The sequence below is a fragment of the Pelodiscus sinensis genome, chromosome 3 (genome assembly GCF_052426305.1).
Source record: "Pelodiscus sinensis isolate ZL-2025 chromosome 3, ASM5242630v1, whole genome shotgun sequence".
In the NCBI taxonomy this organism is placed as follows: Eukaryota; Metazoa; Chordata; order Testudines; family Trionychidae; genus Pelodiscus; species Pelodiscus sinensis.
In genome coordinates, this window is record NC_143054.1 from 2,424,549 (window position 1) to 2,557,364 (window position 132,816).

The following is a 132,816-nucleotide window of genomic DNA, read 5'->3' on the forward strand; positions in this document are numbered from 1 at the left end:
GTTGGGGGCGTAGCAGGGGGCCTGGGGGCACCGGGCAGGGCTGGGGGCGCCGGGCGGGGCTGGGGGGCTCCGTGGCAGGGCTGGGGGTGCCGGGCGGGGCTGGGGGGCTCCGTGGCAGGGCTGGGGGCGCCGGGCGGGGCTGGGGGGCTCCGTGGCAGGGCTGGGGGGCCGGGCAGGGCTGGGGGGCTCCGTGGCAGGGCTGGGGGGCCGGGCAGGGCTGGGGGGCTCCGTGGCAGGGCTGGGGGCGCCGGGCGGGGCTGGGGGGCTCCGTGGCAGGGCTGGGGGGCGCCGGGCGGGGCTGGGGGGCTCCGTGGCAGGGCTGGGGGGCGCCGGGCGGGGCTGGGGGGCTCTGTGGCAGGGCTGGGGGGCCGGGCAGGGCTGGGGGGCTCCGTGGCAGGGCTGGGGGCGCCAGGCGGGGCTCAGCAGGGACCCCGCTCAGTAGCTCTTGCATCCCGGCTGCCGTGCAGCCCCTGGCCCCCTGCCCGGCCTCTCTGGCGTTTCCCGTTTTCTGTGGTTTCTCCCCCCGTCCGAGCGCCGCGGCCTAACGAGAAGCAGATGTGGCGGTGGGTCCGGGCGGGGGAGGGGGCGAGGGGGAGCAGGACCGGGCGCTCCAGAGAAGCCCCTGGCAGGAGCCGGGGGGCGAGGGTGGCCCCGGGTGGGGGCGCGGGGCCGGGGCAGGAAGTGGGGGGCGGGCCGGGCCGGCCCCGGCGCGGGAGGGGGCGGGGGAGGCCCAGGCTGAGCGAGGGGGACGTGTGGACGGCGCTGGAGCCGAGCTGAGGCATGAGCGGCTGAGCGGGACGGCCCGACGCCTTCGCGCCCAGCATGGCCGTGGCGCGGCTCTGGGGCAGCCTCTGCTGCCTGCTGGCCGGGGCGGCCTGGGCCGCCAACTACCCGCCCCGCTACAGCCTCTACACGGGGGCCGGGGCGGCGCTGAGCCAGGGCCCCGCGCAGGCACAGCCGGGCGCCCGGGCCGCCAGCCGGCACAGGTAAGGGCGGGGCGCCGGGAGGGCTGGGACGTGGGGCCCTGGGGGCGCTCCCTGGGGAGCCCCCCCCACCCCACGGAGACCCGGCGAGTCCCCTGCCCGGGCTGGAGGGGGCACAAATGGCTCATTTGCATGGGGTTCGGTCCAGCTGCCGCGGGGGGGGGGGGGGGGTCTGTCTGGCAGCCCCGGCACAGCTCCGCCTCGCGGGGGGGTCTCGGGGGGTCACGGCCCTGCTCGGTGCCTCTGACCCGGCTCCGACTCCTGGGCGTGGGGCCCGTGGGGCGCCTCAGGCCGGGGTGGGGAGGAGTGGAGGGGCGGGGGCAGATGACAGGGAGGTGGGGGGGTTGGGGCTCCGGTGCTGGGGGGGGTCGGGGTCAGGAAGAAGCTCTGGGGGCATCCTGTGCATGCAGGGAGCAGGTGCCCAGGGGAGGTGGCACCCGGCCCAGGGCTCCCAGGGCTGCAGTGGGTCGGGGGGGGCTGTGGGTGCCCGGAGCAGACCCACCAGCCCTACCCCACAGGCCAGGCCCCCGTCGCCCCCTCGCCTGCTGCTGGGGGCGCTGCCCACAGGCGGCCTGGGCTGGCACCGCGCCAGGCAGAAGCTAGAGGGGCCCAGGGAGCCGCAGATGGAGGGTGGGAACGGGGGCTGTGCCGAGGGGAGAGGGGGCACTGGGGGGGGGCAAACTGGGTACAGGGGAGTGCCGGTGGGAGCCCTGTTGGGAGCAGGGGGTGCAGGTAGGGGTGCGGGTTCTGTTGGGGGTCCTGCTGGGGGCAGGGGGTGCCGGTAGGGGTGGGGGCTCTGTTGGGGGTCCTGCTGGGGGCAGGAGGTGCCGATAGGGGTGGGGGCTCTGTTGGGGGGTCCTGCTGGGGGCAGGGGGTGCCATTAGGGGTGGGGGTTATGTTGGGGGTCCTGCTGGGGGCAGGGGGTGCCGGTAAGGATGCGGGTTCTGTTGGGGGTCCTGCTGGAGGCAGGGGGTGCCGATAGGGGTGGGGGCTCTGTTGGGGGTCCTGCTGGGGGCAGGAGGTGCCGATAGGGGTGGGGGCTCTGTTGGGGGGCCCTGCTGAGGGTCAGGGGTGCCGATAGGGGTGGGGGGCTCTGTGGATGGCCCTGCTGGGGGCAGGGGGCACCGGTAGGGTGGGGGCTCTGTTGGGGGCCCTGCTGGGAGACAGGGGGCACTGGTAGGGGTGGGGGCTCTGTTGGGGGCCCTGCTGGGGGCAGGGGGCACCGGTAGGGGTGGGGGCTCTGTTGGGGGCCCTGCTGGGAGACAGGGGGCACCGGTAGGGGTGGGGGCTCTGTTGGGGGCCCTGCTGGGAGACAGGGGGCACCGGTAGGGTGGGGGCTCTGTTGGGGGCCCTGCTGGGAGACAGGGGGCACCGGTAGGGTGGGGGCTCTGTGGAAGGCCCTGCTGGGAGACAGGGGGCACCAGTAGGGTGGGGGCTCTGTGGAAGGCCCTGCTGGGAGACAGGGGGCACCGGTAGGGTGGGGGCTCTGTTGGGGGCCCTGCTGGGGGCAGGGGGCACCGGTAGGGGTGGGGGCTCTGTTGGGGGCCCTGCTGGGGGCAGGGGGCACCGGTAGGGGTGGGGGCTCTGTTGGGGGCCCTGCTGGGGGCAGGGGGTGCCGATAGGGTGGGGGCTCTGTTGGGGGCCCTGCTGGGGGCAGGGGGTGCCGATAGGGGTGGGGGCTCTGTTGGGGGTCCTGCTGGGGGCAGGGGGCACCGGTAGGGGTGGGGGCTCTGTTGGGGGCCCTGCTGGGAGACAGGGGGACCGGTAGGGGTGGGGGCTCTGTTGGGGGCCCTGCTGGGGGCAGGGGGTGCCGATAGGGGTGGGGGCTCTGTTGGGGGTCCTGCTGGGAGACAGGGGGACCGGTAGGGGTGGGGGCTCTGTTGGGGGCCCTGCTGGGAGACAGGGGGACCGGTAGGGGTGGGGGCTCTGTTGGGGGCCCTGCTGGGGGCAGGGGGTGCCGATAGGGGTGGGGGCTCTGTTGGGGGCCCTGCTGGGAGACAGGGGGACCGGTAGGGGTGGGGGCTCTGTTGGGGGCCCTGCTGGGGGCAGGGGGTGCCGATAGGGGTGGGGGCTCTGTTGGGGGTCCTGCTGGGGGCAGGGGGCACAGGGGGGGGCGCCGGTAGGGGTGGGGGCTCTGTGGAAGGCCCTGCTGGGAGACAGGGGGCGCCGATAGGGGTGGGGGCTCTGTTGGGGGCCGTGCTGGGAGACAGGGGGCACCGGTAGGGGTGGGGGCTCTGTGGAAGGTCCTGCTGGGGGCAGGGGGCACCGGTAGGGGTGGGGGCTCTGTTGGGGGCCCTGCTGGGGGCAGGGGGCACCGGTAGGGTGGGGGCTCTGTGGAAGGTCCTGCTGGGGGCAGGGGGCGCCGGTAGGGGTGGGGGCTCTGTGGAAGGCCCTGCTGGGGGCAGGGGGCGCCGGTAGGGTGGGGGCTCTGTGGAAGGCCCTGCTGGGGGCAGGGGGCGCCGGTAGGGGTGGGGGCTCTGTGGAAGGCCCTGCTGGGGGCAGGGGGCGCCGGTAGGGGTGGGGGCTCTGTGGAAGGCCCTGCTGGGGGCAGGGGGCACTGGTAGGGGTGGGGGCTCTGTGGAAGGCCCTGCTGGGAGACAGGGGGCACCGATAGGGGTGGGGGCTCTGTTGGGGGCCCTGCTGGGGGCAGGGGGCACCGGTAGGGGTGGGGGCTCTGTGGAAGGCCCTGCTGGGAGACAGGGGGCACCGGTAGGGGTGGGGGCTCTGTGGAAGGCCCTGCTGGGGGCAGGGGGCGCCGGTAGGGGTGGGGGCTCTGTGGAAGGCCCTGCTGGGGGCAGGGGGCGCCGGTAGGGGTGGGGGCTCTGTTGGGGGTCCTGCTGGGGGCAGGGGGCACCGGTAGGGTGGGGGCTCTGTGGAAGGCCCTGCTGGGGGCAGGGGGCGCCGGTAGGGGTGGGGGCTCTGTGGAAGGCCCTGCTGGGGGCAGGGGGCACCAGTAGGGTGGGGGCTCTGTGGAAGGCCCTGCTGGGGGCAGGGGGCGCCGGTAGGGTGGGGGCTCTGTGGAAGGCCCTGCTGGGGGCAGGGGGCACCAGTAGGGTGGGGGCTCTGTGGAAGGCCCTGCTGGGGGCAGGGGGCGCCGGTAGGGTGGGGGCTCTGTTGGGGGCCCTGCTGGGGGCAGGGGGCGCCGGTAGGGGTGGGGGCTCTGTGGAAGGCCCTGCTGGGGGCAGGGGGCGCCGGTAGGGTGGGGGCTCTGTTGGGGGCCCTGCTGGGGGCAGGGGGCGCCGATAGGGGTGGGGGCTCTGTTGGGGGCCCTGCTGGGGGCAGGGGGCGCCGGTAGGGTGGGGGCTCTGTGGAAGGCCCTGCTGGGGGCAGGGGGCGCCGGGGGCTGTGTCGGGCGCCAGGGGGATGGGCACTCCCAGGCAGAGGGGCGCCCAGGCTCAGCCGCACCACATCCGAGTGGCTGGGCTGGCTCCGGGCTGGGCTCCGTGTGCCGGGCAGGAGGGATGTGCCGGCCGCAGCCTCAGGCGGGCCCAGAGCGGGACCCGGCCCCAGGGGCTGGGGGGGGCGCGGTGCCCAGTCTCCCTTGGTCGCCCGGGGCAGGGCCCAGCCGGCTGTGACTGAGGGGCTGGGGCCTGGGCCCCACGGCCGCTCTCTGGGCTGGGCCCTGCCCCGCGCTGGGACAGGAAGGGACCGGCGGGTCCGCGAGCAGGAATTTGGGAGGGAGGCTGGGATCTGGCCAGGAGGCCTGGGGCCCGGAGCGACAGGAAACAGCCTGGGAGCAGCACTGCCCGGGGGTCGGGAACCCTGCACTGGGGCGGGCCCGGGAGGCAGAGCACCCCCTGTGGCCCCCCCGGCCCCGCCCCCACTGGGAGGCAGAGCACCCCCTGTGGCCCCCCCGGCCCTCCGGCCCCACTGGGAGGCAGAGCACCCCCTGTGGCCCCCCCGGCCCCGCCCCCACTGGGAGGCAGAGCACCCCCTGTGGCCCCCCCGGCCCCGCCCCCACTGGGAGGCAGAGCATCCCCTGTGGCCCCCCCCGGCCCCTCGGCCCTGCTCCCACTGGGAGGCAGAGCACCCCCTGTGGCCCCCCCGGCCCCCCGGCCCTGCTCCCACTGGGAGGCAGAGCACCCCCTGTGGCCCCCCCACGGCCCCGCCCCCACTGGGAGGCAGAGCACCCCCTGTGGCCCCCCCACGGCCCCGCCCCCACTGGGAGGCAGAGCATCCCCTGTGGCCCCCCCGGCCCCGCCCCCACTGGGAGGCAGAGCATCCCCTGTGGCCCCCCCTGGCCCCCCGGCCCCCGGCCCCGCCCCCACTGGGAGGCAGAGCACCCCCTGTGGCCCCCCCGGCCCCAGGCCCAGCCCCCACTGGGAGGCAGAGCACCCCCTGTGGCCCCCCCACGGCCCCGCCCCCACTGGGAGGCAGAGCATCCCCTGTGGCCCCCCCGGCCCCGCCCCCACTGGGAGGCAGAGCATCCCCTGTGGCCCCCCCCGGCCCCCGGCCCCCCGGCCCCGCCCCCACTGGGAGGCAGAGCACCCCCTGTGGCCCCCCCCGGCCCCAGGGCCCAGCCCCCACTGGGAGGCAGAGCACCCCCTGTGGCCCCCCCCCGGCCCCCCGGCCCCGCCCCCACTGGGAGGCAGAGCACCCCCTGTGGCCCCCCCGGCCCCGCCCCCACTGGGAGGCAGGGCACCCCCTGTGGCCCCCCCACAGACCCCCACGGCCCCGCCCCCACTGGGAGGAAGAGCACCCCCTGCTGGACTCCTGTCTCCCCCCCCGCCCTGCCCCCAGCCTGGATCTGTGTGTGCTTAGCAGAAAGCCCCCCCCCCCCCCACGGAACTGCCAGGGCGGGTGGGGGGGGCACAGCCATGGTTGCACATCCAAGAGCTACGTGGGGGATGGGCAGGGGCCCAGCCTCCCTCCCCTGCTTCCATGGCAGGCAGGGCCCACCCTCTGTGCCCCCCTGCCCCTATCCCCCCCCCCCCCCCCCGCCCAGCCCCTCAGCCCGGCAAACATTAACCAGTCCCGGAGCCGGCCGGGCTGGGAGCAGGCAGAGCTGGGGGCCTGGCGCCAGCCCCTGAGCAGGGCTGGGGGAGGCCTCAGCGGCCCTGGGGGGGGCGCGTGGGTCCCTGCGGCCCCCCCTTGTGCCAGGGCTAGAGCTGCCGCCCCCAGGATTGGGGCCTGTGGGGCTGAACGGGCCTTTGCCCCAGGTTCCTGGGGGTTGGGGGGAGGCACCTCCCATAGCCTGGCCGGTTCCCCTTCCCTGATCACAGGGCCGCTCGCGGGGGGAGGCGCGGGGGGGGGGGCCTGTAACAGGCCCTTGTCCACTGGCAGGGAGCCGCGACCGGCTGCCCCGGGCCACAGGGCACGTGGGAGGCAGGGGGGCGAGCTACATGGGGCTCAGTGCACATAGTGGGGTGGGGCTAGGTAGCGTGGAGCAGCAGGGCGTCGGTGTGTGGGGGTGGGGGGCTAGGTAGCGTGGGGCGGGGCGAGCCGCGGGAGGGGGTGGGGTGCTAGGCGGTGTGGGGCGGGGCGAGCCGCGGGAGGGGGTGGGGTGCTAGGCGGTGTGGGGCGGGGCGAGCCACGGGAGGGGGTGGGGGGCTCGGCGGCATGGGGGGAGCTGCGGGAGGGGGTGGGGGGGCTCGGCGGCGTGGGGGGGGCGAGCCGCGGGAGGGGGTGGGGGGCTCGGCGGCGTGGGGCAGGGCGAGCCGCGGGAGGGGGTGGGGGGCTTGGCGGCGTGGGGGGGGCGAGCCGCGGGAGGGGGTGGGGGGCTCGGCGGTGTGGGGGGGGCGAGCCGCGGGAGGAGGTGGGGGGCTCGGCGGCGTGGGGGGGGGCGAGCCGCGGGAGGGGGTGGGGTGCTAGGCGGTGTGGGGCGGGACGAGCCGCGGGAGAGGGTGGGGGACTCGGCGGCATGGGGGGGAGCTGCGGGAGGGGGTGGGGGGCTCGGTGGCGTGGGGCAGGGCAAGCCGCGGGAGGGGGTGGGGGGCTCGGCGGCGTGGGAGGGGGTGGGGTGCTAGGCGGTGTGGGGCGGGGCGAGCCACGGGAGGGGGTGGGGGGCTCGGCGGCATGGGGGAGCTGCGGGAGGGGGTGGGGGGCTCGGCGGCGTGGGGGGGGCGAGCCGCGGGAGGGGGTGGGGTGCTAGGCGGTGTGGGGCGGGACGAGCCGCCGGAGGGCGGGGGGGGGGCGAGCCACGGGAGGGGGGGGCTCGGCGGCATGGGGGGGCGAGCTGCGGGAGGGGGGGCTTGGCGGCGTGGGGGGGGCGAGCCGCGGGAGGGGGTGGGGGGCTCGGCGGCGTGGGGGGGGGGCGAGCCGCGGGAGGGGGTGGGGGGCTCGGCGGCGTGGGGGGGGCGAGCCGCGGGAGGGGTCGCGCCTGGCCCCCATGTGGCTCGCCGCTCTCCCCGGCAGGAACTGGTGCGCCTACGTGGTGACGCGCGCGGTGAGCTGCGTGGTGGAGGACGGCGTCGACGCCTTCGTCAAACCCGACTACCAGCCCTGCGGGTGGGGGCAGCTCCAGTGCGCGCGCATCCTGACGTGAGTGGGGGGGGCAGGGGGCTGGGGGCAGGGCTGGGGGCAGGGAACGGGCCAGGTGCCCGCGTTCGGGGCCGGGCGGGAGGGGGCAGGTACCGGGGGGGGGAGCAGCTGGCAGGAAGCCCAGTGGCCTCTGCGTGAAGTGGGGGGGCGACGGCCAGTCGGGTCCCCCCGTCCTGCGCCCCGGAGCAGCCAGAACAGGCTCCGCCGGCCGGTAGAACGGGGGTCAGTGCCCCCCAGGACAGCCCAGCACAGACGGGCCGTGGCTGCAGGAGTCAGGCCAGGGTGCCCCAGACCCCTTGGGGGGGGGGGGTCCATCGCCCCCAGACCCTCCGCCTAGGCTGTTCCCTTCCTGGTTCCCAGCCAGCAGCTGCCCCGCTCCCGGCCCTGCCCCAGCCAGGTGCCCCCCTGGGAAGAGTTTTGCTAACTGCCCAGGCTGGGCCGGGTGTCTGGGCCAATCCACACGCGGGGGAGTCCGGGGGATCCCCCAGCCCAGCGCAGGGGCCCGGGTCACAGAGCAGCCCCCCCACTAGGCCACAGGCGCATCGGGGAGCCCCCGGCCCTGCCCCCACCCAGAGGGGACTCTCAGGCGGCAGGTAGAACGGAAGGTTCCTTCCTTGAGGGGGACACGGGCCCAGGCCCATTCAGCTCGGAGGGGGGGGGGGCCAGAGCCAGCGCCCTGGGCCCCTCCACCAGCCGAGAGTCACCCCCCCCGCAACTGGCCCCAGCCCGGCCGGCAGCCCCCCCCCCGCAACTGGCCCCAGCCCGGCCGGCAGCCCCCCCCCCGCAACTGGCCCCAGCCCGGCCGGCAGCCCCCCCCCCGCAACTGGCCCCAGTCCGGCCGGCAGCCCCCCCCGCAACTGGCCCCAGTCCGGCCGGCAGCCCCCCCCCGCAACTGGCCCCAGCCCGGCCGGCAGCCCCTCCCCCGCAACTGGCCCCAGCCCGGCCGGCAGCCCCCCCCCCCGCAACTGGCCCCAGTCCGGCCGGCAGCCCCCCCCCGCAACTGGCCCCAGCCCGGCCGGCAGCCCCTCCCCCGCAACTGGCCCCAGCCCGGCCGGCAGCCCCTCCCCCGCAACTGGCCCCAGCCCGGCCGGCAGCCCCCCCCCCCGCAACTGGCCCCAACCCGGCCGGCAGCCCCCCCCCCCACAACTGGCCCCAGTCCGGCCGGCAGCCCCCCGCTCTGCCCGGCTGCTGGGGCTGGCGTCACCTGGTTGCTCCCCCACCCAGACTCAGGTCACAGGGCAGCCTGAGCTATTGCTGGTACGAGCCACCATGGGGCATCCTCCCTCAGCGAGAGCCACCCCGCCATCCCCTCCCCCGCTGGTACGGCGCCCAGGGAAACCGAGGCAGCACACGGGGTTACTGCGGAGCAGCACAGGCCAGTAGAACGCACACCCGGCATAAAGCGCCCAGAGCGAACACGCCCCCCCCCCCCCCCCGCCCCTGGGGCGCCCTCCGGCCGGGCACTGTCCCTGGGCTCAGCTTCCAGCAGCCGGGGCCCCGTTCCCCTCCCCCCCTTCCCACTGACTCTCCCAGTTCCCCTCCCCCTCCCACTGACTCTCCCAGTTCCCCTCCCCCCATTCCCCTAGTTCCCACCCCCCCTTCCCACTGACTCCCCTAGTTCCCCTCCCCCCCTTCCCACTGACTCCCCCAGTTCCCCTCCCCCCATTCCCCTAGTTCCCACCCCCCCATTCCCACTGACCCCTCCCAGTTCCCCTTGACTCCCCCAGTTCCCCGCCCCCCGTTCCCACTGACTCCCCCTTGCCCCACGGCGGCACTCTGCGGCGTGGCTCAGGCTCCGCGCGGCGGCCCAGGAGGCCGGGGCTGGGGCACCTCGGCGCCAGACCAAAGGGTGTGGCTGGGGCTGGGCTGTGGGGGGAGGGGCAGGGCCCAGGCGGTAGGATCCCACGCGGGGAACAGACCCCCCCGGGGAGCGGCCGGCCGGCGCGGCACAAGTTGCCAGGGCCAGAAGGGCTCCGCTGGGAACCCGGAGAGGCATCGTCCCGGGGACGGTTCACCCGCCCGGGCTGGGGTCTCCATCAATCCCACCTGCGCTTTTTCCGCCGGCCATGCCGGGCCGGTGTGTGGGGGGGGGTCAGCCCCCGGGCCTGGGGACCCAAGTACCAATGAGCCCAGGGCAGCGCCGGCGCCACACCCGCAATGAGCCCAGGGCAGGGCAGCGCCCCCCAGTGGCAGCGCCGGCGCCTGAGCCCAGGGCAGGGCAGCGCCCCCCAGTGGCAGCGCCGGCGCCTGAGCCATGGGCAGGGCAGCGCCCCCAGTGGCAGCGCCGGCGCCTGAGCCATGGGCAGGGCAGCGCCCCCCAGTGGTAGCGCCGGCGCCTGAGCCATGGGCAGGGCAGCGCCCCCCAGTGGCAGCGCCGGCGCCTGAGCCCAGGGCAGGGCAGCGCCCCCCAGTGGTAGCGCCGGCGCCTGAGCCCAGGGCAGGGCAGCGCCCCCAGTGGCAGCGCCGGCGCCTGAGCCATGGGCAGGGCAGCGCCCCCCAGTGGCAGCGCCGGCGCCTGAGCCATGGGCAGGGCAGCGCCCCCCAGTGGCAGCGCCGGCGCCTGAGCCCAGGGCAGGGCAGCACCCCCCAGTGGCAGCGCCGGCGCCTGAGCCATGGGCAGGGCAGCGCCCCCAGTGGCAGCGCCGGCGCCTGAGCCGTCCCCCTTCTCCTGGCAGGTATCGCAGCTTTGTCAGGCCGCGCTACAAGGTGGCCTACAAGACGGTGTCGGACATGGAGTGGAAATGCTGCCACGGCTACTCGGGTGACGACTGCCTGGAGGGGCCGGCCCAGGGCCCCCCCCTCACCACCAGCCGCCCGCGCCCCCGGCCGGGCCGCCCCACGCTCTCCGGCTTCGGGAACCCCCTGAGCGGCCTGGGCGGAGAAGGTACCAGGGGCCCAGGGCTGGGCGGGGAGGGGAGGGGGCTGGCTGGTGACAGGGCTCTGGAGTCTCTCGGCTGCCCCGTGTCCCCCACACCCCTCAGGGTGCCCACCTCACCTCCTGCTCCCAGCCTGCCCTGCACCCCTGCCCTGGCGCCAGGCCCCCCTCTCCATGGGACACAGCAGGGAGCAGGTGTGGCCACCGGGGCCACTGTGCCCCGAAAGGAAAGGCCTCGGCTGGGCGGCTTGTGGGGCGGTGCCTGGCAGGGTAGTCTGGGTCAGCGCGCTCTCTCCACAGGCTGGGGAGGGCAGATGGAGGAGCCGGGGGGGCCTGGCTGGGGGGGCCTCGGTGGGGGAACTGGGGGGGCCTGGCCGGGGGAACCTGGGGGACCTGGCCGGGGGAGCTGGGGGGGCCTGGTCGGAGGGGCCGGGGGGACCTGGCTGGAGGAACCGGGGGGACCTGGCTGGAGGGGGCTGGGGGGCCTGGCTGGGAGAGCTAGGGGGACCTGGCTGGGGGGGGCCGGGGGGCCTGGCTGGGGGAACCGGGGGGACCTGGCCGGGGGAGCCGGGAGAGCCGGGGGGGCCTGGCCGGGGGAGCCGGGGGGGCCTGGCCGGGGGAGCCTGGCCGGGGGGGCCTGGCCGGGGGAGCTGGGGGGGGCCTGGCCGGGGGGGCCGGGGGAGCCGGGGGTTGGCTTGGCCGGGGGGGCCTGGCCGGGGGAGCCCTGGCTGGGGGAGCCGGGGTTGGCCTGGCCGGGGGGGGCCTGGCTGGGGGAGCCGGGGTTGGCCTGGCCGGGGGGGGCCTGGCCGGGGGAGCCGGGGGGGCCTGGCCGGGGGAGCCCTGGCCGGGGGGGCCGGGGCCCGGCTCAGCGCGCTCTCTCGGCAGGCCGGGGAGACGCGGAGAAGGTGAGGCAGCTGGAGCAGAAGGTGCAGGCCTTGAGCCAGCAGCTGCAGGCGATGCAGGCCAGCACGGAGAAGCTGCTGCAGGAGGGGCGCCGGGCGGCCGAGCTGCCGCTCAACGGGAAGCAGCCGGCGGACGCGGCCCAGCCCGAGGTGAAGGAGACGCTCAACGAGATCCAGCGGCACCTGCAGCACCTGGACAACCGGGTCTCCAGCCACGAGGCCGAGCTGACCAACCTCAGCAACGGGCCGGGGCCGGGGCCGGGCGCCCCCGCCGGAGGGGCCCTCCTGCAGGAGGTGGAGCGGCGGCTGCAGGAGTCCTGCGCCGCCTGCCTGGCGGGCACCGAGGGGCTGCGGCGGCAGCAGGCCGAGGACCGCGAGCGCATGCGGGGCCTGGAGAAGCTGGTCGGCTCGGTGGACCAGCGCAACCGGGAGGCGGTGGAGAACATCCAGCGGCACCTGAGCCGCCTGGCCGGGCACCTGCCCAAGGACTGCTGCTCCCCGCTGGACGCCCGGGTGGGCGACCTGGAGCGGGGCCTGGAGCGCGTCTCCAGCTCCTTCGCCAGCCTGAGCGGGCGGCTGGAGCCAGCGGGGGCGGGCGGGCAGGCGCCGGAGGGCCGGCTGGTGGAGATGGAGGAGCGCCTGAACGCCACGCAGCGCCGCCTGGAGGAGCGCCACGCCCGGCAGCAGCACCTGGCGGGGGAGCTGGGCTCGCGGCTCCACGGGGCCGAGGGCCAGCTCGCCAACGTGGCTGGGCAGCTCAGCGGCTTCCAGGAGCACGTGCAGCGGGCCCTGGCCAACCTGAGCGGCGCGGTGGAGGCGCTGCGGGACGGCGCGGCTCAGGGCGCGGGATGCAGCCAGCCCTGCCCCACGCCCCCTGACCCCTTCCTGGGCAGCCAGGACTTGCAGCTCAGCGGCCTCCTCCAGGACCTGGACCGGCGGGTGCTGGAGAACCAGGAGCAGCTCCGCATCCTGGGCTCCGGCCTGGACCAGCTCCGGAGCTCCGGGGAGGGGCTGGCCGGCTCCGTGCAGGACCTGCAGGCCGAGGGGAAGAAGCTGTGGGAGCTGGCGGAGGCCAACCGGGAGTCGCTGAGGCGGCTGGCGGGCGAGCTCGGCAGGCTGGAGGGGCGGCTGGCGGGCGCGGGGGGCAGCGCCCCCACCCCCAAGGACCTGGCGCTCTCCCTCAACCGCACGGGGGCGCGGCTGGGCCAGCTGGAGGCGGCGCTGCGGGGGCTGCAGGAGGAGGTGGGCCGGCTGCGCGGGGAGGTGGTGGCCTGCGCCGGCGCCTGCCCGCTGCTGCCCAGGAAGCCGGAGCCGGGCCGGGAGCCCGCCGAGGCCCCCAAGCCCCTGGACGGCTTCAGCGTCTTCGGGGGCACGTCGGGCGTGGACCTGAAGTCGCTGCAGGGCGAGCTCTCCGAGGTGATCCTCAGCTTCAGCTCGCTCAACGACTCGGTGCGGGGGCTGCAGCGCACGGTGGACCGGCACCAGACCGACATCCGCCAGCTGGACGCCACCAAGGACCTCGTCATCGCCGAGATCAACAAGGTGCAGGCCGAGGCCACGGAGCGGGCGGCCGAGAGCGAGGAGCGGCTGGACGGGGTGGCGCGCCAGCTGCAGCAGCTGGGCGGGGCGCTGCGGGGCGAGGCGGGCGAGTGCCGGCGGGTCGCTGCCGGCCTGGAGCCCCGGCTGGCCGCGCTGGAGGGCGTGTGCCAGCGGCTGGACGGCGTGGCGGGCGGCCTGCGCCACGTCAAGGAGGGGCTGAGCAAGCACGTGGCGGGGCTGTGGGGCTGCCTGCAGGAGGTGAACGGGACCCTGCGCGCCCACGGCGCCCAGCTCGCCACCCTGCGGGACACCCACCTGGGCGCCCTCAACGCCTCCCTGCGGCGCCTCTGGGGGCAGCTGCACGACCTCACGCAGCAGGACCTGACAGGTACGGCCCCGGCTCGCTGGGCATGGGGGCAGGGCCAGGGGGGCAGGGCATTGAGGGGAAGGGCACTTGGGAGGCAGGACCGGGGGGGCAGGGCATTGGGGGGGCAGGGCACTTGGGGGCAGCACCGGGGGGCAGGGCATTTGGGGGGCAGAGCATTGGGGGGGAAGGGCACTTGGGGGGCAGACACCAGTGGGGCAGGCACCGGGGGGGGGCAGGGCACTTGGGGGTGAGCCCAGGGCTCACACTGCTGGGGGGCAGCTCTGACTCTCTGCTCTGTTGCAGGACCCCCAGGCCCACCTGGCCCCGAAGGCCCCCTGGGAAGACAGGGCCCCCTGGGGCCAGCAGGGCCCCCAGGCCAGGAAGGAAAGCAGGGGCCCGTGGGACCCCCAGGTGAGGAGCAGCCCAGCCCCACGGGGTGGGGGGGAGTGCCTGGGTCCATCCGTCCCGGCTGACTCTCTCTCCGGGCACAGCACCTCCCCCCCGGCATGGGGCCCTGCTGGGACTCTAGGGGCCCCATCATGAGCCCTCAGGAGCCCCCACATCACACTGGCCCCTGCCCAAGCCTGCCCTGCCCCCAGGCCCAGCCGGCCCCTCTTCCCACCCCCCAGCCTCGGCCAGGCCCCGCCCCCCTTCTCCCCCAGGCTGGCCCCTCTTCCCACCCCCCCCAGCCCAGCTCCCCACTTGCCCGCCCCTCCGTACTCACTCTCGTCTCCTCTCTTGCAGGGCTCCCTGGCGAGCAAGGTGAGACTGGCGGGGGGCAGGGGGCGGGGGCAGGGGGTGGGGGGCAGCGCCTGTTCTGCACCCCCAGGAGCTGGCCCCGGCCTGCCAGGGGGGCTGGGCCTCTTGGGGCTCAGACGGAGGGTGGGCCTGGCGGGGGGAGGGAGGGGTTCCAGGGCCCGGGGGGCCGCGGGCTGGGGTGGGCCCCAGGGGCTAGCTGGGTGGGGCAGGCGCTGGGCTGGGGGGCCCAGGGGCTAGCTGGGCGGGGCAGGCGCTGGGCTGGGGGGGCCCAGGGGCTAGCTGGGCGGGGCAGGCGCTGGGCTGGGGGGCCCAGGGGCTAGCTGGGCGGGGCAGGCGCTGGGCTGGGGGGACCCAGGGGCTAGCTGGGCGGGGCAGGCGCTGGGCTGGGGGGCCCCAGGGGCTAGCTGGGCTGGGGGGCCCCAGGGGCTAGCTGGGCGGGGCAGGCGCTGGGCTGGGGGGCCCCAGGGGCTAGCTGGGCGGGGCAGGCGCTGGGCTGGGGGGGCCCAGGGGCTAGCTGGGCGGGGCAGGCGCTGGGCTGGGGGGGCCCCAGGGGCTAGCTGGGCTGGGGGGCCCCAGGGGCTAGCTGGGCGGGGCAGGCGCTGGGCTGGGGGGGCCCCAGGGGCTAGCTGGGCGGGGCAGGCGCTGGGCTGGGGGGGCCCCAGGGGCTAGCTGGGCGGGGCAGGCGCTGGGCTGGGGGGGCCCCAGGGGCTAGCTGGGCGGGGCAGGCGCTGGGCTGGGGGGCCCCAGGGGCTAGCTGGGCGGGGCAGGCGCTGGGCTGGGGGGGCCCCAGGGGCTAGCTGGGCGGGGCAGGCGCTGGGCTGGGGGGCCCCAGGGGCTAGCTGGGCGGGGCAGGCGCTGGGCTGGGGGGGCCCCAGGGGCTAGCTGGGCTGGGGGGGGCCCCAGGGGTTAGCTGGGCGGGGCAGGCGCTGGGCTGGGGGGCCCAGGGGCTAGCTGGGCGGGGCAGGCGCTGGGCTGGGGGGACCCAGGGGCTAGCTGGGCGGGGCAGGCGCTGGGCTGGGGGGGCCCCAGGGGCTAGCTGGGCGGGGCAGGCGCTGGGCTGGGGGGCCCCAGGGGCTAGCTGGGCGGGGCAGGCGCTGGGCTGGGGGGCCCCAGGGGCTAGCTGGGCGGGGCAGGCGCTGGGCTGGGGGGACCCAGGGGCTAGCTGGGCGGGGCAGGCGCTGGGCTGGGGGGGCCCCAGGGGCTAGCTGGGCGGGGCAGGCGCTGGGCTGGGGGGGCCCCAGGGGCTAGCTGGGCTGGGGGGGGCCCCAGGGGTTAGCTGGGCGGGGCAGGCGCTGGGCTGGGGGGGACCCAGGGGCTAGCTGGGCTGGGGGGGGCCCCAGGGGTTAGCTGGGCGGGGCAGGCGCTGGGCTGGGGGGACCCAGGGGCTAGCTGGGCGGGGCAGGCGCTGGGCTGGGGGGCACAGGGCTGCTGGGGGCGAACGGGGGCGTCCCGGGGTCCTGCTCACCCCGTCTCTCTGCCAGGCCCCATGGGCGAGGCGGCCACGGTGCCCAGAGTCGCCTTCTCGGCCGCGCTGGCAGCCCGGCACGGCGAGCCCGGGACCGTCCCCTTCGACCTGGTGCTGCTGAACGACGGGGACGCCTACGACCCCTACTCCGGTGAGCCCCATAGCCAGCCCCCACAGCACCCCATAGCCAGCCCCCCAACAATGCCCCCTGCTGGGAATGCCCCATAGCCAGCCCCCCACAGCGCCCCCTGCTGGCAGCGCCCCATAGCCAGCCCCCCACAGCGCCCCCTGCTGGCAGCGCCCCATAGCCAGCCCCCCACAGCGCCCCCTGCTGGCAGCACCCAATAGCCAGCCCCTCCCACAGCGCCCCCTCCTGGGAGCGCCCCATAGCCAGCCCCTCCCACAGCGCCCCCTGCTGGGAGCGCCCGATAGCCAGCCCCCGCAGCACCCCCTGCTGGCAGCGCCCCATAGCCAGCCCCCCACAGCGCCCCATAGCCAGCCCCCACAGCACCCCCTGCTGGCAGTGCCCCATAGCCAGCCCCCCACAGCGCCCCCTGCTGGGAGCGCCCCATAGCCAGCCCCCCACAGCGCCCCATAGCCAGCCCCCCACAGCGCCCCCTGCTGGCAGCACCCAATAGCCAGCCCCTCCCACAGCGCCCCCTGCTGGCAGTGCCCCATAGCCAGCCCCCCACAGCGCCCCATAGCCAGCCCCCCACAGCGCCCCCTGCTGGCAGCGCCCCATAGCCAGCCCCCCACAGCGCCCCATAGCCAGCCCCCCACAGCGCCCCCTGCTGGGAGCGCCCAATAGCCAGCCCCTCCCACAGCGCCCCCTGCTGGGAGCACCCCATAGCCAGCCCCTCCCACAGCGCCCCCTGCTGGGAGCGCCCCATAGCCAGCCCCTTCCACAGCGCCCCCTGCTGGGAGCGCCCCATAGCCAGCCCCCCACAGCGCCCTCTGCTGGCAGCGCCCCATAACCAGCCCCCCACAGCGCCCCCTGCTGGGAGCGCCCCATAGCCAGCCCCCCACAGCGCCCCCTGCTGGCAGCACCCAATAGCCAGCCCCTCCCACAGCGCCCCCTCCTGGGAGCGCCCCATAGCCAGCCCCTCCCACAGCGCCCCCTGCTGGGAGCGCCCGATAGCCAGCCCCCCGCAGCACCCCCTGCTGGCAGCGCCCCATAGCCAGCCCCCCACAGCGCCCCATAGCCAGCCCCCCACAGCACCCCCTGCTGGCAGCGCCCCATAGCCAGCCCCCCACAGCGCCCCATAGCCAGCCCCCACAGCACCCCCTGCTGGCAGCGCCCCATAGCCAGCCCCCCACAGCGCCCCCTGCTGGGAGCGCCCCATAGCCAGCCCCCCATAGCGCCCCCTGCTGGCAGCACCCAATAGCCAGCCCCTCCCACAGCGCCCCCTGCTGGCAGTGCCCCATAGCCAGCCCCCCACAGCGCCCCCTGCTGGCAGCGCCCCATAGCCAGCCCCCCACAGCGCCCCCTGCTGGCAGCGCCCCATAGCCAGCCCCCACAGCGCCCCATAGCCAGCCCCCCACAGCGCCCCCTGCTGGGAGCGCCCGATAGCCAGCCCCTCCCACAGCGCCCCCTGCTGGGAGCGCCCCATAGCCAGCCCCTCCCACAGCGCCCCCTGCTGGGAGCGCCCCATAGCCAGCCCCTCCCACAGCGCCCCCTGCTGGGAGCGCCCCATAGCCAGCCCCTCCCACAGCGCCCCCTGCTGGGAGCGCCCCATAGCCAGCCCCTTCCACAGCGCCCCCTGCTGGGAGCACCCCATAGCCAGCCCCCCACAGTGCCCCCTGCTGGGAGCGCCCCATAGCCAGCCCCCCACAGCACCCTCTGCTGGCAGCGCCCCATAACCAGCCCCCCACAGCGCCCCCTGCTGGGAGCGCCCCATAACCAGCCCCCCACAGCGCCCCCTGCTGGGAGCGCCCCATAGCCAGCTGGCAGTCGGGAGTGAGGGCCATGGGCGGGGCTGGGGAGGGACCGTGGGGCTGAACTACACGGGCCCTGGGGGCCCCGCTGATCGCTGGCCTCTCTCCCAGGCATCTTCACGGTGCCCGTGAGCGGTCGCTACTTCGTGAGCGCGGTGCTGACGGGACACCGGCACGAGAAGATCGAGGCCGTGCTGTCGCGCTCCAACCAGGCCATCGCCCGCAGCGACTCGGGGGGCTACCAGCCCGAGGGGCTGGAGAACAAGCCCGTGGCCGAGAGCCAGCCCAGCAGCGGCTCCCTGGGCGTCTTCAACCTGCTGCTGCCGCTGGCGGCCGGCGAGACGCTCTGCGTGGACCTGGTGACGGGGCAGCTGGCCCACTCTGCCGACGAGCCGCTCACCGTCTTCAGCGCCGTGCTGCTGTACCCGGGCGAGGGGCACGAGGCCGCCTAGTCCCCGGCCCCGCGGGAGGCCCGGCTGGGCTCCGGCCAGGCCTCCCCAGCCGGCTCCTGGGGCACGAGGCCGTCTAGGCCTGGCCCGGTGTGAAACCGCCAACCCCCCGGCCCGGCCCAAAACCGCCAACCCCCGGCCCGGCCCGAAACCGCCAACCCCCGGCCCGGCCGAAACCGCCAACCCCCGGCCCGGCCCGAAACCGCCAACCCCCGGCCCGGCCCGAAACCGCCAACCCCCGGCCCGGCCCGAAACCGCCAACCCCCGGCCCGGCCCGAAACCGCCAACCCCCGGCCCGGCGCGAAACCGCCAACCCCCGGCCCGGCGTGAAACCGCCAACCCCCCGGCCCGGCCCGAAACCGCCAACCCCCGGCCCGGCGCGAAACCGCCAACCCCCGGCCCGGCCCGAAACCGCCAACCCCCGGCCCGGCCCGAAACCGCCAACCCCCGGCCCGGCGCGAAACCGCCAACCCCCGGCCCGGCGTGAAACCGCCAACCCCCGGCCCGGCCCGAAACCGCCAACCCCCGGCCCGGCGCGAAACCGCCAACCCCCCGGCCCGGCGTGAAACCGCCAACCCCCCGGCCCGGCGTGAAACCGCCAACCCCCCGGCCCGGCGCGAAACCGCCAACCCCCGGCCCGGCCCGAAACCGCCAACCCCCGGCCCGGCGGGAGCCCAAGCCAGAGCCCTGCCCCAGGAGCTTGGGTTCTGCCCCCATGCCTGGAGCAGCCTGCTCAGGAGGCAGCCAGTGCCCCAGGGACCCCCCCCGCCGGGTCAGAGCCGCCCCGAGCAGGGCAGGCCTGGCTGGGCCCGGCGCGACAAGGCCCTGCCTGGGAGGGGTCGCTGGGGGACCCAAGGGGTCTCTTCCAGCCCCAGTCTGTGATTCCAGGGGCTCTCCCCCCCCCCGAGTCCCTCACTGCTCCCGGCAGCCCCCCGGAGGCCAACACTCCCCAGAGGCCAGCTGCTGCGGGGGAGGGGGGGCCTCCAGGCCAGGAAACCTGCAGGGCTGCCTCAGGCCCAGGATCCCCCCCCAAAGCCAGCCCCTCCCCCACCCCAGCGACCAGGCACCTCCTCGTTATTTATCATCCTGCCACGCCCGTTCCTGCCCTGCCTGTGCCCACCGCGCCCCCTCTGCACAGCCCGGCCCCCCCTCGGCCCCTCGCCGCCCCGGCAGGGACCCTGCGGAGCCTGGGCCGGCGGGCGCCGGGGGTGGCTCTGCAGGCTGGGGCCCTGCCCTGGCCCGGGGCCAGCTCTGCCCAGGCACCTATTGCAGGTATCAATAAAGAAACGTCTGTTTTGTACCCTGGGGCCTGTCTCGTTCCTCAGCCCGGCTCCCCCGGCACGCCCACAGCTCGCATGCCCCGGGCCGAGCCGGCCAGCCCCTCCCAGGACCCGCTGGTGGCCTTGGAAAGGTACATAATGCCGAGGGGTAAGGAACAGCCGCCACAGGGGAGATGAACAAGACGGGGCCTTTTCCGCTTGGAATGGCCTGGGAACCAGAGGAAGGAAATGCCATTTACGCCGTCACTAACGTAACCACGATGCTCACACAATCACCTTTATAGAGGGCAGGTTTCAACCAAACCAGAGAGATTATTTCTTCACAGCCAACCTGTGGAACTCCCTGCCAGGGGATGGTGGACAGGCCCAAACTGGAATAGGGTTGCAATAAGACGGCAATCTGTTCACAGAGGACAAGTCCATCAATGCTACAAGCCGGGCTGGGGTCCCTGGCCCCTCCCTCGCTGCTCAGCCGCCCTTCTTCCTGGAACAGCATCCCGAGGTGGAGGAAGCCGAATCCCTCCTGGCGACACCATCTTGGCAGCCAGGAATTCCCCTCCAGGATGCGCCCGTGTCTGCCTGGCCCGACCTTTGGCAGGAAGGACCAAGACCCCCACCCAGATGCCCTCGCCCGCGGGAAGGGGAGAGCCCACGTGGAGGAGTAGCTGGGGCAGCAGTCAGAGAATCCCAGGCCCCTAGAACCGGAAGGACCCTCGAGAGGCATCGAGTCCAGTCCCCTGCCCTCCTGGCAGGGCCCAGCGCCGCCAGCCCCTCCCTGGCAGGTGTCTGGCCACCCTGGTCTGAGCAGGCCGGCTGACCCCCGCCAATCCCTCCGCAGCGCCCCGGACACGGGCCCCTGGCAGGCAGCACCTCCCGGGATGTGGTGTCAGGGCGCCAGACGCGGTCCCTGTCCCCCTCAGAAGAGAGTCTCCGGCCCCCGCTGCCCTGCGCGTCCTCCCTGCCATGTGGCTGCAGGCCTGTGGCTTGGGGGGTCCGTGGCTGCAGGCCTGTGGCTTGGGGGGTCCGTGGCTTGGGGAGTCCATGGCTTTGGGGGTCCGTGGCTGCAGGCCTGTGGCTTGGGGGGTCCGTGGCTGCAGGCCTGTGGCTTGGGGGGTCCGTGGCTTGGGGAATCCGTGGCTTGGGGGGGGTCCATGGCTTCTCCTCCCCCCCTCAGGGTAATTCCTCGGCTCCTGTTCCCAGGGCAGCAGAACGGTTCCCCAGCACCGTGTGGGGAGGGGGGGGCCCTGCCTACAGCCAGTGTCCCCCGGGACAGAGCCAGCTCCCCCACCCCGCGGGGTGCCAGCCGCCCTCCGGAGCCGCCTCAGGCCCAGCCGTGTGCCCAGGAACGCTCGGGAGGCGCTCGGTTCCCTGTGGGCACGGGGCCAGGCTGGCGAGGGGCGCGGGCAGGGCAGATGTCGCTCTTCCTAGCCAGCCGGTGGCCAGGCACCGGGCTGCCCTGCCACACGCCCTGGGGGCTGCTGTCCTGCCAGTGCAGCGCTCAGGTACCAGCTGGGAGCGGGACAGAGCCAGCAGGGAGATGGCACCTTGGCGGGAGCAGGGAGCCTCAGAGCCGCCCGCTGGCCCTGCCCAGAGCCCTGGGCCCCGCCCGCAGCTGGTGCCTGAATTCCTGTTCCAGCCTCGTTCCCCTGCCCGGCACCACCGGCTCCCTGCCTGCCCGTGGCCAGCGCTGCGGAGACCGGACCAGGCTGCCTGGAGTCACACAGCCCGGCCGGGCCAGGCCCCGGAGCCTCCCACGGCCCCCCACGCTCCACGCCCCGTGGGGTCTGCCAGGCTGGGCCCATGGCCACGAGGGGCCAGCCAGGGCCAGACAGCCAAGCAGGTCTCCTGGAGGGCTCCACCCGAGCAGGGGGCCCCATGGCGCTCAGAGCGCCCGTCCCGGCCCCACGGCTCCTCTCCGGCCGGCAGCCCCACGGCGCTCAGAGCCCCCGTCCCGGCCCCACGGCTCCTCTCCGGCCGGCAGCCCCACGGCGCTCAGAGCCCCCATCCCGGCCCCACGGCTCCTCTCCGGCCGGCAGCCCCACGGCGCTCAGAGCCCCCGTCCCGGCCCCACGGCTCCTCTCCGGCCGGCAGCCCCACGGCGCTCAGAGCCCCCGTCCCGGCCCCACGGCTCCTCTCCGGCCGGCAGCCCCACGGCGCTCAGAACCCTTCGTCCCAGCCCGACAGCTCCTCCTCAGCCGGCAGCCAGTCCTCCGAGAGCCGCTCGAAGTTGGCGTAGGGCGGGCCCTGCAGAGGGAGGGAAGGGCTTGGTCTGCGGCTCTGGGGCAAGGCTGCGGCTCCCGCCTGGGTCCTCCCTCCTGCCTCGCCACCAGCCCCGTGGGGCCCGCACAGCCATGGGCTGCCCCGGGAGGGGGACGGTGCCCCCGGGAGGGCGGCCTTGGCACAGGCAGGGGCAAGGGGGCAGGGTGACAGCTCACGGCGGGGGGACAGCGTGCAGCAGGGCATGCTGGGAAATGCAACGCCCCATAGGGCAGCTCATGGCAGCCCCCCTCCCAGCCTGCTCCAAGGACTCAGCGGGTCCCCCCCCCACAGACCTGCCCCTCCCCCCACACCCCTCACCTGCTTCACCAGCGCCAGCGTGGGGGCCTGGATCTGCCGCAGGGCCAGCCGCTTCCACTGCACCGAGCCAAACCACCTGGAACCAAGCGCAGTGGCAGTGGGGCTGCAGGGCTGAGGCCCGGGCCTGGCACACTTCTCCCAGCAGGGCAGGGGGGGCAGAGCCAGCAGGGGGCGCTGGGGAGCAGGGGGGGGGGCAGAGCCTGGCGAACAGGTGATTGCTAACAGGGAGTTTTGAGAGGGAGTTCTCCAGGTGAAGGAGAAGCAGATACAGGACTCTTGAGGGAAGTGTGTTTTGTTATTGGGGCTTTCTCAGTGTGTGCAGAGCTTGTGTTTGGTGTGTGGTGGTTTGTGGGTTTTTTTTTTTTTTTCCCTTTCCTCCCTCCCCCCCTGTTTGAGTGAGGCTTTAGAGGGGGAGTTCTCCAGGTAGAGGACAAGTAGATACAGGAGTTTGGGAGAAGTGGGTGTTGTGCTTGGGGCTTCTTGCTGTATGCTGAGCTTGTGTTGTGAGTGAGGGTTGTGTGTGTTCTTGTTTGTTTGTTTATTTATTTATTTATTTTCCCCTGTGTTTGAGAGTGAGGTTTTTTTTTTTTTTTTTTTTTTTTTTTTTCCCTTTTCCCCCCTCCCCTTGATAGAGTTTGTGCTGTGATTGGTAGGGGCTGTGATTGGCAGGTGGAAACTGTTGGCTTCTAATTAAAGTTTGAATTGTAGAAGCCTCTGCTGATTGGCTGAGCCTTGGTAGGGGGAGGGGCTTTATAAGGCAGTGGGCAAGCGACCAAGGAGCTTGCGAACAGGTGATTGCTAACAGGGAGTTTTGAGAGGGAGTTGGGAAGGGCGGGAGGTTCTCTTGCCTTTCTTTTTAAATCCCTTCTCCAGGACAGCAGCGATGGTTGATGAAGCGTCTGCTGCTGTTGTTACCTGCACGGCGTGTGCCATGTTTGTCTTCCTCCCGGAAGAAAGAACGGATTTCATCTGCACCAAGTGCAAGCTGGTCGAGATTTTGGAAGAAAAAATTAGAGGACTGGAGGCCCAAGTGTCGACCTTACGCTTGATCAGAGAGGATGAAGACTTCCTCGATAGAAGGCAGCAATTGATCCTTCAAGCACAGCAGGCAGAGGAGCCAGTGAGGGCAGTACGCGACCAAGAGGAGAACTGGCAGCATGTAACTTCTAGAAGGGGAAACAGGCCAGCACGGGAATCCCCCGATGCTATAGAGGTAAGCAATCGCTTTCAAGCTCTCTCCACAGGCTCTGCAGTGCTGAATGCTCTGGAAGGGACCTCACAAGGTAGAAACCAGAAGGGAGCACCATCTACTGAAAGGCATGGGATGCGTAGTCCTAGGGATGGGGGTTCCACGGCCACCACCCCCAAAAGGAAACGACGGGTGGTGGTGGTCGGGGACTCCCTCCTAAGAGGGACTGAGCCATCCCTCTGCCGTCCGGACCTGGAATCTCGAGAGGTGTGCTGCTTACCGGGAGCTCGCATTCGGGATGTCACTGAGAGGCTTAGCAAGCTGATCAAACCTTCAGATCGCTACCCCTTCCTGCTTCTCCATGTAGGAACGAATGATACGGCCAAGAATGACCTTGAGCGGGTTGCTGCGGATTATGTAGCACTGGGAAGAAGGATCCAAGACTTTGGAGCGCAAGTGGTGTTCTCGTCCATCCTCCCTGTTGAAGGGAAAGGACTGGGCAGGGATCGTCGAATTGAGGACGTAAATGCGTGGTTGCGCAGGTGGTGTCGCAGAGAGGGCTTTGGTTTCTTCGACCATGGGACTCTGTTCCGGGCGGAAGGATTGTTAGGAAGAGATGGGATCCACCTAACGAAGAGAGGAAGGAGCATCTTCGCGGGCAGGCTTGCGAACCTAGTGAGGAGGGCTTTAAACTAGGTTCGTCGGGGGACGGTGACCAAAACCCTGAGGGGAGTGGGAAAGTCAGATACCGGGAAGAAATGCATAGAGCAAGGAGCGAGAAAGGAGGACCCCAGTTTCGAATGGAGAAGATAGTGCAATCAACTGGTTACCTGAAGTGTTTGTACACTAATGCGAGAAGCCTGGGCAACAAGCAGGAAGAACTGGAGGCCCTGGCCCAGGCCAAGAAATATGATTTAATTGGGATAACAGAGACTTGGTGGGATGACTCGCATGACTGGAGCGCTGTCATGGAAGGGTATAGATTGTTCAGGAAGAATAGGCAGGGGAGAAAAGGAGGAGGAGTTGCACTATATGTAAGAGAGCACTATGATTGCTCTGAACTCCAGTATAAAGAGGGAGAAAAACTTGTTGAAAGTCTATGGGTCAGGTTTAAAGGAGCAAACAGCAGTGATGTTGTGGTTGGTGTCTGCTACAGGCCACCGAACCAGGTGGATGAGGTAGATGAGGCTTTCTTCGAACAACTGAGCGAAGCTTCCAGATCGCAGGCCCTGGTTCTCATGGGGGACTTTAATCACCCTGACATCTGTTGGGAAACCAATACGGCAGTACACAGGCAATCCAGGAAGTTTTTGGAGAATGTTGGGGATAACTTCTTGGTACAAGTGCTGAAGGATCCGACCAGGGGCCGTGCACAGCTTGATCTTCTCCTCACAAACAGGGAGGAACTAATAGGGGACGTAGAGGTGGGTGACAACCTGGGAAGCAGTGATCATGAGATGGTAGATTTCAGGATCCTGACCAAAGGAAGGAAAGAGAGTAGTAAAATACACACCCTGGACTTCAAAAAAGCAGATTTTGACTCCCTCAGAGATCTGATGGAAAGAATCCCCTGGGATGTTAACATGAAGGGGAAAGGAGTCCAGGACAGCTGGCAGTATTTTAAAGAAGCCTTATTGAAGGCACAGAAAGAAACCATCCCGACGCGTAGCAAGAGAGGCAAACCTGGTAGGAGACCGGATTGGCTTACAGGGGAAATCCTTGGTGTACTTAAGCACAAAAAGGAAGCTTACAGAAAGTGGAAACTTGGACAAATGACTAGGGAGGAGCTTAAATGTATAGTTCGAGAATGCCGGGGGGTTATCAGGAAGGCAAAAGCGCAAATGGAGTTGCGACTGGCTAAGGATGTGAAGGATAACAAGAAAGGTTTCTACAGGCATGTCAACAAGAAGAAGGTGATCAGAGAGGGTGTGCAGTCCCTAATGGATGAAGGAGGTAACCTAGTGACAGAGGATGTGGGGAAAGCTGAAGTACTCAATGCTTTCTTTGCCTCTGTATTCACGGACAAGGTCGGCTCCTGGACTTCTGTGCTAAGCGACGCAAGATGGGAAGAAGATGGACAGCCCTTGGTGGGTAAAGAACAGGTTAGGAACTATTTAGAAAAACTAAACGTACACAAATCCATGGGTCCAGACTTAATGCACCCAAGGGTACTGAAGGAGTTGGCAAATGTCATTGAGGAGCCTTTGGCCATTATCTTTGAAAAGTCGTGGAGATCGGGCGAAATCCCGGATGATTGGAAAAAGGCAAATGTAGTGCCCATCTTCAAAAAAGGGAAGAAGGACGATCCAGGGAACTATAGGCCGGTCAGTCTTACCTCGGTTCCTGGAAAAATCATGGAAGGGATCATAAAGGAATCCATTTTGAGACACTTGAATGAGAGGAAAGTGATCAGGAATAGTCAGCATGGATTCACAAAGGGCAAGTTGTGCTTGACCAATCTGATTAGCTTCTATGATGAGGTAACTGGCTCAGTGGACATGGGAAAGTCAGTGGATGTTATATACCTTGACTTTAGCAAGGCTTTTGATACGGTCTCCCACAATATTCTTGCCAGCAAGTTAAGGGAATGCGGATTGGATAAATGGACGGTAAGATGGATAGAAAGATGGCTAGAAGGCCGGGCCCAGCGGGTAGTGATCAACGGTTCAATGTCAGGATGGAGGTCGGTTTCTAGTGGAGTGCCCCAAGGTTCGGTTCTAGGACCGGTTTTGTTCAATATCTTTATTAATGACCTGGATGAGGGGATAGATTGCACCCTCAGCAAGTTTGCAGATGACACTAAGCTAGGGGGAGAGGTAGATACGCTTAAGGGCAGAGATAGGGTCCAGAGTGACTTGGACAAATTGGAGGATTGGGCCACTAGAAATCTCATGAGATTCAACAAAGACAAGTGTAGAGTCCTGCACTTGGGACGGAAGAATCCCAAGCATAGTTACAGGCTGGGGACCAACCAGTTAAGTAGTAGTTCTGCAGAAAAGGACCTGGGGGTTACAGTGGATGAGAAGCTAGATATGAGTCAACAGTGTGCCCTTGTAGCCAAGAAGGCTAATGGCATATTAGGATGCATTAAGAGGAGCATTGCCAGCAGATCCAGAGATGTCATTATTCCCCTTTATTCGGCTTTGGTGAGGCCACATCTGGAGTACTGTGTCCAGTTCTGGGCCCCCCACTACAAAAAGGATGCGGACGCATTGGAGAGGGTCCAGCGGAGGGCAACCAAAATGATTAGGGGGCTGGAGCATATGACCTATGAGGAGAGGCTGAGGGACTTGGGTCTGTTTAGTCTGCAGAAGCGAAGAGTGAGGGGGGACTTGATAGCAGCCTTCAACTTCCTGAAGGGAGGTTCCAAAGAGGATGGAGAGAGGCTGTTCTCAGTAGTGACAGATGGCAGAACAAGGAGCAATGGTCTCAAGTTGTGGTGGGAGAGGTCCAGATTGGATATTAGGAAAAACTATTTTACTAGGAGGGTAGTGAAGCATTGGAATGGGTTACCTAGGGAAGTAGTGGAGTCTCCATCCCTAGCGGTGTTTAAGTCTCGGCTTGACAAAGCCCTGGCCGGGTTGATTTAGATGGGATTGGTCCTGCCTAGAGCGGAGGGCTGGACTTGACGACCTTCTGAGGTCTCTTCCAGTTCTGATTCTATGATAAGGGGATGGTTGGATGAAATAACATGATCTTGGTAACTAATTGACCATTCATTTCCAGTTGGAAATAGGTCAATGGAGGGATGATAGGAGTTGCTATAGGGAACTTTCTGGGTGTCTGGCTGGTGAGTCTTGCCCACATGCTCAGGGTTTAGCTGATCGCCATATTTGGGGTCAGGAAGGAATTTTCCTCCAGGGTAGATTGGCAGAGGCCCTGGAGGTTTTTCGCCTTCCTCTGTAGCATTGGGCACAGATCACAGCTGGAGGATTCTCTGCATGTTGGGGCCTTCAAAGTATTGGAAGGCTTCAATATCTGAGACATAGGTGAGAGGATTATTCTAAGAGGGGTGGGCGAGATTCTGTGGCCTGCACGGTGCAGGGGGTCAGACTAGATGATCATAATGGTCCCTTCTGACCTTAAAGTCTATGAGTCTATGAGTCTATGAGAGCCAGCAGGGGGCGCTGGGGAGCAGGGCGGGGGGGGGCAGAGCCAGCAGGGGGCACCGGGAGAGCAGGGCGGGGGGGCTAGCAGGGGGCGCCGGGGGAGCAGGGTGAGGGCCCAGCAGGAGGTTCTGGGGGAGCAGAGCAGGGGGGCAGCAGGGGGTACCGGGGGAGCAGAGTGGGGGCCCAGCAGTGAGTGCAGGGGGAGCAGGGGGGGGCCAGCAGGGGGCAGCGGGGGAACAGGGCGGGGGGGCAGCAAGGGGCGCTGGGGGAGCAGAGTGGGGGCCCAGCAGTGAGTGCAGGGGGAGCAGGGGGGGGCCAGCAGGGGGCAGCGGGGGAACAGGGCGGGGGGGCAGCAGGGGAGCAGGACGGGGGGCAGCAGGGGGCGCTGGGGGAGCAGAGTGGGGGCCCAGCAGTGAGTGCAGGGAGAGCAGGGGGGGGCCAGCAGGGGGCAGCGGGGGAGCAGGACGGGGAGGCAGCAGGGGACAGCGGGGGAGCAGGACGGGGGGCAGCAGGGGGCGCCGGGGGAGCAGCAGGGGGCGCTGGGGGAGCAGCGGGGGGGCAGCAGGGGGCGCTGGGGGACAGCGGGGGGGCAGCAGGGGGCGCTGGGGAGTAGCGGGGGGGCGCCGGCGGGGAGGGGTCCCCGGCTCCCCTACCGGTGCTTTCTGATGCCGCGGATCCCGCTGCTGGTGTTCCCCAGGCGCTGCCCCGGCCGGCGCCTGCAGGGGCAGAAAGCGGGGTCAGTGCCCCCCCGGCAGGGTGGGGTGGCAGCGCCCACGGCGCTAGCGGGGCCGGGGGGGGGGGTCTCCTCCTCCCTCGGGAGCTGGCCGGGGCCCCTCCGCCCGGCCCACCCACCTGCACAGCTTGGAGACCAGGGCGCAGGCGGCCTCGCTCAGGGGGGCGGGGAAGCAGAGCGCCCCCCCCAGGATCTTGCTGTAGATCAGCTGGGGCTCCGCGCCGTGGAACGGGGGCCTGGCGAGACGGAAGAGAGTCCACTACTGCACCCCCCACGGCCCCTCCGGGAACCCCCCTCTGCCCCCCACCGCCCCTCCGGGAACCCCCCTCTGCCCCCCCACGGCCCCTCCGGGAACCCCCCTCTGCCCCCCCACCGCCCCTCCGGGAACCCCCCACTTCCCCCACGGCCCCTCCGGGAACCCCCCTCTGCCCCCCCACCGCCCCTCCGGGAACCCCCCCACGGTCCCCCCCCACGGCCCCTCCGGGAACCCCCCTCTGCCCCCCCACCGCCCCTCCGGGAACCCCCCTCTGCCCCCCCACCGCCCCTCCGGGAACCCCCCCACGGTCCCCCCCCACGGCCCCTCCGGGAACCCCCCACCGCCCCCCTGGGAACCCCCCCACGACCCTCCCCACGGCCCCTCCGGGAACCCCCCTCTGCCCCCCTGGGAACCCCCCCCACGGCCCCTCCGGGAGCCCCTACTTCCCCCCCACGGCTCCTCCGGGAACCCCCCTCTGCCCCCCCACGGCCCCTCCGGGAACCCCCCACCGCCCCCCTGGGAACCCCCCCCACGGCCCCTCCCCCACGGCCCCTCCGGGAGCCCCCACTTCCCCCCCACGACCCCCACCCCACGGCCCCTCCGGGAGCCCCCTGTGCTGCAGTGTCAGTACCCTGCTGGTCGCTGGGCTTGGGCCATGGGTGACCCCTACTGGCCTGTGTCTGTCAACACAGCCCGGCGGGAGGGGGGGGCGCCTTGAGGGCCCCAGGACAGCGACCGAACCGGTCCGACCGGTTAAGGGAAGGGAGGGTTGGGGGAGGGGCAGTCTGGGGCTGGATTCATGCAGGGACCAGCCTAGGGAGGGGGCTGGGATCTAGGGGCCCAGGGACCCACCCCAAGGGGTCCTGGCCTGACTCCTGCAGCCCCGTCCCGTCTGTGCTGGGCTGTCCCGGAGGGGCAAGAACCCCCCTGTTCTACTGGCCGGCGGAGCCTGTTCTGGCTGCTCCGGGGGTGCAGGATCGGGGGGGGGACCCCGAGTTCCTGGCACACACCCCATACTACCCCTCCCCATGGCCCCTCTGGGAGCCCCACCTACTGCCCCTCCCCACGGGCCTCTCTGGGAGTCCCCCTCTTCTCCCAACCCCACATTGGCCACTGCTGGAGAACTGACCCCCCCAAAACTCAGGTGGGCACAGATGGGTGAACCCCTGTGGGGCATCCAAAACTTGTTGGGCAGCGGGTGACATGGGGGGCACGGCGGGCCCCACAGAGACGGGGCCACTCCTGTGGGGCGCAGACACAGAGGGGGGCTGACCTGGAGGGGCACAGACCTGGGGGGAACAACCCGGGGGGGCACACACAGAGGGGAGCCGAGCCGGGGGGCGCAGATACAGAGGGGGGGCCGACCTGGGGGGGGGTGCAGACAAAGATGGGGGCCAAACCGCGGGGCCACAGACACAGATGGGGGCCAACCGGGGGGGCACACAGAGAGGGGATGACCCGGGGGGGCGCACAGAGAGGGGGTGGCCTGGGGGGCGCACAGAGAGGGGGATGACCCGGGGGGGCGCACAGAGGGGGGTGGCCTGGGGGGGCGCACAGAGAGGGGGTGACCGGGGGGGCGCACAGAGGGGGGTGGCCTGGGGGGGCGCACAGAGAGGGGGTGACCCGGGGGGCGCACAGAGGGGGTGACCCGGGGGGCGCACAGAGAGGGGGTGACCCGGGGGGACGCACAGAGAGGGGGTGGCCTGGGGGGCGCACAGAGAGGGGGTGACCCGGGGGCGCACAGAGGGGGGTGGCCTGGGGGGGCGCACAGAGAGGGGGTGACCCGGGGGGCGCACAGAGGGGGTGACCCGGGGGGCGCACAGAGAGGGGGTGACCCGGGGGGACGCACAGAGAGGGGGTGGCCTGGGGGGCGCACAGAGAGGGGGTGACCCGGGGGCGCACAGAGGGGGGTGACCCGGGGGCGCACAGAGGGGGGTGGCCCGGGGGCGCACAGAGAGGGGGTGACCCGGGGGGGTGCACAGAGAGGGGGTGACCCGGGGGCGCACAGAGGGGGGTGGCCCGGGGGGGCGCACAGAGGGGTTTGACCGGGGGGGCCGCGGGCGTCCCAGGCTGGCATACGCCAGCGCGCAGGCCCCTCACCGTCCCGCCAGCATCTCGAAGACGAGGACGCCCAGCATCCAGAAGTCGACAGCGAAGTCGTGGCCCTCGTGACGCAGGATCTCGGGCGCCAGGTACTCGGGGGTGCCGCAGAACGAGTAGGTCTTCTCCCCCCGCGCCAGCTCCTTGGCAAAGCCGAAATCCACCTGCAGGGGGCAGCCGTGAGCCCACCGAGACCCCCTCCCCCCTGCCGGCCCCCATGGGGCCCACCGAGACCCCCTCCTCCCTACCGGGCCCCGTGGGGCCCACCGACACCCCTCCCCTCTGCCGGGCCCCGTGGGGCCCACCGACACCCCCTCCTCCCTACCGGGCCCTGTGGGGCCCACCAAGACCCCCTCCGCCTTGCTTGGTCCCGTGGGGCCCACCGAGACCCCCTCCGCCCTGCCTGGCCCCGTGGGGCCCACCGAGACCCCCTCCGCCCTGCCTGGCCCCGTGGGGCCCACCGAGACCCCCTCCGCCCTGCCTGGCCCCGTGGGGCCCACCAAGACCCCCTCCGCCCTGCCTGGCCCCGTGGGGCCCACCGACACCCCCTCCCCTCTGCCTGGCCCTGTGGGGCCCACCGAGACCCCCTCCCTTCTGCCGGGCCCTGTGGGGCCCACCGAGACCCCCTCCCTTCTGCCGGGCCCCGTGGGGCCCACCAAGGCCCCTGGCAGCCAGGGCAAGTCCCAGGCCCAGCGCCAGTTTGCAAGCACCTGGCATGTGCCCCCACCATGCTGCCGCCCCTCAGCCAGGCGCTCCCTGTGCCCACTGGAGCCAGCCCCGACGGACGCTCACTTGGAGCCCAGGCCTAGACACCAGGGGGTCCCTGCCCTGGCTGGGGGGCCCGGGGCCCTACGGGGCTGGGGGAACGGAGCCAGCTCAGAGGGGCAGAGTCGGGCTCGGAGCTGCCAGCGCCCCGGCTGCGCGAGGCCCGGCCCGGCCCCGGTACCAGCTTGACGTAGCCCTGCGTGTCCAGCATCAGGTTCTCGGGCTTCAGGTCCCGGTAGACGACCCCGTTGCCGTGCAGGTAGTCGAGAGCCTCCACCACGCAGGCCGCGCAGAACACGGCCACGGCCTCCTCGAAGCAGCGCCTGGGGGGCACCACGGCTTAGCGCCCGCCTCCCGCACGGTGCCTGGCCTACGGTCCTCCCACAGCCCTGCAAGCGCCCCCCTGTGGTCCCGCCCACACCGACGGCCAGCCCGCCACACGGCAACCCCGCCCACCCCTAGCACCCACACCATAGCCCCTCCCACACCCCCCAGCCAGCCCGCCACACAGCAACCCCGCCCACCCCTAGCACCCACACCATAGCCCCTCCCACACCCCCCAGCCAGCCCGCCACACAGCAACCCCGCCCACCCCTAGCACCCACACCATAGCCTCTCCCACACCCCCCAGCCAGCCCGCCACACGGCAACCCCGCCCACCCCTAGCACCCACACCATAGCCCCTCCCACACCCCCCAGCCAGCCCGCCACACGGCAACCCCGCCCAACCCTAGCACCCACACCATAGCCCCTCCCACACCATCGAGCCAGCCCACCACACGGCAACCCCGCCCCTCCCAGCACCCACACCATAGCCCCTCCCACACCCCCCAGCCAGCCCGCCACACGGCAACCCCGCCCACCCCTAGCACCCACACCATAGCCCCTCCCACACCATCGAGCCAGCCCGCCACACGGCAACCCCGCCAACCCAGCACCCACACCATAGCCCCACCCATACCCCCCAGCCAGCCCGCCACATGGCAACCCCGCCCACCCAGCACCCACACCATAGTCCCTCCCACACCCCCCAGCCAGCCCGCCACACGGCAACCCCGCCCACCCAGCACCCACACCATAGCCCCGCCCACACCCCCCAGTCAGCCCGCCACACGGCAACCCCGCCCACCCCTAGCACCCACACCATAGCCCCTCCCACATCCCCCAGCCAGCCCGCCACACGGCAACCCCGCCCACCCAGCACCCACACCATAGCCCCTCCCACACCCCCCAGCCAGCCCGCCACACGGCAACCCCGCCCACCCTAGCACCCACACCATAGCCCCTCCCACACCCCCCAGCCAGCCTGCCACACGGCAACCCCGCCCCCCCAGCATCCACACCATAGCCCCTCCCACACCAGCCAGCCAGCCCACCACATGGCAACCCCGCCCACCCCTAGCACCCACACCATAGCCCCTCCCACACCCTCCAGCCAGCCCGCCCCCCCTAGCACCCACACCATAGCCCCTCCCACACCCCCCAGCCAGCCCACCACACGGCAACCCCGCCCACCCCTAGCACCCACACCATAGCCCCTCCCACACCCCCCAGCCAGCCCGCCACACAGCAACCCCGCCCACCCCTAGCACCCACACCATAGCCTCTCCCACACCCCCCAGCCAGCCCGCCACACGGCAACCCCGCCCACCCCTAGCACCCACACCATAGCCCCTCCCACACCCCCCAGCCAGCCCGCCACACGGCAACCCCGCCCAACCCTAGCACCCACACCATAGCCCCTCCCACACCATCGAGCCAGCCCACCACACGGCAACCCCGCCCCTCCCAGCACCCACACCATAGCCCCTCCCACACCCCCCAGCCAGCCCGCCACACGGCAACCCCGCCCACCCCTAGCACCCACACCATAGCCCCTCCCACACCATCGAGCCAGCCCGCCACACGGCAACCCCGCCAACCCAGCACCCACACCATAGCCCCACCCATACCCCCCAGCCAGCCCGCCACATGGCAACCCCGCCCACCCAGCACCCACACCATAGTCCCTCCCACACCCCCCAGCCAGCCCGCCACACGGCAACCCCGCCCACCCAGCACCCACACCATAGCCCCGCCCACACCCCCCAGTCAGCCCGCCACACGGCAACCCCGCCCACCCCTAGCACCCACACCATAGCCCCTCCCACATCCCCCAGCCAGCCCGCCACACGGCAACCCCGCCCACCCAGCACCCACACCATAGCCCCTCCCACACCCCCCAGCCAGCCCGCCACACGGCAACCCCGCCCACCCTAGCACCCACACCATAGCCCCTCCCACACCCCCCAGCCAGCCTGCCACACGGCAACCCCGCCCCCCCAGCATCCACACCATAGCCCCTCCCACACCAGCCAGCCAGCCCACCACATGGCAACCCCGCCCACCCCTAGCACCCACACCATAGCCCCTCCCACACCCTCCAGCCAGCCCGCCCCCCCTAGCACCCACACCATAGCCCCTCCCACACCCCCCAGCCAGCCCACCACACGGCAACCCCGCCCACCCCTAGCACCCACACCATAGCCCCTCCCACACCCTCCAGCCAGCCCGCCACACGGCAACCCCGCCCCCCTAGCACCCACACCATAGCCCCTCCCACGCCCTCCAGCCAGCCCGCCACACGGCAACCCCGCCCACCCCAGCACCCACACCATAGCCCCTCCCACGCCCTCCAGCCAGCCCGCCACACGGCAACCCCGCCCACCCCAGCACCCACACCATAGCCCCTCCCATACCCTCCAGCCAGCCCGCCACACGGCAACCCCGCCCACCCCTAGCACCCACACCATAGCCCCTCCCACACCATCCAGCCAGCCTGCCACACGGCAACCCCGCCCCCCCAGCACCCACACCATAGCCCCTCCCACACCCCCCAGCCAGCCCACCACACGGCAACCCTGCCCACCCCTAGCACCCACACCATAGCCCCTCCCACACCCCCCAGCCAGCCCGCCACACGGCAACCCCGCCCACCCCTAGCACCCACACCATAGCCCCTCCCACACCATCCAGCCAGCCCGCCACATGGTAACCCCGCCCCCCCTAGCACTCACACCATAGCCCCTCCCACACACCCCAGCCAGCCCATCACACGGCAACCCCGCCCACCCCCTAGCACCCACACCATAGCCCCTCCCACACCCCCCAGCCAGCCCGCCACACGGCAACCCCGCCCACCCCTAGCACCCACACCATAGCCCCTCCCACACCCTCCAGCCAGCCCGCCACACGGCAACCCCGCCCACCCCCTAGCACCCACACCATAGCCCCTCCCACACCCCCCAGCCAGCCCGCCACACGGCAACCCCGCCCACCCCCTAGCACCCACACCATAACCCCTCCCACACCACCCAGCCAGCCCGCCACACGGCAACCCCGCCCACCCCCTAGCACCCACACCATAGCCCCTCCCACACCCCCCAGCCAGCCCGCCACACGGCAACCCCGCCCACCCCCTAGCACCCACACCATAGCCCCTCCCACACACCCCAGCCAGCCCGCCACAGCCCGTGGAACGAGGAGTACAGATAGTTCGGAATGGCTACGTAGTTCGAACTATCTAGCCCGTGCCGCGTGTAGCCGCGCGGCACGGGATTCGCACTAGCCGGCTTTTAAAAATGGCGGCGCCGGCTTTATGCTAATGAAGCCCGGGAAATTCAAATCCCGGGCTTCATTAGCAAGTTCGGTATGCATACATTACCCCCCTAGTTCGAACTAGCGGGGTAGTGTAGACATACCCCCAGTGAGTCTGTAACAGGAAAAACTTAGAAAACAACAATTAGTCTAGTTAACATCTCAAAGACTAAATAGATACAAGAGGCGGAGCAGAACCGTTCATCTGCACTAGGAAAGGAAGATGGCCAACACCGGATTCCACACAGACATCAAGAACCATTGGCACCTTCACTGGGGATTCAAACCATTCACATAAGAATTGAACCTGTGACGAAGTGAAGTTCCAACCCTTCTCTGTGCATTTGGCTTGTGGAATTGGTCTGAAACTACACGGAGAACCTCACACCGATCCAGACAGACATCGTCTTCCTTTCCAAGTGCAAACAGATGAACATTGGACCTAAGGGACTGAGGGCGGACACCCGCTGCACCCTACGTATCCCACAGACTGCAGCCAGAGATTATGCCACACTCTGGCAAAGAAACTCAGGGTTGTAGAGAATGCTTATCAGGGCCGTAGGCAACAAACGGAAGAAAAGCAAAGGAGCAGCTCTCAGCATTAGAAACTCTCATAAAACCCAAGGTTCCCGCACACACTTCCCCTTCTCCAGACTTTACTACAATTCCACCAACCACCCACAAGGATCCCTTCAGCTCCCGTCAGAAGAAAGGGGACAGTAAACTATCCACACTCCTACCCGCCTCAGGATCTCTCACTCCGGACACGTTCAACTCTCCCAGCTACATTGTCAACCTGACCGCTGCAGGGAGCCCGGGGTCGGCTGGGGAGTCCACAGCTGATCCTGGATTCCAAGGAAATGCCTCTTTGGAAGGCGCACAGGCGGCCTTTTAAAGGGGCAGCCACCGCACAGCTGATCCGCGGACAGCTGAGCAGCCGCTGTCCCTTTGAAAAGCCTTGGGTAACCTGCTGTGTGGCGCTGCCACTTTGAAGTACCCCTTCCCCTGCACAGGAGACAAAGGGAGGAATAAATGGGAAATGTTCAGATTGGAGAGGGGTAACGAGTGGTGTCCCCCAAGGGTCAGTCCTGGGACCAATCCTCTTCAACTTCTTCATAAATGATCTGGAGAAAGGGGTAAACAGTGAGGTGGTAAAGTTTGCAGACGATACAAAACTGCTCAAGGTAGTTAAGACCAAAGCAGACTGTGAAGAACTTCACAAAGATCTCACCCAACTAAGGGTACGTCTACACTACCCCGCTAGTTCGAACTAGGGTGGTAATGTATGCATACCGCACTTGCTAATGAAGCCCGGGATTTGAATTTCCCGGGCTTCATTAGCATAAAGCCGGCTCCGCCATTTTTAAAAGCCAGCTTGTTCGAACCCCGTGCCACGTGGCTACACGCGGCACGGGCTAGATAGTTCAAACTATGTAGTTATTCCGAACTATCTGTACGCCTCGTGGAACGAGGTGTACAGATAGATCGGAATGGCTACATAGTTCGAACTATCTAGCCTGTGCCGCGTGTAGCTGCGCGGCACGGGGTTCGAACAAGCCGGCTTTTAAAAATGGCGGAGCCGGCTTTATGCTAATGAAGCCCGGGAAATTCAAATCCCGGGCTTCATTAGCAAGTGCGGTATGCATACATTACCCCCCTAGTTCGAACTAGTGGGGTAGTGTAGACGTACCCTAAGTGATTGGGCAACAAAATGGCAAATGAAATTGAATGTGGATAAATTTAAATTAATGCACATTGGAAAAAATACCCCCAACTAGACATACAATATGATAGGGGGTAATTTAGCTACAACTAATCAGGAAAGATCTTGGAGTCACTGTGGGTAGATCTCTGGAGACGTCCATGCAGTGGGCAGCGGCAGTTAGAAAAGCAAACAGGATGTTGGGAATCATTAAAAAGGGATAGAGAATAAGACAGAGAATATTTTATTGCCCTTCTATAAATCCATGGAACGCCCACGTCTGGAATACTGCGTACAGATGTGGTCTCCTCATCTCAAAAAAGATACACTGGCTTTAGAAAAGGTTCAGAGAAGGGCAACTAATATGCTGAGGGGTTTGGAACAGGTCCCATATGAGGAGAGATTAAAGAGACGGGGACTTCTCAGCTTGGAAAAGAGGAGACGGAGGGGGGCTATGCGAGAGGTCTAGAAAATCATGAGTGGGGTGGGGAGGGTGAATACAGAAAAGTTATTTCTTAGTTCCCACGATATAAGAACTAGGGGCCACCAAATGAAACTAATGGGCAGCAGGTTTAAAACAAATCAAAGGAAGTTCTTCAGGCAGCGCACAGCCAGGGGACGTCCACGCTAGCTCGTTAGTTCGAGCTCGGTAGGGTAATGAGGGCAAGCGGAGATGCAAATGAAGCCCGGGATTTAAATATCCTGGGCTTCATTTGCATGTTCCTGGGCGCCTCCATTTTTAAATCCCCCTTAGTCCGAACTCCGTGCCTGCGGCTACACGTGGCCCGGAGCAGGTAGTTTGAATTAAAGATCCTGATTCCAACTACCGTTACTCCTCATTCCACGGGGGGATATTGACCAGACAATTAGTCCTTTACACAGGGGCAGACGACCGTTTTGCGGGGCCCCGGGCAGCATAATTTCGTGGGGCCCCCCTTTGCCACAGCACATGTGCGGGGCTTTTTGAAGCACGAGGCCTGGGGCGGCCGCCCCATTCGCTCTGCCCTATGTCCGCCCCTGCCTTTACATCCTTACTTCAGCCCTGCCCATGCCTTCACCTCCCCCACCTCTCCTGTCCCCGGCAATCCTGCCAGCCTGCACTGCCCCCCACAGCCCTTCCCAAGCCACTTGCCTTCACCACCTGCCTCCATCTGCAAAACCCCACCACTGTCCCGCCCACACCGCTGCCCACACCGCATCCTTCCACTCCCAGGAACCCCACCACTGTCCCGCCCACACCGCCGCCCACACCGCATCCTTCTACTCCCAGGAACCCCACCACTGTCCCGCCCACACCGCTGCCCACACCGCATCCTTCCACTCCCAGGAACACCACCATTGTCCCGCCCACACCGCCGCCCACACCGCATCCTTCCACTCCCAGGAACACCACCATTGTCCCGCCCACACCGCCGCCCACACCGCATCCTTCCACTCCCAGGAACACCACCACTATCCCGCCCACACCACTGCCCACACCACATCCTTCCACTCCCAGGAACACCACCACTGTCCCGCCCACACCGCCGCCCACACCGCATCCTTCCACTCCCAGGAACACCACCACTGTCCCGCCCACACCGCTGCCCACGCCGCATCCTTCCACTCCCAGGAACCCCACCACTATCCCGCCCACACCGCCGCCCACACCGCATCCTTCCACTCCCAGGAACACCACCACTGTCCCACCCACACCGCCGCCCACACCGCATCCTTCCACTCCCAGGAACCCCACCACTGTCCCGCCCACACCGCCGCCCACACCGCATCCTTCCACTCCCAGGAACACCACCATTGTCCCGCCCACACCGCCGCCCACACCGCATCCTTCCACTCCCAGGAACCCCACCACTGTCCCACCCACACCGCCGCCCACACCGCATCCTTCCACTCCCAGGAACCCCACCACTGTCCTACCCACACCGCCGCCCACACCGCATCCTTCCACTCCCAGGAACACCACCACTGTCCCACCCACACCGCCGCCCACACCGCATCCTTCCACTCCCAGGAACCCCACCACTGTCCCGCCCACACCGCTGCCCACACCGCATCCTTCCACTCCCAGGAACACCACCACTGTCCCACCCACACCGCCGCCCACACCGCATCCTTCCACTCCCAGGAACACCACCATTGTCCCACCCACACCGCTGCCCACACCGCATCCTTCCACTCCCAGGAACACCACCACTGTCCCGCCCACACCGCTGCCCACACCGCATCCTTCCACTCCCAGGAACACCACCATTGTCCCGCCCACACCGCCGCCCACACCGCATCCTTCCACTCCCAGGAACACCACCATTGTCCCGCCCACACCGCCGCCCACACCGCATCCTTCCACTCCCAGGAACACCACCACTATCCCGCCCACACCACTGCCCACACCACATCCTTCCACTCCCAGGAACACCACCACTGTCCCGCCCACACCGCCGCCCACGCCGCATCCTTCCACTCCCAGGAACACCACCACTGTCCCGCCCACACCGCCGCCCACACCGCATCCTTCCACTCCCAGGAACCCCACCACTGTCCCGCCCACACCGCCGCCCACACCGCATCCTTCCACTCCCAGGAACACCACCACTGTCCCACCCACACCGCCGCCCACACCGCATCCTTCCACTCCCAGGAACCCCACCACTGTCCCGCCCACACCGCCGCCCACACCGCATCCTTCCACTCCCAGGAACACCACCATTGTCCCGCCCACACCGCCGCCCACACCGCATCCTTCCACTCCCAGGAACCCCACCACTGTCCCACCCACAACGCCGCCCACACCGCATCCTTCCACTCCCAGGAACCCCACCACTGTCCTACCCACACCGCCGCCCACACCGCATCCTTCCACTCCCAGGAACACCACCACTGTCCCACCCACACCGCCGCCCACACCGCATCCTTCCACTCCCAGGAACCCCACCACTGTCCCGCCCACACCGCTGCCCACACCGCATCCTTCCACTCCCAGGAACACCACCACTGTCCCACCCACACCGCCGCCCACACCGCATCCTTCCACTCCCAGGAACACCACCATTGTCCCACCCACACCGCTGCCCACACCGCATCCTTCCACTCCCAGGAACACCACCACTGTCCCGCCCACACCGCTGCCCACACCGCATCCTTCCACTCCCAGGAACACCACCATTGTCCCGCCCACACCGCCGCCCACACCGCATCCTTCCACTCCCAGAAACACCACCACTGTCCCACCCACACCGCCGCCCACGCCGCATCCTTCCACTCCCAGGAACACCACCACTGTCCTACCCACACCGCCGCCCACACCGCATCCTTCCACTTCCAGGAACACCACCACTGTCCCACCCACAAAGCCGCCCACACCACATCCTTCCACTCCCAGGAACACCACCACTGTCCCGCCCACACCACTGCCCACAACACATCCTTCCACTCCCAGGAACACCACCACTGTCCCGCCCACACCACCGCCCACACCGCATCCTTCCACTCCCAGGAACACCACCACTGTCCCACCCACACCGCCGCCCACACCACATCCTTCCACTCCCAGGAACCCCACCACTATCCCGCCCACACCGCCGCCCACACCGCATCCTTCCACTCCCAGGAACACCACCACTGTCCCACCCACACCGCCGCCCACACCGCATCCTTCCACTCCCAGGAACCCCACCACTGTCCCGCCCACACCGCCGCCCACACCGCATCCTTCCACTCCCAGGAACACCACCATTGTCCCGCCCACACCGCCGCCCACACCGCATCCTTCCACTCCCAGGAACCCCACCACTGTCCCACCCACACCGCCGCCCACACCGCATCCTTCCACTCCCAGGAACCCCACCACTGTCCTACCCACACCGCCGCCCACACCGCATCCTTCCACTCCCAGGAACACCACCACTGTCCCACCCACACCGCCGCCCACACCGCATCCTTCCACTCCCAGGAACCCCACCACTGTCCCGCCCACACCGCTGCCCACACCGCATCCTTCCACTCCCAGGAACACCACCACTGTCCCACCCACACCGCCGCCCACACCGCATCCTTCCACTCCCAGGAACACCACCATTGTCCCACCCACACCGCTGCCCACACCGCATCCTTCCACTCCCAGGAACACCACCACTGTCCCGCCCACACCGCTGCCCACACCGCATCCTTCCACTCCCAGGAACACCACCATTGTCCCGCCCACACCGCCGCCCACACCGCATCCTTCCACTCCCAGGAACACCACCATTGTCCCGCCCACACCGCCGCCCACACCGCATCCTTCCACTCCCAGGAACACCACCACTATCCCGCCCACACCACTGCCCACACCACATCCTTCCACTCCCAGGAACACCACCACTGTCCCGCCCACACCGCCGCCCACGCCGCATCCTTCCACTCCCAGGAACACCACCACTGTCCCGCCCACACCGCCGCCCACACCGCATCCTTCCACTCCCAGGAACCCCACCACTGTCCCGCCCACACCGCCGCCCACACCGCATCCTTCCACTCCCAGGAACACCACCACTGTCCCACCCACACCGCCGCCCACACCGCATCCTTCCACTCCCAGGAACCCCACCACTGTCCCGCCCACACCGCCGCCCACACCGCATCCTTCCACTCCCAGGAACACCACCATTGTCCCGCCCACACCGCCGCCCACACCGCATCCTTCCACTCCCAGGAACCCCACCACTGTCCCACCCACACCGCCGCCCACACCGCATCCTTCCACTCCCAGGAACCCCACCACTGTCCTACCCACACCGCCGCCCACACCGCATCCTTCCACTCCCAGGAACACCACCACTGTCCCACCCACACCGCCGCCCACACCGCATCCTTCCACTCCCAGGAACCCCACCACTGTCCCGCCCACACCGCTGCCCACACCGCATCCTTCCACTCCCAGGAACACCACCACTGTCCCACCCACACCGCCGCCCACACCGCATCCTTCCACTCCCAGGAACACCACCATTGTCCCACCCACACCGCTGCCCACACCGCATCCTTCCACTCCCAGGAACACCACCACTGTCCCGCCCACACCGCTGCCCACACCGCATCCTTCCACTCCCAGGAACACCACCACTGTCCTACCCACACCGCAGCCCACGCCGCATCCTTCCACTCCCAGGAACACCACCACTGTCCCGCCCACACCACCACCCACACCGCATCCTTCCACTCCCAGGAACACCACCACTGTTCCGCCCACACCACCACCCACACCGCATCCTTCCACTCCCAGGAACACCACCACTGTCCCACCCACACCACCACCCACACCACATCCTTCCACTCCCAGGAATACCACCACTGTCCCGCCCACACCGCCGCCCACGCCACATCCTTCCACTCCCAGGAACAACACCACTGTCCTACCCACACCGCCGCCCACACCACATCCTTCCACTCCCAGGAACACCACCAATGTCCTGCCCACACCACCGCCCACACCACATCCTTCCACTCCCAGGAAAACCACCACTGTCCCACCCACACCGCCGCCCACGCCGCATCCTTCCACTCCCAGGAACACCACCACTGTCCCGCCCACACCGCCGCCCACACCGCATCCTTCCACTCCCAGGAACACCACCACTGTCCCACCCACACCGCCGCCCACGCCGCATCCTTCCACTCCCAGGAACACCACCACTGTCCTACCCACACCGCCGCCCACGCCGCATCCTTCCACTCGCAGGAACACCACCACTGTCCCGCCCACACCGCCGCCCACACCGCATCCTTCCACTCCCAGGAACACCACCATTGTCCTGCCCACTCTGCTGCCTACACAGCCTGCCTCCATCCCCAGCAACCCCACCACTTCCCCACCCACACAGCTTATCCCTCACCACCTGCCCACACCGCCTCCCCTAGCCCAGCAACTCTGCCCCAGCCTATCCCACACTGCCTACCAACTCGATCCCTTCCCACCCCACCCCGGCACCACCCCATGTCTGCCCCCCAGCCGCCTGCCACACAGCCCCGTACCCGGCTCCTGGCCGCCCCTCCCTGCCCGCGCCCTGGCTCCGTACACCTCACGCAGCTTGGTCCACAGCTCACCCCCCTGGCAGAACTCCAGTAGCATGTAGACGTACTGGTTGTCCCTGTAGGTGCCAAAGAGCCTAGGGCAGAAAGTGCAAAGTGGTTAACCCTGAACCACCCCACAGCCCCACCAGTGCCCCCCTGAACCACCCCACTGACGCTGCCAGTGCCCCCCTGAACCACCCCACAGCTCTGCCAGTGCCCCCCTGAACCACCCCAAAGCCCCGCCAGTGCCCCCTGAACCACCCCACTGCCCCGCCAGTGCCCCCCTGAACCACCCCACAGCCCCCCAGTGCCGCCCTGAACCATCCCACAACCCCGCCAGAGCCCCCCTGAACGACCCCACTGACGCTGCCAGTGCCCCCCTGAACCACCCCACAGCCCCCCAGTGCCGCCCTGAACCACCCCACTGACGCTGCCAGTGCCCCCCTGAACCACCCCACAGCCCCCCAGTGCCCCCCTGAACCACCCCACTGACGCTGCCAGTGCCCCCCTGAACCACCCCACAGCTCTGCCAGTGCCCCCCTGAACCACCCCAAAGCCCCGCCAGTGCCCCCTGAACCACCCCACTGCCCCGCCAGTGCCCCCCTGAACCACCCCACAGCCCCCCAATGCCGCCCTGAACCATCCCACAACCCCGCCAGAGCCCCCCTGAACGACCCCACTGACGCTGCCAGTGCCCCCCTGAACCACCCCACAGCCCCCCAGTGCCGCCCTGAACCATCCCACAACCCCGCCAGAGCCCCCCTGAACGACCCCACTGACGCTGCCAGTGCCCCCCTGAACCACCCCACAGCCCCCCAGTGCCCCCCATAACCACCCTTCAGCTCCGCCAGTGCCCCCCTGAACCACTCTTCAGCCCCACCAGCACCCCCCTGAACCACCCCACCAGCTCCTCCAGTGCCCCCCTGAACCACCCTTCAGCCCCGCCAGTGCCCCCCTGAACCACCCCACAGCCCCACCAGTGCCCCCCTGAATGACACTACCAGCCCTGCCAGCGCCCCCCTGAACCATCCCACAACCCCGCCAGTGCCCCCCTGAACCATCCCACAACCCGCCAGTGCCCCCTGAATGACCCCACTAGCCCCACCAGTGCCCCCCTGAACCACCCCACAGCCCCCCCAGTGCCCCCTGACTGACCCCACCAGCCCCACCAGCGCCCCGCTGAACCACCCCATAGTCCTGCCAGTGCCCCCTGAACCACCCCACAGCCCCGCCAGTGCCCCCCTGAATGACCCCACCAGCCCCGCCAGTGCCCCCTGAACCACCCCACAGCCCCGCCAGTGCCCCCCTGAACCACCCCACAGCCCCCCCAGTGCCCCCTGACTGACCCCACCAGCTCCTCCAGTGCCCCCCTGAACCATCCCACAACCCCACCAGTGCCCCCCGAACCATCCCACAACCCCGCCAGTGCCCCCCTGAATGACCCCACCAGCCCCACCAGTGCCCCCCTGAACCACCCCACAGCCCCCCCAGTGCCCCCTGACTGACCCCACCAGCCCCACCAGCGCCCCCCTGAACCACCCCATAGTCCTGCCAGTGCCCCCTGAACCACCCTAGAGCCCCCCCAGTGCCCCCCTGAATGACCCCACCAGCCCCGCCAGTGCCCCCCTGAACCACCCCACCAGCTCCTCCAGTGCCCCCCGAACCATCCCACAGCCCCGCCAGTGCCCCCCGAACCATCCCACAACCCCGCCAGTGCCCCCCTGAATGACCCCACCAGCCCCACCAGCACCCCCCTGAACCATCCCACAACCCACCAGTGCCCCCCTGAACCATCCCACAACCCCGCCAGTGCCCCCTGAATGACCCCACCAGCCCCACCAGTGCCCCCCTGAACCACCCCACAGCCCCCCAGTGCCCCCTGAATGACTCCACCAGCCCCACCAGCGCCCCGCTGAACCACCCCATAGTCCTGCCAGTGCCCCCTGAACCACCCCACAGCCCCGCCAGTGCCCCCCTGAATGACCCCACCAGCCCCGCCAGTGCCCCCTGAACCATCCCACAACCCCGCCAGTGCCCCCCTGAATGACCCCACCAGCCCCACCAGCACCCCCCTGAACCATCCCACAACCCACCAGTGCCCCCCTGAACCATCCCACAACCCCGCCAGTGCCCCCCTGAATGACCCCACCAGCCCCACCAGTGCCCCCCTGAACCACCCCACAGCCCCCCAGTGCCCCCTGAATGACTCCACCAGCCCCGCCAGTGCCCTCCTGAACCACCCCACAGCCCCCCCAGTACGCCCTGACTGACCCCCCCAGCGCCCCCCTGAACCACCCCACAGCCCCGCCAGTGCCCCCCTCCTAGGGCAGCCACCCAACACCACTCGTGCCCCCCTCACTAACACCCCCACTCCTGTGGGGCAGCCTCCCCAGACAGCCCCTCCAGTGCCCGGGGCGGTGCCTACCGCACGACGAAGGGGCAGCGGCTCCGCTCCAGCACCCGCTTCTCCGTGTGCACGTGCTCCTGCTGCTGCCTCCGCACCACGTGGTCCTTGCGGATCCGCTTGAGGGCGAAGAGCTGGTCCCGGGCACGCACCTGGGGGCAGGCGGGGCGGGCGGGTGGGCGAGGGGCAGGGCACGGCGGGGTCTAGCTTCAAGGCCGGGTGGGGCAGGCAGGGCCTGGGGGCAGGCGGGGCGGGCGGGTGGGCGAGGGGCAGGGCAGGGCGGGGTCTAGCTTCAAGGCCGGGTGGGGCAGGCAGGGCCTGGGGGCAGGCGGGGCGGGCCGGTGGGCGAGGGGCAGGGCAGGGCGGGGTCTAGCTTCAAGGCCGGGTGGGGCAGGCAGGGCCTGGGGGCAGGCGGGGCGGGCGGGTGGGCGAGGGGCAGGGCAGGGCGGGGTCTAGCTTCAAGGCCGGGTGGGGCAGGCAGGGCCTGGGGGCAGGCGGGGCGGGCGGGTGGGTGAGGAGCAGGGCACGGCGGGGTCTAGCTTCAAGGCCGGGTGGGGCAGGCAGGGCCTGGGGGCAGGCGGGGCGGGCGGGTGGGTGAGGAGCAGGGCACGGCGGGGTCTAGCTTCAAGGCCGGGTGGGGCAGGCAGGGCCTGGGGGCAGGCGGGGCGGGCGGGTGGGCGAGGGGCAGGGCACGGCGGGGTCTAGCTTCAAGGCCGGGTGGGGCAGGCAGGACCTGGGGGCAGGCGGGGCGGGCGGGTGGGCGAGGGGCAGGGCACGGCGGGGTCTAGCTTCAAGGCCGGGTGGGGCAGGCAGGGCCTGGGGGCAGGCGGGGCGGGCGGGTGGGTGAGGAGCAGGGCACGGCGGGGTCTAGCTTCAAGGCCGGGTGGGGCAGGCAGGGCCTGGGGGCAGGCGGGGCGGGCGGGTGGGCGAGGGGCAGGGCACGGCGGGGTCTAGCTTCAAGGCCGGGTGGGGCAGGCAGGGCCTGGGGGCAGGCGGGGCGGGCGGGTGGGTGAGAGGCAGGGCACGGCGGGGTCTAGCTTCAAGGCCGGGTGGGGCAGGCAGGGCCTGGGGGCAGGCGGGGCGGGCGGGTGGGTGAGGAGCAGGGCACGGCGGGGTCTAGCTTCAAGGCCGGGTGGGGCAGGCAGGGCCTGGGGGCAGGCGGGGCGGGCGGGTGGGCGAGGGGCAGGGCACGGCGGGGTCTAGCTTCAAGGCCGGGTGGGGCAGGCAGGGCCTGGGGGCAGGCGGGGCGGGCGGGTGGGCGAGGGGCAGGGCACGGCGGGGTCTAGCTTCAAGGCCGGGTGGGGCAGGCAGGGCCTGGGGGCAGGCGGGGCGGGCGGGTGGGCGAGGGGCAGGGCAGGGCGGGGTCTAGCTTCAAGGCCGGGTGGGGCAGGCAGGGCCTGGGGGCAGGCGGGGCGGGCGGGTGGGTGAGGAGCAGGGCACGGCGGGGTCTAGCTTCAAGGCCGGGTGGGGCAGGCAGGGCCTGGGGGCAGGCGGGGCGGGCGGGTGGGTGAGGAGCAGGGCACGGCGGGGTCTAGCTTCAAGGCCGGGTGGGGCAGGCAGGGCCTGGGGGCAGGCGGGGCGGGCGGGTGGGCGAGGGGCAGGGCACGGCGGGGTCTAGCTTCAAGGCCGGGTGGGGCAGGCAGGACCTGGGGGCAGGCGGGGCGGGCGGGTGGGCGAGGGGCAGGGCACGGCGGGGTCTAGCTTCAAGGCCGGGTGGGGCAGGCAGGGCCTGGGGGCAGGCGGGGCGGGCGGGTGGGTGAGGAGCAGGGCACGGCGGGGTCTAGCTTCAAGGCCGGGTGGGGCAGGCAGGGCCTGGGGGCAGGCGGGGCGGGCGGGTGGGCGAGGGGCAGGGCACGGCGGGGTCTAGCTTCAAGGCCGGGTGGGGCAGGCAGGGCCTGGGGGCAGGCGGGGCGGGCGGGTGGGTGAGAGGCAGGGCACGGCGGGGTCTAGCTTCAAGGCCGGGTGGGGCAGGCAGGGCCTGGGGGCAGGCGGGGCGGGCGGGTGGGTGAGGAGCAGGGCACGGCGGGGTCTAGCTTCAAGGCCGGGTGGGGCAGGCAGGGCCTGGGGGCAGGCGGGGCGGGCGGGTGGGCGAGGGGCAGGGCACGGCGGGGTCTAGCTTCAAGGCCGGGTGGGGCAGGCAGGGCCTGGGGGCAGGCGGGGCGGGCGGGTGGGCGAGGGGCAGGGCAGGGCGGGGTCTAGCTTCAAGGCCGGGTGGGGTAGGCAGGGCCTGGGGGCAGGCGGGGCGGGCCGGTGGGTGAGGGGCAGGGCAGGGCGGGGTCTAGCTTCAAGGCCGGGTGGGGCAGGCAGGGCCTGGGGGGCAAAGCAGGGGCTGCGCCCCGGACACGGGGAGGGGGTCTTGCCTCAAGGCTGGGCATGGCAGGCAAAAACCAAACACCTTTGCCCCGCCCCATCTCGCTCCATCCCCCCCCCTTGCTTGTTCCCCCCCGCCTGCCGCTCACTCTCAGCGGGCCGGGGGGCGCAGGGCTCCGTTCCGCCCGCTCTCACAGCTCCCGGGAAGGCAGAAGCAGCCGGCGTGTCTGGCAGGCGCAGGAGCCCGGGACTCTGTGCTGCCCCCAGGCTGGCGCTGCCCCCCAGGCCCTGAGCCGCACAGCTGGTGCTCAGAGCAGGGGCAAGACCCCGGGTCCCCTCGCCCAGTCCTGCTGGCTGCCTCCTGCCTCGGTGGACCAGGCGGGCGGCGGGGGGGAGCCTGCCTGAGCCCCACGGCGCCGCCAGCTGGACTGCCCCCCGCCCAGTCAGCCATGCCACGGAGAGCCACCGGGGCGCAAACGCCAGGCAAGGCCGGGCCCGGGCAGGGGGCAGGACTCAGGCCGGGCAGGGCGGCGGGCGGGGCGAGGGCTCTCCCCGCAAGCCGGGAGCTGTGGGGCACCCCCACTGTGTAGAGCAGGCCCACCCCATGGGGGGACATTCTCCCGCGTTGGAGGGGGAGCTGCACCCGCTGCCGGGCGGTTGCCCCACGTGTTCCACGGTGGCCACGTGAGGCGTCTGTTGCAAGCGGACGCTTCGCTGAGGCAGTTTCTACGCGCCCACGCCCCTGTGATTGGGGGGCTCTGCGCCGGGCCGGGGGCTTCGCTGGGACCCTGCAGCCGGCAGGTGAGCGGGGCCCGGAAGGGCTGACGGCCCGGCCCAGGGCGAGCGCCAGAGACGGGTCCGACAGCAGCTTGTCCACCCCCCACACGCCTGCACCCGGCACCTGGCCGTGGGGGGGGGGTCGCTTGTTCCCTTCACACCCCCCTCCCGGCCTCTTCCTTCTGCACCAGCAACCCCCAGATGGGAGATGCCAAAGGCCGGGCCCAGCGAGCCCTGGGGTGAGACCTGAGGGGTAAATCGCCCTGGGGCTGGGGCTGCTCCTTTGGCACTGGGAGAGCCTGTCCGGAGTCGGGGGGAGGGTTAGAACCTCTCCCCTGTGTGAGGGGGGCTGTGGGGCACAGGGAGCACTGGGGTGTGTGAGGGGAGGTGGGGGATGGGTTAGAACCTCTCCCCTGTGTGGGGGGGGGCTGGGGGGCACAGGGAGCACTGGGGTGTGTGAGGGGAGGTGGGGGATGGGTTAGAACCTCTCCCCTGTGTGAGGGGGGCTGGGGGGCACAGGGAGCACTGGGGTGTCTGAGGGAGGTGGGGGATGGGTTAGAACCTCTCCCCTGTGTGAGGGGGGCTGGGGGGCATAGGGAGCACTGGGGTGTCTGAGGGGAGGTGGGGATGGGTTATAACCTCTCCCCTGTGTAAGGGAGGGCTGGGGGGGCACAGGGAGCACTGGGGTGTGTGAGGGGAGGTGGGGGATGGGTTATAACCTCTCCCCTGTGTGAGGGGGCTGGGGGGCACAGGGAGCACTGGGATGTCTGAGGGGAGGTGGGGGATGGGTTATAACCTCTCCCCTGTGTGAGGGGGCTGGGGGGGCACAGGGAGCACTGGGGTGTGTGAGGGGAGGTGGGGGATGGGTTATCACCTCTCCCCTGTGTGAGGGGGGCTGGGGGGGCACAGGGAGCACTGGGGTGTGTGAGGGGAGGTGGGGGGAGGCGTTAGAACCTCTCCCCTGTGTGAGGGGGGTTGGGGGGGCACAGGGAGCACTGGGGTGTCTGAGGGGCAATGGGGGATGGGTTAGAACCTCTCCCCTGTGTGAGGGGGGCTGGGGGGGCACAGGGAGCACTGGGGTGTGTGAGGGGAGGTGGGGGAGGCGTTAGAACCTCTCCCCTGTGTGAGGGGGGTTGGGGGGGCACAGGGAGCACTGGGGTGTCTGAGGGGAGCTGGGGGATGGGTTAGAACCTCTCCCATGTGTGAGGGGGCTGGGGGGCACAGGGAGCACTGGGGTGTGTGAGGGGAGCTGGGGGATGGGTTAGAACCTCTCCCCTGTGTGACGGGGGCTGGGGGGGCACAGGGAGCACTGGGGTGTGTGAGGGGAGGTGGGGGAGGGGTTAGAACCTCTCCCCTGTGTGGGGGTGCTGGGGGGCACAGGGAGCACTGGGGTGTCTGAGGGGAGGCGGGGGATGGGTTATAACCTCTCCCCTGTGTGAGGGGGGCTGGGGGGCACAGGGAGCACTGGGGTGTGTGAGGGGAGGTGGGGGAGGGGTTAGAACCTCTCCCCTGTGTGGGGGGGGCTGGGGGGCACAGGGAGCACTGGGGTGTCTGAGGGAAGGTGGGGGAGGGGTTAGAACCTCTCCCCTGTGTGGGGGTGCTGGGGGGCACTGGGTGTCTGAGGGGGTTGCTGGTGAATCTCCGCACTGGCCAGCGCAGGGAAGAGCCAGGATTGGTGGGGCTGGTTGGGGCCGTACAGGGAGGGCCCCCGGCCGGGCTGGAAGTCGCCCTGGTTCGGAGCGACCCTTCCCCACGCGCCCCCCAACCTGCCACGCGACAGGCTGCTCGGTCTCACCAGCTCAACGCGGCCGAAGCCGCCGGTGCCCAGGATGACGGGGAGGCCCTGGTGCGGCCCGTCCTCGTAGCACACGGCCGCCAGGTCCTGGAGCCGCGGGGCCGGGGCTGCCTCGGGGCTTGGGGCGCTGCGGGGAGCGACAGCTCGGTGAGAGGCTGCACACGCGGGGGGCACCTGCCCCACCCGGCCGGTGCTGAGCCCTGCACCCAGGGGATGGGCAAATCAGGGCAGGTCCTGCTCACCCCCAGCCCTCCCACAGCCCCTCACCCACTGTGGCCTGCTCACGCCTGGGCCTCCCATGGGGCCGGCCAGGGGCCTTTGCCCGAGGGACGGGGGAGAGACCCAGAACTGCCCCCCAGGGGCTCAGCGCCAGTCCAGCCAGGCCGCCAGCTGCACGGACCAGCGCCTGGGGGGGTGTCTGACAGCTTGAGCTCCCCACCCTGTGGCGGTGACCCCCCCCGCTCCTGCCTCCCGCCAGGCTGTGACCCCCAGCCCATGTCTCCTCCCTCTGGTTGTGGCCCCCTGAGTCCCACCTGCCCCCCAGGCTGTGACCCCCAGCCCATGTCTCCTCCCTCTGGTTGTGGCCCCCTGAGTCCCACCTGCCCCCCAGGCTGTGACCCCCAGCCCATGTCTCCTCCCTATGGCTGTAACCTCCCAGCCTTAGCTCTCCCCAGACTGTGACCCCCTCCCCCCCAGCTCCTGCCTCCCCCACAGGATGTGACCATGAGAACGGCCATACAGGATCAGACCAAGGGTCCCTCCAGCCCAGGGTCCTGTCTGCCCACAGTGGCTAATACCAGGTGCCCCAGAGGGAGGGAAAACAACAGGGAATCCTCATGGGATCCCTCCCCTGTCGCCCATTGCCAGCTTCTGACAAACAGAGGCCAGGGACACCAGCCCTGCCCAGCCTGGCTAAGAGCCACTGATGGACCTAACCTCCAGGAATGGATCTAGCTCTTTTTTGAACCCTGTTCAAGTCCTGGCCTTCACCACGTCCTCTGGCGAGGAGTTCCACAGGTTGACTGTGCGCTGAGTGAAGAAAAACTTCCTTTGGTTTGTTTTAAACCTGCTGCCTGTTCGTTTCATTGGGTGAGCCCTAGTTCTTGTGTTATGGGAACAAGTCGATGACTTTGCCTTATTCACTTTCTCTGCACCAGTCATGATTTCATAGCCCTCTGTCCTATCCCCCCTCAGCCTCCTCTTTTCTAAGCTGAACAGTCCCCGTCTCTTTAATCTCTCCTCGGACAGGACCTGTTTCAAACCCCTCAGCATATTTATTGCCCTTCTCTGACCCTTTTCCAATGCCAAGAGACCTTTTGTGAGGTGAGACGACCACACGTGGACGCAGCATTCCAGGCGTGGGCATCCCGTGGATTTACATCCCCAGCCTCTGATCCCACCCCCAGGGGCTCAGCCCCACAGTCACCCCACTCAACCCAGCTCCGCCAGGCGCCAGCAACCCCCCAGCACTCAGTCCCACAGCCCCAGCACAGCGCAGGCGGCTTCCACGGCCCCGGCCAGCTGCCTCAGCCCCCAGGGCCCGGGGTTTGCAGGAGATGCCGCTGAGCCCCTGATCTTCCCTGAAAACCCCTCCTGGAAGGAGCCGCTCTGCTGGGTGGGGACCCCCGTGTGCCCGACAGCTGCCCGGGCGGCCACTCACCATCCCGGCTCAGCCGGGGCAGGGGCCTCCCGCCCGGCCACCTCCCTGCAGGGGCAGAGAAGGGAACAGTCAGGCAGGGGCTACCCTGCCTCCCGGCCCCCTGCCTCCCACCGCCCCTTCCCCCACCTCCCATCCCCCTGGCAACCATCTCCCCTACAGCACCCCATGGCCTCCCCCACCTCCCATCCCCCTGGCAACCATCTCCCCTACAGCACCCCATGGCCTCCCCCACCTCCCATCCCCCTGGCAACCATCTCCCCTACAGCACCCCATGGCCACCCCCACCTCCCATCCCCCTGGCAACCATCTCCCCTACAGCACCCCATGGCCTCCCCCACCTCCCATCCCCCTGGCAACCATCTCCCCTACAGCGCCCCATGGCCTCCCCCACCTCCCATCCCCCGGGCAACCATCTCCCCTACAGCACCCCATGGCCTCCCCCACCTCCCATCCCCCTGGCAACCATCTCCCCTACAGCACCCCATGGCCTCCCCCACCTCCCATCCCCCTGGCAACCATCTCCCCTACAGCACCCCATGACCTCCCCCACCTCCCATCCCCCGGGCAACCATCTCCCCTACAGCACCCCATGGCCTCCCCCACCTCCCATCCCCCTGGCAACCATCTCCCCTACAGCACCCCATGACCTCCCCCACCTCCCGTCCCCATGGCAACCATCTCCCCTACAGCACCCCATGACCTCCCCCACCTCCCATCCCCCTGGCAACCATCTCCCCTACAGCACCCCATGACCTCCCCCACCTCCCATCCCCCTGGCAACCATCTCCCCTACAGCACCCCATGACCTCCCCCACCTCCCATCCCCCTGGCAACCATCTCCCCTACAGCACCCCATGGCCTCCCCCACCTCCCATCCCCCTGGCAACCATCTCCCCTACAGCACCCCATGGCCTCCCCCACCTCCCATCCCCCGGGCAACCATCTCCCCTACAGCACCCCATGGCCTCCCCCATCTCCCATCCCCCTGGCAACCATCTCCCCTACAGCACCCCATGGCCTCCCCCACCTCCCATCCCCATGGCAACCCCCTCCCCATAGCACCCACCTGCCCATGGCAACCAACCCTATAGCACCCCTGCTCCCACCTTCCCATAGTACCTGCCTCCCATGGTACCTCCTGCCTTCCACTGCCCCATAGCACCCACCTCCCCATGGCCCCCTAGCAATCCCTCCCGTTGGCACCCACCCCCATGCCCCGCACAGGCCTGAGGGATGCCCGGCCCACGGAGGGGCCCCCCCAGACACTCACGGCTCTGCGAGCTCCAGGGGCGTGGGGCAGCAGGGGCCGATCTCCTGGAAGTCTCTGCAGGGAGAAAGGGGGCGGTTGGCAGGACCAGCCGGGGGAGCCCAGCCTCTGTCCATGGGAGTCAAGGCAAGAGCAGCCCCTGACCCACGGGGGAGAGGCAGAGACAAAGGGACTTGGCCAGGCCCACCACTGGGGAGGAAACCCAGGAGTCCTGGCTAAACACAAGACCCCGTCCCCTCCCCCAACCCGGACATCCAACCCGGGCGTCCTGGCGCCCAGCCTCCCTGCGCTAACCACTAGACTTCACTCCCCTCACACAGCCAGGTTACATCCCAGGAGTCCTGGCTCAACCTCCCCGCTCTAACCACTAGACCCCACCCCCCTCCGGAGCTGGGGGAGAGCCCAGGAGTCCGGGCTCCCTACCCCCCCACTCTAACCACTAGACCCCACTCCCCTCCCGGGCTGACTTACTCCTTGGTGAGGGTGATGCAGGTGACCTCGCCGAGCGCCCGGCAGGTGGCTGTCCGGCGGATGTTGCTGCGGAGAGGAGGGAGGCATGAGGGGGGCCGTGCGGGGGGCTTCAGGAGCAGGAGACGTAAGATCACAGGCCTGAAGGAACATGCCCGTGTGGGGGGCCCCGTGGTGTGCGCGTGTGGGGGGGCCCCATGGTGTGCGCGTGTGGGGGGCGTGTGTGGGGGGTGCCTATGGGGGGCTCTGCAGTGTGTGCGTGTGGGGGGGCCCCATGGTGTGCATGTGTGGGGGGCCCCATGGTGTGCGCGTGTGGGGGCCCCGTGGTGTGCGCGTGTGGGGGGCCCTGCGGGGGGCGTGTGTGGGGGGCTCCGCAGTGTGTGCATGGGGGGGGTTCTGTGGGGGGTGTGCGGGGCCAGCCAGGCAGGGCGGAGGGGTTCTGGGCCGGTACCTACCGCAGCAGCGAGAGCTCCCCAAAGTGGTCACCGGCTCGTAGCACCCGGATCGGCTCCTCCTGCCCTTTCACGCTCCGGCTGACCCGAACCTGCAGGGACACGGGCTGCCGCATCGGTCCTGGGGGCTGGGAGGGCAGGGGGCCGTCTGGGGGGCTGAGGTGGGGGGCAGGGCAGGCAGGGGGCCCAGCCTGGGGGGCTAAGGCAAGGGGCAGGGGGCCCAGTCTGGGGGCTGAGGTGGGGGGCAGGGGGCCCAGTCTGGGGGGCTGAGGTGGGGGGCAGGGCGGGCAGGGGGCCCAGTCTGGGGGCTGAGGTGGGGGGCAGGGCGGGCAGGGGGCCCAGTCTGGGGGGCTGAGGTGGGGGGCAGGGCAGGCAGGGGGCCCAGTCTGGGGGCTGAGGTGGGGGGCAGGGCGGGCAGGGGGCCCAGTCTGGGGGCTGAGGTGGGGGGCAGGGCGGGTAGGGGGCCCAGCCTGGGGGGCTGAGGCGGGGGCAGGGCGGGCAGGGGGCCCAGCCTGGGGGGCTGAGGCGAGGGGCAGGGGGCCCAGTCTGGGGGGGCTGAGGCGGGGGCAGGGCGGGCAGGGGGCCCAGTCTGGGGGGCTGAGGTGGGGGGCAGGCAGAGGTCGGGCGCTGTTTAGACCTGGGCTGAGGGGAGCGGGGCCGTGGGGGGCTGCCCCATGGCCTGGCCCAGCGGAAGGCGGGCGCGCGAGGTGCCCGGCTGGACTGAGGGGCTGCTGGGGACAAGGCGACCGGAGGGCCAGGTGGGAGCTGCAGCTCCTGGGCTTCTTCCCAAGTACCCTGGGGCAGGGCAGAGGGGGGCAGGCTGCCCTGCCCCAAGCCCTTGCAGGGCAGGAGAGGTTGCCTCAGAAGAGTGGGGAGGGGAGGGGTAGTTCCCCGGGCAGGCGGGGGAGGGGAGGGGTAGTTCCCCGGGCAGGCGGGGGAGGGGAGGGGTAGTTCCCCGGGCAGGCGGGGGAGGGGAGGGTAGTTCCCTGGGCAGGCGGGGGAGGGGAGGGGTAGTTCCCCGGGCAGGCGGGGGAGGGGAAGGGAGGATAGTTCCCTGGGCAGGCGGGGGAGGGGAAGGGAGGATAGTTCCCTGGGCAGGCGGGGGAGGGGAAGGGAGGATAGTTCCCCGGGCAGGCGGGGGAAGGGAGGGTAGTTCCCCGGGCAGGCGGGGGAGGGAAGGCTAGTTCCCCAGGCAGGGCAGGGGAGGGGAGGGTAGTTCCCCAGGTAGGTGGGAGAGGGGAGGGGAGGGGTAGTTTCCCAGGCAGGGAGGGGAGGGTAGTTCCCCGGGTAGGCGGAGGAGGGAGGTGAGGTTCCCAGGCAGGCGGGGAGGGGAGGGTAGTTCCCTGGGTAGGCGGGGGAGGGGAGGGTAGTTCCACAGGCAGGGCAGGGGAGGGGAGGGTAGTTCCCCGGGCAGGGCAGGGGAGGGTAGGGGTAGTTCCCGGGCAGGGAGGGGGAGGGGAGGGTAGTTCCCCAGGTAGGTGGGGGAGGGGAGGGGTAGTTTCCCAGGCAGGGAGGGGGAGGGGAGGGTAGTTCCCCGGGCAGGCGGGGGAGGGGAGGGTAGTTCCCTGGGCAGGCGGGGGAGGGGAGGGTAGTTCCCCGGGCAGGCGGGGGAGGGGAGGGTAGTTCCTCGGGCAGGCGGGGAAGGGAGGATAGTTCCCTGGGCAGGCGGGGGAGGGGAGGGTAGTTCCCCGGGCAGGCGGGGGAGGGGAGGGTAGGTTCCAGGGCAGGCGGGGAAGGGAGGGTAGTTCCCCGGGCAGGCGGGGGAGGGGAGGGTAGTTCCTCGGGCAGGCGGGGAAGGGAGGGTAGGTTCCAGGGCAGGCGGGGGAGGGGAGGGTAGTTCCCCGGGCAGGCGGGGGAGGGGAGGGTAGTTCCCCGGGCAGGCGGGGGAGGGGAGGGTAGTTCCTCGGGCAGGCGGGGGAGGGGAGGGTAGTTCCCTGGGCAGGCGGGGGAGGGGAGGGTAGTTCCCCGGGCAGGCGGGGGAGGGGAGGGTAGTTCCCCGGGCAGGCGGGGGAGGGGAGGGTAGTCCCCATGCAGGGCGGGGGAGGGGACAGGAGGGGTAGTGCCAGGCCTGGCCGGACCCACCTCTCCTCTCAGGATGATGTAGAAGTTTTTGCCCTCGTCCCCTTCGCGGACGATCGCCTCTCCGGGAGCGAACGTGCACTGCGGACGGACACACGGACGGGCCGCGTCACGGGACAGTCCCACGGACGGACCCCTCTGTGGCCTAGTGGGGGGGCTGCTCTGTGACCCGGGCCCCTGCGCTGGGCTGGGGGATCCCCCGGACTCCCCCACGTGTGGATTGGCCCAGACACCCGGCCCAGCCTGGGCAGTTAGCAAAACTCTTCCCAGGGGGGCACCTGGCTGGGGCAGGGCCGGGAGCGGGGCAGCTGCTGGCTGGGAACCAGGAAGGGAACAGCCTAGGCGGAGGGTCTGGGGGCGATGGACCCCCCCCAAGGGGTCTGGGGCACCCTGGCCTGACTCCTGCAGCCACGGCCCGTCTGTGCTGGGCTGTCCTGGGGGGCACTGACCCCCGTTCTACCGGCCGGCGGAGCCTGTTCTGGCTGCTCTGGGGTGCAGGACGGGGGGACCCCGACGCGCCGTCGCAGCAGCCTTGTGGGGCCAGCCCTGCCACTGCCCCCCCCCACGCCCAGCATGGGACCAGGCAGCCCAGGGGCTCCCCCGGCCGTGCCCACATGTGCCAGGCCGGCGGCTGGCGCCACCTGGGCTCTGCCCCCCGGCGGGGTCCCTCGGGCAGCCCCAGCGCCTACCTCCTCCATGGCGTCCAGCAGCTTGGAGAGCCGGGCGTCCGCCAGGCCCTGCAGCGCCGGCGCCCTGGGGAGGCGGGAGGCCCTGTCAGCACACGGGCACCCCACACCCAGCCAGAGACCTGGCCCTGCCCCCCATGGGTCCCGCTCCTCCCTCCTGCCCCCCATGGGCCCTGCCCCCCATGGGTCCCGCTCCTCCCTTCTGCTCATCATGGGTCCCGCTCCTCCCTCCTGCCCCCCATGGGCCCTGTCCCCCATGGGTCCCGCTCCTCCCTCCTGCCCCCCATGGGCCCTGTCCCCCATGGGTCCCGCTCCTCCCTCCTGCCCCCCATGGGTCCCGCTCCTCCCTCCTGCCCCCCATGGGCCCTGTCCCCCATGGGTCCCGCTCCTCCCTCCTGCCCCCCATGGGTCCCGCTCCTCCCTCCTGCCCCCCATGGGCCCTGTCCCCCATGGGTCCCGCTCCTCCCTTCTGCTCATCATGGGCCCTGCCCCCCATGGGTCCTGCCCCCTCCTGCCCCCCATGGGCGCTCCCCCCTGCTCCCAATGGGCCCTGCCCCCCATGGACCCTACCCCCTTCTGTCCCCCATGGGCGCTCCCCCTGCTCCTGATGGGCCCTGCCCCCCATGGGCCCTGCCCCCTTCTGTCCCCCATGGGCGCTCCCCCTGCTCCTGATGGGCCCTGTCCCCCATGGGTCCTGCCCTCTTCTGCCCCCCATGGGTGCTCCCCCCCTGCTCCCGATGGGCCCTGTCCCCCATGGGCCCTGCCCCTTCCTGCCCCCTATGGACGCTCCGCCCCTGCTCCTGATGGGCCCTGCCCCCCATGAGTGCTCCCACCCACTCCTCATGGGCCCTCCTTTTTCCCCTGTCCCACCTCTATGGACTCTCTCCCTGCTCCCAACAGACCCTGCCCCCATGGGCACCCCCCGACGGGCTGCCCCCCCTCACTCTCTGAGGCTGTCCAGGATCTCTGCCCGCCGGCGCTTGGCCTGGCTGGTGACGATGGCGCGGTAGCTCTGCCGGTCGATGGCCCAGAGCCGGACCTGGGTGAGCGCTGGGGACAAGAGTTAGCTGGGGGCTGCGGGGAGGGTCCCAGCTCTCACAGGACCCGGCTGCGAGGGGGCAGGGCGGGGGGCACCGTGGGGCCGGGGCGGAGCCAGGGCCGCCAGCCCTCACCTGTGACCGTGGCCGTGCGCTTGCAGTCGTACAGGATGGCGAGTTCCCCGAACACGTCCCCCGGGAGCAGCGTGCGGAGGTGGCGGCCGCGCTGGGTCACGCCCAGCTCTCCCTCTGCAGAGGAAAGGCCCCCAAGTGGGACGACATCCCCGCCCCGCCTTGCCTGGGGCAGGACCCGCGAGGAGCCCCGCACTGACTGGGGCACGCGCCTCAGGGGTACCACTGGGGCCACGGCCTCGGCTGGCTGGGCACGGGCTGGGCGGGAGCAGGTGGATCGCGTCAGGGTGGGAGCGGCTCCGCAGCAGCAGGGTGGAGATGTGGCTATCCAGAGCGGGGGGAATGGCCTTTGCACTGCATCACCCCGCTGACACCCGTCTTCAGCACTAAGCTGCTAGCGACTCCAGTTCGGCCTGGACCAGGCTGGCTGCCTTCAAAGCCAGCGCTGAGCGGCCCCGCAGGTCACAGTCTGTCCCCACAGCAGGGGTGGCGAGCCTCAGGCCTGGCAGCTGGATGCGGCCCCGGCCTGCCAGAATCCCACCTCCAAGGCTCAGCCCCCACCAGCACTGGGGAGCCCACGCTGGCGCTCCAGCCCCCCACGGCCTCCCCACAGCACACAGACTCAACTAGGCTGGGCACCCCAGCTCTGGTGTTCGCATCCCCTTCACAGTCGGGGGCCATGGCAGCGAGGGGTTGGGGTGTGGGGTTTTCCTTCTCTCTTGTGTGTGGCCCCCCACCTGATTTTTCTGTGGCTCAGGGGCCCCCGACCCAAAGAAGGTTCCCCTCCCCCTCCCTTCCGGTGTGTGGGTGTTACCTTTCCTGGTGTCTGATTGGCACCCGTTCACCTGCAGCGGGCGCGGAGACTACCCGGTTTGCCAATGTGGCAGAGGGGCGTTGCTGGCACGTGACCCATGGATCACGCAGTGGAGGTGTAGGGGGATGAGCCCCTGATGGTGCATCTGATGTGGCTAGGGGAGGGCTGGATCACACACACAGGGCAGGGCACACACACAGAGAGCAGGGCTGGCACACACACAGGGCAGGTCATGCACACACACAGGATGTGGCTGGCTTACACACACACACAGGGCAGGGCTGGCACACAGAGGGCAGGGCACACACACAGAGGGCGTGGTTGGCACACACACAGAGGGCAGGGCTGGCACACACACAGGGCAGGGCTCACACACACAGGGCAGGGTTGGCACACACACAGGGCAGGGCTCACACACACAGGACAGGGTTGGCACACACACAGGGCAGGGCACACACACACAGGGCAGGGTTGGCACACACAGAGGGCAGGGTTGGCACACACAGAGGGCAGGCCATGCACACACACAGGATGTGGCTGGCACACACACAGAGGGTGTGGTTGGCACACACACAGGGCAGGTCATGCACACACACAGGATGTGGCTGGCACACACACACAGGATGTGGCTGGCACACACACAGAGGGCGTGGTTGGCACACACACAGGGCAGGTCATGCACACACACAGGATGTGGCTGGCTTACACACACACACAGGGCAGGGCTGGCACACACACAGGGCAGGGCTCACACACAGAGGGCGTGGTTGGCACACACACAGGGCAGGTCATGCACACACACAGGATGTGGCTGGCTTACACACACACACAGGGCAGGGTTGGCACACACACAGGGCAGGGCTGGCACACACACAGGGCAGGGCTCACACACAGAGGGCGTGGTTGGCACACACACAGGGCAGGTCATGCACACACACAGGATGTGGCTGGCTTACACACACACACAGGGCAGGGCTGGCACACACACAGGATGTGGCTGGCACACACACACCAGGCAGGGCCAGCTCTCACCAGCGACAATGTACATGGCATCCCCGTGGGTGCCCTCGGCCAGCACCAGGTGCCCAGGGCTGTGCCGGGCCGGCGTGAAGCTCCGTGCCAGGGCGTCCGTCTGGCCCTCGCCCAGCAGCCGCAGGAAGGCGCTGCGCTGCACGGCCCCAGCGATCAGGCTGCAGTCCCTGGGGGGCAGAGATGGGGGCAGGTCCCTTCAGGGGCCCCCACGCGCCCCCAGCAGGCAATGCCCCAGCCCCCACAGCCCAGGGCAGGGACGTGGCTGCCAGAGCGGGGCCGTCCTGGCACCTGCCACGGCCCGGAGCCCACGGGAGCCAGCCGGATGCTGCGTCCTCTCATGGGCAGGCCACAGGCTGTTCCCCTAAGTGGTATAACCCCACTCCTGCTCCACTGCATCCCCCCCCCCCGCCCTGCTGCACCTCTGCTCCACTGCCCTCCCTGCCCCGCTGCACCCCCCTGCCCTCCCTGCCCCGCTGCACCCCACTGCCCTCCCTGCCCCACTGCACCCCACTGCCCTCCCTGCCCCGCTGCACCCCCCTGCCCTCCCTGTCCTGCTGCACCCCACTGCCCTCCCTGCCCCGCTGCACCCCCCTGCCCTCCCCGTCCTGCTGCACCCCACTGCCCTCCCTGCCCCGCTGCACCCCCCTGCCCTCCCCGTCCTGCTGCACCCCACTGCACCCCCTCCCCATCCCACTGCACCCCCTCCCTGCCCCAATGCACCCCCCTGCCCTCCCTGTCCCGCTGCACCCCTCTGCCCTCCCTGCCCCACTGCACCCCCTCCCTGCCCCACTGCACCCCCCTGCCCTCCCCGTCCCGCTGCACCCCCTGCCCTCCCTGCCCCACTGCACCCCCTCCCTGCCCCACTGCACCCTCCTGCCCTCCCTGTCCCACTGTACCCCTCTGCCCTCCCTGCCCCACTGCACCCCCTCCCTGCCCCACTGCACCCCCCTGCCCTCCCCGTCCCGCTGCACCCCCCTGCCCTCCCCGTCCCGCTGCACCCCCTCCCTGCCCCACTGCACCCTCCTGCCCTCCCTGTCCCGCTGTACCCCTCTGCCCTCCCTGCCCCACTGCACCCCCCTGCCCTCCCCGTCCCGCTGCACCCCCTCCCTGCCCCACTGCACCCCCCTGCCCTCCCTGTCCCGCTGCACCCCCCTGCCCTCCCCGTCCCACTGCACCCCCCTGCCCTCCCTGTCCTGCTGCACCCCTGCCCCGTTGGAGACCCTGCTGGGGCTGCCAACTCACTGACTGCTGAAACCAAGCACCCTGCCCTGCCCCCTTGCCCCTTCTCCGAGCACCCACCACTTTGAGGCCCTGCTCCGTTGCCCCTTCCCTGACGCCTCCCTGCTCTGAGGCCCCGCCCCTTCTCTGAGGCCCCGCCCCTACCCCAAGGCCCCACCCCTGCTCATTCCATCCCCCAATCCCTCTCATTTTCACCTGGCTGGGACAGGGGCTGGGGTGATGGGTTGAGTTCGGGGTGCAGGCTCCGGGCAGGGAGCGTGTCCCTCCATCTCTGAGGCTGAGGGGCAGCCAGACGGCTCTGCCCACTGCCCTGCCCGTATGCCCCATCCCGGCAGCTCTCATTGGCCGCTGTTCCTGGCCAATGGGAGCTGCAGAGCTGGCGCTCAGGGAGAGGGACGTGCTGGCCGCTTCCAGGAGCTGGGTAGTAGCAGCCGGGAGCTCCCTTTGCCAGCAGCCTGGCCTGGCAACCTCGCCACGGCCCTGCCGGAGCCTGACCCACGCAGGAGCCGGCTGGCTGGGGTGCCCTGGGGGAGGGGCAGAGCCCCCTGGGCTGTCTGTGCCCTGCTCGAGGGCTTACTTGGCTGACATAGGCACGGGGGGCACCTGCAGGGCCGTGTCACTAGTGAGAGGCTCGGGAACGATGGGATGGGCCCGGCTCTGCCTCCGTCCGCCGTCCGCATCCGCCTGGTCTGTGGCCCCCCTGCTCTCCGGAGCCCCGCTGCTCTCCGGTGTCCCACTGCTCTCCGGGGCCCCGCTGTTCTCCAGTGTCCCGCTGCTCTCCGGAGCCCCGCTGTTCTCCAGCGCCCCCCTGCTCTCTGGAGCCCTGCTGCTCTCCGGCGTCCCACTGCTCTCCGGGGCCCCGCTGTTCTCCAGTGTCCCGCTGCTCTCCGGCGCCCCCCTGCTCTCCGGAGCCCCGCTGTTCTCCAGCGCCCCCCTGCTCTCTGGAGCCCTGCTGCTCTCCGGCGTCCCACTGCTCTCCGGGGCCCCGCTGTTCTCCAGCATCCCGCTGCTCTCCGGCGCCTCGCCTGTGGCTGTGGGGAGAGGAGGATGTGAGGCTCCCGCAGGGCACTACTGGAGTGTCACACGCCCGTAGGGACCCCTGCGGCAGCCCCTCCGCCAACATGTCACGCAGGGAGCCCGTCTCCAGGGCACGGCGCACGCCCTGGTGCACAAGGCAGCGCCTCAGGGACCAGCTGCACCTCACACCCTCGTCTGCACCGGGCTGATTAACATGACCCCCCCGGGAATCTGGCCTGGGGCCATGGCTCACAAGGAGCCCACATGTGCTGGAGCACACAAGGGCGCAATCGCTCAAGATGCGGGGCAGCCGCCAGCGGCGCGGGGAAGAGGCCTCGCTGGCCAGTAGCCGGAGCCAGTGGGGAGCATCAAAAGGGTCTGGGGAGGCTGGACACCGGGCGTGTGGGTGGCTCAGCAGGACGCGCCGTCGCCAGCCCGTGCCTGGGGCAGAGGCACGGGACATGGCGTCAGAAATAAACTCAGGAGGGGGAGGAGCAAAAGGCTGCAGGGTCTGCACCTGCCATTGTTCAGTGCCCACTGAACTCGGCTTTGACAAACCTTGCCAGGGATGGGGGGGGGTGACGGAATTGCTGGCCGGGGAAAGGTTAGGGTGTCGGCTCCATGCTCCCGCAAGGGGCAGGGCCTTGGTGGAAGGGGAGGGACTGGGGGCTAACCTGCCCCACCAGCCCTCCAGCGCTGCCCAAGTGCACCAGTCAGGTGGCAATTTAAGGGGCCTGGCCTCCAACTGCTGCTGCAGTAGCCACGGTGGTGGCAGGGAACCCGGGGTCCTTTTGACCTGCCAGGCCCCAGGGCAGCTCACAGAATCCCAGGGTGGGTAGAGTCCACCCCCTGCCCAAAGCAGGGCCAGCCCCCACTCCATCATCCCAGCCAGGGCTTAGTCCAGCCGGCACTTCAACACCTCTAGGGATGGAGATTCTGTTAGGACTGAAAGTTTTATTCTTTTTGTATTTGTATTTTGTAGGTTTAAGAATGTAGCAATGTACAGGCACGTTAGCATTGTATTCCCTTTCGTTTTAAAGTTAGGTGAGTTTAGTAAGGAAGGAAATAGAGTTTTGGTTCTGTGTCTATGTTAATGAGACTAGAGGGATGTCGAAGGCTGAAGTTTTAATGGTTTGATTTACAATGCCTCTTGCTTTGCCCAATATGAGACACTAACGTCATGCTTCTCTTCGAAAGGCCTTGTAAAAGACTGTTTGTGTGGAAGTGGTATGTGTGTGTCGAGATAAAGGTGCGAAGGTTATTGCTCAGAACTAGATGGCCAAAGAAGGAAAGATGAGCATGGGTGAAAACAGACTGATTGGCGTCAGAAAAACCACCAGTTCCCACCAGTGCGTACCCATGGCCAAGGAGTGACCGGGTTGGCAGATTGACGTCTTTAAAGTGGAGCTGGCACCCCTAAAAGACGATTGATTACAGGATGAGCTCTGGAGATGTTTGGGAATGACTGACATCAACAAGGTAACACGCCGGTCACGGGCTGACACAGCGGAATTCACAGACAGCGACACAGGAAAGGCTGAGAACAGCAGGGTGCCTGGCTATGGAACTTCGGGTTCGTCCTGCCACCAACTCCAGGAGAGCATCGGATCGCGACCGACAAAGGCCCTGCTCCCCCTCCGTGATCGATCTGGGTGGCCACTAGATTGATCTGGCGGGACTGTGTGTGTGTGTGTGTGTGTGTGTGTGTGTGTGTGTGTGTCTGAAAAGCATGTGCAACTGTTGTATTCTCAGTCCATGCGGCGTACTGCCTTTTCCCCTAGAAAAGATCTCGTGTGCTTCGTTTAAGCATAACAATTCCACTCCCTCCCTAGAGAACCCTACTGTGCAGTAACTGCCCCCCGCCCCAGTAGGCCTGCAAAGTACAGACCAGAGGCAGAATGCTGCAAGCTTTTGAATGGCAAACAAACTCCACAAAGCACGTGGAGATGCACAGGTCCCCTCTGGAGCGAATGCTATGGGGCAGCAAGCCAGCCGGGCGTCGCTTCCATCTTTTGGCTTTGCTGAAGACAGGCACACAGCCGGCCATGAAAGCGCTCTGGCTACATGCGGTGCCCATGTGGAGAAACGGGATTTAGGGAGTTTCACCAGAGAACTCACATTGTGCTGCCCAGCCAGTCCCCGCCCAGGCCAGGTCCGTGCATTGGGGTTTCCTCCCGAGGGCGGCACCTGGCGTCCGTGCTGAATTCCACTTCACTGTCTGCAGCCCAGCCACCGAACCTGTCAGGGCCCCACTGAATCTCAGCTCTGTGCCCCCAAGTGTGGGCAATCCGCCCACCCCAGCCTTGTGCCGCCTGCAGAGCTGACCACGATGCTCTCGACTCCTATTCCTTCAGCCCGTTTGCCCAGGACTGAGGTCAGGCGCTCGGGCCAGGGGCACGGCGTGGACGCATTGGAGAGGGTCCAGCAAAGGGCGACCAGACTGATTCGGGGGCTGGAGCACATGGCCTAGGAGGAGAGGCTGAGGGTGTGGCGTAGGGGGGCTGTCTGCTCTGCATCCCGGGATCCCGCTGTGCGGGGAGGTGCGGTTCCCACGGACTCACCCACGAGTGGTGCCGCAGTGTCAGTCCCCGTGCTGGGTGCGGTGCTTGGGCTGTGGGCTGTGACTGACCCCTACTGGCCTCTGCCTGTGAGCACGGCCCAGCGGGGGGCTGCCTAAGCCAGGTAGACAAAGACCCAACCGGTCAGACTAGGGAAGTGAGTGTTGGGGGAGGGGCAGTCTGGGGCTGGATTCATGCAGGGACCAGCCTAGGGAGGGGGCTGGAATCTAGGGGCCCAGGGACCCATCTCAAGGGGTCCTGGCCTGACTCCTGCAGCCCCGTCCCGTCTGTGCTGGGCTGTCCCGGAGGGGCAAGAACCCCCCTGTTCTACCGGCCGGCGGAGCCTGTTCTGGCTGCTCCGGGGGTGCAGGGTCGGGGGGACCTGACTGGCCGTCACAGAGGGATTTGGGTCTGTTCAGTCTGCAGAAGAGCAGAGCGAGGGGGGGTTTGAGAGCAGCCTGCAGCTCCCTGCCGGGGGTCCAGAGGGGCTGGAGAGAGGCTGGGCTCAGTGGGGGCAGAGCGAGGCGCGATGGGCTCACGTTGCAGGGGGGGGTCTAGGTAGGAGATCAGGACAAAGGATTCCCCTAGGCGGGGCGGGGGGGGGGAAGCCCTGGGCTGGGTTCCCTGGGGAGGGGGGAGTCTCCATCCCTAGAGGGGTTTATGTCCCCGCTGGACAAGGGCCTGGCTGGGCGGATTGAGTTGGGTTGGTCCAGCCCCCGGCCCCTCTCCCGGGCTGGAGCACTGGGCACGCTGGCAGGGGTGGGCCACGGCCTGCTGTGCCCCTGCCCTGTGGCCAAGCCCCAGCTGCCCCCTTACCCTGTTCCTGCGAGCCACTGCGCCGCGCCACGCTCTGCAGATACGCCCGCTCCTCCTGCAGCCGCAGCTGGCGCAGCCGGCGGTCCATGTGCCAGCCCAGGGCGCGGGCAGGGGACGCCCAGCCTCCGGTGCCTGCTGGGGACAGAGACATGCCCTAGCTATGTAGAGGCTGTTTCTGCCCTCCCCAGCCTCCTCCCCTCCAGCTTCACATACACCCCCAGGACCCTTGGCCCAGCACCTCTGCCGGGTCCCGCGACAGTCCCAGGCCCCACAGAAACCGCCAGGGAGCAGGAACCCAAACGGAGTCGCCCCGAGACCCCAGCAGGTCCCGCCTCCCATTGCAGAGCTGGGATTCGCACCTCACTCCCAGGGGCTAGTGGGGAAACTGAGTCACACAGCGGGTCAGAAACTCTCCACGTTGTCTTTGCTTCCCCTGCCATAACTTCTTGCCTGTCGTCTCACTGTGGTCTGTTCCTGCCTCACGTGCGCTGGGACGGGCCCTGGGCTCCACACAACCCCAGAGAGCCCTGCTGAGGGGTACTGAAGAAGTGTAGCGACTCAGCCTGTGTCTGATGCCGTATTTACCCCACAGCCACTGCTGGGGTGGGACACAGGAGCTGTGTAACTGCACCAAGCAACACTGCCTGGCACTTTGGGAAGGGACTGGACAGGACCAAGAACGTAGAGCAGCCTCCTGGAGACAGACCAAAGGCCCATCCAGCCCAGGGTCCTGTCTGCCGACAGTGGCCTATGCCAGGTGCCCCAGAGGGAGGGAACAGACCAGAGAACCATCCAGTGATCCCTCCCCTGTCACCCATTCCCGGCCTCTGACAGACAGAGGCCAGGGACACCAGCCCTGCCCATCTTGGCTAACAGCCATCGATGGACCTAGCCTCCATGAATGGATCTGTCTTTCTTTGAATCTTGTTAAAATTCTAGCCTTCCCCACATCCTCTGGCAAGGAGTTCCACAGGTTGACTTTGCTCTGCATGAAGAAAAACTTCCTTTTTCATTGAGTGCCGCCTCGTTCTTGTGTCAAGAGGCGTAAATAACTCCTCCTTAGGAACAACCACACCTGCACACAGTATTCAAGATGTGCACATCCCGTGCATTTATAGAGGCAATACGTTATTTTCTGTCTTGAATGCCCTTTTGGGGAACTACCCACAGTGGCTCCAAGATCTCTCCCTTGAGCGGTGACAGCTAACGTAGACCCCGGCGCCGTGTACATATTGGTGGGGTTGTATTTCCAATGGGCACGCCTTTGCATGTAGCAGTATTGAATTTCCTCCGCCACCATGCTGCCCAGTCGCCCAGTTTGGGGAGATCCTTTTGTAGTTCGTATCATCTACCAGTGTGAGCTCCTGTTGGCCCCTTTCTCCAGCTCATTCAGGACTATGTGGACTGGGACTGGTCCCTGCAGGACCCCGAGGGACCCGCTAGCTACTCTCTCCAGTCTGAAAGTCGGCCGGTTGCCCATTTGAGGCACTTACACGACAACCCATGTTATTGTTGGTACGGCTACACTGGGGGGGTTGTTTCGGGAAAGCGGTGGTATCCCGGAAAAACTCCACCACGCCCAGGGAATGTGTCTGCTCATCCGCTTTTTTTTGCGGAAGAGAAGACACGCTCCATGGGAAGCCCTGTCTTCCTCCTTCCACGAGGAGGAAGGGCTCCTCCAAAAGGGGGATTTTCCGAAATTTGGCCCAGTGTAGATGGGCCAAATTTTGAAAAAGTCTCTAATAAAAATTGGAAAAAGCTGGAGTGACAGTCTGGGCAGCCAGGGGGCAGCCCGGCACCTCTGACTGGCCCCGCCCCTGGGGGAGGAGCAGCCAATCACAGCTGCGGCAAGAGGCGCTCTCCACCCCTCCCCCACACCAGCTGGGCCAGTCTCACAGCAGGAGGGGGCGGAAAAGGGGCCATGCAGCTCAGGGGCCCTGCCCCCGCCCGCTCCCCGAGAAGGGGCGCAGGGTGGTGCCCCTCCCCTGCAGGGGCAGGGCCAGTCTGGGGCACCCCCGTCACACGAGCGGCTGGAGCACGGTGCGGGCAGGGTAATGGGGAGCCCGGTGGCCTCCCGGCCCCCCCCGGCCGAGCGCCAGGACCCCCCAGCCAGCCCCTGCACTGCGCCCTGCGGGGGACCGGGCACCGCGGGGCTCTGCCCCCACCTGCAGCGTGTGCCCCGGGGGCCACAGCCTCAGCGCCTCCGCCCTGGGCAAGGGGCGGGCGGAAAGGACAGGGAGCCCCAGCAGCAGCTGCAGCGTGTGCGGAGCTGCCATGTGGAGCCCGCTGGCACCGGACACACCCCAGGCCTGCGGGCCCCGGTGCCCCCCACTCGCCCTAGGCTGGACCCCACTCCCTAGGGGTGATGTGCAGCTGCCCAGGCCCCCTGCCCTGCCAGACAAGCACCCACTGGTGCGGGGGCCCCCCGAATCTGGCACCCCAGCCGTGCAGCGCCCGGCCCCCTCCCCCACGTCCCTGACTCTGCCCTCTGGCCAGGTGCCGACCTACCTGTGCCCAGCCGCGCGGCTCACTCCATGGCGGGGCTACCTGGCTCCAGCCCCCGGCTACGCCCGGCCTGATGACACATTAACCAGGGGCTGGGCCGCCCCAGCCGAGCCCTCCCTCCGGTGCATCTCCCCAGCCAGGCCTGGCGGCTGCCTGCTCCCTCCCACACGCCGGCAGGGAAGAGCCAGGCGCTGACTCATGTGCACACGGGGGGGAGCTGCTCATCTGCCTTGGCCCAGCACCGCCTGCGCGTGGCGCACAGCCAGCCCAGCCTCACAGCCCCGGGGCAGCACGGGGAAACTGAGGCACTGAATGGTTTGGGGGGCACGTAGTGAGAACACGCCCGGGTCCTCACTCAGGTGCCCCTGCTGCAGCCCCTCACCGCACTGGCTGCACGGCCCAGGGCCGTTGGGACACGGCGGGGCTCTGTGCTGACTGGGGGACAGCCGGCTTTCGGGGACCACTTGGCTTTGCAGAAAGCCTTTGAGCAGGCCCCGCACCAAGGGCTGTGACATCCCTCGGCTGCCGGCTCCTGGCTCCGTAACGAGCAGGTCCCAGGGCTCCCCAGCACAGTCAGGAAGGAGCCAGGAAAGAGGGTGGCTTCCTCCCAGGGCGCTCCCCTGCCGCTCCTGTCACATGCTTATTCCCCCCTTCCTGTAACACAAGATCCAGAGGGCACCCGGTGAAATCAACAGCAAATGGAGGGATTTCTTCCCACAACGCTCAGCCAACCTGTGGAACTCCTTGCCAGGGGATGCTGTAAAAACCAAAGGCAGATGCAGGTTTAACAAAACATGAATCAGTTCCTGGCAGACAGGCCCATCAGTGGCTAGTAGTCAGGCTGGGCAGGGGCGTGCTTAAGCAGTTCACTGTGCCACGCTGTCTCCTGGCCCAAAACGGCCTTCCTGAGCCCAGCAGCTCTGCTCTGGCCTGGAGCATGAGGGACCCCTTAGCCCTTCCTTCCAGCCAGTGTCCCGGCAGGCTCTTGCTCTGGAGGCCCATTCGGAACTGCCCTGGAGGGCTCAGACCATCCTGCTGGCTGGGGAAGACCTGCAGGGCTCCCCCCAGCTCGTGATGGGCCAACGGGCCACGCTGCCTGCCCAGATGGATTCTGTAACCCACAGTTCTGTCCACGAGTCAGCCCCACCCTCTCTCCCCTTCTGAGTCAGTGTGGATGGTAACCCCATGGGGCCCAGCAGGGTGCAACCCCTCCCCCCCATGGACAGTGTGCTGGTCGTTTCAGAAGAGAACATTGTAGGGCCCAGCACTCAGCCTCCGCAGCGGGGCAGCTGGGGGCGGGGATGTCAGAGAACATGAAACGGGCAGTGGGAGCCAGGAGGGTAGACCCCTGTGATCGAGCGCCTGGGACCCCCAGAGCTTTGCAGGCTGCAGGCCATGTACACTTACTCACTTGCCCGAGAAATGCAGCCACCTCTGGGTGAAGGCAGCTGCTGGGTAGCAGCTCCCAGCAACACTGTCCAGGGGCAGGAAGCAAGGGAGAGAAGTGTCAGGTGCAGAAAGGGGGAGGAGAAGAGGGGCTCAAGGGTTAAGGCGAGGGGGCGGGCTGAAGCTGGAGATGCCCGGGCGGGGTGGGGGGACGTTCCGGGGCAGTGGCTCACGCAGGGAGCAGGACGGCAGAGGGCTTGTGTTGCTTTCGCTCCCAGGGTCTCTTGCCAAACGTGCCTGCATGGAGGATGGGCACATGATCCTGGATAAACAAGTCTTATCAGCCGGGACCTTTGTGCCTGCACAGGCAGCTTCCCGCCGGCGCCCTGTGCCCCAGGGAAGGGGACCGGCCTCCCTGCACAGGGTTGGCCAGCGAAGGACAGAGCCCCACGCCGGGCAGGGCCACGCCGGAGCACAGACACATCCACTCGGCAGGGACTCCAGCCTGGAGTTCCACACCGGCCCTGGGGGGTGGGAGGGCAGCTGGAGGGTGCGTGACGGGCAGGTGTGTCCAGGAGCTCCTGACCCGCTGGCGGGGACAAGCACAGCAGCTAGAAACCCCAAGGGCCTGTCAGGCAGCAGGCCAGGACCCAGCCAGGGCATCCAGGCACCAAAGGAAGGGTGGGTCCCCTGGACATTGGGCCTTTCCCCTCTAGCGCCCCAGTCCGGAGGGTGGCTGCAGGGGCTGGTCCCAGGGCAGGCTCAGCGACCCCCGATTCTGAGGCTGGCGGATCACTGCAAAAAAGATATTTTGGCCTTGGAAAAGGTTCAGAAAAGGGCAACTAAAATGATTAGGGGTTTGGAACGGGTCCCATATGAAGAGAGGCTAAAGAGACTGGGACTTCTCAGTTTGGAAAAGAGGAGACTGAGGGGGGATATGATAGAGGTCTATAAAACCATGAGTGGTGTGGAGAGGGCCGATAAAGAAAAGTTATTTATTAGTTCCCTAAACAGAAGAACTAGAGGACACCAAATGAAATTAATGGGTAGCAGCTTTAAAGCTAATAAAAGCAAGTTCTTCTTCATACAGTGTGTTGTCAACCTGTGGAACTCCTTGCCGGAGGAGGCTGTGAAGGCTAGGACTATAATAGAGTTTAAAGAGAAGCTAGATAAATTCATGGAGGTCAGGTCCATAAAAGGCTATTAGCCAGGGGATAAAATGGTGTCCCTGGCCTCTGTTTGTCAGAGGCTGGAGAGGGATGGCAGGAGACAAATCGCTTGATCATTGTCTTCGGTCCACCCTCTCTGGGGCACCTGGTGCTGGCCACTGTCGGCAGACAGGATACTGGGCTGGATGGACCTTGGGTCTGACCCAGCACGGCCGCTCTTATGTGCTTATGTGGGCCCCTGGCGCCAGAGAAGATGCTCCCAGCCCGGCGAGCCGTGAGCGGGGCGGGGGCCTGGAGGGTGCCGGGCTCTGGCGTTCACAGCGGTGCAGGGGAAGCCAGGCTGGGCAGAGTTAAGGTTACCCAGGCAGCCTTCAGCAGCCCGGGCTCCCCGCCAGGGGGCACCACGAGCAGTGGAGGGCCCGGGAACCCCGCCCAGAGCCCACGCGGGCATCGGCCTGGGGCCGCCGCGAGGGAAGGCGCGCGCACGCAGGCCGCGGGGGGGGGGGGGGGCCGCCCCAGTGCCCGCCCCGTCACCTGATCCGGGCCGCTCCTGTCACGTGCGCGGCTGGGCGCGGGGCGGGGCGTCGGGCTGCGGACTGCATAGGCGCGCCGGGGCGGGGCCTGGCTGAAAAGGGGCGGGGCTAAAGCGGGGCCGGGCAGGGGAGAGCAGGAAAGGGGCGGGGCCAGGCAAGAGCTTATCGGCCCCGGGCGATCCTGTCTCAGCTGCTGGGCACCGCGCGCCTCCGTGCCGGGCTGCGGGGGGGCAGGTCCCCGGGGGTAGGTGCCCAAACTGCTGGGGCAGGAAGTAGGACCCCAGGGTGCTGGTGCAGGAGGGGGGGGTAGGTCCCCAGGGTGCTGGTGCAGGAGGGGTAGGTCCCCAGGGCACAGGTGCGAGGGAGGGGCAGGGTCCCCAGGGTGCTGGTGCAGCAGGGGTAGGTCCCCGGGGCACAGGTGCGAGGGAGGGGTAGGTCCCCAGGGCACAGGTGCGAGGGAGGGGTAGGTCCCCAGGGCACAGGTGCGAGGGGGGGTAGGTCCCCAGGGTGCTGGTGCAGCAGGGGTAGGTCCCCAGGGCACAGGTGCGAGGGAGGGGCAGGGTCCCCAGGCTGCTGGTGCAGGAGGGGCAGGGTCCCCAGGGTGCTGGTGCAGGAGGGGTAGGTGCCCAGGGTGTGGGGGAGGGGGAGATCCCCAGGGCGCGGGTGCAGGAGGGGCAGGGGCAGGTGCCTAGGAGCTGGTGCCACAGGAGCAGCCCACCCATGGAGGACAAGCGCATCCTCTGCATCGGCCTGGTTTGCCTGGACATTATCAGCGTGGTGGACGAGTACCCGGCCGAGGACACAGACACCAGGTCCGGGGGCGCGGCTCCGCGGGAGGCTGCATTGCGGGGCACAGAGCTGGGGTCGCCGGGGCTGGGCGGCAGAGAAGGGTCCCTGGCTCCCCAGGCCCTGGGGCTGTGAGGATCCAGCTGGTGCTCAGGTGGCTGGAGCAGGACCAGCAGGCCGGCAGTGGGGCCCTGGCCAACGGGGAGGCGCTTTCTCCAAGTGGCTTTGCCTGCAGCCTGACTTCCTGGGCAGAGTCGTCCAGCCCCCCCTCGTGCCTCCACACAGGCCCAGGCTGTGCCCCCAGGACACTGGGTACGCTGCTGCCCAGGGAGCCCTGGCCTGGCCCGCAGGCAGGGGGTGGCATGGCCTTCTCTGCCCCTCCCTGCGCCCGTCAGCAGGCAGGGCACCTGCTGACTGATCCCTGCAGGGGGTGTGGGGCTGGGGGCTGTGCCCGGCCCGGCCCTGCCATGGCTGTCTGTGTTCCAGGTGCCTGTCTCAGCGCTGGCAGCGCGGCGGCAATGCCTCCAACTCCTGCACCGTGCTGTCCCTGCTGGGCGCGCCCTGCGCCTTCATGGGCTCCCTGGCGCCGGGACACGCGGCAGAGTAAGTGAGAACCGGGTGCGGGGGCGCCTGAGCCAGCCAGTGCCGCCCCGCTGCCGGGTGGGGAGGGAGCCCGCAGGCAGGACGCTCCCTTTCCGGGCTGGGGGACGAGCCCCGGCCGCTGCTAATGGGGGCTGTGGCTCTGCCGGGCGGGCGTGGGGGGGCGGGTCAGACGGGCTTTCCTTTCCCGAGCGAGGCGTGAGCCCGCGTGTCCCTCGGGCCTTTCCCCACGGGCGGGGCCTGTGCTCGGCCTCTGCGGGCGCGGGGGCGGGGGTGGGCTAGCGTGTGCCGGGCGTTCCTAAACCCCACAGCGGCCATTTTGGTGTGACCCACCACAGCCCGGACCAGCTGTGCGCCTGCGGATTGCCATGGAAACAAGCTGAGAGGGTTCCCCTGGTCCCATGCAGCCTGTTCCCCTGGAGCTAGGGGGCGCCCTCCAGGCCTTCAGCCGGGGGGGGGGGCACCTTCCACAGCACCAGCCCCCCAGCCCGTCCCTGGAGCCCCCCCTCCAGACCCACCACCCTGCTGGGCAGTAACTGAGCCCCCAGCCCTTCCTAGGAGACCCCCTGCCAGCCCCTCTCCCTGCCGGGATGGCTCTGCAGAGCCGCCCTTTCCACCCCACCCATAAGAACACAAGAGCGGCTGTGCTGTGCCCGGGTCCCGCCTGCCCACAGTGGCCAGAGCCAGGTGCCCCAGAGGGAGGGAACCGAACCGGGAATCCTCACACGGTCCCTCGCCTGTCACCCCCGTCCAGAGAAACAGAGGCTGGGGACACCAGCCCTGCCCAGCCTGGCTAACAGCCTAACCTCCAGGAATCTCTCTAGCTCGTTTTTGAACCCTGTTCAAGTCCTGGCCTTCACCACATCCTCTGGCGAGGAGTTCCACAGGTTGGCTGTGCGCTGAGTGAAGAAAAACTTCCTTTGGTTTGTTTTAAACTTGTGGGGTCACCCTTGGGCTGCTCTGAGCAGTCGTGGTCTGTGGAGCTCCCTGCATAGAGGGGGCTGGAGCTCTCTGCTGGGGGCCTCCCGGGAACTGATTGAGTGCCCAGCCCCACTGCCCCCCCTCCCCAGCTAACGCTCTCTGCGCCCCTCCCCGGCAGCTTCGTCCTGGCCGACCTGCGGCGCTATGGCGTGGAGCTCACCCACGTCGTCCTGCACCCCGCCAGCTCCTTCCCCACCTCCATTGTCATCAGCAGCGTGAGCAGGGGCACCCGCACCATCCTGCACACGAACAGGTGCGTAGGGGCTGTGCCCGGTGCCCGCCGCGCCCACCAGCAGCTAACCCGTCTCTCCCTCCCCCCGTTCTCTCCCCCCCGCTAAGTTTCATCGTGGCGGACTTCCGGCGCAGGGGTGTGGATGTAGCGCATGTGGCGTGGCAGAGCCGGGGGGACACGCCGTGCGCCTGCTGCCTGGTCAACCGCACCAACGGCTCGCGGACGGTCACGCTGTACGACACGTAAGGCCGGGCCTGTCTGCCGAGCCATCCCGCCAACCCCCCGCAGGCCGACAGCTCCCCATGGGGGCGCCTGTCAGGGGACCCGTCCCGCATGACTGATTGACCGATTGATCCGCTGATTCTGCACCCACATGCCAATCATCCGCAGCAATGCCAATCCTGGCCGGCCAATCAGCACCCGGTAATCCGACCGCCATAATCGGCACATCCCGACGGCCAGGCCTCCGGGGGGAATCTGCATGTGCGACGCTGCTGGGCCCTCGCACCCCGTGTAGGCGCCAGGCATGTGGGGGGCGGGGGGCGTCCCTGTGCCAGGCCTTCCGCTGGCTCCCTCTGCCCATGGGACGGGCTCCCGGGGCAACTCGCCCAGCCCATGCCAGCCCCGGCCTCCATCCCCCCAGGGGGCAGGTTGGTGGGGCGCCCCCTGCTGCCTGCCCAGCGTTCACATCCCTGCGTGGGGAGCCCCATCTTTGGGGGACTCCTCGGTCCCAGCCCAGCGCGTTAGGAAGCCGATGGCCTCTCCCCTGTGCTCTGAGATCCCCCCCCCCCCAACCTGCCCTGTCTCCCGCAGACACTGCCCTGGGACCCCCTGCCCGCGGGAGGGTGGAGCTGGGATCCAGCCGCCTGGGAAGGGCGGGCGTGGGGCTCCCGGAGCCACTGGGCCCTGTTTCCTGCAGCTCTGGCTGCTTCGGCCCTTGGGCGTCCGGGAGCAGCCGCAGCCCTGGGCTTGCTGTGAGCAAAGTCTGGCGCGTGCCCTTTGAGATCAGGCCAGGGTCTCCCTGCCTAGCGGCCCTGGTTAATCATTGAAGCCGGGCCCGCTGCTGCTGGCGCCGATCCCCAGGGCGCCCCATGCTGTCACACCTGTCTGCCTGCCGCCTGGCCTTCGCCCCCCTGCCCCAGCCGCTCCCCCAGCCCCGCGTGCAGAGGGGGCAGGGCCCCACGGGGGGCTCTGTGCACCCGGACAAGGCAGAGGGCCTGCGTGGCGGGACCGTGGGCGCCTGCCTGGATTCCCCGGTGGGTCGAGGGCAGCAGGGGCTGGGCACCGGCTGAAACCCCTTCGGCCCAACCTCTGCTGGGAGAGACCCCATGCGCGCCCGACATCTCTCTCCCCCCTCCCCCCGTTAGAAACCTGCCGGACGTGACCGCCCAGGATTTCGAGCAGGTCGACCTCAGCCGGTACAAGTGGATCCACTGGGAGGTGAGTCCTGACGGGGGGGGGGGGGCTCCCCTGCCCGGCTCCGTGGGGGGAGGAGCAGACAGCCCCTCACTCCTCCGTCCCCTGGGGCTGCCTCTCGCCGTGCCCGCTGCGGCGCCCAGGCCTGCGGGCGCAGGGGGTGGGGGCGACGGCCCGGGCCTGGCCCTGCTGAGCGCTCCCCGGCTCCCAGGGCAGGAACGCGGCGGAGCAAGCCCAGATGCTGCGGCGCGTGGAGGAGCACAACCGGGCCTGCCCAGCCCCGCAGAGAGTCTCCACGTCGGTGGAGGTGGAGAAGGCCCGGGAGGAGCTGTACCAGCTGCTCGGCTACGGAGACGTGGTAGGAACCCGGGGGCATGGGGGGGGGCTGCGGGGGAAGGGGGGTTGCACTGATCTCAGCTGCTTTCAGTGGGCGGAGTCTCACCGAAGCCCCGCCTCTCTGGTGCCTGGCGGCCACCTGATCCTCCCCTGCCTGGGGGTGCTGGGGGAGGGGGCCACAGAGCTTCGCTCTCCCAGCCCCTCTTGCTGGGGGCCATCGGGCCCCTGTAGGGGGAGGGGCCATCAGGAGGTGGGGGGGGCGCTGTGGTAGGCCCCTCCCACACCCAGGTGACAGGCCGTTTCCTCTGGGGGGCGCTCTGTGGAGCTGACCCGCTCTCTATGGTACGTGCGGGGAGGGGGTCTGGGAGGGCACCTGCCTCCAGGTTGGGGTGCCGGTGAGGAGGGCAGCTGATTGGCCGGCTGAGCAGTCCCACTAGCCAATCAGACACTGGCTCCTGCATGGCTCTGGGAGCCCGGGCACATGCTGAGCTCACTGGCCACATGGGCTCAATGCTGCTCGGGGGGCAGTGGGGGAGGGGACGCATTGGCCATGGGTGGGGGCTCCCTGGGCAGCATGCGCTGGAATCAGAGGGGTCCTTACTGCCGGCAGAGGGGCAGCAGGGGTGCGGTGGCATTGGAGCTGGCGGAGGGGCATGGGGGGGTTGTTTGCCCTAGTGGAGGGGCATGGCGGGGCGTGGGGGGGGTTGTTTGCCCTAGTGGAGGGGCATGGCGGGGCGTGGGGGGTTGTTTGCCCTAGTGGAGGGGCATGGCGGGGCGTGGGGGGGGTTGTTTGGCGGAAGGACATGGGGGTACAGGTGGGGGGGCTGTTTGCCCTAGTGGAGGGGCATGGCGGGGCGTGGGGGGGGTTGTTTGCCCTAGTGGAGGGGCATGGCGGGGCGTGGGGGGGGTTGTTTGCCCTAGTGGAGGGGCATGACGGGGCGTGGGGGGGGTTGTTTGCCCTAGTGGAGGGGCATGACGGGGCGTGGGGGGGGTTGTTTGCACTGGCGGAAGGACATGGGGGTGCAGGTAGGGGGGTTGTTTGCCCTAGTGGAGGGGCATGGCGGGGCGTGGGGGGGGTTGTTTGCACTGGCGGAAGGACAAGGGGGTACAGGTGGGGGGGGTTGTTTGCCCTAGTGGAGGGGCATGGCGGGGCGTGGGGGGGCTGTTTGCCCTAGTGGAGGGGCATGGCGGGGCGTGGGGGGGCTGTTTGCCCTAGTGGAGGGGCATGGCGGGGCGTGGGGGGTTGTTTGCCCTAGTGGAGGGGCATGGCGGGGCGTGGGGGGGGTTGTTTGCACTGGCGGAAGGACAAGGGGGTACAGGTAGGGGGGTTGTTTGCCCTAGTGGAGGGGCATGGCGGGGCGTGGGGGGGCTGTTTGCCCTAGTGGAGGGGCATGGCGGGGCGTGGGGGGGGTTGTTTGCACTGGCAGAAGGACGGGGGGGTACAGGTGGGGCCTTGTTCATTGGCGCTGGCTGCCAGGCGCTGCCCCGACGGCCCTTCTCTCCCTGCAGGTGTTTGTCAGCAAGGACGTGGCCAGGGACTTGGGCTTCCAGGCGGCTCCCGAGGCGGTGAAGGGGCTGCGGGCCTGCGTGCGACCGGGGTAGGCCTGGGACAGGTCGGATGGGGAGGATGAACTCGCCCCGGGGGCGGCGGGCAGGGACTGCGCTGTGCCGGGGCTGCCCCAAGAGATGCTGCCTCCAGGCCCTCCCCGCCCCTGTGGCCCATGGGGAGCGGAGCTGGCTCTGGAGGGGTCGTGTGCTCGCTCGCTGCCAGGCTACGGCTGGGTGGCTCAGAGCCGCGGTGCTGGGATCCCGCTGTGGGGCGCCCCCGCTCAGCCCTGCTCTCCCCCAGGGCCACCGTGATCTGCGCCTGGGCCGAGGACGGGGCCGACGCGCTGGGGCCCGACGGGCAGCTCGTCCACTCCGACGCCTTCCCCCCAGAGAGCGTTGTGGACACGCTGGGCGCCGGCGACACCTTCAACGCCGCCGTCATCTTGGCCCTGTCGCGAGGTGAGGGGGGGGCGCCGCGGCCAGCGGGGGGGGCGGGGCTGGGCGTCACTCGGGCTGACGGGCGGTTCGCTCTCCCACGACAGGGCAGAGTCTGCAGGAGGCGCTCACCTTCGGCTGCCAGGTGGCTGGCAGGAAGTGCGGCGTGCACGGCTACGATGGCATCGTGTGAGGGCCGCCTGCCGGGGCAGAGGAGACTCGGCTGGGGCTGACGGGGGCCAGAGGGCTGAGCCGCCACCTGCCCCCTCCCTGGTCCCCCAAGGGTCTGTCCTGGGACCATCCTACGCAACATATTTACCAGTGATCTGCAGAAAGGGGTGAACAGGGAGGTGGCAACATCTGCAGATGACACCAAACTGCTCAAGATCGTTAAGACCAAACCCGACTGTGAAGAGCGTCACAACGATCTCACCCAGCTACGTGATGGGGCAAGAAACTGGCAAATGAAACTGAGCGCTGAGGAGGGTAAAGTAATGCACACGGGGAATCATCCCAGCGAGCCGTACAATCGGATGGGGGCTCATTGGCTGGAGCTACGCGCGAGAGATCTTGGCGTCGCTGTGCCTGGTTCTCTGAACACATCCACCCCCTGCATGTTTGTGCAGCGCCAGTCACAAAATCAGTATTTTAGGACTCATTAAAGGGATGGAGAATAAGACGGAGAATATCTTATTGCCTCCATATAAAACCATGGGGAGACGGCGCGTCGGGGCGCCCCCGCCCTGCACCCCCATCCACGGCCAGTAGAGCAGGTTACCTGGTTCGCAGAGACACGGCCTAGCTTGGGGTCGATGTTAGCGCAGGAGCCAGGGCAGAGCCTTCCTCCTCTCGGGGGAAAGGGGTTCCCGGCCCCTGGATCCTCTGTCCTGGACTTAGTCTGCTCTCCTCATGCTTCCCCTCAGCCCCAGAGTGACTCAGCTCCCAGGCCCTGCCCCCGGCCAGGTGTCGGTCTCCACCTCCCTCCCTTTGTCCGTCCCCAGGAAGAGCCTTGTTACCTGCCCAGGCTGGGACTGGGTGTCTGGGCCCATCCACGTGTGGGTGAGTCCGTGGGGATCTCACAGCCCAGCCCAGGGGGACCCGGGTCACAGAGCAGACCCCCCCCCACTACGTCACACACGGGATGCCCACACCCCCAACATTGCGTGCAGGTGTGATCGCCTCACCTCGCAAAAGGGCTCTTGGCGTTGGAAAAGGGCAACTAAAATGCGGAGGGTTTGGAACGGGCCCTAGGAAGAGATTGAAAAGACGGGGACTTGCCAGCTTAGAAAAGAGGAGGCTGAGGGGGGACAGGCCAGAGGGCGATAAAATGACGGGTGTGGAGAACGTGAATAAGGGAAATTATTGACTTCTTCCCACAAGAACCAGAGGCCACCCAATGAACTGAACAGGGAGCAGGTTTAAAACAAACAAGTTTTTCTTCACTCAGCGCACAGCCAACCTGTGGAACTCCTCGCCAGGGGACGCGGTGAAGGCCAGGACTTGAACAGGGTTCAAAAGAGCTAGAGAGAGTCCTGGAGGTTGGGTCCATCAATGGCTACTACCCAGATGGGTGGGAATGGTGGCCCCAGGCTCTGTTTGTCCGGCGGTGGGTGACAGGGGAGGGATCACGTGAGGATTCCCGGTTCTGTTCCCTCCCTCTGGGGCCCCTGGCACTGGCCCCTGTGGGCAGACAGGCCCCGGGGCTGGATGGACCATTGGTCTGACCCCGTCTGGCTGCTCTTAAGTGTGTTCTCTGCTGGGCAGGGATAGACCCGCCCCCTCCAGCTGTTCTCCCCTCCCTGTGGCCCCAGCCTGGCAGTAGCTGCTGGAGCAGAGCCCTTGGTGGGCTGGATTGGGGGAGGCCGGGGGCTGAGCCGGGGAGCAGTCCTGGGGGAGCCTGGCCTCGGGCAGGGCGGGGGCGCAGCCGCGGAGGGTTACCCCCTTGGAGCTGCAAGGAGCCCCCCCCCAGCTGCCTCCCCCGGCACCGAGCGCGGTTACACGGCTTGACACGTTGCACGGCTCCTCACGCGTGAGTCACACCCTCGTGCCCGTGGCGGGGGCGAGCAGCCACCCTCCCTTCCACACTTGGCTCTGAGCCCCAGGGTGGGGAAAGGGCAGCGCCGGTCGCTGGCCCCGGGCGTTTAACCCTTGCCCACCGGGCGCTGGCGGCGAGCCCCCCGCGGAGTCGGGCAGCGGGTCCCAGGTAAGCAGCGGCCTGCGACCCCCGGGCTCTTAAACACTCACGGCTCCCCGGGCCGGGGCTCACAGCCCCTCCCCCCTGGGTGAGAGCCCTGGGCCCGTGCCAAGCAACCCGGCAGGGCTGGCTGTGCCTGGCTGGTCGGTCACCTGGGCAGGGCCATGTTCTCAGCACACGCCGCCTGGCCGGTGCAGAGAGCTCCTAGGGGCCATGGCGGGCGCGGCGCGAGCCCCGTGTTAGCGCTGCCCCCTGGGCCCACGGGTGGCCCTGTGAGAGCTGTGGGGCCCAAGCCAGGCTGTGGGGGCTGCCGGAGCCGGGCCCGGGGCTCCTGGGACAGCAGCGCTGCCGGCTGGGCTGGCAGCGACTCCCCTCCAGCGAGGAAAGCGGGCGGGGGACCCGGCTAAGAGCTGCCTGCCTGCAGGACTGGCGTGAGCCCCTGGGAAGGGTGAGGGGGTGGGGGCTGCCCTGTGGGCTCCAGGATCCTGCCCAGGGGCCCAGCCCCACCCCCATTCTGATTGTGATGGGGGGTCCAGGTGCAGGCCAAAGTGCTCTGGGGCCTGGCCCCCAGGGGCCATGCCAGTCTGGCCCAGGGGAGCGTGAGGTGCCCACGTGCTGGGCAGGCAGGCCTGGGGCTGTGGGGTGAGGGGAGTGCTGGGTGGAACCCGGCTTGGTGGCTGGAGCTGGTCCCTGCCCGCAGGCCCCCAGGAGGGGCTGGATCCCGGCTGCACTGTCCCCCTCGGGCTGGCGCTGGGGCGGGTTAACCCCCTAGCTCCCCCCCGCAGGAATGGCCAGGAGGGGCCAGGCCTGGAGGGGGTGGGGGAGGGTTAGAGGGGCGGGCACTCTGCCTGGGGGAGACTGCGGCAACCCCCCCCCCCGGAGGGGCAGGCAGGAGGCACCCTCGGCTGGGCAAGCCCCTCCTGCCCCCCCAGCCCATGTCCCACCCCACGGCGCCGGGGGCACGGCCAGCAGCCCTGAGGCACCTTTTGTATTTTCCTCTTTCCAAGTGCAAGTCACATGATCAAGTAACACGGCCCCCCCCTTCCCCAGACGGCTCCTACCCCGCTAGGGGCTGCTACCAGCTTCCATGCTGGGCCTGCAGCACCCGGCTGCCTCCTGTGCCCCCCACCCAGTTAGGGGTCAGGCCCGTCCCAAGGGTCACCCCACTGGCTCGGCCGGGTGGAGGCCAGCTACCAGGCTGAAAGCACGGAGGGGGGTCAGGCCCCCCCGACCATGCCAGGGCCCCAAGGTCTTACACCCCCATCCCTCCTCCCCCCAGCCCCACTCGCAGCCAGATTCGGGGGGGGGGTCCCTGACCCCCACCTCAGCGTCCCCGCGCTGCAGCCCCGCGCCAGTCTGCCCGGCAGCGCCCTGAGCTCCACAGGGTCTTGGGGGGCCTAGATCTCGGAATTGGGGCCCCCTGGAGCTTCCCCGGCAGCATCCTCTGTGGGCTGAGCTGCCTCTGGCCCCGGGGGGCTCTGGGAGGGGCCCGTCGCCACCGGCTGCTCCGATACGGGTTCTACCGCCTCCGGGGGCTCCACGCCAGCAGCTGCTGCTCCCTGGGGGCTGGGCGTCTCGAGGGCGGCGGCTGGGGGCTCCGGCTCCTGGGGTGCCCACTGCACGACCCCGTCTCCGGCGGGCGCCTGGGCTGGCAGCAGCAGCTCCGAGGGGTTCAGCAGCCCGTCCTGGTTCAGGTCCTGAGTCGCCAGGATCCCATCCACCGCCACGATCACCTGCGGGGCCGGAGACACGGCGCTGGCTGGCTGGGGCGGGGGCGGGGCCTGTCCCCTCTGGGGCGCCGGGTCCCACCCGCCCTAGGGCAGGGATTGGGGGGCGGGGCCTGTCCCCTCTGGGGCGCCGGGTCCCACCCGCCCTAGGGCAGGGATTGGGGGGTGGGGCCTGTCCCCTCTGGGGCGCCGGGTCCCACCCGCCCCAGGGCAGAGATTGGGGGGCGGGGTCTGTCCCCTCTGGGGGGCCGGGTCCCACCCGCCCCAGGGCAGAGATTGGGGGGCGGGGCCTGTCCCCTCTGGGGCGCCGGGTCCCACCCGCCCCAGGGCAGAGATTGGGGGCGGGGTCTGTCCCCTCTGGGGCGCCGGGTCCCACCCGCCCTAGGGCAGGGATTGGGGGGTGGGGCCTGTCCCCTCTGGGGTGCCGGGTCCCACCCGCCCTAGGGCAGGGATTGGGGGGGCGGGGCCTGTCCCCTCTGGGGTGCCGGGTCCCACCCGCCCTAGGGCAGGGATTGGGGGGCGGGGCCTGTCCCCTCTGGGGCGCCAGGTCCCACCACCCCAGGGCAGGGCAGAGATTGGGGGCGGGGCCTGTCCCTTCTAGGGGTGCGGGGTCCCACCCGCCCCAGGGCAGGAACCAGGTTTTTCACCCCAGCACGTCCCTGCTGCTGCCCTTGATCTGGGGCAGAGGGAGGCTCCAGAGCCCGGCTGCCCCCTAGCCTGAGCTGGGCAGATCCCACACCTGGCAGCGATGCCCCCCCGCCCAGCTGGCCCGGGGGCCCAGGGGCACTTACGGCGTCGGGAGAGGGCTGCCCCTGAGCCTGCTGGGCGACCAGCCCGGTCAGCAGCTGCATGAACTCCAGCCCGTCCAGCTGGCCGCTGCGGTCGTAGTCGTGCAGGGCGCACAGGTACAGCAGCACTGCGGGGGGCGGGGGGTCAGTGGCAGGCAGAGGGGGTGCAACCTGGGCAGGGGTCTGCAGTGCCCCCCTCCCGGGAGCCTGGCAGCTGCCAAACTCACCCCCGCCTGGGCACACCCTGCAGGAGAGCCAGCAGGCACCTGCCCCCCAGCACGGCCACGCTCCTGAGCCCCCCCAGCCCGCATACCTGGGCACACCCTGCAGGAGAGCCAGCAGGCACCTGCCCCCCAGCACGGCCACGCTCCTGAGCCCCCCCCAGCCCGCCTGGGCGCACCCTGCAGGAGAGCCAGCAGGCACCTGCCCCCCAGCCCGGCCACGCTCCTGAGCCCCCCCAGCCCACATACCTGGGCACACCCTGCAGGAGAGCCAGCGGGCACCTGCCCCCCAGCACGGCCACGCTCCTGAGCCCCCCCAGCCCGCCTGGGCGCACCCTGCAGGAGAGCCAGCGGGCACCTGCCCCCCAGCACGGCCACGCTCCTGAGCCCCCCCAGCCCGCATACCTGGGCACACCCTGCAGGAGAGCCAGCGGGCACCTGCCCCCCAGCACGGCCACGCTCCTGAGCCCCCCCCAGCCCGCCTGGGCACACCCTGCAGGAGAGCCAGCGGGCACCTGCCCCCCAGCACGGCCACGCTCCTGAGCCCCCCCAGCCCGCCTGGGCACACCCTGCAGGAGAGCCAGAGGGCACCTGCCCCCCAGCACGGCCACGCTCCTGAGCCCCCCCCAGCCCGCCTGGGCGCACCCTGCAGGAGAGCCAGCGGGCACCTGCCCCCCAGCACGGCCACGCTCCTGAGCCCCCCCAGCCCGCATATCTGGGCACACCCTGCAGGAGAGCCAGCGGGCACCTGCCCCCCAGCACGGCCACGCTCCTGAGCCCCCCCCAGCCCGCATATCTGGGCACACCCTGCAGGAGAGCCAGCGGGCACCTGCCCCCCAGCACGGCCACGCTCCTGAGCCCCCCCAGCCCGCATATCTGGGCAACCCTGCAGGAGAGCCAGCGGGCACCTGCCCCCCAGCACGGCCACGCTCCTGAGCCCCCCCCAGCCCGCCTGGGCACACCCTGCAGGAGAGCCAGCGGGCACCTGCCCCCCAGCACGGCCACGCTCCTGAGCCCCCCCAGCCCGCCTGGGCACACCCTGCAGGAGAGCCAGCGGGCACCTGCCCCCCAGCACGGCCACGCTCCTGAGCCCCCCCCAGCCCGCCTGGGCACACCCTGCAGGAGAGCCAGCGGGCACCTGCCCCCCAGCACGGCCACGCTCCTGAGCCCCCCCCAGCCCTCCTGGGCACACCCTGCAGGAGAGCCAGCGGGCACCTGCCCCCCAGCACGGCCATGCTCCTGAGCCCCCCCAGCCCGCCTGGGCACACCCTGCAGGAGAGCCTAGCATTGCCATGCTCCCGAGGGGTCCCCCCTCCACGGGCCGGGGGCTGCCGTGGCCTTACCCTGCTCCCTCGTCATGTGGGCGGGGTCCTGGGCCGGCTGCCCCACGCTCCTCAGGTAGCCCTGCAGCAGCCTGCAACGAGCCGGAGTGAGCCGGGAAGGGGCCAGGTGGTAACCATGGCAACGCTTCGCCCGGGGCACGGGGGATGCCCGACGCTGGCGGCTGCAGACCCAGACGGGCAGCACAGCTGGTCAGGCCTAGGGCCCCCACCCCCTCTGCTCCTGCTGCCCCCCAGCCCTGGTCCAGCCCAGCTGTGGATCAGCAGCTGCTTAGAAGGCAGGACACAGAGGGTGGGACTGACTGGTCCCTTCTCCCAGTGCAGAGGGAGCTAGCGGAGCCCCAGGGTCTGTGCTGGGACCATCCTGTGCAACGTACCAGTGACCTGGAGAGAGGGGTGAACAGGGAGGTGGCAAAACTCCCAGATGACCCCAAACTGCTCCAGGGAGCGAAGCCCGAAGCCGCCGGACGAAGTGATGGGGCAGGTGAAACAATGTGAGAAACGTGGAGCAGCGCCCGGGGGACAATCCCGCTGCAGGGATCAGGGACCGGGGCTGCCTGAGCTGCGGGTCGGAGCGGGGATTGTGTGCGCTGGGTGCTTTGTGCTGTGTGAGATTCCTATTGACCTGGGGGGGGGGATCTTGGGGGGGATTCCTGAGGGAAGGCCCGTAGGGAATGGCCCAGGCTGACCTGACCCTAGGGGAAGATGCTGCCCGTGAGAGAGAACACCTGCAGCCCCCGAAGGAGGGGGAGGGGCTGCCTATGGGGCTGGGACCAGTTGCTGGGTGAGCTAGTTTTCGGCTGGCTCAGGGAGAGGGGAGCCCAGCTGGCCTGGGGGGCTGGGCAGGGTCCAGAGCCCTGGCTTTGCCCCCCCCTCCCCAAGATGGATGGTCCTGGCCTGGGGGGCTGGGCAGGGTCCAGAGCCCTGGCTTTGCCCCCCCCCTCCCCAAGATGGATGGTCCTGGCCTGGGGGGCTGGGCAGGGTCCAGAGCCCTGGCTTTGCCCCCCCCCCAAGACGGATGGTCCTGGCCTGGGGGGCTGGGCAGGGTCCAGAGCCCTGGCTTTGCCCCCCCCCCCCCCAAGATGGATGGTCCTGGCCTGGGGGGCTGGGCAGGGTCCAGAGCCATGGCTTTGCCCCCCCCCTCCCCAAGATGGATGGTCCTGGCCTGGGGGGCTGGGCAGGGGTCCAGAGCCCTGGCTTTGCCCCCCCCCCCCCCAAGACGGATGGTCCTGGCTGCTCCTGGTCCCTGTGCCAGTAAGTCTGAGCTACCCTGTGTCCCTGGGAACCAATGAACCTTCTCTTCCACCTGCCGCCTGAGAGTCCCCTCTGGCTGCGGATGGGGGGGCAGGATCGAGGACTCCCCCACACCCTGTGACAAGCTCCAGGGAGAGATCTTGGCCTCACTGTGGGTAGTTCTCTGAAAACAGCCGCTCCCTGTGCAGCAAGCGCCGGAGAAGCCAACAGCATGTTGGGATCCAGCGGGCCGGGCGAGAGAGCGAGCCGATCCCTGGATCTCCACTTGCTAGCCACGGGCCGGCGATGCAGAGGCGCTTGTGTAGCCGTGCAGGGCTCTACAGACCAAAGGGAGATCTCGCCTCTCCGTGACTCTCCGGCACGCCCACATCGTGAGCACTGCGCAGAGGCGCTCACCCCAGCTCAACAAGGCAAAGTGGCTTTGGGAAAATACAGCCATGGGCCACAAAAAGGGTGTGGGGTACGGGACAGAGCCCTTGTGAGGACAGGTGAATAAGGCTGGGCCTTTTGGTGTTGGGAAAGAGACGAGTAAGGGGGAGAGGGCAGGTCTGCAAATTCATGGCTGGTGGGGAAAGAGTAACAAACCGGAAGTGTCATATACTCCGAACACAGGAACTAGGAGTCACCCAGTGAAATCAATAGGGAGCAGATTTAAACCAAACCAAAGGCAGTCTTTCCTCATGCAGCGCAGTGTCAACCTGTGGAACTCCTCGCCAGAGGATGTTGTGAAGACCAGGGCTCAAAAAAGAGCTAGATACATTCATGGAGGATAGGTCCATCAAGGGCTCCTAACCGGGAGGGGCGGGGCGGGGCGGGGCGGGTGTCCTTGACCTCTTTGTCTGGGAATGGGTGACGGGATGGGAGGGATCCCGTGAGGATTCCCGGTTCTGTTCCCTCCCTCTGGGCACCCGGCATTGGCCACCGTGGGAAGTGCCCAGTGCCAGCAGGGCCCAGGCCGGGTACAGCCCGGCTGTGCTTCGTGTTCCCTGAAGCCCAACAGCCCAGTGCCATCCCCCCCAGCTCTCACTGCCCCTCCTGGCACTGGCCCTGCCCCCGCCCCCGGCAGGGCACGCTCCCTGGGTCTCAGCCAGTGCAGGGGGCAGCCAAGGACTGGCGCCAGTCAGTGCCCCCCCATCGAAACCCCCCAGGGCCTCCCCCCAGACCTGCCCCCTCCCCCAGGCTGGGCCCAGCAGCTCCCTGCCGGCTGCCGCCCTCGCTGGGGGGTTGGACTCACCACAGCTCCTCTGGCTTGGGGTGCAGAAGGTTGGGAACCGGCTCCAGCCCAGCAGCAGGGTCCTCAGACCTGGGAGCAACAAAGGGGGGGCCAGGGGTGGGATCGAGCCCCACAGCACAGAGCCCCCAGTGTCGAGAGCTGACAAGGGGACTCCCCACAGCACCCCTCCCGCCACTGGGGTTCAGAGCCACCCCCCCGGCTGGGGCTCCAGTCTGGCACCACCCAGTGCTAAGGCAGCCTCCCCTCCTGCAGCCAGGGCTCCAGTCCAGCTCCACACTGTACCCCCCAGTGCTACAGCAGGGCCCCCTCAGCCCCCCCTCCTGCAGCCAGGGCTCCAGTCCAGCTCCACACTGTACCCCCCAGTGCTACGGCAGGGCCCCCTCAGCCCCCCCTCCTGCAGCCAGGGCTCCAGTCCAGCTCCACACTGTACCCCCCAGTGCTACGGCAGGGCCCCCTCAGCCCCCCCTCCTGCAGCCAGGGCTCCAGTCCAGCTCCACACTGTACCCCCCAGTGCTACGGCAGGGCCCCCTCAGCCCCCCCTCCTGCAGCCAGGGCTCCAGTCCAGCTCCACACTGTACCCCCCAGTGCTACGGCAGGGTCCCCTCAGCCCCCCCTCCTGCAGCCAGGGCTCCAGTCCAGCTCCACACTGTACCCCCCAGTGCTACGGCAGGGCCCCCTCAGCCCCCCCTCCTGCAGCCAGGGCTCCAGTCCAGCTCCACACTGTACCCCCCAGTGCTACGGCAGGGCCCCCTCAGCCCCCCCTCCTGCAGCCAGGGCTCCAGTCCAGCTCCACACTGTACCCCCCAGTGCTACGGCAGGGCCCCCTCAGCCCCCCCTCCTGCAGCCAGGGCTCCAGTCCAGCTCCACACTGTACCCCCCAGTGCTACGGCAGGGCCCCCTCAGCCCCCCTCCTGCAGCCAGGGCTCCAGTCCAGCTCCACACTGTACCCCCCAGTGCTACGGCAGGGCCCCCTCAGCCCCCCCTCCTGCAGCCAGGGCTCCAGTCCAGCTCCACACTGTACCCCCCAGTGCTACGGCAGGGCCCCCTCAGCCCCCCTCCTGCAGCCAGGGCTCCAGTCCAGCTCCACACTGTACCCCCCAGTGCTACGGCAGGGCCCCCTCAGCCCCCCTCCTGCAGCCAGGGCTCCAGTCCAGCTCCACACTGTACCCCCCAGTGCTACGGCAGGGCCCCCTCAGCCCCCCTCCTGCAGCCAGGGCTCCAGTCCAGCTCCACACTGTACCCCCCAGTGCTACGGCAGGGCCCCCTCAGCCCCCCTCCTGCAGCCAGGGCTCCAGTCCAGCTCCACACTGTACCCCCCAGTGCTACGGCAGGGCCCCCTCAGCCCCCCTCCTGCAGCCAGGGCTCCAGTCCAGCTCCACACTGTACCCCCCAGTGCTACGGCAGGGCCCCCTCAGCCCCCCTCCTGCAGCCAGGGCTCCAGTCCAGCTCCACACTGTACCCCCCAGTGCTACAGCAGGGCCCCCTCAGCCCCCCTCCTGCAGCCAGGGCTCCAGTCCAGCTCCACACTGTACCCCCCAGTGCTACGGCAGGGCCCCCCCAGCCCCCCTCCTGCAGCCAGGGCTCCAGTCCAGCTCCACACTGTACCCCCCAGTGCTACGGCAGGGCCCCCTCAGCCCCCCTCCTGCAGCCAGGGCTCCAGTCCAGCTCCACACTGTACCCCCCAGTGCTACGGCAGGGCCCCCTCAGCCCCCCTCCTGCAGCCAGGGCTCCAGTCCAGCTCCACACTGTACCCCCCAGTGCTATGGCAGGGCCCCCTCAGCCCCCCTCCTGCAGCCAGGGCTCCAGTCCAGCTCCACACTGTACCCCCCAGTGCTACGGCAGGGCCCCCTCAGCCCCCCTCCTGCAGCCAGGGCTCCAGTCCAGCTCCACACTGTACCCCCCAGTGCTACGGCAGGGCCCCCTCAGCCCCCCTCCTGCAGCCAGGGCTCCAGTCCAGCTCCACACTGTACCCCCCAGTGCTACGGCAGGGCCCCCCCAGCCCCCCTCCTGCAGCCAGGGCTCCAGTCCAGCTCCACCCAGTACTACGGTAGGGCCCCCCCCCCGTCTCCCCTTCCCCCGCTGCATCCAGGACTCCAGCCCTGCCCCGGCCCAGCCCCCCCACTTGGGCTCCCTTGTCCGTCCCACCCACTGGCAGCCCTGCTGTCCGGTACCTGCTGATACCATCCTTGGGCGCGGCCCTGCCCGGCACGGCCAGCAGCAGAGACAGTAGCACCAAGCTCCTCGTCCAGGGTGCGGCCTGGGGGACACAGCAGCCCTGTCACCCCCTCCAGTGCCGGGAAAGGCCCTTTAGCTCCAGCGGTGGCAGCCTCAGCTGGGGACCCGGCCAGGGAGGGCCTGGAGTCCCGGCATTGCACCGGGCAGGTGCTGTGTGTGCCAAGCTGAGTGGGCCATGCCAGCTCCGGGGCACTGCCAGCTGGCCAAGGCGGCGGGAGGTGGATCTCTGGGGATGCTGCTATGGGGGATCCAGCTCCCTGGGCCCTGATCCGACGCTGGCACCACGTCAGCACCCCCAGGCAAGCGCCCAGGGGCCGAAGCAGCTTAGAGCGGGGTGGACACACAGGGCTGGCCCTCGCCTGTATGGACCCCGGGGCAGGCGTTGGTGGGAGATGGATCCGGGGGAGCGAGAGGCCCAGCCCAGCTGCTGCTGCTGGGGGCCCCCTTGGCTCTCCGGCTGCCCCATTTTGCTTCCTCCCAGCCCCAGCTCCCTGGTTCGACCCTGCATGTCCACCCCGCTCTAAGCCGCCTCGGCCACATCAGTGCCCAGGCAGAGGGGTACTCAGCAGGCCTTGGGGCTGCCCTGCCCCTGGCAGAGACACCTGCCCGCTTGGGGACATGGATTAAATGAAGGCGCGTCTAGCTGGGCCGGGCCGGGCCAGGCCAGTGGGCAGGTGGGGCACCCGCTGCGACCACTAGGCAACACGTGGGCAAAACACTCCCAGGAGCAGAGAAGGCAGCAAGAGCCACTCCCAGCACAGGCTGCCCTGGACTCCTGCCAGACAGCACCCGTCAGGCCCAGCGACGTGGCCGCTGGGACCCACCCACGCCCAGCCCCACAGCCCTGGCCACACGCTAGCAGAGCTGGCACCGCACAAAGACCCCTCCGGCACAGCCGCTCCCTCATCCCCTCCATGCCCTGCGCAGCGATACCGTAGGCACATGCCACGTGCGCCTGTACACGCGGTGTCACGCTAACACACAGCCACACAACTCCCACTGAAACCGGCTCAGGGCTGGGCCCCTGTGTGCACTGCCAGAAACACCCAGGGCACCCACAACCATTACAACCACTGCACCAGGGCACCCATGGCACCTACAATCGTTACACTCACTGCACCCACAACCACTGCATGCACTGCACCCACAACCATTACAACCACTGCACCGGGGCACCCATGGCACCTACAATCGTTACACTCACTGCACTCACAACCACTGCATGCACTGCACCCACAACCATTACAACCACTGCACCGGGGCACCCATTGCACCTACAACCGTTACACTCACTGCACTCACAACCACTGCATGCACTGCACCCACAACCATTACAACCACTGCACCAGGGCACCCATTGCACCTACAACCGTTACACTCACTGCACCCACAACCACTGCATGCACTGCACCCACAACCAGTACAGCCACTGCACCAGGGCACCCATTGCACCTACAATCGTTACACTCACTGCACCCACAACCACTGCATGCACTGCACCCACAACCATTACAACCACTGCACCGGGGCACCCATGGCACCTACAACCGTTACACTCACTGCACTCACAACCACTGCATGCACTGCACCCACAACCATTACAACCACTGCACCGGGGCACCCATGGCACCTACAACCGTTACACTCACTGCACTCACAACCACTGCATGCACTGCACCCACAACCATTACAACCACTGCACCGGGGCACCCATGGCACCTACAACCGTTACACTCACTGCACTCACAACCACTGCATGCACTGCACCCACAACCATTACAACCACTGCACCAGGGCACCCATGGCACCTACAATCGTTACACTCACTGCACCCACAACCACTGCATGCACTGCACCCACAACCATTACAGCCACTGCACCAGGGCACCCGCCGCCCTCCCAACCGCTGCACCCGCATCCAAGGCCCCCCCACGCCGACACTCACCTGCATCTCGCCGGCTCCGCAGCGTCTCTCCGCCCGGCCCGGCCCCGGCGGCTCCGCCCCTACGCGGCGAATCCACGTGGCTGGGACACGTCCCCGCTCCCCGCCGCAGCCGCCCGCTGGGAACCGCGCTGCCGGCCCCGCCCGGTGTCCCCCGCCCCCTCCCGGGGCCGCACGACAGCCTGGTCCCCGCCCCGCCCCCGGCGCTGGCTCTGTGCCGGGCATCCTGAGCGGCGCGGGCCGAGCCCCCCGCCCAGCGCCTCCGAAAAGCGGCCCCGGGGCATCGCCGCTCGGGGGCTGCAGCGCGGGGGCTCCCCGGCTGCCACATGGGGCCGGAGCCGGCGCATGGCCCGCCAGAGAGAGGGGCTCCGCCCCCCCCAGAGCCCGGGCACTGCCGGGGAGGGGAGGGCACCCACGGCTGCCGGCTGGGGAAGGGGCACTGCTCCCCGCTTTCTCCCTGGGGGCAGGTGGTGGGTGGGAGCGGAAGACTGTTACCAAGCAGGCTGCGGAACTCACTGCCGCAGGATGGGGAGGAGACCCAGGGGGCTCAGGGTTCGACGTTCAGCACCAGGGCAGGGATGGGGCGGGAGCGGCTGGTGACTGGCGGGAGGAGCCATGGGCGGGACTTGTGCCATGTCCTGGGGGGCAGAGCCCAAGCGCCGGGGGGGGGCGGATCTGGCCTAGTTGTTCCTCCGTTCGGTGCCCTGCTCGGGCCGCCCCTGCCAGTGCTGAGAGCAGGCGCCTTCTCGCTGCGGCCCGGGCCGGGTACTGCGGGGGGGCGGGGCCCTGCTTGGGGGCGGGGCTTGTCAGTGCCTGGGGGAGGAGCACAATCCCCCCCCTCCAGCGCAGAACCCCCTCGCCCTGCTGCTGCCCGGCACCTACGGGGTTAACCACGGCCGGGCGACTTGCCCCGCACAAAGATGGCTGCCGGTAGGGTGCACGGGAGTTGCCCCGCACAAAGATGGCTGTCGCTGCGTGGGGGCGGGGTTGCCCCGCACAAAGATGGCTGTCGCTGCGTGGGGGGCGGGGTTGCCCCGCACAAAGATGGCTGGCGGGGCGGGGCTGCCCGGGAAGCGGCAAGATGCTCGGGCTCGGGGCGCTGCTGGTGGCCGCCAGCGCCGCCTTCCTGGGCTACTACTGGGCGCGCGTCGCGCAGGTCCGGCCCGGGGGGAGGTTTCAGGGGGGGCCGGCGCGGCCTTGACTCTGCCGGTGTCGCGGCCGGGCCCGTCTCCCTCCCCCCCCGGCTGTGTGCGGGTCCCGGGGGGGGCTCGTGGCGTGTCCCCCCCCCCCGGCTGTGTGCGGGTCCCGGGGGGGGCTCGTGGCGTGTCCCCCCCCCCGGCTGTGTGCGGGTCCCGGGGGGGGCTCGTGGCGTGTCCCCCCCCCGGCTGTGTGCGGTCCCGGGGGGGGCTCGTGGCGTGTCCCCCCCCCAGCTGTGTGCGGTCCCGGGGGGGGCTCGTGGCGTGTCCCCCCCCGGCTGTGTGCGGGTCCCGGGGGGGGCTCGTGGCGTGTCCCCCCCCCGGCTGTGTGCGGGTCTGGGGGGGGCTCTTGGCGTGTCCCCCCCCGGCTGTGTGCGGGTCGGGGGGGGCTCGTGGCGTGTCCCCCCCCCAGCTGTGTGCGGTCCCGGGGGGGGCTCGTGGCGTGTCCCCCCCCCCCGGCTGTGTGCGGGTCCCGGGGGGGCTGTGCCCTGCCCAGGGGCAGCTGGCAGACCTGGGCTGTGCCCTCCCGGCCCCACGGCGCGCACGTGGCCCGTCACCGCCCGTCTGCCGGGGCCCGGGCGCTGCCAGGCTGCACCCCCCCCATGCTCCTGGGGGCCGATTGTGAGCAGGGCCCGGGGGCTGCCGCGCAGAGCCCCTGCCACGTGAGGCCTGGGGGCGAGCTGGGGCCCTGTCCCTGCCCTCGCAGGCCCCTCACTGCGGGAGCGCTGGGGAGCGCCTGCGCCCTGCGGGGGGTCTGAGCAGACGGGACAAACCCGGCTGTGCTGGAGCTGCGGGGGACCCGGCCCATCCACCGCCTTGGGCCGCCCCCCAGCTCCCTCCCCTCTCTCCCCAGAGGCCCCAGCTGGTGGGCGGGCCGCTGTTCTGCACCTTCCTGGAGACCCACTGCCCCAGCGTCAGCGCCACCTTCTGCCCCACTCCCTGGGGCTTCGAAGGCCGGCTCCAGACCCTGCTGCGTTTCTTCCTCCAGTCCCGGCCCCAGGTCTCCTACCGCAGGTGCGTGCTGGGGCCACCCTGGGCCTGCCTCCGGCGGGGGGCTGGGCATGCCCCCGGAGCTGCTGCTGTGAGCCCGGGGGCCCTGCCCACAGCTCACTCCCCTGTGCTCCCTCCCCAGCGAGGTGCTCCGCACGGCCGACGGCGGGCAGCTGCTGCTGGACTGGGCTGACAACGCGGAGAGCCAGCGCTACCCGGAGCCTGGCACGCGCCCCACCGTCCTGCTGCTGCCAGGCCTCACCGGCACCAGCGAGGTCACCTACATCCTGCACATGGTGCAGCAGGCCTCCCGCGCGGGCTACAGGTGAGAGGTGCTTTGGGCGAGGGGCCCTGGCAGCAGTGGGCGCTCTGGGGGTGGGGGAGGGGCCGCCCGTGGGGGAGGAAAGCCTGGATCCTCATCTGTCTCCCCTCTCCGCAGGGCTGTTGTGCTCAATAACCGAGGGTGCAAAGGGCAGGAGCTGCTGGTGAGTGAGCCATCGGGGCTGGGGCCCAGCCCCATGCAGAGATCCTGGCCCAGGGCCCAGCCAGTGGGGGCAGGGCTAGGCTTCTGGATCCAGGCAGGTTGGAGCTGCTGGTGAGTGAGCCATCGGGGCGGGGGCCCAGCCCCATGCAGAGATCCTGGCCCAGGGCCCAGCCAGTGGGGGCAGGGCTAGGCTTCTGGATCCGGGCAGGTTGGAGCTGCTGTCCCGACTGTACAGACAAAACAAAGGGGTCTAAACTAGCTCCCCCCCCCCCTTGAGACACATTTCTGCCTCTCTGGAGAACAGCTCAGCAGGCAGCAGTGCCCAGACCAGCTACCACAATGCGAGCCAGCTGGAGAGGTGCCAGCAATGGGGCAAGAAACACCCCACAACCTCTGTGTAAATCCATGGGCTGCCGACCCCGAACCCCATCTGCAGGAGTGGTCGCTGCAGCTCACAGAACCTTTCCAACTGGCTCAGCTTAGAAAAGAGACTGCACTGCCGGCTTCTTGCACAAGAACTGTTTTGCACAAGAGTTCTTGTGCAAGAAAGCTCTGATGGCCATTTTAGCCATAGGGGTTTCTTGCACAAGAAATCCACGTTACCTGTCCATACTGCCTGCTTGCGCAGGAGCTCTTGTGCAAAAAGGCTTATTCCTCGTGGAGAGCGGAACTCTTCCGCAAGAAGCCCTCTGTGCCGATGCTTTACTGTAAATTTACATGCACAAGAACGTGCGTGCACAAGAACGTGCGTGCACTGTAGACGCTCTGCAGGTTTTTGTGCAAGAAGCCTGCAGTGTAGACGTAGCCCAGGAGTTTAACAGGATTCATAAAAGAACTAGACAGGTCCATGGCGGATCAGTCCATCAATGGCTAGTAGCCAGCATGGGCAGGGCCGGGTGTCCCTAGCCAGGGGTGGGCAATAATTTTTGCTAGGGGCCACTCAGACTTCGGTACGTGGTGGAGGCTCCACACTCTTCTATGGAGACGGTGCAGGATCTGGGATGCAGACTGGGGTGCAGAAGGGAGATTAGAACAGGGGACAGCTGCAGGGGTTTGTCACCTGGGACGGAGGGTTGGGGTGCAGGGTCCGGGAGGGGTTGTGGGTGCCTGGGGGAGGGGTGCAGGGTCCGGGAAGGAGTTAGGGTCTGTGGCAGTGAAGTGCAAAGGGTTTGGGTGGTTCCCTGGGGCAGGAGGGAGTGAGGTGCCAGCTGCAGGCTCTGGCTGGAAGTCGCTTACCCCGGCAGCTCCCAGCCAGCAGCCCAGCGGGTCCCTCAGGCAGGCTCAAAGCAGCTGGCTGCTCCATGAAGCTTGTTGCATTGGGGGGAGGAAGCTTTGTGCGCTCCCCCCCCCCCCCCAGCACAGTCTCACCACTCCCATTGGCCAGTTTCCAGGAAGCAGCTGAGACTGTGTTGTGGGTGGGGGCAGCGCGGGAGCCACGTGGAGCAGCCAGCTGCAGGCCCAATGAAAGGGCTCGGTGGCATCAGGCCATAACTTGCCCAAGCCGGTTGGCCAGACGTTGGGCGTGGGCGACTGAGGGGTCCCTGCCGGACACTCCTGCGGGGGCAGCTGGGCCGGGCAGTTCTGAGCTGCTGGCCCAGCCCCTGGGGTCAGCCCTGCCCAGGCCTCTGAGGGGCTAGGAGCCAGGAGTCGCTTCCACTGTGTGGGGAATGCCCCAAGCCAGCCTCAGCCCTGCCCCCCAGCCCCGCTTGTGCTCTTAGACCCACAGAGCTTTCTGCGCCAGCAACACGGAGGACCTGCAGGCCGTGGTCACGCACATCAAGGCCCAGCTCCCACAGGCGCCTCTCCTGGCTGTGGGCGTCTCGCTAGGCGGGTGAGGAGCAGGGGCATCCGGGGGACGGCAGGGGGAGGCTGGCAGCACCTGGGTGGGTCCTTGACCCAGGCCCGTGTGGGTGCTGTGTCCCCAGGATCCTGGTGCTGACCTACCTGGCACAGCGGGGGTGCCACACGGGGCTGGTGGCTGCCATGACGGTGTCCGTCCCCTGGGACGCCCTGGAGACCAGTCACTCGCTGGAGCAGCCGCTCAACCGCCTGCTCTTCAACCGGCACCTCACGGCCGACCTGCTCCGCATCATCACCAGGTGGGGCTGGGGCCTGGCCCCCCGAGGGGCTGTGGGCTGGGCCCCGGCGCCCGTGGGGTTAGCAGGGCGCGTGGCTGTTTCCCAGCTGACTGTGGGGCATGTTGCAGGCACAGGAAGGTGATGGCAGAGAAGGTAGACGTGGATCACATCCTGAAGGTACACCCCTGCCCGCTCATGCGCCCCCTGCCCCGCTCTGGCCCCAGCCCCTGACCCCGCTCTCTGCCCCAGGCACGCAGCATCCGGGAGTTCGACGCGCGCTACACGGCTGTGGTGTTTGGCTACGGGACGTGCACGGAGTATTACCGCGCCGCCAGCCCCGCGTCCACGGTGCACTCCGTGCGCCTGCCCCTGCTCTGTCTCAACGCCGCGGATGACCCCTTCTCCCCGCTGCACGGTGAGTGCCCAGCCCCGCCGGGCGGCCAGGGGCCTGCTGACCCGGCTGCCTCCTGACTGCCCTCTCTTCCAGCCATCCCGCTGGCCGTGGTGCGGCACCTCCCCAGCGTGGCGCTGCTGGTGACGGCGCACGGCGGGCACATCGGCTTCCTGAAGGGGCTCTTCCCACGCCACGAGACCTACATGGAGCACGTCTTCGCCCAGTTCATCACGGCGGCCTTCGAGCACAGCGAGGAGCTAAGCCGCAGCACAGGGGCGGGCGCCGGCTGCACCCCCCCTGGGCACTGACACTGGGGGGGGCAGCCCACAGGGGCCCTCTGGAGCACTGGGCCAGGGTGCAAGAACTAGCCGGGCCTCCTCCAACCTGCCCGCTGCAGGGCAGCCCCCACTCAACTAGCTGCCTCATTTCCTCCAGGGGCAGAAGGCAGGGAGAAGCAGCCAGCCCCAGGCCAGGTTCCCAGCCAGGCAGCAGATCCCTGGGTCCCCGCAGGGACACAGCCCCCAAGATTCAGGGCTGGGGGCCCAGCTGGGGCCCAGCTTTGGGAGCCCCGGGCCGTGTTCCCCCTACTCTTTATCATGTGCACTTTTTCTATTTGTGCGGAATAAACGTCCTGGGCACTGGCACGTGCACCCCCGCTACATACAGACCGAGCTGGGTGGCGCTGGCATGGCTCCCGCGGGGCCGCACGAGCAGCCAGCTTCCAGGGCCCCTGGTCCCCACCCCCGGCCGCAGGCTGCCTGCGTCCTGTTCACTGCGCGCTGGCCCTGGCACAGACAGGCTGGGGCGGGGCAGGTCCGACTGGTTTTAATGGGGGCAGCGAGTCGCAGTGGGGCCCCACAGAGCCAGCCCCGTGCCCTGGCCCAGCCAGAACGTCTCTACAAAGCCGGTCTGCGGCCCGCCTCCTCGCAGATCCCACCATTGGCTGCGTGGGCAGGGCGGGGCCGGAGCCCCCACACCAGGTCTCTGAGCTGCTTCACATTGTGGGGGGGGCACCCCGTGTGTCCCAGGGCCGGCTGACGAGCGGGGCGCCTCGCGCCTACAGGAAGCCGGGGAAGGCCAGCTGCAGCAGCAGGACCGTGGCCACCACCAGGCCAGCACACAGCAGGAGCAGCAGCCAGACGGGGAAGCTGCCTGTGGGAGGAAAGGGCACAGCTCAGGGGCAGCCGGAGTCAGGGGCTGGCCAGGGCAGGACCCACCCCCGGGCCCGGGGCACGTACGGCGGGGGGGCAGCAGGTGCAGCTTGCAGCGACTGTCCACGGCCACGCTGAGCAGGGCGGCCTCGTTCTTCGCCAGCAGCTCCCGGCCCCGCGGGCTCTCGGGCAGGAAGGCCACGTCCGTCACCACGATGCCATGCGCCTCCCGCACGTAGTACAGCCTCTGCGGGGGGGCGGGTCACGGGCACCGCCTCTGGCAGCCGCCAGGGCCCTGCCCAGCCCAGGGGCGCCCCAGGGATCCACCTGCCCCACACCCCCTCTCTGGGGACCCAGCAAGGGAGCCTGGCACGAAGAACCCCCCCACACCCGACCCAGAGAGCCCCCTCCCACAGCTCCTGCCCTGGGGGCCCAGCCCCGACCAGGGAACCCCCTTCCCCACAGCCCCACATGAAGAGCCCCCTTCTACACCCTCAGCCCTGGGAGCCTGGCCCAGAGAGCCCCCTTCCCTACCCAGCCCCATGGGCCCGGCCCCGCCCCAGGGACCCCCCCCCTTCCCCACCCTGCCCTGGGGACCCCCCTTCCCAGCCCCACCCCAGGGACCCCCCTTTCCGGCCCGCCCTGGGGGCCCAGCCCTGCCCAGGGACCCCCCTTTCCGGCTCCGCCCTGGGGGCCCAGCCCTGCCCAGGGACCCCCCTTTCCGGCCCCGCCCTGGGGGCCCAGCCCTGCCCGGGGACCCCCCTTCCCCACCCTGCCCTGGGGGCCCGGCCTCAGAGCCAGTTACCTGCAGCGAGAAGGCGACGTGGATGGCGACCGAGCCCGTCACTGTGCCCAGCCCCAGAAACGTGCCCGAGTCACTGGTGGGACAGACAGCACCAAGCAGCTGGTCAGACACACGGACAGCACGGCCCCCCCACCCCCTCTCGCCCCCCCGCAGCCTGGGCCCCTCACCTGACGGAGAGGCAGGACACGACCTCGGCCCCGCAGGGCTGGCTGAGCAGCGGCAGGAAGCTCTTGCCGTCCCACTTGGTGAGGTAGCAGGGTGGGGGGCGCCGCCCGCGCTTGTGGGGCACCTGCACCGTGTAGAGCCGCAGCGCCTCCGCCTGGTCCGGCACCGCCCCGAACCTGCACCGGAGCCTGTCAGCCCTGCCCCGGTCCCCCCGCCCCCCCCATCAGCCCAGCCCCAGGGCCGCGCCTGCCCCGGTCCCCCCGCCCTCCCCATCAGCCCAGCCCCGCGCCTGCCCCGTCCCCCCGCCCTCCCCATCAGCCCAGCCCCGCGCCTGCCCCGGTCCCCCCGCCCTCCCCATCAGCCCAGCCCCGCGCCTGCCCCGTCCCCCCTCCCTCCCCATCAGCCCAGCCCCGCGCCTGCCCCGTCCCCCCTCCCTCCCCATCAGCCCAGCCCCGCGCCTGCCCCGTCCCCCCACCCTCCCCATCAGCCCAGCCCCGCGCCTGCCCCGTCCCCTCTCCATCCCCATCAGCCCAGCCCCGCGCCTGCCCCAGTCCCCCCGCCCCCCTCCCTCCCCATCAGCCCAGCCCTGGGCCCACACCTGCCCCAATCCCCCTGCCCCCCTCCCTCCCCATCAGCCCAGCCCCAGGCCCACGCCTGCCCCGCAGTTCCCCCTCCCTCCCCCCATCAGCCTCACGCCCGCCTCAGCCCAGCCCCAGGCCCACCCCGCAGTCCCCCCACCCCCCATCAGCCCAGCCCAAGGCCCCATGCCTGCCCCACCCCCAATTCCCCCCTCAGCCCAGGCCCCACCCCTACGCCAGCCCAGGGCCCATGCCCGCCTCACTCCTAGCCCTCCCCCCAACCAAGCTCCTGGCAGCCACCCTGCAGCCCAGCCCTGCCCCCGGGCCCTACCTGCAGGCCTGGTAGCGGTAGGTCTTGTCGGGGACGCCCGGCACGTTCTCGTCCCAGTGCAGCTGCAGCACCAGCTGGTCCTTCTGCCACACGCAGCACCGGAAATCCCGGCCCGCCGTCACCACCTGCCAGGCGCAGCGTGAGACTCGCCCCGCCCCGGGAGAGCAGGGCCCCGGCCCCCATGAGTGCTAACTTAGCCTCAGTTTCTCCCAGTCTGTCCAAGCTGACTCCCTCCTCTCCTGTCTGAGGCACGGAGCTCCCTGCCCGCCGTGGGACACCTTCCCGGAAAGGGGGCAGGACTGGGGCTGGCTGTGAGCCAATCGTCCCAACCCCCCACCCAAGGCTCCCTCTGGCCTCGGCCCCCACCCCCCGGCGCACGCGGGGGGCCCCCGGCGCTGGCTCAGCTGCTCACCTTGTTGTCCGGGCCCAGCGCAATGTCTTCGATCTCCCCGTCGTGTGCTTTGAATTCCAGCAGCTTCTTCATGCTGGGGAACTGAGAGACCCGGGCTCAGGTGCTAGGCCGGGCCAAACCCCCCACAGCCTCCCCTGCCCTGCCCCTACTAATCCCTAGCACCCCTCATGCACGCGCACCAACCCTGTCCCCGGTCCCTCCCCTCCCCCCTGCTAGGGACGGGCGAGACTGGGACGCACTTAGCCCTGAAATCGCAGCGTTAGTTATTAACCACACCAGGGAGCCTTGTCAGCCCCTGGCCAGTCCTGTTTGAAGCCTCACTGGTTTCCTGAAGCAGTGAGTTCCACAGGCTAACTATCACCAGGCAAAAAGTACTTCCTGCATCAGCTCTGATTTCTAGCCACTTCTAGGCACCATTGGTAGCTGCTGCTTGGTGCTGCCAGTCCTGGAATCCACCTGAGTGGCCCAAGAGACAAATATGGGCCACAAAGAGCAGCTAGCAGGAGACAAGAAGGGGCAGCAGCGTTCCCTAAGGGTGTCAGAAGCAGGCAGCCTGTGACACAGTCGGCGGGGCCACAGGAGGAGCACTCGGGAAGGCCCAGCCGTGGCAGAGGGACTCCCACACCTGAGCCAGCCCTGCCGGGTGACAGTTCTGCAGAGCCGGCCCAGATGGAGGGGTTGGGAACACACAGACACACCCTGCCCCTAAGTCACAGGATGATCCCACGTGCAGCCAAGAGTTCTCAGCCAACTGCACGGAACCGCAAAGCTGCTGGCGCACCTCGGGAAGACGGGACGAGAACTAACGAGACACCGATCCTTACAGAGGGCTCCAGAGTGATCCTGGCAATTCCATCAGTACCAGGCAAACTGGCTGGAACTAGAGTCAAGGACAGAACTGCCGGACACATGGACGAACAGAATTTGTTGGGGAAAAGTCAACGGGGTTTCTGTAAAGGGCAATCCTGCCTCATCGATCTGCTGAAGTTCTTCGAGGGGGTCAGCACACGGGGACAAGGGGGATCCAGTGGTTACAGTGCACTTAGATTTCCAGAAAGCCGTTGACAAGGTCCCTCACCAAAGGCTCTTAAGCAAAGTAAGTTTTCATGGGATCAGAGGGAAGGTGCCCTAGTGGCTTGCTCACTGGTTAGAAGACAGGGAGAGAGGTAACTAGTGGGGTCCCCAGGTGTCCGTACTGGGCCCAAACCAATTCAACACATTCATGAATGACCTGGACGGGTACGCAGCGAGGTGGCAGAAAAGAGCTCACTGCGGCGAAGTGCCAAGCCCAGAGCAGAGAGCTGGAAAAGGGCCTCAGAACCGGGTGACTGGGCAAGGAGAAGGCAGGGAATACTCCACGCCGATGAACGCAGAGTGGCGCGCGCCGGACACATCCCATTTAGACAGAGTGGGGCGTCCCTGGGACCGCTCCCTGAAAACACCCACCACGTGCGCCGCCGCGGCCAAGCAGGGAACAGCCCGGTGAGCATCGTTAGGAAAGGGGGGCGAGCGAGACAGAGAAATCACGCCATGGAACGCCCGCCTGGCCGCCCCATCGCTGGCAGGGCGCGTGGGCACTGGGAGGAGGACAGAGAAGGGCAGCGGAACGGGGTCACGAGGGACGTGCCCGGCGTGGGAAGGGCGCCGACGGGGGACTCGCCGGAGGGCTCTGCGGCCAGGCCGGGGATGGGGAAGGCAGGTGAGGAAGGTGGTGGCTCGTGGCACCACCAGTCAGCAGCAGGAAGCGTCACGCCCTGTCCAAACGCTCACCCAGTGGGGATACGCAGCTACCCAGGGCAGCAGGCTCTGCTCCCGGGGCCCACAGCGCACCCGGGCTGGGCCAGGCCGGCTCCTACCTCCCAGACTCTGAGGAAGCCGTCGGCGCCGCCCGTGGCCAGCAGCGAGTGGTCTGCGCTGACGCACACGGCCTTCTGCAGCGCCTCGGGGCTGAAATCCGTCTGGACGCTGCACAGAGTCTCCACCGCCACCGCGCCCGTCTCGCTCCTCGTGTCGCCCTCGCCCTTCTCAGATGGGCCGGGGCCCTTCCGCTTCCGCAGCCCCTTCTCCGCTTCGCCTGGCACGCACGGAGCAACGTCAGCCCCGCCGCCGGCAGCACCCCACGGGGCCCTATCTGCACCCTGGGGCTGGCATAGCAGGGACCTCCCCCTGCAGCCAACAGCTTCCCCCTCCACAGCACCCTCTGTGGGGGAGGCCAGCACAGAGCAGCTGGGAGCTGCCCCCCAGACAGCACCCCGCTCCTCACAGCGCCCCCTGCTGGGAGAGCCCAGGGCCGCAATCGCCAGGAGCTCCTCTCCACCAGCACCCCGCTTCCCACAGCGCCCCCTGCTGGGAGAGCCCAGGGCTGCAATCGCCAGGAGCTCCTCTCCACCAGCACCCCGCTCCTCACAGCGCCCCCTGCTGGGAGAGCCCAGGGCTGCAATCGCCAGGAGCTCCTCTCCACCAGCACCCCGCTCCTCACAGCGCCCCCTGCTGGGAGAGCCCAGGGCTGCAATCGCCAGGAGCTCCTCTCCACCAGCACCCCGCTTCCCACAGCGCCCCCTGCTGGGAGAGCCCAGGGCTGCAATCGCCAGGAGCTCCTCTCCACCAGCACCCCGCTTCCCACAGCGCCCCCTGCTGGGAGAGCCCAGGGCTGCAATCGCCAGGAGCTCCTCTCCACCAGCACCCCGCTCCTCACAGCGCCCCCTGCTGGGAGAGCCCAGGGCTGCAATCGCCAGGAGCTCCTCTCCACCAGCACCCCGCTTCCCACAGCGCCCCCTGCTGGGAGAGCCCAGGGCTGCAATCGCCAGGAGCTCCTCTCCACCAGCACCCCGCTCCTCACAGCGCCCCCTGCTGGGAGAGCCCAGGGCTGCAATCGCCAGGAGCTCCTCTCCACCAGCACCCCGCCTCCCACAGCGCCCCCTGCTGGGAGAGCCCAGGGCTGCAATGGCCAGGAGCTCCTCTCCACCAGCACCCCGCTTCCCACAGCGCCCCCTGCTGGGAGAGCCCAGGGCTGCAATCGCCAGGAGCTCCTCTCCACCAGCACCCCGCTTCCCACAGCGCCCCCTGCTGGGAGAGCCCAGGGCTGCAATGGCCAGGAGCTCCTCTCCACCAGCACCCCGCTTCCCACAGCGCCCCCTGCTGGGAGAGCCCAGGGCTGCAATCGCCAGGAGCTCCTCTCCACCAGCACCCCGCTCCTCACAGCGCCCCCTGCTGGGAGAGCCCAGGGCTGCAATCGCCAGGAGCTCCTCTCCACCAGCACCCCGCTTCCCACAGCGCCCCCTGCTGGGAGAGCCCAGGGCTGCAATCGCCAGGAGCTCCTCTCCACCAGCACCCTGCTCCTCACAGCGCCCCCTGCTGGGAGAGCCCAGGGCTGCAATCGCCAGGAGCTCCTCTCCACCAGCACCCCGCTTCCCACAGCGCCCCCTGCTGGGAGAGCCCAGGGCTGCAATCGCCAGGAGCTCCTCTCCACCAGCACCCCGCTCCTCACAGCGCCCCCTGCTGGGAGAGCCCAGGGCTGCAATCGCCAGGAGCTCCTCTCCACCAGCACCCCGCTCCTCACAGCGCCCCCTGCTGGGAGAGCCCAGGGCTGCAATCGCCAGGAGCTCCTCTCCACCAGCACCCCGCTCCTCACAGCGCCCCCTGCTGGGAGAGCCCAGGGCTGCAATCGCCAGGAGCTCCTCTCCACCAGCACCCCGCTTCCCACAGCGCCCCCTGCTGGGAGAGCCCAGGGCTGCAATCGCCAGGAGCTCCTCTCCACCAGCACCCCGCTTCCCACAGCGCCCCCTGCTGGGAGAGCCCAGGGCTGCAATCGCCAGGAGCTCCTCTCCACCAGCACCCCGCTCCTCACAGCGCCCCCTGCTGGGAGAGCCCAGGGCTGCAATCGCCAGGAGCTCCTCTCCACCAGCACCCCGCTCCTCACAGCGTCCCCTGCTGGGAGAGCCCAGGGCTGCAATCGCCAGGAGCTCCTCTCCACCAGCACCCCGCTCCTCACAGCGCCCCCTGCTGGGGAGTCCATGACACAGCAACTGGGAGCGCCCCCAGCCAGGGCCCCACCCTTCCTCACGGCACCCGCGGCCTAGGTGCTGCCAACGCCTGCCCCTGGACTCCGATCCTGTGGCTGTGCTGGCGCCGGGGGCTGCGCGTCTCACCGGCTTTGCTGGGGGCGTTGCTGCAGCTTTTCTCCTCAGGGCCCTGCAGGCGGAAGCGGAGAATGTGGCAGCTGGCGTCCTGCCCCGCCGCAATGACGTCGCCAGCCAGTGCCATGCTCATGGTGGCCCGGGTCTCGGTGTCGTGGGAGTGCAGCAGCGAGGCGCTGAGCTGGCCCTCCACCTGCTCCAGCTGGAGGAAATGCTGCAGCGAGAAGAGGGAGACCGGCACAGGGCCATCAGAGACGGGATGGGGCAGAGGAGCCTGGAGACACGTTGGGCTGGGAGCCCCAACGCACAAACCCAAGGGAGGCTCTCCAGAGCCCTGCCAACCTGGAGCCTGCAGCTCGTTTCGCTGCCTATGGAATGCAGATACCAGGATTATACCCGCACAGGCTCTAGCGCCGTCCCCGAGCCCCGGCACGCCAGCAGCACCCGCACCAGCTCTAGCGCCGCCCCCGAGCCCCAGCACGCCAGCAGCACCCGCACCAGCTCTAGCGCCGCCCCCGAGCCCCAGCACGCCAGCAGCACCTGCACAGGCTCTAGCGCCGTCCCCGAGCCCCGGCACGCCAGCAGCACCCGCACAGGCTCTAGCGCCGTCCCCGAGCCCCGGCGCGCCAGCAGCACCCACACAGGCTCTAGCGCCGCCCCCGAGCCCCAGCACGCCAGCAGCACCCGCACCAGCTCTAGCGCCGCCCCCGAGCCCCAGCACGCCAGCAGCACCCGCACCAGCTCTAGCGCCGCCCCCGAGCCCCAGCACGCCAGCAGCACCTGCACAGGCTCTAGCGCCGTCCCCGAGCCCCGGCACGCCAGCAGCACCCGCACAGGCTCTAGCGCCGTCCCCGAGCCCCGGCGCGCCAGCAGCACCCACACAGGCTCTAGCACCGTCCCCGAGTCTCGGCGCGCCAGCAGCACCCGCACAGGCTCTAGCGCTGTCCCCAAGCCCTGGCGCGCCAGCAGCACCCACACAGGCTCTAGCACCGTCCCCGAGCCCCAGCGCGCCAGCAGCACTCGCACAGGCTCTAGCGCCATCCCCGAGCCCCGGCGCGCCAGCAGCACTCGCACAGGCTCTAGCGCCATCCCCGAGCCCCGGCGCGCCAGCAGCACTCGCACAGGCTCTAGCGCCATCCCCGAGCCCCGGCGCGCCAGCAGCACCCACACAGGCTCTAGCACCGTCCCCGAGCCCCAGCGCGCCAGCAGCACTCGCACAGGCTCTAGCGCCATCCCCGAGCCCCGGCGCGCCAGCAGCACTCGCACAGGCTCTAGCGCCGTCCCCGAGCCCCAGCGCGCCAGCAGCACTCGCACAGGCTCTAGCACCGTCCCCGAGCCTCGGCGCGCCAGCAGCACCCGCACAGGCTCGCCGGGGGCCACAACAGCCCAGATTGGGGTGAGACTGCAGGACCCATGGAGCTCAGCTGGTGCCCCTGCCCTGCCCCCCCCTCAAGCCCCGCAGCTGCCCCAGGTTCCGCCAGACCCCTCACTGCCCCGCCCCCCCGCGCACCCCCAGGCCCCTCAGTGCCCCGCCCCCCCGTGCACCCCCAGACCCCTCACTGCCCCGCCCCCCAGCTCCCCCGTGCACCCCAGACCCCTCACTGCCCCGCCCCCCGCGCACCCCCAGACCCCTCACTGCCCCGCCCCCCAGCTCCCCCGTGCACCCCGAGACCCCTCACTGCCCCGCCCCCCCGCGCACCCCCAGACCCCTCAGTGCCCCGCCCCCCCGCGCACCCCCAGGCTCCTCACTGCCCCGCCCCCCCGCGCCTCCCCAGCCCCCCCCCCGCCCCGCCCCCCCGCGCCTCCCCAGCCCCCCCCCCGCCCCGCCCCCCCCGCGCCTCCCCAGCCCCCCCCCGCCCCGCCCCGCCCCCCCCGCGCCTCCCCAGCCCCCGCCCCGCCCCCCCCGCGCCTCCCCAGCCCCCGCCCCGCCCCCCCCGCGCCTCCCCAGCCCCGCACCAGCCCGTTGCGGACTCCGGTCCGAGCCGCGCCGCCGCCGCCCGCCGCCAGGGCCAGCCCGCGCGGGTGCAGCTGCAGCGCGTAGAGCGGGAACGGGGCCCGGTAGAGCTCGAGCGGCCGGCGGGGCCCCATGGCGGCCTGGGGGGGGCTCCCGGACACCCCGACGCCCACTGCGCCTGCGCGGAGCGGCCCGAACACGTCAGCACTGCGGGGCCGGGGTCACGTGATGCCCGGCGCCATCTTTGTGCGGGGCGCCTCGTAGCCTCGGGCCCGGCGGAGCCTTAAAGGGGCCGCGTCCCGCGCGAGACCGACCTGCAGGGCCCCCCCCCCGGGGCCCCTCCCCGCGTCCCTCCCCGCGGGACCCCGCCCCCCCAGGGACCCCTCCCCGCGTCCCTCCCCGTGGGCCCCCGCCCCCCCGTGGCCCCCATTGGTCCTGCTCCCTGTGCCGCACCCCGTGACCCCCAGATCCTCTCCCTGCGCCTCGCCCCTGCCCCAGGGGCTCCCCAGGGCCCCCCCTTTCCCAGAGCCAGCCCCCGCCCCCCACCACACCCGGCAGACTAAGGGCCCATCCAGCCCAGTGTCCCGTGAGCAGTGACCCGGCCCCTGCCGCCCGCAGGCCTGGCCGTCCCCCGGCAGGGAGTTCCGCAGGCTAACAGCCATGACATCGCTCCTCTGGGATGTTTAACGCCTGCTGCCGGCTCCCAGCTCCCCTGGTTCTGGGCTCTGGGAAGGACTTAACACTTTGTTCACCTTCCGCGGCCGCACTAGCCCTGAGTTTCTAGATTCCCATGCACCCGGGGGGGCGCTGGCCTCGGACTGTCGGCAGCTGGTCCTAGCTCCTAGGCCTGCACTGTCCTAACCTGTGGCCAGGCCCGTGGCGGAGGGAGGGGTCCTCTTCTGCTCCGCCTCATGTCTCTGCTTTGTGCTCCTGGCTACGGGGTGTGTGGTGTAGCCGGCCCTGGCAGCCCCTGGCCTCACAGAACAGCCCTTGAGCCCCTCCACCGGCAACCCCCCACCCCCCGCTCTTCATAGAACATCCCCTGATCCTCCCCCCCACTGGCACCTCCACTCGCCAGCCCGGCTCCTCATACATCCCCTAGGCCGCCTGCTGCCCCCCGCCAGTCCCCCTTCACAGAATGCCCCCTAGGGACCCCCCTCCAGAACCCCTGTCACCAGCGGGGGGGGGGGTCTTGGTCCCCAGGGACACGGGGCAGCACAGACTGGTCAGCACAGGGACCAGAGGCAGCCAGGACAGCCCAGCTTGGGGGGAGAGGCCCCGTCCCCTCCTTGCCCCCCAAGCCAGCCCAGACTCACACACCCAGCACCCTGCCCAGCCCCATGGCAGCCCCGCCCCCTCCTCTCTCCAGCTTGCCAGGCAAAAGGGGTCCCCTGGTCACACCCCCGAGGCCAAGGTGACAGCCTGGCCTAGTGTGAACGGGCTGGGCAGCCTGGGGCACCTCCCTCCGTGAAAGTCGCACCCAGAACTCCCATGGCACAGCGCCCAGGGAAACTGAGGCACACACCTGGGGTTACACAACACAACCAGTGAACAGAGTGAACCCAATCCCCACTTCATCACCCCCTCCCGCCAGCACCCCCCCCTCACAGAACAGCCCCTGGGCTCCCCTGCCAGCACCCCCCACACCTGCTCCTCACCAGACTTCTGCAGGGGTCCCTGCCCCCCCAAGGCCTTGGCCCCTCCTGCGGCTGCTCCCTCCCCTGCCCCGGCCAGCGCCCCCCTCCTCCGGCTGCTCCCTCCCCTGCCCTGGCCAGCGCCCCCCTCCTCCGGCTGCTCCCTCCCCTGCCCCGGCCAGCGCCCCCCTCCTCCGGCTGCTCCCTCCCCTGCCCTGGCCAGCGCCCCCCTCCTCCGGCTGCTCCCTCCCCTGCCCTGGCCAGCGCCCCCCTCCTCCGGCTGCCCCCTCCCCTGCCCCGGCCAGCGCCCCCCTCCTCCAGCTGCTCCCTCCCCTGCCCCGGCCAGCGCCCCCCTCCTCCAGCTGCTCCCTCCCCTGCCCCGGCCAGCGCCCCCCTCCTCCAGCTGCTCCCTCCCCTGCCCCGGCCAGCGCCCCCCTCCTCCGGCTGCTCCCTCCCCTGCCCCGGCCAGCGCCCCCCTCCTCCAGCTGCTCCCTCCCCTGCCCCGGCCAGCGCCCCCCTCCTCCGGCTGCTCCCTCCCCTGCCCTGGCCAGCGCCCCCCTCCTCCGGCTGCTCCCTCCCCTGCCCCGGCCAGCGCCCCCCTCCTCCGGCTGCTCCCTCCCCTGCCCCGGCCAGTGCCCCCCTCCTCCGGCTGCTCCCTCCCCTGCCCCGGCCAGCGCCCCCCCTCCTCCGGCTGCTCCCTCCCCTGCCCCGGCCAGCGCCCCCCTCCTCCGGCTGCTCCCTCCCCTGCCCCGGCCAGCGCCCCCCTCCTCCGGCTGCTCCCTCCCCTGCCCCGGCCAGCGCCCCCCTCCTCCGGCTGCTCCCTCCCCTGCCCCGGCCAGCGCCCCCCTCCTCCGGCTGCTCCCTCCCCTGCCCCGGCCAGCGCCCCCCTCCTCCGGCTGCTCCCTCCCCTGCCCCGGCCAGCGCCCCCCTCCTCCGGCTGCTCCCTCCCCTGCCCCGGCCAGCGCCCCCCTCCTCCGGCTGCTCCCTCCCCTGCCCCGGCCAGCGCCCCCCTCCTCCGGCTGCTCCCTCCCCTGCCCCGGCCAGCGCCCCCCTCCTCCGGCTGCTCCCTCCCCTGCCCCGGCCAGCGCCCCCCTCCTCCGGCTGCTCCCTCCCCTGCCCCGGCCAGTGCCCCCCCTCCTCCGGCTGCTCCCTCCCCTGCCCCGGCCAGCGCCCCCCCTCCTCCGGCTGTTTCCTCCCCACCCCTGGCCAGCGCCCCCCTCCTCCGGCTGCTCCCTCCCCTGCCCCGGCCAGCGCCCCCCCTCCTCCGGCTGTTTCCTCCCCACCCCTGGCCAGCGCCCCCCTCCTCCAGCTACTTCTTCCTCCTGCCCCGGACAGCGCCCCCGTTCTCCGGCTGCTCCCTCCCCCCGCCCCAGCCTTCACCCCCCCCTCCTCCAGCTACTCCCTCCCCCACTGGCCAGCGCCCCCCTCCTCCGGCTGCTCCCTCCCTTTCCCTCTGCCACCTCCCCCTTCCTCCAGTTGCTCCCTCCTACTTCTCCTTGACCTCTGGGCTGGCAGCCCTGGGCCCTTGGCTCCATCGTCCACCCTGCTCCCCTTGGCCACCCAGCTCGGCCTCCTCTCAGGCAGCCCCTGCGCCCCTCACCCCCAACGGGCGGCCTGGGGCGGGCTCCAGCCTGTCGTGCTCCCCGGCTGTGTGCGGGGGCAGGGCCTGGGCCCCAGGAGGGGGCTTGGGGCTCCGTGCTGCCCTCCCGGCCCTTTGATCAGTGCCCCGGCGCGGAGCCGAGCCCCCTGCCGGGCACCCAGGGGCTGAGCGGGGCGTGGGATGGGCGGCCTGGGCCCCTCTAGCCCCTGAGCCCAGCCCCCCTGGATCCCCGAGGGGCAGGGACCCGGCGCCAACCTGCCGCTCCCATGCAGCAGGGCTCTGGCCTGGGCTGCCCCGGGGCGCCCTGCCCTGCCCTGCGGAGAGCGAGCTCCCTGGCCCAGCTGCTGGGAGAGCCAGAGGGAGGCTCCGCAGCCGGGGGGTGGGGGCTGGGGAGCGTGGGCTGCTCGCCCAGAGCGGGCTGGGCGCAGGAACGGGCTGCAGCGTCTCCCTCCGCATCCCAGGCGCAGATAAGGCGCGAGCGGCGCCCCCGGGACCGGCAGGACCCCCCCTCGGCCGAGGGAGACGCCTGGGCAGCGCAGCCTCCCCACCCTGCCGCGGGGGATAGCCGGCCCAGCAGCGCCGTGGGCTGGGCATGGCGGAGGGCGCCTTTGCCAGGGGGCGTGGGGAGCCGAGGGCTGGCCGGAGACCGGAGACCGGCATCCCCAGGCCAGCCACTGCTCCGGGCGGCAGGAGCAGCCCACGCACGCCGGAGCTGTCCCGGGGCTGCCAGAGAGCAAGCCGGCGAGAGGCGGGCGGCAGCCAGGGGGCCAGCAGCCCACCCCCCCTGGGCCGCAGCGCGAGGGGCAGCCTCCCAACCCCAGGCAGGGTAAGGGCCGGAGGGGGAGGGGAAGCTGGGACAAGCAGGGAGCGCTGTGTGGGGCAGGGCACTGGCTGTGGAGACCCCCCGTTGCCCCAGCCCCTCCCAGCACAGGGCGTGAGGGCGCAGGGCACGGCCCTGTGGGGGGACCCCCCTGTTACTCCAGCCCCTCCCAGCAGGGGGCTTGAGGGGGCAGGGCACGGCCCTGTGGGGACCCCCCGTTACCCCAGCCCCTCCCAGCAGGGGGCGTAAGGGCCCAGGGCACGGCCCTGTGGGGACCCCCCCGTTACCCCAGTCCCTCCCAGCAGGGGGCGTAAGGGCCCAGGGCACGGCCCTGTGGGGACCCCCCCGTTACCCCAGTCCCTCCCAGCAGGGGGCGTAAGGGCCCAGGGCACGGCCCTGTGGGGACCCCCCGTTACCCCAGCCCCTCCCAGCAGGGGGCGTAGGGCGCAGGGCACTGGCTGTGGGGACCCCCCGTTACCCCAGCCCCTCCCAGCAGGGGGCGTAGGGCGCAGGGCACTGGCTGTGGGGACCCCCGTTACCCCAGCCCCTCCCAGCAGGGGGCGTAGGGCGCAGGGCACTGGCTGTGGGGACCCCGTTACCCCAGCCCCTCCCAGCAGGGGGCGTAGGGCGCAGGGCACTGGCTGTGGGGACCCCGTTACCCCAGCCCCTCCCAGCAGGGGGCGTGAGGGCGCAGGGCACTGGCTGTGGGGACCCCGTTACCCCAGCCCCTCCCAGCAGGGGGCGTAGGGCGCAGGGCACTGGCTGTGGGGACCCCCGTTACCCCAGTCCCTCCCAGCAGGGGGCGTAGGGCGCAGGGCACTGGCTGTGGGGACCCCCGTTACCCCAGTCCCTCCCAGCAGGGGGCGTAGGGCGCAGGGCACTGGCTGTGGGGACCCCCGTTACCCCAGCCCCTCCCAGCAGGGGGCGTAGGGCGCAGGGCACTGGCTGTGGGGACCCCGTTACCCCAGTCCCTCCCAGCAGGGGGCGTAGGGCGCAGGGCACTGGCTGTGGGGACCCCGTTACCCCAGTCCCTCCCAGCAGGGGGCGTAGGGCGCAGGGCACTGGCTGTGGGGACCCCCGTTACCCCAGTCCCTCCCAGCAGGGGGCGTAGGGCGCAGGGCACTGGCTGTGGGGACCCCCGTTACCCCAGTCCCTCCCAGCAGGGGGCGTAGGGCGCAGGGCACTGGCTGTGGGGACCCCCGTTACCCCAGCCCCTCCCAGCAGGGGGCGTAGGGCGCAGGGCACTGGCTGTGGGGACCCCCGTTACCCCAGCCCCTCCCAGCAGGGGGCGTAGGGCGCAGGGCACTGGCTGTGGGGACCCCGTTACCCCAGTCCCTCCCAGCAGGGGGCGTAGGGCGCAGGGCACTGGCTGTGGGGACCCCGTTACCCCAGTCCCTCCCAGCAGGGGGCGTAGGGCGCAGGGCACTGGCTGTGGGGACCCCCGTTACCCCAGTCCCTCCCAGCAGGGGGCGTAGGGCGCAGGGCACTGGCTGTGGGGACCCCCGTTACCCCAGCCCCTCCCAGCAGGGGGCGTAGGGCGCAGGGCACTGGCTGTGGGGACCCCGTTACCCCAGTCCCTCCCAGCAGGGGGCGTAGGGCGCAGGGCACTGGCTGTGGGGACCCCGTTACCCCAGCCCCTCCCAGCAGGGGGCGTAGGGCGCAGGGCACTGGCTGTGGGGACCCCCGTTACCCCAGCCCCTCCCAGCAGGGGGCGTAGGGCGCAGGGCACTGGCTGTGGGGACCCCCGTTACCCCAGTCCCTCCCAGCAGGGGGCGTAGGGCGCAGGGCACTGGCTGTGGGGACCCCGTTACCCCAGTCCCTCCCAGCAGGGGGCGTAGGGCGCAGGGCACTGGCTGTGGGGACCCCCGTTACCCCAGTCCCTCCCAGCAGGGGGCGTAGGGCGCAGGGCACTGGCTGTGGGGACCCCCGTTACCCCAGCCCCTCCCAGCAGGGGGCGTAGGGCGCAGGGCACTGGCTGTGGGGACCCCGTTACCCCAGTCCCTCCCAGCAGGGGGCGTAGGGCGCAGGGCACTGGCTGTGGGGACCCCGTTACCCCAGCCCCTCCCAGCAGGGGGCGTAGGGCGCAGGGCACTGGCTGTGGGGACCCCCGTTACCCCAGCCCCTCCCAGCAGGGGGCGTAGGGCGCAGGGCACTGGCTGTGGGGACCCCCGTTACCCCAGTCCCTCCCAGCAGGGGGCGTAGGGCGCAGGGCACTGGCTGTGAGGACCCCGTTACCCAGCCCCTCCCAGCAGGGGGCGTAGGGCGCAGGGCACTGGCTGTGAGGACCCCGTTACCCAGCCCCTCCCAGCAGGGGGCGTAGGGCGCAGGGCACTGGCTGTGGGGACCCCGTTACCCAGCCCCTCCCAGCAGGGGGCGTAGGGCGCAGGGCACTGGCTGTGGGGACCCCGTTACCCCAGCCCCTCCCAGCAGGGGGCATAGGGCGCAGGGCACTGGCTGTGGGGACCCCGTTACCCAGTCCCTCCCAGCAGGGGGCGTAGGGCGCAGGGCACTGGCTGTGGGGACCCCGTTACTCCAGCCCCTCCCAGCAGGGGGCGTAGGGCGCAGGGCACTGGCTGTGGGGACCCCGTTACCCAGCCCCTCCCAGCAGGGGGCGTAGGGCGCAGGGCACTGGCTGTGGGGACCCCGTTACCCCAGTCCCTCCCAGCAGGGGGCGTAGGGCGCAGGGCACTGGCTGTGGGGACCCCGTTACTCCAGCCCCTCCCAGCAGGGGGCGTAGGGCGCAGGGCACTGGCTGTGGGGACCCCGTTACCCAGCCCCTCCCAGCAGGGGGCGTAGGGCGCAGGGCACTGGCTGTGGGGACCCCGTTACCCAGCCCCTCCCAGCAGGGGGCGTAGGGCGCAGGGCACTGGCTGTGGGGACCCCGTTACCCAGCCCCTCCCAGCAGGGGGCGTAGGCGCAGGGCACTGGCTGTGGGGACCCCCGTTACCCCAGTCCCTCCCAGCAGGGGGCGTAGGGCGCAGGGCACTGGCTGTGGGGACCCCGTTACTCCAGCCCCTCCCAGCAGGGGGCGTAGGGCGCAGGGCACTGGCTGTGGGGACCCCGTTACCCAGCCCCTCCCAGCAGGGGGCGTAGGCGCAGGGCACTGGCTGTGGGGACCCCCGTTACCCCAGTCCCTCCCAGCAGGGGGCGTAGGGCGCAGGGCACTGGCTGTGGGGACCCCGTTACTCCAGCCCCTCCCAGCAGGGGGCGTAGGGCGCAGGGCACTGGCTGTGGGGACCCCGTTACCCCAGCCCCTCCCAGCAGGGGGCGTAGGGCGCAGGGCACTGGCTGTGAGGACCCCGTTACCCAGCCCCTCCCAGCAGGGGGCGTAGGGCGCAGGGCACTGGCTGTGGGGACCCTGTTACCCAGCCCCTCCCAGCAGGGGGCGTAGGGCGCAGGGCACTGGCTGTGGGGACCCCGTTACCCAGCGGGTGCCTTAGCGATACTACAGCAGGGGAACGGGCCCGTGTACGTTGCGCTCCCTACACGCCGGGCCATGGCCTCTCGGCGGGATCTTGGCGGCTGGCGGCCGGGTGGCCGGGGCGAAGGCGGGAGCCCGAGGGAGGGACGGGGCAGGGCTGCTGGCCCCCAGCCGAGGCAGAGCCCTGCGTACGCCGCAGAGAGGCAGGGCAGCGCCGCAGCCTGGGGAACTCCCTGCCACCAGGCCCGGGGCCACGCGCCCAGCAGGCTGCAGACGGGCTGGAGGTTTGCGTGGGAACGGAGCCAGGCTGCAGGGACCGGCCTGCTCGCCGCGCCGGGGGGGGAAGGGGCAGTGACTGCCGGGCTCCAGGGAGCCGTTTCTCGGCACAGAGCAGGGCAGGGGGGCGAATGCTCAGGCCTGTGGCCTCTGGCTCCGGCCTGCCTCCCACATCGGCCTTATCAGGCGCCAGGCGCTCGGGCTGACCCGGCCAAGCAGCTGTCGGCATCGCCCCGGAGCGTCCCCGGCTCTCCTGTGCTCAGAGACCCAGCATTGGGGGGGGGGTCTCCAGGCCCAGGCGTGGCCGTGGCTTGTGGGGGAGGGTGTCCGGGCCCAGGCGTGGCCGTGGCGTGTGGGGGAGGGTGTCCGGGCCCAGGTGTGGCCGTGGTGTGTGGAGGAGGGTGTCCTGGCCCAGGCGTGGCCGTGGCGTGTGGGGGAGGGTGTCCGTGCCCAGGCGTGGCCGTGGCTTGTGGGGGAGGGTGTCCGGGCCCAGGCGTGTCCATGGCGTGTGGGGGAGGGTCTCTGGGCTCCAGTGTGGCTGTGGCGTGTGGGGGAGGGTCTCCGGGCCCAGGCGTGGCCGTGGCGTGTGGGGAAGGGTGTCCGGGCCCAGGCGTGGCCGTGGCGTGTGGGGGAGGGTCTCTGGGCTCCAGTGTGGCTGTGGCGTGTGGGGGAGGGTCTCCAGGCTCAGGCGTGGCCGTGGCGTGTGGGGGAAGGTGTCTGGGCCCAGGCATGGCCGTGGCGTGTGGGGGAGGGTATCCGGACCCAGGCGTGGCCGTGGCATGTGGGGGAGGGTCTCCAGGCCCAGGCGTGGCCGTGGCGTGTGGGGGAGGGTGTCTGGGCCCAGGCGTGGCCGTGGCGTGTGGGGAGGGTGTCCGGGCCCAGGCGTGGCCGTGGCGTGTGGGGGAGGGTCTCCAGGCCCAGGCGTGGCCGTGGCGTGTGGGGGTGGGTGTCCGGGCCCAGGCGTGGCCATGGCGTGTGGGGGAGGGTGTCTGGGCCCAGGCGTGGCCGTGGCGTGTGGGGGAGGGTGTCCGGGCCCAGGCGTGGCCGTGGCGTGTGGGGGAGGGTGTCCGGGCCCAGGCGTGGCCGTGGCGTGTGGGGGAGGGTGTCCGGCCCAGGCGTGGCCGTGGCATGTGGGGGAGGGTGTCCGGGCCCAGGCGTGGCCGTGGCGTGTGGGGGAGGGTGTCCGGGCCCAGGCGTGTCCGTGGCGTGTGGGGGAGGGTGTCCGGGCCCAGGCGTGGCCGTGGCGTGTGGGGGAGGGTGTCCGGGCCCAGGCGTGGCCGTGGCGTGTGGGGGAGGGTGTCCGGGCCCAGGCGTGGCCGTGGCGTGTGGGGAGGGTGTCCGGGCCCAGGCGTGGCCGTGGCGTGTGGGGGAGGGTGTCCGGCCCAGGCGTGGCCGTGGCATGTGGGGGAGGGTGTCCGGGCCCAGGCGTGGCCGTGGCGTGTGGGGGAGGGTGTCCGGGCCCAGGCGAGGCCGTGGCGTGTGGGGGAGGGTGTCCGAGCCCAGGCGAGGCCGTGGCATGTGGGGGAGGGTGTCCAGGCCCAGGCGTGGCCGTGGGGAGTGCGGCGGGCTCTCCAGGCTTAGTGCGGGCCGTGGCGGTGCCCGCTCACCCCGGGGCGCTGGGGCTTAGCACTGTCTCTCCCCCCAGGGCCGTGGCAGCTGCGGGGAGCCTCACGGAGGCGCAGGGAGGCTGTGCCCTGCCAACGCGGCCCGGGAGCGCAGCCGGGTGCGGACCCTGCGCCAGGCCTTCCTGGCCCTGCAGGCGGCGCTGCCCACGGTGCCACCCGACACCAAGCTCTCCAAGCTGGACGTGCTCGTGCTGGCCACCAGCTACATCGCCCACCTGAGCCACACGCTGCACCCGGGCCAGGCGCCGGCGAGGGGCCCCCGCTTCCTGCACCCCATGAAGGTACCGGGCCGGGCTCCAGGGCCCCGGTGCCCGCTCCCTCGCCAGGGCGGTGGGCACTGCCCCATCGCCGACGCCCGGGGGCTGCCGCGGGGCACAAGGGGCGGGCAGCTGATCCCAGGAGGGGGCTGGGGCAGCCGCAGGGAAAGCCGGGTCCCTGGGGGAACAGGGCAGCGGGGCTGGAGGAGCGGGAGCAGCGGGAGGGGGGGCGGGGGGGGCCCCTGACCCAGCGGGGGGCGCAGAGCCAGGAGGCCCCCCAGATTGGGGTCCCCGCCTGAGCCCCACTTGTCCTGTGGGCTCCAGGCCACCGCAGCCCCGGCTCTGCCCCCAGCCAGCCGGCGGCTGAGCCCTCGTGCGCCGTGTCTTGCAGAAGTGGCCCATGCGGGCCCGTCTCTACGCTGGAGCCTGGGCCGCGGACGCTGCGGATGCTCCGGCCACTCCCAGCCGCGGGACGTGGAGGGGCCGTGAGGGGAGCAGCCCGGGGGCCGGCGGAACAGCCCCGTGACACCGCCCAGCCTGCAGCTCACCCCCCGGCTCCGGGCGCGGATCCAGGGGGGAGACTCAGCCCACAACCGGCCCAGCCAGCCGCCTGCGCCCCCCCAAAGGACCCGGGGTCTGCTCGGCCGCACCTGCTCCTCTCTGATCCCCGCAGCCGCAGCCCCAGCCTGGGCCCACAGGTGTGCACCTGGCTGGCACTGCCTCTCCCACTGGCTCTAGCTCCCCAGGGCTTCCCTGTGTCCCCGGACCGCTGCCAGTGCCTGGCACGAGCACCCTATGGCTTGGGGGGGCAGGAGACGGGTGAGCCCAGGCCGGCCAGGGGACAGGGGACGGGTGAGCCCAGGCCGGCCAGGGGACAGGGGACGGGTGAGCCCAGGCCGGCCAGGGGACAGGGGACGGGTGAGCCCAGGCTGGCCAGGGGGGCAGGGGACGGGTGAGCCCAGGCCAGCCAGTGGACAGGGGATGGGTGAGCCCAGGCCGGCCAGGGGACAGGGGAAGGGTGAGCCCAGGCCGGCCAGGGGACAGGGGACGGGTGAGCCCAGGCCGGCCAGGGGACAGGGGATGGGTGAGCCCAGGCCAGCCAGTGGACAGGGGACGGGTGAGCCCAGGCTGGCCAGGGGGGCAGGGGACGGGTGAGCCCAGGCCAGCCAGAGGACAGGGGACGGGCGAGCCCAGGCTGGCCAGGGGACGGGCGAGCCCAGGCCGGCCAGGGGACAGGGGATGGGTGAGCCCAGGCCGGCCAGGGGACAGGGGATGGGTGAGCCCAGGCCGGCCAGGGGACAGGGGATGGGTGAGCCCAGGCCGGCCAGGGGACAGGGGACGGGCGAGCCCGGAGGAAAGGGAAAGCGACGGGTGAGGGGGAAATGCTGCCACAGGGCAGCCCGGCTGGGCAGAGGCCAGAGAGCGGGAGGGAGCCACGTCCCCGCGGGCCCTGCCCAGCCTGTTCCGGGGTCGCCGGTCCCCTGACCAGCCCGTGCTGGGCGAGCCGGGGTGGCCGGGCAGGGATCCGGGTGCGGGGCCGTTCCCAGCGCCGCAGGCTGCAGCCTGGGCGGGGTGACGGGGCGCAGGGAGACGAGCCAGGAGCCCCTCGCCCGGTGCCGGGCCCTGCTGTGGACGGGCCCAGAGCCCCGCCAACGTCTCCCCCGGGCGCCCCAGCTGGGGTCGAATTTGCTGCCCCTCAGGCTGAGCGAGGCCCTGCCCCCCCCAGCATCGGGGGCCTTTTGCCTCGGGCCCTTGGGGGCCCACGCCTGTGCTGGGTGGTGCCGGAGCTAATGCCCCGAGCCCTGCCCAGCAGCAGGGGCCTTTCTCCAGGCGCTGGGGACATTAAAGCTTCCTACAGGGAGCCTCCCCGCCCCCAGCCCTCCCCGCCCCCGCGTCCGGCCTGGGGGGCGGTCGTACCCCGGGAGTCGCATGTAGGCGGGGGGGACGGCAGCCAGTGCCATGGGTGGGCAGGCCGGGGTGGGCAGCGCTGGCTGGGTTTGCCGAAGGCCAGTTCCCGTTTCACGGCTGGGCGCTGCCTTGGTGGCCCCCCCCACGCCAAGCCCTGGCTCGGGACGCACCCGCCCAGGCGCTCGGCCCCTCTGGCGCCCGGCCTGGCTCTGCTCACTCTTGTGCCGGGAGCAGAGCGCGGCGCCGTCCCTGGGGGCAGCTGCCCCTGGCGTCCTTCGCCTGCCGCCGCGAGCACCTGGCCCATGCTCCACGGTGCCGCTGGGTTTGGAGCCAGAGCCTGGAGCCGGGACTCCTGCCTGGAGCCCAGGCCTCCGACGCCCAGGGGCTGCAGCGGGCGTTGGGACCTGCCCGTCGCTCGTCTGCCGAGCCAGCGTTCACCCAGAATCCCTTGGGGCCAGAGCGGGCAGCTGGGGCAGAGCCAGAGCCCCCCAGGTGTGGTTTTGGGGGGTGCCCCTCGGTCCCTGCAGCCCCTGCTCCCACGCCTGGGGCCGGACTCGTGCGACGGCAGAGCCCTGCGATTCTCCGGCCGCGCGGGACTTTCACAGCTCAGAACGGCGCGGGGGTCGGACCTGCCCCGAGTGGGGCCACTGCCCCCCGGACCCTGGCGCCCCTCCTGCCAGCGCTGGCTTGTCCGGGGAGCCTGCCCCTCGGTGAGCCTTGCCGGATACTTGTCCTCCGCAGCGTCCGGTGGCCATGAGTTCCACCGGCTGCGGATGCAGCATGTAACCGAGTCCTGCCCGGCCTCCGCTCCGAATCCCCCTTGGCCCGTCATCGGCCGTCCCCTGGGGCCGGTGCCGTGGGGCTCAGAGAGCTGCCCCCTCTGGGGGCCTGGTTCCCTCGCCTGGTGAACTTCCCTGCTGTGTCCCCCTGGGCAGCCGCAAGCCCCCCAGTCCGTCTGCCCCTGGGAGTGACTATCCACCGCCTCGTACAGCCCAGCACCTGGGCTCTGGCCCCGGGGCTCCCTGGCCCCATGCCGGCCGGGGGGAGCTGGCCCGGCAAGCAGCCGAGGCCTGGTACCGTGGGTGGGAGGGTCTCTGGAGGGAGAGGAGCCAGCGCCCCGCTCCATGGGAAAGAGGCCAGGGCCAAGGCTAGGGCTGTAAATCTGTCCGGCCCCTGGCCGGTGTCCCACTCCCAGCGAGGCGGCCGTCTCCTCCCACAGCTGCTCTGCCGGGGGAGGGGGGCCCGAGGAAACGTCCCCCCGGGCCTGTGGCAGCCGCTGGCCTGTCTCCCCGGCTCCCAGCCAGGCCTCCCAGAGCCGGGGCCCTCGCGGGAGAGGGATGGGGGGCAGCCCGGGCAGCGGGTGTCCATCCATGGGCCGGGCCCCGGGACCGACAGGGCGTCTCTCCACCGCTGCCCTGCGCAAGGTGATCATGCAGGGCGGGGGGGGGGGGGGGCTCCGTGGCCACGCTGCTTGGGGGGGGGGCGGTTGGAGCTGCCGGCTCTGGCAGCTGGAGCCCTCCTAGGGGCCATGGCAATCCCCCAGCCCCGTTTGTGCATGGCCCTGCCCGGGTGACCGACCAGCCAGGCACAGCCAGCCCTGCCGGGTTGCTTGGCACGGGCCCAGGGCTCTCACCCGGGGGGGAGGGGCTGTGAGCCCCGGCCCAGGGAGCCGTGAGTGTTTAAGAGCCCGGGGGTCGCAGGCCGCTGCTTACCTGGGACCCGCTGCCCGACTCCGCGGGGGGCTCGCCGCCAGCGCCCGGTGGGCAAGGGTTAAACGCCCGGGGCCAGCGACCGGCGCTGCCCTTTCCCCACCCTGGGGCTCAGATCCAAGTGTGGAAGGGAGGGTGGCTGCTCGCCCCCGCCACGGGCACGAGGGCGTGACTCACGCGTGAGGAGCCGTGCAATGTGTCAAGCCGTGTAACCGCACTCGGTGCCGGGTGAGGCGGCTGGGGGGGGGGGAGCTCCTTGCAGCTCCAAGGAGGTAACCCTCCGCGGCTGCGCCCCCGCCCTGCCCGAGGCCAGGCTCACCCAGGACTGCTCCCCGGCTCAGCCCCTGGGCCCCCTGCCTTTCGAGCACCCAGCCCCCCAATCCAGCCCCCCAAGGGCTCTGCTCCAGCAGCTACTGCCAGGCTGGGGCCACAGGGAGGGGAGAACAGCTGGAGGGGGCGGGTCTATCCCTGCCCAGCAGAGAACACACTTAAGAGCCATTGATGGACCCAACCTCCAGGACTCTCTCTAGCTCTTTTGAACCCTGTTCGAGTCCTGGCCTTCACCGCGTCCCCTGGCGAGGAGTTCCACAGGTTGGCTGTGCGCTGAGTGAAGAAAAACTTGTTTGTTTTAAACCTGCTCCCTGTTCAGTTCATTGGGTGGCCTCTGGTTCTTCTATTGTGGGAAGAAGTCAATAATTTCCCTTATTCACGTTCTCCACACCCGTCATTTTATCGCCCTCTGTCCTGTCCCCCCTCAGCCTCTTTTCTAAGCTGGCAAGTCCCCGTCTTTTCAATCTCTTCCTAGGGCCCGTTCCAAACCCTCCGCATTTTAGTTGCCCTTTTCCAACACCAAGAGCCCTTTTGCGAGGTGAGGCGATCAGACCTGCACGCAATGTTGGGGGTGTGGGCATCCCGTGTGTGACGTAGTGGGGGGGGCTCTGCTCTGTGACCCGGGTCCCCCTGGGCTGGGCTGTGAGATCCCCACAGACTCACCCACACGTGGATGGGCCCAGACACCCAGTCCCAGCCTGGGCAGGTAACAAGGCTCTTCCTGGGGACGGACAAAGGGAGGGAGGTGGAGACCGACACCTGGCTGGGGGCAGGGCCTGGGAGCTGAGTCACTCTGGGGCTGAGGGGAAGCATGAGGAGAGCAGACTAAGTCCAGGACAGAGGATCCAGGGGCCGGGAACCCCTTTCCCCCGAGAGGAGGAAGGCTCTGCCCTGTCTCCTGCGCTAACATCGACCCCAAGCTAGGCCGTGTCTCTGCGAACCAGTTAACCTGCTCTACTGGCCGTGGATGGGGGTGCAGGGCGGGGGCGCCCCGACGCGCCGTCTCCCCATGGTTTTATATGGAGGCAATAAGATATTCTCCGTCTTATTCTCCATCCCTTTAATGAGTCCTAAAATACTGATTTTTTGACTGGCGCTGCACAAACATGCAGGGGGTGGATGTGTTCAGAGAACCAGGCACAGTGACGCCAAGATCTCTCGCGCGTAGCTCCAGCCAAATGAGCCCCCATCCGATTGTACGGCTCGCTGGGATGATTCCCCGTGTGCATTACTTTACCCTCCTCAGCGCTCAGTTTCATTTGCCAGTTTCTTGCCCCATCACGTAGTTGGGTGAGATCGTTGTGACGCTCATAGACTCATAGACTTTAAGGTCAGAAGGGACCATTATGATCATCTAGTCTGACCCCCTGCACCGTGCAGGCCACAGAATCTCGCCCACCCCTCTTAGAATAATCCTCTCACCTATGTCTCAGATATTGAAGCCTTCCAATACTTTGAAGGCCCCAACATGCAGAGAATCCTTCAGCTGTGATCTGTGCCCAATGCTACAGAGGAAGGCGAAAAACCTCCAGGGCCTCTGCCAATCTACCCTGGAGGAAAATTCCTTCCTGACCCCAAATATGGCGATCAGCTAAACCCTGAGCATGTGGGCAAGACTCACCAGCCAGACACCCAGAAAGTTCCCTATAGCAACTCCTATCATCCCTCCATTGACCTATTTCCAACTGGAAATGAATGGTCAATTAGTTACCAAGATCATGTTATTTCATCCAACCATCCCCTTATCATAGAATCAGAACTGGAAGAGACCTCAGAAGGTCGTCAAGTCCAGCCCTCCGCTCTAGGCAGGACCAATCCCATCTAAATCAACCCGGCCAGGGCTTTGTCAAGCCGAGACTTAAACACCTCTAGGGATGGAGACTCCACTACTTCCCTAGGTAACCCATTCCAATGCTTCACTACCCTCCTAGTAAAATAGTTTTTCCTAATATCCAATCTGGACCTCTCCCACCACAACTTGAGACCATTGCTCCTTGTTCTGCCATCTGTCACTACTGAGAACAGCCTCTCTCCATCCTCTTTGGAACCTCCCTTCAGGAAGTTGAAGGCTGCTATCAAGTCCCCCCTCACTCTTCGCTTCTGCAGACTAAACAGACCCAAGTCCCTCAGCCTCTCCTCATAGGTCATATGCTCCAGCCCCCTAATCATTTTGGTTGCCCTCCGCTGGACCCTCTCCAATGCGTCCGCATCCTTTTTGTAGTGGGGGGCCCAGAACTGGACACAGTACTCCAGATGTGGCCTCACCAAAGCCGAATAAAGGGGAATAATGACATCTCTGGATCTGCTGGCAATGCTCCTCTTAATGCATCCTAATATGCCATTAGCCTTCTTGGCTACAAGGGCACACTGTTGACTCATATCTAGCTTCTCATCCACTGTAACCCCCAGGTCCTTTTCTGCAGAACCACTACTTAACTGGTTAGTCCCCAGCCTGTAACTATGCTTGGGATTCTTCCGTCCCAAGTGCAGGACTCTACACTTGTCTTTGTTGAATCTCATGAGATTTCTAGTGGCCCAATCCTCCAATTTGTCCAAGTCACTCTGGACCCTATCTCTGCCCTTAAGCGTATCTACCTCTCCCCCTAGCTTAGTGTCATCTGCAAACTTGCTGAGGGTGCAATCTATCCCCTCATCCAGGTCATTAATAAAGATATTGAACAAAACCGGTCCTAGAACCGAACCTTGGGGCACTCCACTAGAAACCGACCACCATCCTGACATCGAGCCGTTGATCACTACCCGCTGGGCCCGGCCTTCTAGCCATCTTTCTATCCATCTTACCGTCCATTTATCCAATCCGCATTCCCTTAACTTGCTGGCAAGAATATTGTGGGAGACCGTATCAAAAGCCTTGCTAAAGTCAAGGTATATAACATCCACTGACTTTCCCATGTCCACTGAGCCAGTTACCTCATCATAGAAGCTAATCAGATTGGTCAAGCACGACTTGCCCTTTGTGAATCCATGCTGACTATTCCTGATCACTTTCCTCTCATTCAAGTGTCTCAAAATGGATTCCTTTATGATCCCTTCCATGATTTTTCCAGGAACCGAGGTAAGACTGACCGGCCTATAGTTCCCTGGATCGTCCTTCTTCCCTTTTTTGAAGATGGGCACTACATTTGCCTTTTTCCAATCATCCGGGATTTCGCCCGATCTCCACGACTTTTCAAAGATAATGGCCAAAGGCTCCTCAATGACATTTGCCAACTCCTTCAGTACCCTTGGGTGCATTAAGTCTGGACCCATGGATTTGTGTACGTTTAGTTTTTCTAAATAGTTCCTAACCTGTTCTTTACCCACCAAGGGCTGTCCATCTTCTTCCCATCTTGCGTCGCTTAGCACAGAAGTCCAGGAGCCGACCTTGTCCGTGAATACAGAGGCAAAGAAAGCATTGCCTGTGTACTGCCGTATTGGTTTCCCAACAGATGTCAGGGTGATTAAAGTCCCCCATGAGAACCAGGGCCTGCGATCTGGAAGCTTCGCTCAGTTGTTCGAAGAAAGCCTCATCTACCTCATCCACCTGGTTCGGTGGCCTGTAGCAGACACCAACCACAACATCACTGCTGTTTGCTCCTTTAAACCTGACCCATAGACTTTCAACAAGTTTTTCTCCCTCTTTATACTGGAGTTCAGAGCAATCATAGTGCTCTCTTACATATAGTGCAACTCCTCCTCCTTTTCTCCCCTGCCTATTCTTCCTGAACAATCTATACCCTTCCATGACAGCGCTCCAGTCATGCGAGTCATCCCACCAAGTCTCTGTTATCCCAATTAAATCATATTTCTTGGCCTGGGCCAGGGCCTCCAGTTCTTCCTGCTTGTTGCCCAGGCTTCTCGCATTAGTGTACAAACACTTCAGGTAACCAGTTGATTGCACTATCTTCTCCATTCGAAACTGGGGTCCTCCTTTCTCGCTCCTTGCTCTATGCATTTCTTCCCGGTATCTGACTTTCCCACTCCCCTCAGGGTTTTGGTCACCGTCCCCCGACGAACCTAGTTTAAAGCCCTCCTCACTAGGTTCGCAAGCCTGCCCGCGAAGATGCTCCTTCCTCTCTTCGTTAGGTGGATCCCATCTCTTCCTAACAATCCTTCCGCCCGGAACAGAGTCCCATGGTCGAAGAAACCAAAGCCCTCTCTGCGACACCACCTGCGCAACCACGCATTTACGTCCTCAATTCGACGATCCCTGCCCAGTCCTTTCCCTTCGACGCTCTTCACAGTCGGGTTTGGTCTTAACGATCTTGACCAGTTTGGTGTCATCTGCAGATGTCGCCACCTCCCTGTTCACCCCTTTCTGCAGATCACTGGTAAATATGTTGCATAGGATGGTCCCAGGACAGAGCCTGGAGGACCCCACTAGTTACCTCTCTGCACTCGGAAAACTGACCATTTATTCCGACCCTTTGTTTCCTGTCTTAATAAGTTCTCAGTCCATGAGAGGACCCTCCCTCTTATCCCATGACAACTTACTTTGCTTAAGAGCCTTTGATGAGGGACCTTGTCAAAGGCTTTCTGGAAATCTAAGTACACTCTAGCCACTGGATCCCCCTCGTCCACATGTTTGTTGACCCCCTCAGAGAACTCCAGCAGATTAGTAAGGCAGGATTGCCCTTTACAGAAACCATGTTGACTTTCTCCCAACAAATTATGTTCATCTACGTCTGACAATTTTATTCTTTACTATAATTTCAGCTAATTTGCCCAGTACTGACGCTAGACTTACTGGTCTGTAATTGCCAGTAATAATTCAATATTGGTGTCACATTAGCGATCTTCCAGTCATTGGGTACAGAAGCTGATCTAAAGGATACGTTACAAACCACAGTTAATAGTTCCGCAATCTCCCTTTTGAGTTCTTTCTGAACCCTTGGGTGAATGCCGTCCGGTCCCGGTGATTTGTTACTGTTGAGTTTATCGATTTGTTCCCAAACCTCTGTAGTCCCCTTACTAAAGGTGCCTCTGCTTATTCTCTGGGAAGATCCTGTGTGCAGCAATCTAGCCCCAGAGACTACAATTCCCATGAGCCCTGGAGGAAACCAGGAAGGAAGGTTTTTTTTGTTTGGGGTCTGAGGCTCTCCCTGTGTGGAGGGAGGCACAGCAGTCTGTGGACTCTTCCCTTTGTTTTTGGAAAAGAGGAGCCAGGCTGCTGTGGAGGAGTGTGAGCCAGTCCAGGAGCTGTTGGGTTGCAGCTAGACTTGGATTCAGAGCCTTTGTGACTGGAATCTAGCAGGCTGCTTCTGATCACCCTTTGGCTGTACCTGTGGCTAGAAGCTACTCTGCACCCGGCACGCTGAAGGAGACTGGGATCATCCACTCCAGCTGCAAAATCTTCAAACCCGCCCACACAAGCAAGGGTACGGCACTGTGAGTCCTGAGGGGGGCGCGCTCTGGGGCGGGATCAATGGTGGCAGTGCAAATGCCAGATAGGAACGTTCCTAGTATTCCAGTGTTAGTCACTGTTCATCTGGTAAAGCCTGTTTCTTTCCGGTGCTAAGTAAAGATTGTGCATTCCAATGTAATCAATCCGATGTCTATGATTTGTAGTTGTTGTTCTGGAGCTAGATCCAGATTATTGCTGGAATGAGTTTATTCCTGGAGGTTCCCAGGGCACACCAGTAAGTGTGTACAGGGCCAGCCAGGTGGAGGCACCGGCATTGTATGTTCTTCATGAGCAAGGGACAGCAGCAAGGGGGTGGACAGGGTTTCCCCAAGTAAACAACATCACCGCTGGGGTGCTCAGGGTCTCCTTTCATGTTAAAACCAGCAGGAGCCCCAGCACACCTGTGAGTGTGACCTGCTCCCAGTAGGAAAAAGGGGGTAACACCTCCTTTACGGACACCTCCATCTGGGACAAAAAGAATGGCTCAGGTTTGGGAATCTCCCCAATATCCTCAGCCGTGAAGACTGTAGCAGAGAATTCATCCAGCTTCTCCGCAGTGACCTTATTGTCTGTGAGTGCTCCTTTGGCATCTCGATGTTCAAGGGCCCCCTGGTTGGTTAGCCGGCTTCCTGCTTCCATTGTACTTAACATTTTGCTCTTACGTTTTGTCTCGCTGTTCTTCAAACTCCTTCTTGGCTTTTCTTATATTTTTACACTTACTTTGGCAGAGTTTCTGCTCCTTTCTATATTCCTCACTAGGATCTGACTTCCACTTTTGAAAAGGCGCCTTTTTATCTCTCACTGCTTCTTGTACCTGGTTATTAAGCCGCGGTGGCCTTTTCGGTTCTCTCTGTGTTGTTTATTGTGGGGTGTACATGGAAGTTGGGCCTCTCTCGTGGTGCCTTTGCAAAGTTTCCATGGAGGTGGTCGAGAAGTGCCCCCAATCAGCAGTGAGGGAGTGGGGAACAGTGGGGGGTGCCTGCAGGGGAGAACAGGGCAGCCCCAAGGCAAGGCTGAGATACTGGGGGTCCCCTCGGAGAGGGCCTGGTGCCAGGGCCAGCATGGGGTGCAGCTAGACACAGGGTGGGGATCAGCTGCAGGAGCAGGGGAGCCCCTGCCCCCCAGGCGGGGGGTAGGATAGCACCCAGGATGGGCCTGCCAGGAAGGGTGCCAGGCAGGGGCACTGGGATGGCTTGGCCTGTTGTGGCTGATCTGGATGGGGAGGGGATGAAGGGCTGGGGGAGGTGACATCAACCCACATAGCTGGGGACCTAATTCGCCTTGTGCCTTGCGCCCAGCGGGCAGGGCAGAGCCCGGCACTCACCCACGCCCACCGCCAGAGCAGCACAGCGAGGCTGGCATAGCTAGCACCTGCAGGAGCAGCCCTGCTATGCCATGGATTCAGGGCTGGACGGGCCCCCAGTGCCTCCCCTGCCCACCCGGCAGGACCAAGCACCATCTAGACCCGCCCTGACGGGTTCGTCGCGCCCGGTCTTCAGTACCCCGGTGCCGAGAGTCCACAGCCCCCCAGGCGATTTACTCGTGGTGCAGCCCAGGCAGGACACTTTTCCGAATGTCCCAACTGGCTGCAGGTTGAGCCGGTTGGTTCTTGTCCTCGCCTCAGTCTTAACGAGAATTTCTCCCTCTCCACGAAAACCGCTCTCGTGTCCCGCAGTCTTCTCGTTCCCAGACTAACCGAGCCCGGTTCCTTCAGCCTTGCCTCCTAGCTCCTGTGCTCTAGACCTGCTCTTCTCTGGACCTTCTGTTCGGCAGAGGCTGGGAATGGGCCACAAGGCAGGGATCACATGAGGATTCCCGGTTCTGTTCCCTCCCTCCAGGGCACCTGGCACTGGCCACTGTGGACACAGGACCCTGGGCTGGAGGGACCCTTGGTCTGACCCTGTCTGGCCGCTCTTACGGTCTCCAATTTCACCACGTCTTTCCCACAATGTGGGGCCCAGAACTGGACACAAGACTCCAGCTGAGGCCTAACCAGCACAGCGCAGCACAGAGCAGAAGAACGACTCCTTGTGTCTGGCTCCTGTTCATGTGCCCAGAACCATGTTCGCTTACCTTGCAAGTGCCACACTGTTGACTCAAGTTTAACTTGTCCACTCTGACCCCTAGATCCCTTTGTGCCGGACTCCTCCCTAGCCAGTCGCTTCCCGTTCTGTGCGTGTGACACGGATTGTTCCTTCCTAAGTGGGGCACTTCGCACGTGTCCTTATTCAACTTCATCCTATTGGCCTCCGACCACTTCTCCCGTCTGTCCGGATCAGTTTGAATTCTGACCCTATTCCCCAGAGCACTTGCAACCCCTCCCAGCTTGGGATCATCTGCAAACTTAATAAGCGTCCTCTCGATGCCAATTTCTAAATCGCTGATGAAGATATTGAACAGAGCCGGTCCCAGAACAGAGCCCTGCGGAAACCCAACTTGCTCTGCCCTTCCAGCAGGACTGTGAACCATTAATAACTACTCTCTGGGAACAGTTGTCCAGCCAGCTATGCACTCACCTTCTAGTAGCTCCATCTAAGTTGCATTTCCTTAGTTTATTGAGAAGAACATCATGGGAGACCCTATCAAACGCCTTACCGAAGACTAGAGATACCACCTCCACCGCTTCTCCCTTAGCCACAAGACTCGGTCTCCTATCAAAGAGAGCTAGCTGATTTGACAGGATTTGTTCTGTACAAATCCATGCTGGCTGTTCCCTAGCACCTTATCTTCCAGGTGTTTGCAGCTGATTTCCTTAATTACCTGCTCCCTTATCGTCCTCGGCACAGAAATTAAACGGACTGATCTGCAGGTCCTCGGGCTGGTCTTATCTCCCTTTCTATAGCTGGGTTCGCTATTTGGCCTTTTCCTTCTTCTGGAATCTCTTCTGACTTTCCCGAGATGACAGCTAAAAGCTCAGACACCTCCTCTCAGCTCCTCGAGTTGGGGCAGCTGCAGGGGAGGGGGGGGAACACCAGTGATGTGACCACTGCGTGACTCTGCCCCACCCCACCCTCCCCCTAGCTTAGCCTCTGACCCCTCGTTTCCCCGGCCGGTCCCCGGGAGATGTCTGATCGCTGCCCCCAGGCCCGGCTGCCCTGCCCCTGCAGGGTTACTGCTTCCCCCTCCAGCCACGGGCCCTCGGCGTCCTCTTGCGCCCTGGATCCTCGGTCCCGTGTCCCTCGCTGGGCCATCCTGCGCCACGGCTCCAGCTGCTTGTGCTGTTTCTGGGCCCCTGACGGGAGGCCCCGTCCTACCCCCACCCCGGGGTTGGGTCTCCCTTGCAGCCCCACCCCAGATGTGGCAGGAGCGAGGCCGGGCAGGCGGGAGGGTCCTTGCACTACCCTCAGGGCTGTGAATGGCTCCTACTGCCACTGCCCACCCTGCAGCCACCCCCATGGGCTCGCCTGGCTCGGGGGGGGCCCCCCACCTCCCTCGGCCACAGCAGCAGCCTTGCGCTTTGCTGCCTGGGTCCAGCCCCACAGCAGGACCCTTTGGCCAGTGGCTGAAGCCACCCGCCTGGCTCACCGGCTGGGGGGTCCGATCCCTGCGAGTGCCGCGGCAGAGCCGGGCCAGGAAGCACCGCGGCCCCGTGGCTGTGGAGAATCACTTTACTGAGACAACAGCCCCAGCGGGGGCAGACAATGAACAACCAATTGGAGCAACTCCTGAGAGAACCAGAGAAGGGGGCGAGCGGGCCGGGAAGGGGGGCTGCCAGCAGGGGCGTCCTAGGGAATTGTAGCTGCTCCCCCAGCGACGCACTGGCCTGGTGCCAGCACCCCACAGAATCACAGTGCAGGCCCTGCCCCATGGGGGACACGACGGGGCACAGAGATGGGGGACCCAAGCCAGGGCACAGCAAGACCGCTCCCAGCCCCGTGCCCGGCCCAGCACATGGGGGCACCCCAGAGGTCTGGGGAGCCCCCAGGGTTGCAGCTGGTCCAACATGTCGCCTGCACCCGGAGCAAGCGCCCCCGCAGCCAGCCAGCGGGGCCCACTCATCCTCCCCCAGCACCCCACGCAGCAGAGCCCCCTCCGACCGGAGCCAGGGCAGCGAACGGCACGAGTCTGAGAGAGACCAAGGATTGGGCAGGGGCAGGGCAGGGGCAGGGCCAGCGGGAGGCTGAGGGGCAGGGCCCTGCGCTCCAGGCAGAGCTATGCAGGGGTCAGGCAGCCCAGAGCAGGCAGAGACCCCCTCTGCCCCCCCACAAGGCTTGGGTGGGGATGGGCAGCAGCCACCAGGGGTTAGCTCCCAGAACCGAGGGCCCGATGCTGGACACGTGTGTGGGGGGCAGCTGGCGGATCTGCCCAGGGCATTGGCACGTCGCAGCAGTTCGTCCCTCCGCCAGACAGACTGGGCGCTGGGCCTGGCTCCGGGCAGGGCGGAGGGGGGGCTGATTTGGTGCTTTGTGGCCGTCGTGTGGGGCAGCCCTGGGCCGGGCCAGGCAGCGGGGACGGGGCAGGAACTCGCCCAAAGGGGGGGCAGCCCGGCCGTGGGACCAGCGCTCTCGGGGGGCTGCCCCTCTTCACGCCCCACCCCCGTGCTGCCCGGCTCAGAGCGACGTCTCCTGCACGACGTAGGTGTGCCCGCCCTGCGCCCGGGCGTAGCCTTCGCCCGCCGCCTCCTCGCCGTGGGCCAGGCCCCCCACGGGGCCGTTCAGCGTCCCGTTGCTGGTCTTCTCCGGGGCAGCGAGCGCCGGCTCCGCGCAGCTTCCGTCCTGCGCAGGGAGAGACGAGCACGATGGGGGAGGGGCGGGGGCTCTCCGCTCGGCCAGGCCGTGGCCCCGCGGGCTCAGGGAACGGGGCTGGCACCACGGCCCTGCCCCCCTTCCCTGTCAGCCGCCAGCGGCCGCCATTCCCAGCCCTGCTCTCGGGCTAGTGCCGGAGCCAGCTCCCCTGCGGGGGGCAAATCTCCCTCCCTCAACCCCCGGCCCCTGCCCAGGTGGGAGCCCGCTCAGAGCAGTGAGGCATGGACCCAGGTGCGGCTCCCCGGGGCGCCCAGCACACGGGAGGAGCCCCCCTCAGCAGGCAGCGGGCGACTGCCGCCGCGCCAGGCCCAGGGCCAAGTGCCAACTGCACCGGGTCCTTGCCGAGGGCGGCACCCAGGGAGCAGCGCTGGGAACGGCTCGACCCTGGCGCTGGGAACGGCTCGACCCTGGCGCTGGGAACAGCCCCTCCCTGGCGCTGGGAATGGCTCCATCTCCGGCGCTGGGAACGGCTCGACCCTGGCGCTGGGAACGGCTCGACCCTGGCGCTGGGAACGGCTCCATCTCCGGCGCAGGGAACGGCCCCTCCCCAGCACTGGGCATTTCCCTGAGCAGCCGCTAGGCCGGCCGGTCCGGCGCCGGGCTCCAGTGCAGCCTCCCTGCTCCGGCCAGCCTGGCCACTGGGCGCACGCGGGCCCTGCCCAGCCAGGGGAACAAAGAACCCGGGGGGGGCCCGGGCGCCCCGTTCACCTGGGACAGAGGCTCGGCTGGGAGGAGGGGGCGTGGGGCAGCCGGAGCCCACGGGCAGGGCTCAGACCCCCGGTGGAGGGGGGTGCGGGCCCCGGGGCCCAGAGCGAGGGGAGGCCCCGAGGGGCCCTAGGCAGAGACAGGCTGAGGGCCCAGACACGCTGCCGGGCCGAGGGGGAGGAGGCGCACAGGGCCTGGCCCCGAGAGCCAGCGCGACCCATAGGCAGGCAGGGCTGTCGCGCCTGGGCCCCGGGGAGCTCAAGCCCAGGGCCCCAGGCCGGGCGGGGCAGACACACCTGACTCGGGCTGGTCTGGGGGGCAGACAGAGCTGGCCCGACCCCCTGGGAAGTGGGTCCCGGCCCAGCCACTCACCTCCGTGGGGCTGTCCACCCCGCAGCGCAGCTTCGCCCGCCACCGGGGGGGCAGACAGCACAGCAGCCGCGGCAGCACGGGGTAGATGGTGCGAGGGTTGACGGACGCTCCCTTGGTGGGGCCTGCCAGGGTGGAGGGACAGAGCACAGGGGCTTACGTGGGGCTCCCCCCACGCTGTCCTGCTCCCGGCTACCCCCCACTTCAGCCTGCCAGGAGGCCAGGGGAGGGCAGGGCCGGGCCTTGGCCAGGGCTCCCTGACAGCTGAGCGCTTGGGGGCGCCAGGGGAGATGCAGGGGCCGCTCGGCGGATTCGCAGCGCCCACAGCCAGCAGGGGGCGTTTCTCCTGGCAGTGCACAGCCACACGTGCCGGGACGCACAGAACTTTTATTCCGCACATGGATGGAAAAAACGAGAGGAGCCCCCGGCCTAGACCCTGCCCCCCCCCCAGGGCTGCCAAGCCCCCAGCCTAGACCCTGCCCCCCCCCGGGGCAGGTGAGCCCCAGCCAGGAGCTAGCAGCCCCTCCTGGCTCCTACCAGCAGTCCTCAATCCCCTGGGGGTCCCGTTCCGGACAGCCGGGCCTGGCCATGACCCCGGCTCGGGGCTGCTCCTGGGCAGGGGGAGGGGGCACGGCCCAGCCTAGGGCGAGGACTGGCTGGGGCGGGCGCCCAGGACAGACCCACTGACAGTGGGAAGTGCCGGCCGGCAGGGCCGGGCCCGAGACCGGGTCAGGAGCTGCCCTCGGGGAGAGACAGGTTCCCCTGATGGCACCCGGCCGGCTGGACGGGTCTGGGCCCGCCTGGCTCTGGCCAAGCCAAGGGCCAGGCCGAGGGAGAGGTGCTGTGGGGCAGCGGCAGGCCGTGGGGGACACGGCCCCCCGGGCAGAGTCGCGGCTGAGGCAGGAGAGGGGCTCGGGGCGCCCCAGGGGCCCGGCCCGCGAGCCGTACCTGTGAGCAGGCTGACCAGCAGGCCCACCAGGATGACGGTGGTGGAGTTGTGGGCGCTGTACCACATGTACGACAGGTTGTAGAACCGCCGGAGCCCCGACAGGCTGGGGGGAGGAAGAGCCGGGTTAGGGGGCAGCCTGGGGGGCTGCTGTGGGTTGGGCGTGGTGCGCTTCCAAGCTCCCCAAGCTGGGCACGCCCCCTCCCCCCCGCGGGACGAGCCTTCGGCCGCCCAGCCAGCATCCTTCCGCTCACCCCCACCCACGCAGCGAGCGGCGCCTGGGCACTGACACGGCGGCGCCCACAGTGGTGCACACGTGCTGGGGTAGGGCCAAGGGCTCGGAGGGGCTCAGCAGGCAGGGCCCAGGAGCTCAGAGCTGGGGCCGGGCCGGATGGGATCAGACTCCCCGCAGCAGCGCCTGGGCTGGGGGTGGCAGCTCTGGGGGAAGGGTCGGGCCCGGGCAGGCCCCTGTCCCACACGCAGCTCACAGGCGGCCGTCTGGCCACGCGGCCAAGAGGGAACTGAGCTCGAGCCCCCCTCCCCCCACGGCCGGCAGGCTCAGGGACGCCCCCCGCTCACCGTCTGGGGGCCGGGGTGGAGCTCAGCAGGGTGGCGGCGATGGCCGTGCTCAGGCTGCCGTTCGGGGGGAAGTCGGTGCCGTTGGGGAGCAGAGGGGCCACGGGAGCCGCCCGCGGGTTGCACACCAGGTTCCCGATGCCGATCCAGAAGGCCATGGCCAGCCCAGCCACCAGCCCCACAATCGCACCCTGCAGGTGGGAACAACAGGCAGGGGGTGGCTTGCAGGAGCCCCAGGGGAACCCATCCCCCAGTGCAGCCTCAGTTTCCCCTGGGCTGTTCCCTCAGGACTCTCAGCAGCTGGGCCCAGGGAGGAGGCAGGGAGACTCACGGTGGGGTTGGCGCACGGGAAGAACATCCCCAGGCAGAAGAGTCCCAGCAGCGGGCCGCCCACCATGCCGAAGATGCTGATGGCCGCCTGTGAGGAGAGAGCAGGGTCTATCTAGCTCTTTTTTGAATCCTGTTATAGTTCTAGTCTTCACACATCCTCTGGCGAGGAGTTCCACAGGTTGACTCTGCACTGCATGACGAAAAACTTCCTTTGGTTTGTTTTAAACCTGCTGCCTCTTAGTTTCATTTGGTGACCCCTAGTTCTTATATTGTGGGAACAAGTAAATAACGTCTCCTTATTCACTTTCTCCACCCCACTCATGATTTTATAGACCTCTCGCCTATCCCCCTTTAGTCGCTTTTCTAAGCTGTAAGTCCCAGTCTTTTTAATCTCTCTCCATATGGGACCCGTTCCAAACCCCTCCGCATTTTTATTGCCCTTCTCTGAACCTTTTCCAATGCCAATAAAGCTTTTTTGAGATGAGGCGAGCACATCTGTCCGCAGTACTGAAGCTGTGGGTGTCCCATGGTTTTATAGAGAGGCACTAAGATATTCTCTGTCCTATTCTCTCTCCCTTTTTTAATGATTCCGAACATCCTGTTGGCTCTTTTGGCCGCCGCTGCACACTGCGTGGACGTCTCCAGAGAACGATCCACAATGACTCCAAGATCTCTCGAGTAGCGGTAGCTAAATCAGTCCCCATCGTATTGTACTTACAGTTGGGATTACGTTTCCCCATGTGGATTACGTTACATTGATCAGCACTAAAATTCATTTGCCATTTTGTGCCCAATCACTCACACTGGTGAGATCTTTTAGAAGCTCTTCCCAGTCTGCCCAGAACAGTGTGTGGCAAGAAACCACCCAGCAATAGCTGGGGCTGCAAAATCCTCCTTCCTTGCCTCTCGGTTTCAGTTCCCACTTCCCCGCTGTGTGGCTGGCGTAATTGTTTCCATTTGCGGCGTGCCGAATGCTGCGGGCAACCCTCAGCAAAGGGGGCACAACTGGTCAGCAACTGACGTTACAATTTGAGTCGCCAGCGTTGCCGGCCGGAGGGACCTGACCCCTTGGCGGCTCTGGCGCCCGGCGGGGAGAGCTGGGAGCCCGCACATGCCAGGCCTGGTTAGCAGTGGTTCCGTGCACCGGCCGGCGAAGGCCCCGTACCGCTGGGCTCGCGTGTCCTGGATACGTGTGGTTAGATACGTCCTAGAGCTTTGAAAGGGGAGGGGCGCAGCCTGCAGGGCAGCAGAGATCACAGAACACTGAGCAGAGCCAACCGCGCAGGCGTTGTGGGACACTGGCGGAAGCCAGTTCTCTCACCAAAACAAACAGCAGACAGTCCACGCTGGCTGTTTGTCAACAAGGAAGGGAGGGGAAAAGACAAAGGTCTCTCACAGGGGTGGACGTTTTTTGTTGCCAAAAGTCACATTGTAGCATAAACACGCTCGCTGTTCTGTCACCAAAAGGCAGTGTCTGGTGACAAAACGTGCCAGTGCAGACTGAACTCAGCCAAGCGTGGAGGGAATTGAGCTGCTGAAAGTTGTGTAAATGTGACAGAGGGACAGTGTTGTGGGAAGAGAATTCTTGGTTCTCTGCAGCCATTCGGAAGGAAAAATGGGCCCTTTTCCAAAGGAATGTCTGTAAAAGAGCCAGGCAGAGAGACAATCTGATTGAAATCATTTGACTATAGATGCTTTAGTCAGATTTGCTAAAAGAAGAGAAGGGGTTTCTACTGGAACTGCCCCAAACGTATGAAAGGGAACGTAATCTAGGAACGGCCGTGTACAAATCATCGAAGCAGAATGTCTGTCTGTCTGTCTGTGTGCAAACATTGCGGAACTGTGTGAGGCGGGGTGAGGGTTTTAAGACCTAACCACTACGCCTGATTTGTAAAGCCCTGCTTTGCAGGCGTAACACAAATTGGTTTTGTTT

The 132,816-nt window shown here is 68.6% G+C and overlaps 8 protein-coding genes across 20 annotated transcripts in view; 4 read left to right on the forward strand and 4 right to left on the reverse strand.

Annotated features, from left to right (window-relative positions):
• The first annotated feature begins 606 nt into the window (after positions 1–606).
• EMILIN1 (elastin microfibril interfacer 1) lies at positions 607–19,054 on the forward strand. Its single transcript, XM_089776953.1, has 8 exons — positions 607–986; positions 7,338–7,463; positions 10,139–10,347; positions 11,224–13,167; positions 13,450–13,557; positions 13,891–13,908; positions 15,387–15,521; positions 17,417–19,054. Exons 1-8 carry the CDS (start codon positions 823–825, stop codon positions 17,755–17,757), a joined length of 3,045 nt encoding a protein of 1,014 aa, XP_089633079.1. The 5' UTR covers positions 607–822; the 3' UTR covers positions 17,758–19,054.
• A 243-nt stretch (positions 19,055–19,297) lies between these two features.
• Positions 19,298–68,717, reverse strand: LOC142823440 (cGMP-dependent protein kinase 1-like). 7 transcript variants are annotated; one of them, XM_089776954.1, is made up of 22 exons: positions 68,609–68,716; positions 64,693–64,827; positions 63,437–63,556; positions 60,879–61,332; positions 59,063–59,229; positions 57,220–57,333; positions 56,992–57,097; positions 56,051–56,114; positions 55,365–55,442; positions 53,286–53,374; positions 52,834–52,899; positions 52,366–52,419; positions 51,096–51,140; positions 49,436–49,562; positions 44,575–44,705; positions 42,155–42,244; positions 30,945–31,086; positions 29,999–30,162; positions 27,762–27,878; positions 27,563–27,625; positions 21,612–21,687; positions 19,298–21,278 (listed from the first exon to the last, which is right to left on the reverse strand). In XM_089776954.1, the coding sequence occupies exons 2-22, from the start codon at positions 64,778–64,780 to the stop codon at positions 21,192–21,194; spliced, it is 2,442 nt and encodes an 813-aa protein (XP_089633080.1). In that variant the 5' UTR covers positions 64,781–64,827; positions 68,609–68,716; the 3' UTR covers positions 19,298–21,191. The 7 variants fall into 7 exon arrangements, with proteins under 7 accessions (XP_089633080.1, XP_089633081.1, XP_089633084.1 ...); XM_089776955.1 differs by having other exon boundaries at positions 64,693–64,824; positions 68,609–68,711; XM_089776958.1 differs by having other exon boundaries at positions 68,605–68,700.
• Positions 68,718–70,746: 2,029 nt separating this feature from the next.
• KHK (ketohexokinase) lies at positions 70,747–77,296 on the forward strand. 4 transcript variants are annotated; one of them, XM_075914508.2, is made up of 9 exons: positions 70,747–71,097; positions 71,558–71,674; positions 72,771–72,905; positions 72,992–73,126; positions 74,252–74,324; positions 74,512–74,658; positions 76,146–76,234; positions 76,486–76,643; positions 76,727–77,296. In XM_075914508.2, exons 1-9 carry the CDS (start codon positions 71,006–71,008, stop codon positions 76,810–76,812), a joined length of 1,032 nt encoding a protein of 343 aa, XP_075770623.2. In that variant the 5' UTR covers positions 70,747–71,005; the 3' UTR covers positions 76,813–77,296. The 4 variants fall into 4 exon arrangements, with proteins under 4 accessions (XP_075770623.2, XP_075770625.2, XP_075770624.2 ...); XM_089776962.1 differs by lacking the exon at positions 70,747–71,097 and adding an exon at positions 71,153–71,383; XM_075914510.2 differs by lacking the exon at positions 72,992–73,126 and having other exon boundaries at positions 70,749–71,097.
• A 2,490-nt stretch (positions 77,297–79,786) lies between these two features.
• On the reverse strand, positions 79,787–90,481 carry CGREF1 (cell growth regulator with EF-hand domain 1). 2 transcript variants are annotated; one of them, XM_075914511.2, is made up of 6 exons: positions 89,558–90,481; positions 87,549–87,634; positions 85,378–85,446; positions 82,893–83,053; positions 81,332–81,456; positions 79,787–80,546 (listed from the first exon to the last, which is right to left on the reverse strand). In XM_075914511.2, exons 1-6 carry the CDS (start codon positions 89,777–89,779, stop codon positions 80,211–80,213), a joined length of 999 nt encoding a protein of 332 aa, XP_075770626.2. In that variant the 5' UTR covers positions 89,780–90,481; the 3' UTR covers positions 79,787–80,210. The 2 variants fall into 2 exon arrangements, with proteins under 2 accessions (XP_075770626.2, XP_075770627.2); XM_075914512.2 differs by having other exon boundaries at positions 82,893–82,963; positions 89,558–89,578.
• A 32-nt stretch (positions 90,482–90,513) lies between these two features.
• ABHD1 (abhydrolase domain containing 1) lies at positions 90,514–95,337 on the forward strand. The gene is made up of 9 exons (XM_089776961.1): positions 90,514–90,710; positions 91,604–91,764; positions 91,883–92,065; positions 92,180–92,225; positions 93,943–94,055; positions 94,150–94,323; positions 94,431–94,479; positions 94,552–94,717; positions 94,790–95,337. Exons 1-9 carry the CDS (start codon positions 90,516–90,518, stop codon positions 95,002–95,004), a joined length of 1,302 nt encoding a protein of 433 aa, XP_089633087.1. The 5' UTR covers positions 90,514–90,515; the 3' UTR covers positions 95,005–95,337.
• A 168-nt stretch (positions 95,338–95,505) lies between these two features.
• On the reverse strand, positions 95,506–104,408 carry PREB (prolactin regulatory element binding). The gene is made up of 9 exons (XM_075914505.2): positions 104,231–104,408; positions 102,287–102,488; positions 99,995–100,212; positions 98,139–98,219; positions 97,727–97,851; positions 96,820–96,993; positions 96,653–96,725; positions 95,935–96,094; positions 95,506–95,848 (listed from the first exon to the last, which is right to left on the reverse strand). Exons 1-9 carry the CDS (start codon positions 104,360–104,362, stop codon positions 95,754–95,756), a joined length of 1,260 nt encoding a protein of 419 aa, XP_075770620.1. The 5' UTR covers positions 104,363–104,408; the 3' UTR covers positions 95,506–95,753.
• Positions 104,409–107,354: 2,946 nt separating this feature from the next.
• On the forward strand, positions 107,355–118,845 carry TCF23 (transcription factor 23). The gene is made up of 3 exons (XM_075914520.2): positions 107,355–108,288; positions 113,625–113,885; positions 114,253–118,845. Exons 1-3 carry the CDS (start codon positions 108,055–108,057, stop codon positions 114,385–114,387), a joined length of 630 nt encoding a protein of 209 aa, XP_075770635.2. The 5' UTR covers positions 107,355–108,054; the 3' UTR covers positions 114,388–118,845.
• An 8,779-nt stretch (positions 118,846–127,624) lies between these two features.
• SLC5A6 (solute carrier family 5 member 6) overlaps positions 127,625–132,816 on the reverse strand; it is a 20,790-nt gene continuing 15,598 nt past the window's right edge. For all 3 annotated transcript variants that reach the window (XM_089776963.1, XM_089776964.1, XM_075914521.2), the window contains exons 13-17: positions 130,885–130,971; positions 130,557–130,744; positions 129,980–130,083; positions 129,035–129,156; positions 127,625–127,927 (exon numbers count right to left, since the gene is read on the reverse strand). In XM_089776963.1, the coding sequence (XP_089633089.1) occupies positions 127,763–127,927; positions 129,035–129,156; positions 129,980–130,083; positions 130,557–130,744; positions 130,885–130,971 (666 nt within the window). In that variant the 3' untranslated portion in view covers positions 127,625–127,762. The remainder of the gene's footprint in view (positions 127,928–129,034; positions 129,157–129,979; positions 130,084–130,556; positions 130,745–130,884; positions 130,972–132,816) is intronic.

Excerpts from the sequence above, each read along its gene's own strand:
- LOC142823440 (XM_089776954.1), bottom strand. The coding sequence starts at position 64,780 with ATGGACCGCCGGCTGCGCCAGCTGCGGCTGCAGGAGGAGCGGGCGTAT. Across the intron at positions 49,563-51,095 it reads GCCCCGGCTGAGCCGGGATG|CGCCCCAAGCCCCGAGGCAG; the intron begins GTGAGTGGCCGC and ends CGCTCCCCGCAG. Across the intron at positions 31,087-42,154 it reads TGGACCAAGCTGCGTGAGGT|GCGCTGCTTCGAGGAGGCCG; the intron begins GTACGGAGCCAG and ends GGTGCCCCCCAG.
- CGREF1 (XM_075914511.2), bottom strand. The coding sequence starts at position 89,779 with ATGCCCGGCACAGAGCCAGCGCCGGGGGCGGGGCGGGGACCAGGCTGT. Across the intron at positions 85,447-87,548 it reads CCCAAGGATGGTATCAGCAG|GTCTGAGGACCCTGCTGCTG; the intron begins GTACCGGACAGC and ends TGTTGCTCCCAG. Across the intron at positions 83,054-85,377 it reads CCCAAGCCAGAGGAGCTGTG|CCGCCAGCGTCGGGCATCCC; the intron begins GTGAGTCCAACC and ends CTGGGTCTGCAG.
- KHK (XM_075914508.2), top strand. The coding sequence starts at position 71,006 with ATGGAGGACAAGCGCATCCTCTGCATCGGCCTGGTTTGCCTGGACATT. Across the intron at positions 71,098-71,557 it reads GCCGAGGACACAGACACCAG|GTGCCTGTCTCAGCGCTGGC; the intron begins GTCCGGGGGCGC and ends TCTGTGTTCCAG. Across the intron at positions 73,127-74,251 it reads ACGGTCACGCTGTACGACAC|AAACCTGCCGGACGTGACCG; the intron begins GTAAGGCCGGGC and ends TCCCCCCGTTAG.
- PREB (XM_075914505.2), bottom strand. The coding sequence starts at position 104,362 with ATGGGGCCCCGCCGGCCGCTCGAGCTCTACCGGGCCCCGTTCCCGCTC. Across the intron at positions 102,489-104,230 it reads CCGGAGTCCGCAACGGGCTG|CATTTCCTCCAGCTGGAGCA; the intron begins GTGCGGGGCTGG and ends TTCTCGCTGCAG. Across the intron at positions 95,849-95,934 it reads GCACCTGCTGCCCCCCCGCC|GCAGCTTCCCCGTCTGGCTG; the intron begins GTACGTGCCCCG and ends TTCCTCCCACAG.
- ABHD1 (XM_089776961.1), top strand. The coding sequence starts at position 90,516 with ATGGCTGTCGCTGCGTGGGGGCGGGGTTGCCCCGCACAAAGATGGCTG. Across the intron at positions 92,066-92,179 it reads GCCTCCCGCGCGGGCTACAG|GGCTGTTGTGCTCAATAACC; the intron begins GTGAGAGGTGCT and ends CCCTCTCCGCAG. Across the intron at positions 94,718-94,789 it reads CCCCTTCTCCCCGCTGCACG|CCATCCCGCTGGCCGTGGTG; the intron begins GTGAGTGCCCAG and ends CCTCTCTTCCAG.
- TCF23 (XM_075914520.2), top strand. The coding sequence starts at position 108,055 with ATGGCGGAGGGCGCCTTTGCCAGGGGGCGTGGGGAGCCGAGGGCTGGC. Across the intron at positions 108,289-113,624 it reads GCCTCCCAACCCCAGGCAGG|GGCCGTGGCAGCTGCGGGGA; the intron begins GTAAGGGCCGGA and ends CTCTCCCCCCAG. Across the intron at positions 113,886-114,252 it reads GCTTCCTGCACCCCATGAAG|AAGTGGCCCATGCGGGCCCG; the intron begins GTACCGGGCCGG and ends CGTGTCTTGCAG.
- EMILIN1 (XM_089776953.1), top strand. The coding sequence starts at position 823 with ATGGCCGTGGCGCGGCTCTGGGGCAGCCTCTGCTGCCTGCTGGCCGGG. Across the intron at positions 10,348-11,223 it reads GAGCGGCCTGGGCGGAGAAG|GCCGGGGAGACGCGGAGAAG; the intron begins GTACCAGGGGCC and ends CTCTCTCGGCAG. Across the intron at positions 15,522-17,416 it reads CGCCTACGACCCCTACTCCG|GCATCTTCACGGTGCCCGTG; the intron begins GTGAGCCCCATA and ends CCTCTCTCCCAG.